At 38.9% G+C, this 131547-nt stretch overlaps 8 protein-coding genes and 1 non-coding gene across 11 annotated transcripts; 6 read left to right on the top strand and 3 right to left on the bottom strand.

Moving 5' to 3' along the window:
- The first annotated feature begins 8933 nt into the window (after positions 1-8933).
- LOC117307371 (insulin-like growth factor-binding protein complex acid labile subunit) lies at positions 8934-12941 on the top strand. Its single transcript, XM_033792110.1, has 2 exons — positions 8934-9022; positions 10066-12941. The coding sequence occupies exon 2, from the start codon at positions 10072-10074 to the stop codon at positions 12358-12360; it is 2289 nt and encodes a 762-aa protein (XP_033648001.1). The 5' UTR covers positions 8934-9022; positions 10066-10071; the 3' UTR covers positions 12361-12941.
- A 2019-nt stretch (positions 12942-14960) lies between these two features.
- Positions 14961-15032, bottom strand: Trnap-ugg. Its single transcript has one exon. It is a non-coding gene; the product is annotated as a tRNA-Pro (tRNA).
- A 2695-nt stretch (positions 15033-17727) lies between these two features.
- On the top strand, positions 17728-32433 carry LOC117307005 (sorting nexin-5-like). Its single transcript, XM_033791623.1, has 12 exons — positions 17728-17810; positions 19363-19432; positions 20586-20711; positions 23464-23565; positions 24783-24873; positions 25106-25218; positions 25598-25787; positions 26674-26761; positions 27524-27650; positions 28476-28565; positions 31084-31149; positions 31967-32433. The coding sequence occupies exons 2-12, from the start codon at positions 19430-19432 to the stop codon at positions 32123-32125; spliced, it is 1155 nt and encodes a 384-aa protein (XP_033647514.1). The 5' UTR covers positions 17728-17810; positions 19363-19429; the 3' UTR covers positions 32126-32433.
- Positions 32434-36420: 3987 nt separating this feature from the next.
- LOC117306775 (mitochondrial inner membrane protease subunit 2-like) lies at positions 36421-42410 on the top strand. Its single transcript, XM_033791280.1, has 6 exons — positions 36421-36462; positions 38114-38312; positions 39104-39207; positions 39858-39923; positions 40973-41075; positions 42093-42410. Exons 2-6 carry the CDS (start codon positions 38190-38192, stop codon positions 42252-42254), a joined length of 558 nt encoding a protein of 185 aa, XP_033647171.1. The 5' UTR covers positions 36421-36462; positions 38114-38189; the 3' UTR covers positions 42255-42410.
- Positions 42411-43332: 922 nt separating this feature from the next.
- LOC117307369 lies at positions 43333-49036 on the bottom strand. Its single transcript, XM_033792108.1, has 4 exons — positions 48898-49036; positions 47966-48226; positions 47216-47374; positions 43333-46704 (listed from the first exon to the last, which is right to left on the bottom strand). The coding sequence occupies exons 1-4, from the start codon at positions 48936-48938 to the stop codon at positions 45324-45326; spliced, it is 1842 nt and encodes a 613-aa protein (XP_033647999.1). The 5' UTR covers positions 48939-49036; the 3' UTR covers positions 43333-45323.
- A 1172-nt stretch (positions 49037-50208) lies between these two features.
- Positions 50209-79123, top strand: LOC117306774 (dynein regulatory complex subunit 6-like). Of its 3 annotated transcripts, XM_033791275.1 has the most exons (22): positions 50209-50872; positions 52064-52225; positions 54071-54192; positions 55637-55730; positions 57184-57198; positions 59921-59988; positions 60816-60970; positions 62075-62077; positions 62685-62794; positions 64253-64354; positions 64999-65094; positions 65920-65945; positions 66555-66664; positions 67351-67504; positions 69311-69440; positions 70155-70374; positions 71084-71246; positions 72989-73108; positions 75040-75166; positions 75915-76133; positions 77471-77634; positions 78239-79123. In XM_033791275.1, the coding sequence occupies exons 2-22, from the start codon at positions 52151-52153 to the stop codon at positions 78723-78725; spliced, it is 2760 nt and encodes a 919-aa protein (XP_033647166.1). In that variant the 5' UTR covers positions 50209-50872; positions 52064-52150; the 3' UTR covers positions 78726-79123. The 3 variants fall into 3 exon arrangements, with proteins under 3 accessions (XP_033647166.1, XP_033647170.1, XP_033647169.1); XM_033791279.1 differs by lacking the exon at positions 57184-57198; XM_033791278.1 differs by lacking the exon at positions 62075-62077.
- Positions 79124-81618: 2495 nt separating this feature from the next.
- LOC117302968 (armadillo repeat-containing protein 10-like) lies at positions 81619-85971 on the bottom strand. Its single transcript, XM_033786976.1, has 5 exons — positions 85800-85971; positions 84861-85036; positions 84300-84437; positions 83827-84078; positions 81619-83139 (listed from the first exon to the last, which is right to left on the bottom strand). The coding sequence occupies exons 1-5, from the start codon at positions 85969-85971 to the stop codon at positions 82870-82872; spliced, it is 1008 nt and encodes a 335-aa protein (XP_033642867.1). The 3' UTR covers positions 81619-82869.
- A 229-nt stretch (positions 85972-86200) lies between these two features.
- Positions 86201-89405, top strand: LOC117307106 (28S ribosomal protein S25, mitochondrial-like). Its single transcript, XM_033791764.1, has 4 exons — positions 86201-86390; positions 87237-87343; positions 87864-87951; positions 88850-89405. Exons 1-4 carry the CDS (start codon positions 86257-86259, stop codon positions 89058-89060), a joined length of 540 nt encoding a protein of 179 aa, XP_033647655.1. The 5' UTR covers positions 86201-86256; the 3' UTR covers positions 89061-89405.
- Positions 89406-90471: 1066 nt separating this feature from the next.
- LOC117306980 (26S proteasome non-ATPase regulatory subunit 6-like) lies at positions 90472-114226 on the top strand. The gene is made up of 8 exons (XM_033791592.1): positions 90472-90673; positions 93297-93502; positions 95213-95358; positions 96020-96239; positions 98612-98720; positions 100047-100215; positions 111773-111878; positions 112933-114226. The coding sequence occupies exons 1-8, from the start codon at positions 90523-90525 to the stop codon at positions 112999-113001; spliced, it is 1176 nt and encodes a 391-aa protein (XP_033647483.1). The 5' UTR covers positions 90472-90522; the 3' UTR covers positions 113002-114226.
- The last annotated feature ends 17321 nt before the right edge of the window (positions 114227-131547 follow it).

Genomic DNA, 131547 nt, shown 5'->3' with positions numbered 1-131547 from the left:
ATTTGTATTTGTACTTTTTTAAATTTATGTGCATGTACATCATGTACAAATTGTATTGCACATACATTGCAGTACTGGAACGTTGTCTCTATTGATCTATAAGTGTTGTAATATGATAATTAAACCACTATTGATATAAATAATGGTTTAATCTGACATTGTGTGTACCCCATCCTTAAGACAATCAGATTAAATCATTATTTTACAGCAAAATTGGTTTAATTGTAATATTACAATACTTTAAGTTCATTACAGACAATATACACGTGTCATACAATTTGTACTGCACCCCCATTGAAATTTAACCTATTGTGTTTAATATTATTCCCCTTTATGCAGGAAAACACAAGTTTGGACCAGTATTTGAAAGACATCAACAGGGACACCAGATCGCAACCATGCTGATATTAGGTGGGTCTGCACTGGCTCCACAGCAAGTGTTCGTAATTTTTGAGCAAATGCATTTGAACAGTCATCCCTTGTGAAAGCACTGGATGTGTGTTTCAAAACACATTTTGTCTTCGACTTGAGCTACCAGGAGGAGTGTTCTGGCGTTTGGGAGTTCATTGAATTGGTTGTGTTTGAACTCAAAGGCGGTGTGAAGAGCAGCACTATTCGAGAGTTCAGGGCTTACTGTTCATCTCATGATGCATCTGATTAATGTTGACCATTCCATAAGCATTGTAGTTAAAGAAGTTCTTGCACAAAATGTTTGCAAATACGTATCAAAATCATAAGAGATGTGATAGTTGTGATAGTTTGGATTTATGGAACAACCTTACAGTTTAAATAGGAACTCAAAGGTCAAATTCAAATTTGTATTCAACACCCTTCCAGTTTTGTCAAATTTGTCAAAATGTCAAATTCAACGCCGTTTTGATTGCTTAGCGACAATGAGGATAAACCAATAATTCCCCATACAAATTGTTCAAACCCAAAATTGAATTTTTACCTTGGAGTTCTTCTTTAAGCTGTGTTAGCCTGGAAGTATTTATTCTGACCTTGCCAATTAATGTAATTTGACCATTCCAGAAGCATTGTAGTTAACCCTCTAGTCCCTGCACCGCCCGAGTTTCTGAAAACCAATTTTTCAAGATTCTTGCAGTAAATAACTGGAATCGTAGTTCAATTTTTAAAAGATAGCTTAATATTTATGCACAATTTTTTACCCTTCGGTAATGTTTGTATAAAAGTACAAGCTCCCATTGGGAACAATAATCGGCTCTCGAATATTTTTTTGGAAGGATAAAAGACACAATAGCTTTTCAAGGCTTTAATCTGACTCAATGCTCAAACTAATTAAATGCGAAGGCGTTAGTTTTCGACAATATCAATATTAATGATGAATAAATACAGTTTCCTTTGTGTTTACTAATTGGTATGAGCTAAATTATTTCATCGTCATTAGCTTCAATGGGAGCTTGTACTTTTATACAAACATTACCAAAAGGGTAAAAAATTGTGCATAAATATTAAGCTATCTGTTAAAAATTGAACTACGATTCCAGTTGTTTACTGCAAGAATCTTGAAAAATTGGTTTTCAGAAACTCGGGTGGTGCAGTGAAAGTTCTTGCACAAAATGTTTGCAAATACGTATCAAAATCATAAGAGATGTGATAGTTGTGATAGTTTGGATTTATGGAACAACCTTACAGTTTAAATAGGAACTCAAAGGTCAAATTCAAATTTGTATTCAACACCCTTCCAGTTTTGTCAAATTTGTCAAAATGTCAAATTCAACGCCGTTTTGATTGCTTAGCGACAATGAGGATAAACCAATAATTCCCCATACAAATTGTTCAAACCCAAAATTGAATTTTTACCTTGGAGTTCTTCTTTAAGCTGTGTTAGCCTGGAAGTATTTATTCTGACCTTGCCAATTAATGTAATTTGACCATTCCAGAAGCATTGTAGTTAACCCTCTAGTCCCTGCACCGCCCGAGTTTCTGAAAACCAATTTTTCAAGATTCTTGCAGTAAATAACTGGAATCGTAGTTCAATTTTTAAAAGATAGCTTAATATTTATGCACAATTTTTTACCCTTTCGGTAATGTTTGTATAAAAGTACAAGCTCCCATTGGGAACAATAATCGGCTCTCGAATATTTTTTTGGAAGGATAAAATGGACACAATAGCTTTTCAAGGCTTTAATCTGACTCAATGCTCAAACTAATTAAATGCGAAGGCGTTAGTTTTCGACAATATCAATATTAATGATGAATAAATACAGTTTCCTTTGTGTTTACTAATTGGTATGAGCTAAATTATTTCATCGTCATTAGCTTCGATGAAATAATTTAGCTCATACTAATTAGTAAGCACAAAGGAAACTGTATTTATTCATCATTAATGATTGATGATATTGTCGAAAACTAACGCCTTCGCATTTAATTAGTATGAGCATTGAGCCAGATAAAAGCCTTGAAAAGCTATTGTGTCCATTTTATCCTTCCAAAAAAATATTCGAGAGCCGATTATTGTTCCCAATGGGAGCTTGTACTTTTATACAAACATTACCGAAAGGGTAAAAAATTGTGTATAAATATTAAGCTATCTTTTAAAAATTGAACTACGATTCCAGTTATTTACTGCAAGAATCTTGAAAAATTGGTTTTCAGAAACTCGGGCGGTGCAGGGGATAGCATAAATATTAAGCTATCTGTTAAAAATTGAACTACGATTTCAGTTGTTTACTGCAAGAATCTTGAAAAATTGGTTTTCAGAAACTCGGGTGGTGCAGTGAAAGTTCTTGCACAAAATGTTTGCAAATACGTATCAAAATCATAAGAGATGTGATAGTTGTGATAGTTTGGATTTATGGAACAACCTTACAGTTTAAATAGGAACTCAAAGGTCAAATTCAAATTTGTATTCAATACCCTTCCAGTTTTTGTCAAATTTGTCAAAATTTGAAATTCAACACCGTTTTGATTGCTTAGCGACAATTAGGATAAACCAATAATTCCCCATACAAATTGTTCAAACCCAAAATTGAATTTGACCTTGGAGTTCTTCTTTAAGCTGTGTTAGCCTGGAAGTATTTATTCTGACCTTGCCAATTAATGTAATTTGACCATTCCAGAAGCATTGTAGTTAAAGAAGTTCTTGCACAAATTGTTTGCAATAAAGTATCAAAATCATAAGAGATGTGATAGTTGTGATAGTTTTGATTTATGGAACAACCTTACAGTTTAAACTGTGTTAGCCTGGAAGTATTTATTCTGACCTTGCCAATTAGGTAGATTTTTTGTAATTTTTTAAATTCACTGAAATTGTTGACTGATTATGAAACATACAGAAAACCCCATTTTGCACATGTGATGTTTTGGATTGTTAATATTATTACCATTAAATTTTTATTAAAAAGTTGTTATCTTGAAATTCATGTTGTAGTCGCCAAGTCTCAGTATTTATGATGTGTCCATTTATTACAGCCCTAAACTCCATGAAATAACACTTTGCTAGTATTCAACACAAGCATTGTGTATATTATTACCAGTTTTAAAGGCACACAGTTTACATTAAAAATCGGTAAAATCTATACTTCAAAATTGAGTAATTATTTTACATGAGTGGATTTATACCCAGCAATTCAGTAAAAAAAAATACCCAATATTGATGTAAAGTTTTACACAACTATTTACATTGTAAAGCGGTAAAGTCTTACGTCACAATTAAGTAATATTTTACATGAGTGGGTTTACCCAACAATTCAGTAAAGAAAACTACCCAATATTTATGTAAACTTTTACACAGCTATTAAGCAAGATATTACCTAATAGTTTTACCTAATAGTTATGGTGTTCGCCCACTACATCTAAAACAGGTAATATTTTACACAAGTTGTGTAATCTTTCCTCTGTGTGTATGTTGTTGTGGCTTAGATCCATGATGAGGGCGTGTGGGTAGCTGACGGGGATGCAGTCAAGATTGAGCGAGGAGCAGTCAGCCTTTGCAGTGACGTAGTCGTAAACACACTGCGCATGACTGCAGGTTGATGATGCGGATATTGAAATACAAACTCCTAAACAGAAGAAGAGTAACAATCCACCTCCAAGTGATCCCATGGTAATCTGAAGAGAATGAAATAGAAAATCTTTATTTTTCGGTCGAATTATTGATCGTCGACTTAAAGTCTATCATAGAGGCAAATGGGTTTTAAAAATTGATTTTAGTTTGGCATTTTAAAGCCATATTATACACTTTCGGTCAACAGTATTGTCCAAGTCCCACACTTCGTGTACCACAACTTATATATAAAATAACAAACTTATGAAAATTTAGGCTCAATCGGTCATCGGAGTCGGGAGAAAATAACGGGAAAACACACCCTTGTTTCCGCACGTTTCGCCGTGTCATGACATGTGTTTAAAATAAATCTGTTTAATTGCAACCTTACGAAGCAAGATAACATTTTGCTTGAACATTAAATGAAATTATAGTACATGACTGCGAAAAATATTGAGTGATGCGACGTTTGAATTGGGCGCTCATTGTCGAATATTACCGATTAAACCTATATTAAAGTAAATAAACAAAATGATAAAAATTTAAATCATGTCGAATAACGGGACATTTGAAAGCAGAAACGATTTAATGTTATACTAAAAGTCACGTATGGGCACGTTTGGTAATTTTCACTTGGTGTATCCCAAAGTATGCTTTAAAGGCAGTGGACACTATTGGTAATCGTCAAAGACTAGCCTTCACAGTTGGTGTATCTCAACATATGCATAAAACAACAAATCTGTGACAATTTGAGCTCAATCGGTAATCGAACTTGCGAGATAATAATGAAAGAAAAAACACCCCTGTCAAACAAAGTTGCGTGCGTTCAGATGCTTGATTTCGAGACCTCAAATTCTACACTTGAGGTCTCGAAATTAAGTTCGTAGAAAATTGCTTCTTTCTCGAAAACTATGTCACTTTAGAGGGAGCCGTTTCTCACATTGTTTTATACTATTAACCTCTCCCCATGACTTCGAGACCTCAAAATCTGAATCCGGGGTCTCGAAATCACATACTAAAAGGCTCCAGCTGAAGTCTTTTATAATTTGAGTGAGAAATTACCTCCTTCTCAAAAAGTATACGTTACTTCAGAGGGAGCCGTGTCTCAAAATGTTTTATTTATGTTTTATTTATGTTTTATTTGTTTTTATTTTTTATACTATCGACAGCTCTCCATTGCTTGTTAGCAAGTAAGTTTTTTAACTAACAATTATACACATTATTTCTTTAAAGTCACCTGGAACAATTTTTTTAGTATTTGTTTGTCCGATTTTTATGTTTAAAAAATATATAAAGTTGTTTGGGGGGCTGACTCCGCCTACCCCTTTTGTGACGTCAATCGAGGCAGACTTTGCCTACAATGCGTATAGTAAACACACGTGCAAAGTACATGTACGTCCAAGTCGTGAGTTGGTACATTTCAAAAAGTGTTTTTCTGCATTCAGCAGCAATACACCTGGTCGGCATTGCCGGGAAGAAGAAAAAAAATCGAGTGTGCCTCGATTGACGTCACAAACAGCGCCCTCTCGGGTCGGGGTCTACTCTTAAATTTGTAAATAACATAAGAACTAATTTTGTAAAACCGTAGTTAACTGTTTATTCACATTTTACTCATCAAAACACGTGACAAAAGCTTTATTTTGAAAAAATACCACTTCCAGGTGACTTTAAGCCATTACACACTTTCGGCACAGAAAAAAAAAATCACAGATTTACAAATAACTTACAGGGTTTACAGAAGGTAATGGTGAAAGACTTCTCTTGAAATATTATTCCATGAAAAGCTTTACTTTTCGAGAAAACATTGAAACAGTTATCAATTCTCGTTGTCGTGAATTACGGATTTATTTGACATGACACGGCGAAACGTGCGGAAACAAGGGTGGGTTTTCCCCGTGATTTTCTCCCGACTCCGATGACCGATTGAGCCTAAATTTTCACAGGTTTGTTATTTTTTATATCAGTTGTGATACACGAAGTGTGGGCCTTTGGACAATACTGTTTACCGAAAGTGTCCAATGGCTTTAATACAGAAAGTCATAACTTCAATGAGCAGTTGAAGGTGTATCATGGATATAGGGCAAGTGAAGCAAATACTAAAACAAAGAGCACAAAACTTGGTGCTATTAGGAAAGAGGAATTCACTTACTCGATTGTATTTCCCTTCGAAAGATCGGCAGAAGAATTCTCTTGTAAAAGAAACGCACCAAGTTTCTCCTTTCTTGATACTGGTATCTTACTTAGAGTCTGAGCAAAAAGTGACGAATTGTCACGATGTTACCTCAATTTAATGTGGATGGGGTTCGAAACAAAATATCGCTGTTGAACTTCCCTGTTCTGTTAGACTTGATTTCAAGTCTGGGACTGCGATTATTTCTCTTCATAGGCCACGCAGAATTCCCTGGCAGATTTGCTATCACACGCTCTAAACTCGCAATCTCAGGCTGAGAGTGACGGAGGTTTATCCACAACAGGGCGCTGTTTCAGCCAATAATGTATCGGCTATATCATGCAGGACTACTAAAAACCACGATCACGGACTTGGAACCAAGTCTATGTTCTGTTTGTAAAAAAGTTTGTGGTCATCGTAGTATTTGAGCCATCACATGATGTTGTAATCAATGCCGGTCGAAACAGAGACTCAAGGAAGAACATTAATTTTTACCTCGAGTATTTTGAAGTATTGACAGAAGTTTATTTTACCGAAAGTGACTATAAGATCATGATGATGTGTCCATGTCTCTCGGTTTAATGTTTAACTAGGAATTTCATTCAATATATTGGGTGTGTGTGGGGGATGTCAAAAGTTTGGCTAAGGTAGTAGCATAAGGAAGTTCATACCAACTCCAATTGCTATATCCTATTGATAATTTTATACAAAATCACTCTATTTCCCTTTTTGACGGGAAACTAAAACTTAATTTGTAATTCTTTACAAGCAACTTGTGACTCTAGATGTTAAGTATTATACTATTTTGTTGACGGTGTCGGTTTTGGTACTTTTCATCCAGCATTGTGTACCGTGACACGTATCTTTGAACTAATGTTTCGTTGCACTTGCAGCGTAATATTATGCATCACGTGCCGCCATTGAATGATTTACATAAGAGAAACTATAAATATAAATATAAATAGTAAACTAGCGGGTACAACCATAAGTAAAATCTCTATTTGAAGGAGTGGTGGCTCTAAAAAGAGCCGGCTTGGTCTCGACGTTTCGAACAGTATACTCTGCTCGTCTTCAGCAGAAGAGTATTGTTCGAAACGTCGAGACCAAACCGGCTCTTTTCAGAGCCACCACTACTTCAAATAGAGATTACTCATGGTTGTCCCGCAAGTTTACTATTCATATTTATATCTAAGTTTCTCTTATTATCCACACCATGCAAATCTTCAAACACCATTTGAGTTACATTGGGTTCTTAAAGACACTGGACACCTATGGTAATTGTCGAAGACCAGTCTTCTCATTTGTTGTATCTCAACATATGCACGGAATAACAAACCTGTGAAAATTTGAACTCAATTGGTCGTCGAAGTTGCGAGAGAATAATGGAACAAAAAAACACCCTTGTCACACGAAGTTATGTGCTTTCAGATCCTTGATTTTGAGAGCTCAACATCCAACTCTGAGGTCTCTAAACAAAATTCAAATATTTTAGTGGAACATTCTTTCTCGAAAACTACTTTACTTCAGAGGGAGCCGTTTCTTAGATACAGTTCTCTCTCTAAAAAGACTTCATCACAGAGGGAAATATTTCACACAAAAAATAGTAAAAAAGTTCTAGTATATTTAACTTCATAATCAGTATTTTGCTGTATATTGTGTTCATTTTACCATGCTCATAATTTGAGTTCTGAGAAATGTGAGTTTGTGAATAACCCGGTTTATCTGATGTACAAGAAAATAACAACCAGGCAAACCGGAACTGCGAAATGTCTGTGTGAACTCCCTGCTTGTAAAGGCTGATTCCAATTTGAAATTGAAATATTCCAAATTGTCCTCAAGCAAGCACACCAAGGGCCAGCCAGTCACATGTAATTCTCAATCCGAGTTTCTCCTTAGGAATTTCTTCTTTTTTTTCTTTTTTTTTTTTTTTGGGGGGGGGGGTTGTCCCCCAAAGCACAATCTGCATCTCTGGATCAACGACTACGTCACCACAAGCCGCTGTCGATTTCAGTCGTGGCAGGGGAGGCGACTAGTCCCGTACCCCTCCCCTCCCCCCAACTTGATTTAGGCCACTAAAAACACCGAGGCCTTTAAATTTCAGCCGTGGCAGGGGGGGGGGGGCGACTAGCCCGTACCCCTCCACTCTCCCCTCCCAACTTGATTTACACCAATAAAACACTGAGACCTATAGATTTAGATACTTTTCGAGTTCTTAAATAATAAAGTGAAATCGAATGGACTAGACTCTGTGATACATTCTACCGTAGAGACCGCAAAAGCAATTTTCAATGGAATGAAGTTCTGTATCACGAGCATTATTTGTACACAAACCAGTTATAATACAGTACGTATTAACCTTGCTGCTGTTGGCTGTATAATATTCACGACATTCATATTCATATTCATATTCAAATGGTGATCTTGATGTTGACTCGCCTTTCAGTTCAGTTATTCTACCATATCGGAGATCAAGTTCAAACATTTGAATATCAAAGCACCAAGTATGATGTAATGACATAAAGGGGAAGCCCCTGGAAATAAGGTGGGGCAAAAAGTATGGGGGCCACGAAATGCTACATTATAAATGATGAACAAGTTGGGGGAAATATTCAGAACGTCTGAACCTCGGATATATCTTATTTGATCTCAAGTTTTACGCCGAGCCGATTGTCAAAGCAGTTTTTTCCATGGCATTGATGGTGCACCTTAGAATCAGCAAAACAAGTTTATTATACTTTGTTGTGGTACCTTGATCACATAAGGAAGTTAGTTTGTACAAAAATAACCTGGACTCAGAAATTTTTTCCGTTTTTCCTATCTTGTTGGCAACGAAAACTCCATAGGTATGTACAGTTAAAAAAAAACATTTTAAAGGCAGTGGACACTATTGGTAATTACTCAAAATAATTATTAGCATAAAAACTTACTTTGTAACCAGTTAGGGAGAGGTTGATAGTATAACACATTGCGAGAAACGGCTCCCACTGAAATGATGTAGTTTTCGAGAAAGAAGTAATTTTCCACGAATTTGATTTCGAGACCTTAGGTTTAGAATTTTGAGGTCTCGAAATCAAGCATCTGAAAGCACACAACTTCGTGTGACAAGGGTGTTTTTTCTTTCTTTATTATCTCACAACTTCGACGACCAATTGAGCTCAAATGTTCACAGGTTTGTTATTTTATGCACATGTTGAGAAACACCAAGTGTGAAGACTGGTCTTTGACAATCACTTATAGTGTCCAGTGTCTTTAAATCAGATTACTCATTAAGAATGGGTGTTCTGGAGTGATTATGTATTGTGAGAGTGCAAAATGTGCTGCAATGTTAAGAAAGAGATTAATATTGTTCTAAAAGCAGGGAATGGACAGTTTGGCAATTGTGTATCGAACCATCTTTTTAAATTTGGGTAATGGAACGGGCTTTAGGCTGATAAATAAGTTAATTTGCTGCATGTATCTTCAGATCCAAGTTTGAGGATCACCTACGTGAAAGTATCTCATATTATTATCCAACATATTGTAGCGTGTTGTAGCGTGACTTTGTTTTTTGTTCCAAACAAAACTGTTTATCTCTATTTTGTTTTGCGCCACAACCATGCTGGGGGGGGAGGGGGGGGGGGGCTAAAGCGTACTTGTAGCAAAGAAAATCCTCTTACCACCCTTTCCTTAATATTCAGTGGAGTTCGTGAAGTACCTAGTAAGTTGATAAACTAAAGTTCTAATCCCAACCGTGAGATTTTTCCTAACAACTGGAAAGTGTAGAAACGTATACTAAGAAAACAAGTGTTTGCCTAGTAATATTCCTTCCTTGTTCGTCTTTTGCACAAAAACACTGAGCAACTTTGTGGTTGACGGGAGTATTTGTTGATCTGTCTCATTTCTTTAGGAAACAATGGGATCCACTGAATGGACACTGTTCCTTTGTTGTCTTGGTGTCTGTATCGTCATCTCTCAGTCATCCACCTGCAGTCATGCGCAGTGTGTTTACGACCACGTCACTGCGGAGGCTGACTGCTCCTCACTCAATCTTGACTGCATCCCCGTCAACTACCCAAACGCCATCATCATGGATCTAAGCCACAACATCATATCAGAGTTGTCACCAGACGATTTCAATGGCACATTCTCCAGGCTGGCTGAACTGTACCTTGACTACAATAACATATCTGATGTGAGGTCACTGCTGGAATCCAGTGAGCTAGATAGCCTGCAGATATTGTCTGTTGATCACAACGTCATTTCTGACTTGCCGAATACTTGTCAGCTGAGCTCTCTCACTGAGCTCTCAGTAGACTATAACTCCATTACACGTTTATCTAATATTCAACGTTGCAGGACCTTGCAGCGGTTCTCTGCCGATTTTAATTTAATAAGTTATTTTAGCCCACAAGATCTGTCAAATATTGTTGTCAGCATCCAATTCAACCGACTGACTTCATTTGGTCCATTCTATGGCCCAATAATTAGAGATGTTTCTTTTCTTTTTGATCACAATGAAATACGAAGTCTGGGTATCACTGACTTCGGGATTGGGGATATCAGCATAGATATACTTTCACTTAATCACAACCAACTACAGTCGGTAAGGCTCCGGGACGCAACTCCAGATACATTAAACGTAGGCAGTAATGGACTGTCAAACTGGAATAGATTCTACATCAGTCGGTACGGAAACACGATGAAGAGAATGGACATGAGCAACAACTCATTCGATTCATTGATTCAACCACCTTGGGCCGAAGGTCTGGAGTTCTTAAACGCCGATACCAACCTGCTAGCAAACCTGTCCTCGACAACCCTGTCAGGATTTTTCGATCTGACTGAACTGCATGTAGCCAATAATCGTCTCTTGTTCATCTCAACCACTGCACTGAGTCAACTCACCATGCTAAGGTCACTGTATCTCGACGACAATGCCCTGACGTCTTTGTTTGGAGTATTTTTCAACCAGTCTATCTTATTTGAACTGTCCATCACCAACAACCGACTCACCACGTTACATGCTGATTACTTCATGGGTCTATTGTCGTTGAAGCGTCTGTACCTAACAGGGAATCAACTCACTAGCGTCAACATGCTGATGTTTCAACTGGTGCCTGAAATTATAAACTTGGACTTATCCCAAAATGAGCTTCAGCTGGTCGACCTGCAGGACTGTCCTCTTATTAATCTTACAAACCTACAGGATCTCTCACTGGCTCACAATCTGATTCATGATGCAGCAACTATCTTGGGTTTCTGTGATTACTTGCAAGTACTTGATCTGAGTTATAACTTGATCCAAGTCGTGCCTGGTGATTCGCTATCTGGGAGAAATAGAGCTTTGTCCAAACTAAAGCTAGAAGGCAACCCACTGCAGTGTGACTGTAGGCTCACAGGTCTACGAGACTGGCTGCGTAACACTCCACCGTACGTTGAGCCTCGATGTGAAGGACCGAATCATTACTATGGTTCAGTGATAACAGACCTGGACAGTCATGACTTCTTATGTCAAGCACCGATGGCGATGGTGGACAAACAGCTGACAGCCCTGGCTGGAAAATCTGTGACTCTTATATGTACAGCTACTGGCATTCCTGTACCGACCGTAACTTGGCTCTCACCAAACGACACAGAGATACTAGCCCATCACGAAGAAAGATTCACTATTCTGCGAGGACAAATTCTGCATATCACACCATTGGAGAAACATGACGAAGGGAGGTACACATGTCTTGCCCACAACATCTTGGGTGAAGGGAGAGCCGAGGTCAACCTTACAGTGACTACCTCTAAATCAGACGCCCCACAGCCGCACTCACTTGCTTCTTCCGTTCTCCCCACAATGTTTATCACCATTATAATAACGGTTGCAGTATTTGCTGGTATCATATTCCTCCGTCGGTATCGCAAGAAACAGCAAGAAGCCAACTCCACATCTGCATCTCAAACCTCCGATCTGAAAGTTGGCTTCCGTAAAGGTGACAACGATGACTCGGAGGGAGGTTGTGTGAACAAAGCCCTTGGCGGAGGTTATGAGGTTCCAAGTGGACAGCAGACCACTCTTAGATATGCGGATAGTCCTACTACAGGGCGTCGCCAACCATCTCAGATCTATGCTCATACCGTTGAGGATCATAGTGGAGGCAACGGAGAGAACAAAGGAGACGAAGAATTGTATGAAAGTGTGTCTGACCCTTAGTTTTGGAAATGACGATGGCTTTTCCCACAGATACAGAAGCGTTGTATGTTTTAAAGAATATCCACAACACTTTGGGAAAAATAAATTGTAAATAACATAAGCACAGTTTTTTTTAACAATAGGCCTTAGATGAGCACGATGGAAAGCTCCCATTGATATTACTCAACAATGTTTGACCTCACTGGTTCAAAACTCGATGTTTGAAAACAGGTTTTTGTTTGTTACTCCGAAAACGACCGATTGAGCTTGAAACATTTGTAATGCCATGTGGAGTCACACATTGCTGGTACTGGTCTATAATTACATTGAACAATGTTGTTGTGCATAAACTGACACACATTTTGCCAACGATCCACTCATTTTTCCACCGTTAATTTAAGGTTTCTAAATTGTAGTAGTCAAAACCAATCCGCGACTCGACTCTCGTGTAATAGGTTATAGCCGCAATGACAGTTGTTGTTCGGTGCATGATTTGCAAACACAAAATTAGTGTTAAAGTTTTGTCAAAAATACTCAGAAAATCTAACCCAGTTTTTGCTGGCGTCTTGTACATTATATTAAGAAACATCACGAAAAAAAAATGCTTAAAAATTTGAAACTTTATAAAATAGTCAAAACTTTGCCGTGGTATTAGCCAGAACTGCTACATAATTCCTATACTCCTATAAAAGTGTAGTTTTTTATTGTTTTGTTCTTAACACCCTTTCCATCTTCTTGTGAAGTTGAAAGATATCAATACTTATATATAGCCTGTTTTGTATATTAAAACTATACACAATAATAATGGCATAATTAATTATACACTCTTAAACCTTCCGGGTCAGGATTGTCCGTGATCCGGACCCTGTAATGCTTGACCCAATTATGGCACAGTACGACCTGGAATCTCTGTCAACATGACTCAGAATGGGTCAAGCTGACATACAATCCGAGTTCAAATCACCCCGGGTCAATTTTTAACCCGGAAGTTATTTGAGAGTATTCTTAGTTAATGTAAAATAAAAATACCCGTATAGCCTCGTCTACTCTTACTATGTCATTAGGCATTATTTTGATTTTGGGTTGTTCTTTCAAAAATTTTTTAACATTATAGATTTAGTGATAATTAAAATGTATACTACGCTAAAGATTACATAACACATTGTATAATACACAGAATGGAAGAAAAGGGTAATCATTATTGAAATACTAATGTTTGTATTGCACTGTAAATGTTGCATCACGGGGTTTGTTCATCTTTGTAACCAAAAGGTAGCGTACTTCTTTCCAAAAGTCCTGCTCGTCTCTGTATGACAGCTCATTAAAATTCTAATCGGGCTGGTCCGGGAATTGAACCCGGGACCTAAGCGAGAATCATACCACTAGACCAACTAGCCGTTAACATTAACTGTAAAGTCTGCTAACTAAACACAAATTTTACAACCCCAAACACTCGACAAATAAAGTTCTCTCGTGAGGACACACCAGGGGGAGGTTAAAGTTCAAGGACTGTATTGGGAAATTATGTGTCTCACTTGACTGATTTTCGCATCAGTTGCAACAGTAACACGATTGAATTATGGGCAAGGACGAACACACCTCGTTAAATTATGACTTTAAAGGCATGGACACTATTGGTCTAATCACTCAATGCAGCATAAACACTTATACTTGGTAAACGTTCAGTGGAGAGCCGATGATTGTAAACAAATATTGTGAGAAACGGCTCCCTCTGAACGTCGTTTTTTGAATTTTGCTTTTTATGCATACTGTTGGGATACACCACGAATTGGGATACGTGGTCTTTGACAAAGTGATCATCCACCACCAATGGGCTGTGAAGTTGACACTTTTACTCTTATGTGATTAATGCATTATTGGAGAGAGTGTGTATTCAGCCTTCAAAATGATACCATCCACATTTAAATCAGACTTTTCTTGACGAAGTTATGATTTCTCAACGCCACCTACTTTTTTATTCAGATTTTTTTAAAGATTTCTTGAAAACCCAAACAATTTAATAGGCTCTGCAATGTGCAAGTGCGACTTTACAGCCCATTGGTGGTGCATGGTCACAATAATACCAATGATGTCCAGTGCCTTAAACATGCTTTCCCCCATCACATCTTTATGATAATATCAAATGAAGCAAGTAGTGTAAATTAAATAATATGGTCCAGTATTCAGACAATGTAGGATATGGTGATGGGATTAAAATACATAAAATTGAATTGTGTTTCTTTGCATGGATTAGTCTGTGTCATTTTAAATGTAAATGGGTCACAATAATGGTCACTAATATCTGGGGGTCAGTATGTCCCGAAGTCAGAATGGCCCAGGAACGTTACATGACAAACTGAATCTGAAAGAAAAACCACCAGAGCTGGAATCAGGGTCAATTCTGACCCGGGGAGGTTTTCTTTAGAGTGCTTAACGATTCCAGGCAGCAAGTTGGCCAGGAAAATAGTTAAACTGTCAGGAAAATTAAATCGCCAGGCCTTTGCAGTCTGAAGAAGTATACATTAGTAAGCTGAATTGAAGACTAAGTGCTTTGAGGGTAAAAAAAACCCGTATTTCTTGATTGGCTTGGCCAAAGGTGGTCAAACAGTTAGGAAAATGAAGGGCTGGTCCGGGAGTCGAACCCGGGGCCTCTCGCACCCAAAGCGAGAATCATGCCACTAGACCAACCAGCCTGCTTGTATATTATCTCAAAATATTTGACAATATCTTCAAGCTCAAAATAATTCCCCAATTTTTTGCTGACGAGGTTTGTTAGATTTGTAAGTTCTTCTGTGCCACGTCTACGTCGTAGTAGTAATAGTATGCGCATGTCTATACGAGGCCGGCCCGGCCGCACAGCTGGACCACTTACGGGTGCACCCCACTAAAATATACTCCCATAGCATAGAGTGCAAAATGCTAAAAATGAGAAGAATACATCGACAAATACTTGAAAGTCTCATAGATTTTGACAGTAAAGGGACAATTATTATTCATTGACTCTTGAATGTTAATCCTCTGTTCAATTTTAATATGGTGAGTCCCTGTGCCCGTCGAGTTATTACCCTCCAAGCCAAAACACCCCTACATTTTATAGTGTGTTTTTTTCTCCAAAAGTCCGAGCATCAAACTTGAAAATAATGTTCCCACACCAATTAGCAAATAGGACCCTTTTTGTAGGGCCCAATTTGTATTTATTAATTTTTTTCTTGGGGGGGGGGGGGTTCTCAAATCTGTCTTGTTATAGAATACGTTGACCCTTTGCCCCCAAGGGTTGCCACGAGGTTAAAAAGTGTATGGGGCTCTCTTAGATTTAAACTTTAAAACAACTCATGGTTGATAAAACGTATACGTCCCATAGTCAGTGACACAACAAAAGGACAGATTTGGTTATTCCGTGGATTTGTTAGCCTTTTCGGATACAGCCAAATTTCCCTCAATAGTGTGTGTAAACATTTCAGGCAGCCGATATGGCACCTACCATCCGGGCTTCTCGCTGGGCTCCACTGCCCGCCCCTTTCAATGTTCGGTTCCGATTGAGTGAACGGAGGGGGGGGGGGGGCGTCGGGGAGACAATGTTTATTGTCAGTGGACTGGGAATTGAAGTGGACTGGGAATGGTTTTATTTAACGTTAGGAACGATCCTCTGTGGAGACCTTTTGCCCTTGCCTGTTTGAAGTTGTTCTCGGTCTATATTAATAAGGAAGTAAATAAATTACGAAATCACCCATTTTCATCGCTCAAAGGCATTTCGACAGAAACTTCAACATGCATGTATACACTTCACAACTTTACAAGGATAATGTAAACAATAATGGATTGGGGCAACACTAGTCATGGGATTGGGAAGTTCCCATCGAACAACAAACACGCCACTCCTCTTTGCAATCCATTTCGTCTTGGGCTTAGGCTTTTCCCAATGGGTATACTTATCATGTTCACAAGGGAAGCCACGCCAATTTAAAACAACATTAACTGCCTCTGTGGCAGGAGATTCGCCCCCACCCCTCCCCCCCAAAAAATTGCAAACTTTGTACAAACCTCTTCTGATAGCGCCCTCTTTTGAATTACCCTCCTCCACCCAGATCAATAATGGATGCGTTTGTTTAGCTTCCCTGGGTCGACCCAGGTGTGTGGCGGTTTTTTTTCCAGGACGAACGTGGGTAATTATCTGCACACGTTCGTCCTGTAAAAAAATAAAACGCCACCAACGGGGTCGACTCGGGGAAGCTAATCGAACCCACCCAATAAGGTCTCATTTTTGGGGGGCCAAATCTCCGGCAGACTACAGAATTCCCTGGGACACCTTTACTGATAACTTCACGAGGCGAAATAAATGTTTTTATGAAAAATTAACAATTGGACTTGGCTTTTTATACGTTATTTAGAAGGCACTGCACACTATTGGTAATTACTCGAAAATAATTTGTAGCAAAAAAAACTTTCTTGGTAACGAGTAATGGATAGCTGTCGATAGTATAAAACATTATGAGAAACGGCTCCCTGTGAAGTAGTTTCCGCGAAAGTAATAGTTTTCCACGAATTTCATTTCGAGACCTCAAAGAGAATTAGATTTTGAGGTGTTGAAATCTAGCATGATCTGAAAGCACACAACTTCGTGTGACAAGGTTTTTTTCTTTCATTTTTATCTCGCCTTCGACGACCAATTGAGCTCAAATTTTCACAGTTTGTTATTTTATGCATAATGTTGAGATACACGAAGCCAGTGAGAAGACTGGTCTTTGACAATATTACCCTCCTCCATCCAGCCCAGTGTTTGTAAAAGACGGGTCTTCTCACGGTCTTCTCAGTTAAAAGTTTCTTTCACTAAAATACCTCTGAGCAATGAAAAGGGTGATTTCTTATTTTATTTACTTCCGAGAGAACAAAAAAGACAAGGGCCGGAACACAAAAGGAATGTTGTGTACAAAGTCTATGGGAATGTCTTCACTACGGAGACAAAGGAAAGAACAAAAGATGTCTCCACAGGGATGTAACAAATTGGATCTGTGATCTTGGCTGAATTACACGTGTTATTTTAGAGGGCCTGCTCACCAGGCGCATTGTATGTATTTTTTCCCCCTTTTTCTGTACATCAAAAGTGCCACTGTCGTAGTGCTTTTCAATGTTTTTTTGTGTCTTCTAAATCGATTAAAAACGGGAATCCTTAAAAAACAATCGCAAAAATAGTTGAGAATGGCAATTTAATATTTACAGAAGAAAACAAAAATCGATGGGAGCCCGGGGCAGGCAAAAACTTTGGGCTAGACCATAATAATAATACTGTCGACAGTAAAAAGGGGGCGTCTCCTTCAGCGTTTGTTCCTCGAGAGGGCGTGCTCCATCGAGTAGCTCATAGTCTGGTTCTCATCGCTGTGCGTCAGACGTGCAGATTTTAATAGGAGCTGGTCCAGGTGTACGGCTGCACAGTAAAGAGTCACGGGGGAGGTACAAGTTCGTTGTAAAAACAAGTAAGGTCAACTTTTCTTTTCTTTAAATTCATGGAGGTTACCTTAGTTTTTCTTTTAATTAATAGTTCTTCCTAGTCAGTAGAGCTACATAAATAGTATTTGTAGTTTTTGTAATTAACTGAAAATGTTTAAGCCGATAAACATGTTCGATAGTTCAACCTAAAAATCTGACTGAGTGGGCAATTCAGATTGAGTGACACACACACAGCCCCATCGGACTCACTCATCAGTGCACACTCAGTCATCAGCAGACTCAGTCGGGTCAGAGCGTAGGTTTAGTTTGTTCTACCTCCATGGTTTGTTTAATTGGTAGGTCGGTGCTAATTTATTCCTCCATGGTCGGTGACACTATTTGCTGACATGACTGACTCGGGATCAGTATTGCTTGATAAATGAACTGAATAAAAAAAGGGGGAAATAGATTCCATACCATTCATAATCAATCATACATGTAGATAGTCTGTACTCTGTGGTCTGTTTTTCTATAAGGCCAGTTAAAAAACATTTTAAATTTCATATCTGATTCTGATATTGAATTTATACTCAAGTTGATTGGAAGGGAGTGTTAACTGTTTTTGTTTTTTTATATTGGAAAAGTTTCCGTATATTTATCCCATAATCCTGCCAGTGCCTAGAACCTTAACCCAATTACTGGGCCCTGGGGCGCTGTACTTTTTTTTTTTTTTTTTTTTTTTTTCATTATTGGCCATTAATACTAGTAATAGTAGTACACCTTTTTTCGAAATTTGTTATTATCAGTTGTACTAGTTTTACTATTTAGTACGTTTGTAGTACGACCGTTAATGACAGGAGTACAGCGCAGCCAGTAACTAGGTCTTGCCAGCCAGTGGTGCCACCACTTTTGTATGATTGAAACAAAATTCTATGTGATTTACTCAAATGAGATATTCCTTTTTGTAAAAGTGAGTGAACAAGTGGTGGCAGTACACTCCGTGAAAGTTTGCCGTTCCAGTCAGCTCTGTACTCTTTTAAAACTATTTGTCATTTGCATTGAAAGATCCAAACAAAATTATGTTATCGCGAATAGCAAAATATCAAGAGAGGGCGCTGTTGCACCCACACAAAGATATAGGCCGTGCGCACATCGTGCATGACAACAATACATACACCGCGATAGCAACTGCCCCATCTGCCTACCAACAACGCATTGCGGTTCTGAATCTCGATAAACCTTATTGTGTAAATTTTTGTTTAATTAATACACCCGAGCCCCAGTTACTTGGTCTGCATGTACTCCTACATGTACCTGAAAATGACTGAAGGAAAGGTATCTTAATTACGTTCCCACATTAATGGAGGCCTGGTATTAAAACCATATAGAAAAGATTTTGGTCTGTCAGGTTTTATCGATGACAGGGTCACTGTCAGCAGCGCACCTGGGAGAAGAGAACAAAAAATCATCCTAATGTAGCTACATACATTGTAGGCCCCTACCCTATAGCAGGAGGAGGGTTACAATACATTACCGCAACTACCTACCCTATTGATCTGACTTTAAAATGTTTCTCATTTTACTTTTTTGCATTTTCAGAGGGATTTTTTTAGCACCATACGTTTTCCTTCAGTGTGCTGCAAGACCACATAACGACCTGTTTACTATGGTAAGATTACTTTGTGTACAGTCATTCTATCTACAATGTAATTAACACACAGAGGCCAAAATATAATATCGTACATACAGGAATGCTGGTGTCAGGTGTGTGTATGGCATTTGTTTGGCTTTGGTTTCTGACAAAGTATAACAGTACATTTAGTTCAACCCTCCCCTTTTTCCTAAAAAAAAAGCCTCTGCTATAAATTTGATATCAAAACATAGACACGATTATTCTTGAACTTTGTCATGTTCCTGGCCAAGCAAGAAACTGCTGTTGTGCTTGGTTTTGCCATTATGAATAATTTCTACCTTGTCATATAGCCTTGTGCAAACAAACGTTTTTGCATCCCAGATGCAATATTATCCCGATGCAATAACATCTATTATATCGTTGCGGTACCCCGCTGCCAAAAACATAGGATCCGAACTGCCTCTAGCTACCGGGCAATCTCGGTAGTCTAGTTGGTAAGACACTGCTCTAAAATTGCAAGGGTTGATGTTCGAATCCCACCTGAGTAATAGGCCTATGCCTGTGATATTTTTTGCACAGGACTCGGGGAAAGTACTGAGTATACATACACATGGGTGTACGGGTAAAAAAAAAAATCTATTTAATAACCAAAATGGTTAGTTCAGGAAAGGGCCCGATTCTTTACGGAGGCACCGAAGACGATTTCACTTGGTCATTGCCTTGGTGCCCTTAAAATGCTCTCAAAAGAAATTTACAATTTCCTCAGAGGGTGCCCTTAAGTAGAGGTGGAAATGCCTCGTAGTGCCCTTGCCCTTTCAAAAACAAAGCATACAGGCCTGCTACTGTATTACTTGGGTATTTCAACATATTATGTGCATGATTGTGATGAATCATCACCACCATCCTTCGTCCTTAGACGAGATAGTAGGAGCAGCCTTGATGAAGTGGTGCCAGGTTGCTTTGTCCCTCATGAGTTGTTGGGTCTCGTTTGGATTGAGATTTGTGTCTCTGGTGGTGGTGTCAGTGAAGCTCATTTTCCTCTGCCAGGAAGATTCAAGAAGACCAGATGCGATATAGGTTGATCCCCTCTTCGCAAACAGTGGCCAGCAAACTGGAGACGTCTCTGCGTTATGGTCTCGGAAATTGGTTACTGATAAGATCTCAATTGTTCTGTTTCTTGTTGCTACAGGATGATTCCACTGAGCAGAATGGGGAAGTCTCTAACAATACGCCCTTTGACCCTTGGTACCATGTAAGAGTCACTGGAGCCACCAAGAATGGTGAATCTGTCAACTTTGACATTGAAACAAAGAAGGTATGTCCTCTACTTTAAAACATTGTAGGGCTGTATCCAAATTGGTGGCTACAGCTACAACTGTTGCGAAGTGTGTTGCTAAGGATGTCCTATACCTCAACGCATGATGACGCTGAAATCAAGCCATAGCCCTAGCTGAAGCTGTAGCCGCTTGTTCAGACACAGCCTAATAATAATAATAATAATAATAATAGTCCTAGGTTCGTGTATAGGCCTAGGGCTTAAGTATCACACACCTAGGGGCGTCCAAACTTTGCAGTCTCCAGTTAGGTAGCCATGTTCTCAAAAGTTAATGAACTGAGAAGTTGATTTATTACAAATTATTTATTTATTTTAAAAGCGAAGCAGTCATACTTGGCAGTCTCACTAACAAACCATGGTGGCTGAGCAAATCTGTTCTGCTGTCTGGCTTGGTGTGGCAGCCCCTAAGAAGCTTAAATTTTTGCTTAGCTCAAACTGTTACATATTTGTTTTGCTCTTAAAGGAAGTGGACACTATTAGTAATTACTCAAAATAATTTTTAGCATGAAAGCTTACTTGGTAACAAGTAATGGGCAGCTGTTGATAGTATAAACCCTCTGAAGTAATGTAGTTTTCGAGAAAGAAGTAATTTTCTACAAATCTGATTTCAAGACCTCAGAATTAGATTTTGAAGTCTCGAAATCAAGCATCTGAAAGCACACAACTTCCTGTGACAATGGTGTAATTTCTTTTAATATTATCTCGCAACTTCGACGACCGATAGAGCTCAAATTGTCACAGGTTTGTTATTTTATGCATCTGTTGAGATACACCAAGTGAGAAGCCTGATCTTTGACAATTAGCGTGTACCAATAGTGTCCAGTGTATTTAAGTCTGTTCTATGAAATACCAGGGCCCAATTGTGGGGCTGCTTGAGAACAGAAAGTATAAAGAATTTGTAAACAAATTGTGCTTGAAACCTGTTTAAGGTTAGCAGCCAAAATAACTTGTGCTATGAAATTAGACCCCGAGGGCCCTGCTTTAGAATATAGAGTAGCTAAGCCGAAACAAATTATGCTTAACAGTTAAGGTTTACCAGGCAAAATAAAAATGTGTACCATCTGTTACTTGTATCCTTCATATTTTTGCTTAAGTGTAAAACTGTTGAAGCAGGCGACTGCTTTAGCTCTACATGTTATGTAAATGGGGTGGCCTGGTCATTGAGTGAGCAAACGATGTAATGTACACATGGCCAAATCTCATAGAACTGCTTAAAAGCATAACAAGTTGCTAAGCACTTGAACAATTGTTCTCATCAAAATAAGGTTTATTAGCCAAATACCATGTCACATACATCACTGTTTTGTGACGGGTATCCAGCTCCTTTTGCTTAGCAGAGAATTAATAAGCAAATTTCCTACTTCTGCTCTATGCAATCCGTGAAATTGGCCCATAGCTTGTTAAGCACGAAAAAGTAGCTAAGCATAACAAAATTATATGCTTTCCAGAATAAGGTTACCTGTAAAATTATGAGGTTACATCCCATATATGGCGTTATCCTGCTCTTTTTTTTCCGTAGCCCTAGGCCCAATTTCATAGAGATGCTTAAGCAGAAAATATTGCTTAACAATAAGCAGGATGTCATTCAAAAATGTATGTACTTGTATGTATGTGACATGGTATTTTGGCTGGAAAGCTCATTCTGGTAAGCATATTTTGTTGTGCTTAGCTACTTTTTGTTGTGCTTAAGCACATCTATGAAGTTGGGCGCAGGTCTACATGTACTGTACACTGTACATGTCAGTGACCATACAGCACATGTACGTGAGTATACATTGAACCATCTTGCTTTATATTACTAGAGGCAGGAAGGGGTTGGGAGTGTGTCATCATGGCTAATGATATCATCCACTTCCTTTAGATTCTTGTTATCGTTACCCTGGTACAAATAATCACATGACCACAAATAGGGTTAAAGGGTAGGGAATTAGTATTGGTAATTTTTCTCTGTTTTTTTTTTGAGTGGGGGGGGGGCACTTTTAAAGGCACTGGGTTCGATTTTACGTAGAGTTAAGACTAGTCTTTTCTCGAGTTAGGACGAGTTAAACTAGGCATAGGTTTCTAATATCTCATAGGACTAGTCTTAAGTTAGGACTACAGGCCTGATACTTCACAGAGGCGATTGCCTCCGTTGCCCCCATGCCATTCCCTTGGTACGAATTTACAATTTTCTCACAGGGTGCCCTTTGCCAAAGAGAAAATGCCTTGGTGCCCTTGCCCTTTCAAAAACGAAGTAGCAGAAATAATATTAAAGGCAGTGGACACTATTGGTAATTGTCAAAGACTAGTCTTCACAGTTGGTGTGTCTCAACATATACATAAAATAACAAACCTGTGAAAGTTTGAGCTCAATCGGTCATCGAAGTTGCGAGATAATAATGAAAGAAAACAAAAAGGCCCTTGTCACACGAAGTTGTGTGCTTTCAGATGCTTGATTTCGAGACCTCAAATTCTAAATCTGAGGTCTCTAAATCAAATTTGTGGAAAAATACTTCTTTCTCGAAAACTATGGCACTTCAGAGGGAGCCGTTTCTCACAATGTTTTATACCATCAACCTCTTCCCATCTTGTCACCAAGAAAGGTTTTATGCCAATAATTATTTTGAGTAATTACCAATAGTGTCCACTGCCTTTAATACATGTAAACAGCCACTTTGACTAATATTATCATTTATTATTGTTTTAAATCCGATGATTAACAATGTTGTTGTTGTGTTTTATTTGTTTAAAGCTAGAGGAAAGTGGGAAAGAGACAACAGTGCAGCGAGTCTATGAGGATTTTGAGTGGCTGCAGCATTGTCTAGCGACCGATTCTGACGTTGGTGGAGTCATAGTAAGTTCATGGTGTAAAACTGTAACAAATTATAATTGTTTAAGTTTAGATTGCACTCTCTCCAGGACCAGCCTGTTCAAGGGCGCATTTCGTTAAAAAATATTTTAAAAATTACACAATAATAACACGAATAATAGAAAAGAAAACATCAAATTTTACATGCAGTAAACATTATTTTTGTATGTACTTTTTCCTAACAAAAAACACAATGTCAACAGATATACATTAAACTTACACAGTTTGAAGATTATGATAGTAGAAAGCTTCCCTTGAAATTTTACTTACTGAGGTGCTGTAGTTTTTGAGAAATAGTAAAAGTAATAATTTTCGTCTCGGTTTTAGCATGTAAAAACGTATTAACCAGTTATGCTATGGTTTTGGTATAATATCATACTGGTTAAGGGGATTTTACATGCTAAAATAGTTTTGGTCTCATGAGACCAAAACTATTGTGTGACTTGCTTTACTCATTTCTCAAAAACTACACAACCTTAGTTAGTAATATTTGAAGGAAAGCTTTCCACTATCATCTTCAAACCCTGTAAGTTTAATGTAAATCTGTGGATATTTTGAAAAAGTACCCAAATCCTTTAAAAAGGTTAATTACATAAACACTGTAATAGTAGTTATACTGAGTTCTTGTATATAGGGATTCATCCCCCTTGGGGTGTGTGTATACACCCATTATTTGTTTCACAGGTGCCATTAGGATGAGCTTTGTTTTCCACTATGGCACCCATGCACCCTTTTATATAGAAGCTTGTAATGGATTACAAATGGCTGCATTTTAATTTCTTTGACAACAATGCCAGAAAGACTGGGGCATACCCCTTCATCCAAACAATAAATGTACTAGTTTCTTAAAAGCATGGGGGTCGATTTCATAAAGAGTTAGTTAGGACTAGTCACCTAGGCGATAGTAAAAACTTAAGGGTACATGTACATGTAGTCCTAAGTTAGGAAGAGTATATCGTCCTTGCTCGAGATAAGACTAGGCCTAACTCTTTGTGAAATCGACCTCCGTTTACCTACAAGTACAGCCCAACTTACAGGTCCTTAGGCCTTTGCCGGCCTCTTTCATCAAATCTTTAAGCATGGTTCATACTTTACTGCGAATGCAAATCTGATACAAATTTTTGTTGTAACAAATTCGCTTAAAAGAAGGTTTCTGACTGGATTTCTTGGACAATTGAAACTAGCTATTTTTTTCCTTTCAGATGCCGCCATTGCCAGCTAGACCAATAGCATCACCAGCAGATGCCGCAGCAAAGTCAAAGAAAGAACTGGGCACAGATGAAAAGATCAAAGGTTGGTGTTTAAGTCACTTGACATTGGTAAATACTCAAATAATTTTTAGCATAAAAACTTACCTGGTAACAACGCAATGGAGAGCCGTTGATAGTGTGAACCATTGTGAGAAACGGCCCTCTGAAGTAATGTAGTTTTGGAGAAAAAAAAATGTCAAAGTTGACTCGTAACTGAACTGTTTACAATTGGTTAGTTTCTCGATGAAATAACATTTTCTTTTCTAATTTTGTAGGTGATGAGTTCCACAAGGATTGCCGCACTCTGGAAAAATACTTACAGCAAGTCGTCCGACACTGCATCCTTGGAAAGAACATTTCACTTGCTAAATTTCTAACAGAGACCCAGGTAAAATAAAGTAAAATTGTTTTCTCTGTGTCAAGCTGCATGTCAATGGTCACAGCAACATGTCAAAGGTCAATTAACAGTCAGGAGAGGTCCCTCTGGCATCCTCGTCTATGTGACCAGTTGTAGAGTTTCCTCCGCAAAGATGGAATTACGGGTGTCGAAGGAGGTCCCATTTTATAACATTATTAAACAACAAGTTTGTATGACACTGCTCTGGAATTGCAAAGGTCGTGGGTTCGAATCCCACCCGAGTGATTATGCCTGTGATTTTGGTACCACAGAACTCGGGAAAGTACACAGTAGTATACAGTGCTTACACACTTCAGTGTATGTGTGTAAAACCAAAACTAACAAGACTGTTTTTGTTTCTTGTGTACAGCCACCAGTAAGGGCAAAACTCAAGAAGTCCCTTCTGACAAACCTGTCCAAGGCGGTGGGGGAGGTACGGAAAGGCGGTCACCAAGACGTGGACGAGTACTTCCAGAAGGAACGAGCCACAGTCAACGATTTAGTCAAGCTCATGAAGGAGGCCAGTGATAACTTCAACAACATGCTGAACCATGAAGAAAGTAAGTGGCCTAATAGTAAGGTGAGATGAGAGATGTAGAGCCTCCCACAGCTAAGACAGTAACTTCCTTCTTCAGCTTCTCTCCACTGGGTTCTTGGCTAGTACAGTGATTAAGTTCGCTTTTTTGTGAGTCCTTGTCTTCACAACCAGAATGAATGAAGAAGAAAAAAATCTACTAAATAATTTGTTAAAATTGAATTTAAATACATAAAATAATGCCATTCAGGTTGGCTCGGTGGTAACTTCACTGCCTTTCACTTCTGTAGACCTGGGTTCAAATTGTGAACTGGCACCTTGCACCGGTTTCCAGTCATGATTGCATGTGTTTTCCCTATTTGTTGGGGTTTTCCTCCTACATCTAAAACTGAAACGTCCTACCTTGTTTTCTCTCCATTTGGGTTTTTGGCTAGTACAGAGATTAGAAGCCATTGGACCCTTTCGGTACAGAAAAAAAAAGTTCACAGATTTACAAATAACTTACAGGGTTTACAGAAGGTAGTGGTGAAATACTTCTCTTGAAATATTATTCCATGAAATGCTTTACTTTTTGAGAAAACAGTAAAACAATATCAATTCACGTTAAAGAGAATTACGGATTTATTTTAAACACATGACATGACACGGCGAAACGCGCGGATACAAGGTGGGTTTTCCCGTTATTTTCTCCCGACTCCGATGACCGATTGAGCCTAAATTTTCACAGGTTTGTTATTTGATATAGAAGTTGTGGCACACAAAGTGTGGGCCTTGGACAACACTGTTTACCAAAAGGGTCCAATGGCTTTAAGTTCGCTTTTCACAACCAGAATTAATAAATAAAATAAATGTAATTAAAACTCATTGTGGTTCTTTCCTTTCATTGGTTGTATTTTCTTGATGTTCCACAGGGTTAGCGTCCTCTCTGAATCATCTGTCAACATCGCTGTGTTTAGCAAGCACTGCAGCTGAGGATGGACCGAGCTCTGACATCAACAAGTAAGACCCCCCAAGTGTTGATTGTATAACTTAGATGTTGTTAAAAGATGCATCGGGGATAAAGACTAATAGTTTAGAATTTACCCTTAAACACTGATGTGTGTTACAAATGTATACTCAGTACTTCCCAAGTTATGTAGAGAAAATCACAGGCATATTGTTACTTGGATTCAGACCCACGACCTATTCAGTTCAATTTTGGCATTTCATGTTAAATATGAACCAGTTTTTATGGTTTTTTTTTTATTTTATTTTCCCTGTTTGCCACATCACTCCCCAGTTTCTGAATTTAAAAATTTCGAACAACTTCTCAGTTGCTCTTTCCATTTCTTCAACCCAAACAATCCCCGCTATCATTTTATTTTTGAACGGTGTTAAAGCGCTTTATAAATGCAATGCCCCTTATTTTTGACCGCGCGGGGGCGCTATAAATAGTATTTTGATCACTTCCGGGGGTACACGCAATTCGCCCTGCACAAATTAATAGGCGTTCTGTCACTTTTGTTGCGCCGTAGTTTCAATTTGCTTTAGAGGTGGATTATAACGGCTCCTTTTAAAGTCTTATTGTCTGTGATGGATTAGATGTCTGTGGTTATAATGTGTTCCAATCTTTAAAAACTGTTTTGCGTATGAATGAATATACCCCCGGAAGTGATTGAGAGTGCCCTCACGCGGTCAAAAATATGGCCAATTAGGTTAAGTTAGGTTTCTCAGTTATGATATTCCCCCTTTTTCCCCTCCTTTATTAATCTGATATTTCAGGATGCAGCTGCATTTGGCTAAGGCAGTGGAGCATTACTCTCACGGGATCGACGTCTTTGTTACTAACGATGAGAAAACCCTGGGCTTTTGCCTGGATCACTATGCAAGATATTTAGAATCAGAAAAGGTAAAGAAACACCCAATTCATCAGGGATGAGAAATTCCAGACTGATAGCTGAATGCTGATTAATATGTGCTTCACTTGGTGATGAGTGTCAGTTTTTTTTCTTTTTTGCAATTCATAAATATCGGTCAACTTCATTTTGACTCGCCCTGTATAGACTTGTATCACGCTGTCACCATCTTGGTCATGTTCCCTGTTTCCAACAACAGTAATGAATGCAAACATGGCACCAGACTATTATTTCGTCCGGCCACAGTATGGTTACATTGAGTTGGAATGGAGTAAAATCAAGATGTTCATACCTTGATGAAGGTCTATAAGAAGCCATTATTATTTTTATTATTAGGCCTCATAAAAAAAAAATTGTTGATCGTCCCCGCCGGACCGTTCAAAACCCCCATAAAACAACAACCTTTTCAACTGATATTTTTTTCAAAATGTACAGGTTTGTAAAGATATTTAAAGAATTTTGTTATTCATGTTGGCAAAGCAAGAACAATTCTTCGAATATTTAATTGGGCTACACTGTGCTAAGTTGTTTGAAAAAGTTTACAGAAAATGTCATCTAGGAGTTAAATTTGTTTGACAAAACTATTGAAAACATCAAGAACACACAAACCCTCTGTTTTATAGTGATTGTGATGATTTCTTTATTCTTGATTTCATATTTGGCATGTCATCAAAACTTTATAAAAAAAAAAAAACCTCCCTCCCCCATCCGCAAAAAAAAAGAAAACAAGATCAACAATTTTTGCAGACAGGGATTACAATAAAACATTCCCCTTTTCATAATTCTCATTTTCGTTTTCTATCCCTCTCAATCAACAGACAATGCTGTATGGCAGAACATGCAAGCTTGTTGAATTTGAAAACGCCACAAAAGCATTAGAAAAAGCTAAACCATTAAAGAGAGAGGCGGTGAGTATAACTTTAATTGTGCCTAAAGCACAGAAATATGCTAAGCACAGAACAGTAAAACGTAGCAGAAATGAGTTAGCATCTACATGTAAGCACAGATCAGTAATTTATGTGTAGTAAAAAATAAGTCATCAGCTAAGCACAGAACAGTAATGTGTAGCAGAAATAAGTCAGCAGCCAAAATACCTGAAAATACTTGCGGGCAACCCAAAATTTTGTTTGACGCGAGTGAAAAAAAGTGCCAAGGCGAGCAAATTTCAGTCTTTTTCATTTTTCCAGAATCTCGTCCCTGGTGTTCTCACCAATATGGCCATGGTTCGATTCCCGGCTAGCGCCGATTATGTGAGTAGAGTTTTGCCTTGGATCTCTTCTGTGCGACATGTTTTTTATCCGGGGCCATCTGGTTTTCCTCCCTGAAAGATCAAGCACTTTTGATATCAGGCAGTGTTCCAGTATAAAATTGCTGCATGCTGTGACGGGGTCCATGGCATTTTGTTCACCAGAGGGGGCAAATAGCACCCGTGGCGAAGCCGAGGGCACCATTTGCCACCGAGGGTGTACAAAACCCATGGACACCAGTTACAGCATGCAGCAATTGTTTTGTTATACCTTGGTAACATTGTTATTCCTCTTCTCAAAGTTCTGTTGTCAAATATTATTCTGACGGATGCATAGTTCAATAAGCAGACGAACAGTTCAAATAAGAAACAATTCGTCACTGTTTCCTTGAACCCGTAAGTGTTTCATACACAGCGCTGGAAATCTACCAACGTTGGGAACGATCAAGGTGATGTACACCGTTGTATACATCACTTTTCATGTTACCCGACCCCCGAGCGATGTGACATGCGTCTTTGTGTTATATCGCGTGATTGGTTCTCGACCAATAAAATTTGTTACCAAGGTATAACAAGGTCGAATGCCGGTCGATTTGGCTGGCTGCCAACAGCACCGTTCATGCCTTCAGCTTCAATATACTGTATGATGTTGCTACGATGTTGCGCTAGTAGGTTGCACTCGATCTCTGCTCTTCATTGCTTGTCATTTTCTCATGTTTTTGCAAATCTGTCATGCTTCGGATGCTTACCTGTATCTACTCTATTTACATAGGACTTTTTCTTCCGCTGTCATGCGGAAAGTTACTGTAACTGTGTAATTCTACCATGCGTTTCCACCTGGATTATATTCTCCGACGTTTGCTTAGCTTGAGTTTACAGCGCGGAGCTACAACGCTTACGCGTATCACTGACTCTGCCTTGGATTGGTTCTCATCATATTTTGCAAATCGCCAACAGTCTGTGCTCATCAACAATTTCGCCCACGGTGCCTTTATACAACGTACCCATCACCACTGGAAGGTATCATATTTTTGTATGGCGTCACCTGCGTGGTGTACACTGATGACATCCAGGTTTACGTCACTATGAGTATGACGAAAGAGCTGCTTCCTGACTTCATTCAGCAATTGGAGTCATGCCAGGTGCACATCAAGTCGTTGCCAAATGCCAATAACCTGAAAGTGAAGGATGATAAAGCCAAAGTCATTCACCTCTAAATTTACAAACCATTCTCAAATTTATAGACGTTTTTCGATTCATGGCTTTGTCTTTAAACTCGGCGTCAGGCTCCATGATTTGACCTGAAGCCCTGTGTGCAGACGCGAAGCACGCGCAATTGTCAAAACAACCGCAGAGCCAAGCGACTCTAAAGCCGAAGCCGTGATTTTGAAAAGGGCCTTTAGTATATCCATCAGCAAAACCTGCAGAAAACCTGTCACTAGTGCCCGCAACCTTGGAACCATTGCCACATCAAACCTACAAATGCAGAATCAAATCAACAACATCTGCTGCTCTTCATCCCTAGCTGTTCTCAAGATTAAAAAGATTCGGAAAGTGCTAGACCACCAAAAATGACAGAGAAACTGCTCCATGCTTTCTTCTCTTGTCGCTCTCGATTTTCGTAACAGTCTGCTACACTGGGTGCGTTCGTTTAGCTTCCCTGGGTCATCCACGCTCTGCCCCGGTGCGTTCGAATAGTGTTTGACGTCATTCCAGGGGCTCACCCAGGTCAACCCCCAGTGCCCTGCTTGAGGAGTGGGTCACTTGGGGGCTGGCCCCAGGTAAACGACGTCACTACGAGAGCGGTGAGTGGTCATTCGTTTAGCTCTTGTCAGGGGCTCACCTGAGTGAGCACCGCGGGGTAGACCCAGGGAAGCTAGATTTGTTATTTTATGCGTATGTTTGGATACACCAAGTGAGAATTCTGGTCTTTGACGATTGCCAAAAGTGTCCAGGGGTGGACCAGTCCTAAGTTAGGACCAGTAACTCATCCTAACTTAGGACTGGTCCTATCTCTTAGCATTGCCTAGGACTAGTCCTAAGTTAGGACTACCTTTGTGAAATCCACCCCTGTGCCTTTAAAGGTGCAGGGACTCCAACCTGATGCCATCATAGAGTAGCATAGCTAGCAATAGAATCCACCCTTTATGATTTGGAAATATTTTCTGATTTCTTATCAGGCGGAGGAGCTGAAAGAAAAGAGGGAGAGAGAATTCAATGAAATATCCGAAGTTGCCAAGAAAGAGGTTAGTAATTGGCATGGCCAAGCGGTTTAGGTTATCATACTCAAGTTATGGTGGCTATGTTATCAGTTTCAGTTTAGTTCAATTCAATCAACATTTATTTCCATATTGGTGAATAAAAGAGTAAAATAAACAAATTGAGTACAATTATTTAAGTTCAAAGACGTTCAAGAACTGGTTAAGAAAAATGATCAATGGAAATGGAATAAAAATGGAAAAATATAGTTGATACAAAACAAACCAATATGGGGGAACTTACATCAGGGTGTGGGTTCAGAATCTTGTCAGGACACTTTTGTCCTTATTTCGTAGATGTTAAATTGGCATCGGGATAAAGATTAATATTTTTCCCCTTTCTTTTACCCATACACCTATGTTTGTTAGCACTGTACTTTCCCCGAGTCCTGTGAAAAAAATATCACAGGCATATTACTCGGATGGGATTTGAAGTCATGACCCTTGCAATTCTAGAGCAGTGTCTTACCAACTAGACTACCACAATTGCCCGGTAGCTAGAGGTAGTTTGAATCCTATGTTTTGGCAAGGGGTAATGCAACAATATATAACAGATTTTGTCCTTGGGGTAAGTGAGTACCTGAGATTGATTAGATGTATTCTCCCCAGGGAGCTGTGAGATGGTTGAAGAAATGCCCCAGTCACCAGGGGAGTGCCATTAGCATAGCGGATTTAAGTGCAATATAAGAAGCAGCTACTTTTAATACATAGGCCTAGACCTTATGCATCTGAATTTGATTTTGTGTTAAGAGTGAGCCTTTATTTTGTTGAAACTATCCGCCGATCACTTTCCATTCCTTTGCAGATAAGCAAGTTTCAGAGGCAGCGTGTGGTAGAGTTCCAGAAAGCCTTAATTCTGTACGCCGAAGCTAAGATCAAGACGGCCCGCGATATATCCGCTCTCATCGCCAAGGACATCAGCACACTGAAGCAGATGGAGTTCAGCAGCAGTGCTTCAGAATGAGTGTAGAAATAACAATAAAGGTATCAATTAAAAAGATTTTATGACCTAAGGGACCACTAGTATTTTTTGCCAAAATATTTGTTTAATATGGTGTGCAAGCTGGAATGAATAACCTTGAGCCCGTTTTTTTTTTTTAACTTCATGTGAATGCGATTGCGACGTGAATTTGACGTCACAACCCTCCTTTCGCAGCGATATTCACAAGAGAGTTGAACAGAACTCAACTCAGTGCGAATTTCGTTGCGAATTTGTGACGTCAACATTCGTAGCGCATTCGCATTCGCATTCGCAGAAAGTATGAACCGGGCTTCATGGGGAGAGGTTGATAGTGTTAAACATTGTGAGAAACAGCTCCCTCTGAAGTCATGTAGTTTTCGAGAAAGAAGTAATTTTCCACAAATTTGATTTCGAGTCCTCAAATTTAGAATTTGAGGTCTCGATTATTATCTCGCAAGTCTGACGACCAATCAAGCTCAAATTTTCACAGGTTTGTTATTTTATGCATATGTTGAGGTACACCAACTGTGAAGACTAGTCTTTGACAATTGCCAATAGTGTCCACTGTCTTTAACCACTCGACCCTAACACCCTAACATAAAACAATGAACTCTCACCGAGTTACGGTACAAGAGTGCCCTCGCTTTGTATCGTATCTATGGAGAAGGTGTGCGTAAACTTGATAAGAATTAAAGCCACAGCCTTATTTTGATTATGACGTCACAGCCTCTAGAATACAAACTGAACCTTGTGGTTGTTATCGTTAATGAAAAGAATAACAATAAGCATCAATATCGCAAAGTTATTGACGATATATTCTGCAGCAAGTTGACACCGAAAAAGTGCGCATTTGCAAAAGTTCCAGGTCAATAGTATTATTTCTTCGTCAAATATTAAAATAGTTTGTTCCCTCTTATTATACTTATGTGAAATTATTGATTTTATTTTACAATCTACTTTACATAACCACCGAGCTGTACGTACTCGTAAAGAAATGACGGTGCATTGGTTTTGGAAGGTATAATCTTCTGTATATTTACTTTATTAGATACTATTTAAATGCTTATTCCAAATACTCGCTCTTAAACATATAATGTTGGAGTCCCACATTTCTCTCATCAAACTTTGTTTGGAGCAAACCAACACAGGAGCTGATCTGAAACATAAGTCTTCAGCAGGGCTCCATTTCATAAAGCCTGTTGGAACGACAATTAATGTGCTAAGCATAGAAAAATATTGTTTAGCAGTTTTGAAGAATAGGATTTTCCTTCAGTTTATTGAACAAAAGAATGTCCACTGAGTGAATGCAACACAGAGCTGTGTGTGTGTCATAGAAATAGAACCCGGAGAACGCTGAGTGTCTCAATGTGCGTGCGGTTTCGTTGTGAGACCATTTTTATGGACGCTTATACGCCATTTTTGTTACGTGTGTATGGCAAAATATTTTGCCATACAATGGCATCATCATTGACCAATGAACACACTAGAACAGTCTATGTGCGCTGACATCTTGCAGTTTTGCCATACGCCCGTATCACGTGATGCTCATTTTGCCGTACACGCGTCTCACGCGATGATAATTTTGCCATACACGCGTATCATGCGATATCGATTCGCCGCGTTCACAGACGACACATAGGGTGGCCAAACTCGGGGTTCTTCGGGTTCTATTTCTATGGTGTGTGTGTATAGTATTGATTCTGATAGTGCCACCGAAGCTAAATGAATTATAGGAAAACTAATACTGTTTTAATGTCAAAGAAGAGTATGATAAACTTTCAAGTGGATATCCATGTCAAGATATTCAATGCTTGCCAATTATTATGCAATTATGGTTTAATTTAGTCTTAATGTATTACTCTCCTTGACTAGCACAAAATCCTACTGTTGTTTTCAGCGTCATGGGTTGAAAGAAAAACATGTTCCAAAAATGTTTATTTTTGACTGAATATTGTAACGATGGGGTCTAAATATTTAATACAATGTGTAATGCAGTGCCTAGGAAACAAGTGCTTGTTTAAAGGCAATGGACATAATGTCCATACATTAATTTATTGCAACTTTGGTGACCAATCGAGCAACAACTTTCACAGATTTTTTTAAGGACATGTTTGAATACACTAAGTGAGAATACTGGGGTGGATTTCACAAAGGTAGTCATAACTTAGGACTAGTCCTAGGCAATGTAAGAGATATGACCAGTCCTAAGTTAGGACCAGTAACTCATCCTAACTTAGGACCAGTCCTATCTCTTAGCATTACCTAGGACTAGTCCTCTGTCTAGTCTTTGTGAAATCCACCCCTGGTCTTTTACAAAGGTGTCCAGTGCCTTTTATTAAGCAGTCCAGTGGATTAAATCTGTGTGTGTGATTAACATACGTGTATACAAATTGTCATTTAAAACTTGGCGTATGTATGGTGCGTCCTTGTCATGTGCACGGCCTGCCATTTTGGTGAACCTAATGTTTTGACTCCACAAAATGGCAGACCGCAAGAAGTAAAAGGAAAACCACAGAATGTAAAGGAATATTTGTCAGGGCAGTCTACTTTTCAAAATTATCTCTCCGACCATTTTTTTCCCCACAATATTTGCATTTTACAGCTTTTGAGTGCCCAAAACCAAAGTCCTTTAAATTAGGGCTAAAAATGCTGTGAAGTCACAGGCATTTTAACTTAATCAGTCTCCTAAAAAAAAAATACATTACACACCTTTGATCTCTCAGATTGGAAGTGCCATTTCTTCAAACACATACAGAAATATATCAAAACATTAATACTTCTATCTTTTATTCTTTGTGCATGTTTTCTTTTATAAAATGTGTTTAAAATATGTTTTAAAAGTCATTCCATTATATTCAATCCACCATTTAAAAAATGCTTGATTTATTATTTTCTATTCTAGTTTCACTCTCCACCTTTTCGTTAACGTCCACCGAGGCTAGGCTTTATGTTCATAAAATGTTTTCTGTAAACTACACTTCCTTGCACTTTTTATTTTTGTAAAGTTTACAGGGAAAAAAGTGGCATGCTGAGTAAAAAACCCAAGCGTGTCTGGGGCAAGTTTCCTGAAACTGCTAGAAAGTCATCTGTTTGCTTAGCACATAAATCTAGCTCGGCAGGATTTGTTTACCAGCACAACATGCATGATGCTCTTCCTGTTTGCTAAGCCTCATGTCCTTTATTCTGTTTGTTAAAGGCACTGTTGGTAAATACTTAAATAACTTACTTACTATAAAAGAAATCCTTGATTACCATTACTTTCTTCATGGGAATCACTGTGAGTTTTGACTATAATACCTAATACCAAGAGCAAAAATTAAGGAAGCAATGTATGACCAGTGTTTTCTACAGAAACGTTATTATTTCAGAGGGTAGAATGTTATCAGGTATAATATTGAAATCATGCCTACATCACTGGATGTAAACGAAACGACTTTATCAAGTTAATGTTTTTGCAGTGTTTGGACAACAGAGGGCGCTGCAGATGTTATGATTGATGAAGTAACATCTTTCTTTTCTTGCAAAGATCTCTGCATTAACAAACCTCGTAATCTTTCGCTAAGTATTTCACATTCCAATAATGCCAGTGGTAAGCTTTTCATACGTAAAATGCATAAAATAGGTTGTATATTTTTAATACACATGAAAACATTACTTTTTCGAAAATTTAAAAAGCGTTCTTTGTTTTTGTATAAGAAAAACAAAAAAAATTGATACATATGTTTAGTGCAATAATCAATGACTGTTGATTGTTCAAATAGAATTAACAAATGCATCCTATGTTATAACAATCAATAAAGACATAAGTTTTGCGACCAAAAGCTGTATTATCATCCATCATTACTAGTAGCTTGTATTTGTATTTGTGATCCTTTGTATATAGGCCGCCAGTGACATCAAATAAAAGAACCTTACATACAACAGGTGGGCTTATGGGAGTGCCATTGTGGGGTCTTTTACAAAATGGCTCCCAGCTCTGTGAGAGAACATTTTTAATTATATCAAAACTAGAGGGATCGAGTGATGCATTAATTACAATCGATCGGTCCAAAAAGACCGATCGATGTTTTGAGAGGAGTTTGTGCTTTTGTGCGTTCCATACATTTTACTCGGTGCAAGGGAACCGGACCGCAACCTCGCTGCCATGCATGGGCAGCGCGCCGTACCACCCGCGTGCTCTGCGTACGTCTCTAGGAAAAAATGGCGCGGCGAGATCGATCACTCCTGGGAACGAAGTTGACCGGACCGCACGTAAAAACATCGAGCAGACGAAAATTAAAAACAGATTATGTGCGCGCTTCTGCTAGCCGGTAGACTAGTAGTGGTCGTGTTGCGGAAAGGTAATGTTTGTAACTTCTTAAATTGTTGACATTCTTCTTATTATTGCATGATAAGGGCTTCGCAAATTACACTTGCATGTGATAAAACAACAACAGCTATTTCAATACTCTACCTCCGTGACTTCGACTGAGTCGGTGAGTTTCATGTCGCATACAAAATTATCATTGTCTACGTGCATGGTCCAGTTCAAATAATGGTGGGACGATAGTTAGACAAGCCCAACTTGTACTTGTTGAACTGTCGGTCTCATGGCGACTGTGAAGAGACCGATGTTAAAAGGGAGCCATATTACTTAGCTCAACAAGGTGGGCTAGACTTTGACTATCTAAGTTTCTAAGTTTTGGTTTTGGAGGTTGAATTGGTCCAGGTAAGGTGTCACATTTCTCCACTTATAATATTATTATACATGCCACACATGATCCTGGACATGACATGGATAACTTTCCGTATGGCGCCACCACTTTTTCACTCATTTTGACAAAAAGGGATATCTCATTGAGGTAAATTAGATACTGAATTATTTCTATCGAATGAAAAAGTGGTGGCGCCATGCAGAAACTTTTCCCATGATTTAAGCCTTTTTGAGGTGGCAGACACAATGCTACAACACTGTAATTGTGGTAAATTTGTGCGTATTGACCATAGAAATAGAACGTATGTTAATGTTATTCAGTGAAGTGCGCATTTTAGGCGACGCGGCGTTTACACGTAATGACCACCAACATGGTGAGCGTGGCATCAGTCGCGGTATGTGACGCACAAGTGACATTGACAAGAGGGTCACATGAAAATGCAAAGTAAACATTTGTTTTATGGCAATGTGACATGTACACAGACAGCCCCAGGCCTACTCCCAACCTAGAACTATTTCGGTTTCGTCCGAAAGCGGACGAAAGCGGACGAAACCAAAATAGTTCTAGGAGTACCCAAGGCCCCACCAGGGCCCAGAAAGCGAGAGTACACACACTCATCAGCACACCCTCACTGACTGAGCTGAGTGCGACGGAAGGGTTTTTAAAAAATACAATCACCGTTTCACCTCTTGTTTAAAAAGTCATAGGCCCTAGGGACCTATGGGTTCTATTCTACCCAGTATTAAAGTAGAAGTAGTTACTTAAATAGTTATGTTGCATTTTTACTTGAACACTCTCTGGCGTCAAGACTCCAATAAATTCTTTATTTTTACTACTTACATAGTACAACCTTACCTTACCTTAGGCTAGTATGTAAATATATCTTTAAACCTGAACATAGTTCTCTTTGAATAGCATTGATTGGTATTTCTAAAATATATTTAGTATACCACCACAGGATTAATGTAATAAAAATAGTAATACTGACTTTAAAAAAACTCATCACCAGAAACATAAACACCATTTATTATATTAAGATGTAGTGTCAATATTGACTGCCGTATGTGTAAATCTAATTGTAATTTTATCATTGTAGCTATATTTATAAATGTTTAGATGATTGATTTATTGCTTGGCACCTTTGAATTTAATGGAATTGAATTGGCATCAGTGTTCTCACTGAAAGTTTTCCCCACGGTAGGCCTACGTAAAATAAACGTTCTGTTTAATTTATAAATACTAAATGCTTTAAAACGGCTAATATAAAAATCACAATCTGGTTTTAATCCATGTTTAGATAGAGTGCTTCAGCATTTTCAGCACAATGACCGCTTGTTGAGCAAGTCCGGTCTGATGTAGTTTGAATACCAAAGATGACCACAGCAAGAAAGGCGCTTAAGATATTTCTCGGCGGGTTCACGTTGGGAGTAGGTGGCTCTCTAACATTCTTCGACAAGGTCGGCTATTTTGCAACCGTTGATGGCAAGTCGATGCAGGTAAATAAAACAAAGGTCAATTTCATTTTGTATTGTGGTGTTGTGGCTGAGCGGATAAGAGCATCGGACTCAAGTTCTGGTGGTTTAGTGATCGGGATGTGGGTTTGAATCCCGGTTGTGACACTTGTGTCCTTGAGCAAGACACTTAACCAATAAGCTTGTCTCCACCCAGGGGTAAAATGGGTAACTGGTGAGGCCGGGCAGAGATGGTTTATGTGAATGATTAGCTTGGAGCGCGGTAACTCGCAGCACCGTCTGTATGCTCCCCCCTACCCCCTCCCCGCCCCTCGAGCTGAGATGGTTTAAAGCCAGTGGACACTATTGGTAAATGTCAAAGACCAGTCTTCTCACTTGCTGTATCTCAACATATGCATAAAATAACAAACCTGTGAAAATTTGAGCTTGATCGGTCGTTGGAGTTGCGAGATAACTATGAAAGAAAAAAAACACCCTTGTCACACGAAGTTGTGTGCTTTCAGATGCTTGATTTCGAGACCTCAAATTCTAAACTTGAGGTCTCCAAATCAAATATGTGAAAAAATACTTCTTTCTCGAAAACTACTCCACTTCAGAGGGAGCTGTTTCTCACAATGGTTTATACTATCAACCTCTCCCCATTACTCGTTACCAAGTAAGGTTTTTATGCTAATAATTATTTTGAGTAACTACCAATAGTGTCCACTGCCTTTAAGGAATGAAGTTCATGTATATGGCCCAGTAGCCAATAGTGTCCACTGCCTTTAATCCTTGTTTTTATAAATTAGTGAGTTTTTTTTATTGTGTGAATTCAGCCTGTCTTCAATCCCGACCATGAGCAGCGAAGAGACGTAATTTTCCTGAATCACTGGGCACTCAAAGACTACAATGTTCAACGAGGTGATATCGTCTCTTTAGCGTGAGTTTGAGCTGGTTGTTATTGTTTTTTTTTAATTTTTTTATTTAAGGATAACTGACGAAACTGGGTGAAGGGGAGGCACTGTTGCAATAGTCCCTTCCCTTCACTATTTAGGTTGGTGGTATTGCTCTTGATCTCCAGTGGGGGTCTCATTAGGGGCTATGCTATTTTCTTTTTTTTGGGCAGTACCACATGTGTATTTGGATTTTGTTGTGGGGTCACCTTGGGGACCCTAAACAAGTGTGGTGGGGTGGGGAGTGCCCCCCCCCCCCCAAACTGCTTATTTTTATCTTGTATTTGGATGTAATTTTTAATTTTTAAAATAACTTCCTGATATTGTATTCTGCCTTTTCTGTTTACTAGTATTTTACCTCTTAGTTGCCTTTGAGTGGGTGTATATTCTTGTGTAGGCCTTATATGTAATGTTTTTTTAATAACTATTTGCTTTTGTCTTTTTTATTTACTTAATTTCGTATCCAGCGCTTTAAGGCCGTTTTGCACCACTGCTGCGCTTAATAAGTACTTATTATTATTATGTTTACCAGCTGTCGACAGTACTATTCAATGTCATATTATCCCTTTCCCATTGGAGTTGGGTTTATGTGGTGTTGTTTACTAACTTTAGTTTCAATTTGAACTTTTGTTCTCAGATCCCCCAATCACCCGGATGAAGTTCTTGTAAAGAGAGTGATAGGACTGGAAGGTGATACGATACGGTGTGTCATCTTAACATCTGTTTAGTGGTTTATTTGTTGTTATTGTAGGGATCCAAATTACGCCCTCAGTGTTGAACTTTTAAAAAGTTAACTTTGGGGTTGTCACATGACAATTTCCCATTCGTCTTTTAGAAAGAACCTTATTTGGTCCGTTTATGCTCTATATTTGTGTATAAATCTATTTATCTGGGAGGGATAAGTTCATTGGTCTATCTGTGAGTATTGTTTTTGTGTTGGAGCTCTAATATTATCTCTTAAAGGCAGTGGGCACTATTGGTAATTGCCAAAGACTAGCTTTCACAGTTGGTGTATCTCAACATACACGTATGCATAAAATAACAAACCTGTGAAAATTTGAGCTCAATCGGTCATCGAACTTGCGAGATAATAATGAAAGAAAAAACACCCTTGTCACACGAAGTTGTGTGCGTTTAGATGGTTGATTTTGAGACCTCAAGTTTTAAACCTGAGGTCTCGAAATCAAATTCATGGAAAATTACTTCTTTCTCGAAAACTATGGCACTTCAGATGGAGCCGTTTCTCACAATGTTTTATACCATCAACCTCTCCCCATTACTCGTCACCAAGAAAGGTTTTATGTAAATAATTATTTTGAGAAATTACCAATAGTGTCCACTGACTTTAAGTACTGTGATTTCTAAGGCTCTAGTTTGATCGAATTGTAAACCATGTCATTTTGTGTATTGCTAGGCAGCATCATGTGTGGGCGTGTAGCTACTCTTAGCCTCGTGTGTGCTGACCTTTTTGTGACTTTTTTTCACTGTGCATTGTGTAATGTAATTATACTATGATTGTGACTTTTTCAGTATATATTGTGTGCTATGGGTTTGAAGATTTAAAACATAAACAAGTGTCATGATCTTAATCGGGATTCGAACCCACACCCCAGTGTCTTAACCACCATAACTTGAACCTGATATTCTGAACTGCTTGACCATGACACCCCACTTGAAATCTTTGAAATAATTACCCTGGTACTTGGTAGCTTTAATTTAGTTCGCCGTGTTTTTCTTTGTTTGTTTTATTAGAACGTTAAGCTACAAGAATCGTTACGTGACGGTACCTGAGGGCCATTGTTGGATAGAGGGCGACCATCATAGTGTCAGTCTAGACAGTAACTATTTTGGACCAGTGAGTTCCTACATGCATTGTATAACTTCTTAGCAAGGGGCGGGGCTCAAATGTTTGAGGAAAAAAAGGGGGGGTTTTATGGGACCTGGGGTCGATTTCACAAAGAGTTAGGACTCGTCTTATCTCGAGTTAGGATGAGTAACTCGTCCTAACTTAGGATTAATGTTAAGGGCTGCATGCTACAGTGCAGGGTTGGGACTCGTCCTTAAGTCCTAAGATTAGTCTTAAGTTAGGAAGAGTTTTGTGAAATCGACGGCTGGCCCCTGGGGTGGATTTCACAAAGAGTTAAGATTAATTTCATCTTGAGTTAGGACGAGTTAATCGTCCTAAATTGGGAGGAGCCATACGTTTTGTATAACTCCTAGGCTCTTTGTGAAAATGGACCCCTCAACACTTTGTCCATGTTGTTATAAGAACTGAATCAAAATGAGAACAAACTCTTTACACATGTTGAGATCAGGCCTGGAATACACAGAGGCCAAAGAGGCCGCGGCCTTGGTGCCCCTTCAAAAGTGTCCCGTAAACTTTCAAATATTTACAATGGAAATGCCCCCTCTTTGTAAATTTTAATATAGCCTCCAATGGCGATATATTTTTTATATAAACTTGCAGGAATTTGGCCGTTGCCCACGAATGTAACAAGAAATAAACTATCTATCTATCTATCTATCTATCCCTATCCAAAGTGAAAATGGCCTTTCCCTCTCAAAGATGAATTTCAGGGCTGTAAGATAGTATTTATTTGAATGAGCGCTTATTGTCGTTTGTCTTGTGAGTAAGTGTATTTCAATGCTTATCGTCTTCAGGAGAAAGATAAGAGCATACTGATCAAACATAATGTAGAGCTGTCAGCCAACGGTTCTTTTCAGAACCAACACTACTCAAAAGAGATTGACTCGTGGTACTACCGTAAATAACACCTAATTATACTTTCCATTATACCATGCCAACTGTCAAATCCTACATAGGAACTAATTTACAGATTTGTATTTTAATGACTGTTTCTTTGATTTGTAGGTTGCGCTTGGACTTGTGCATGCTCGTGCCTCTCATATCATTTGGCCACCACATCGTCAACAGCGTCTGGTAGCCAGACTCCCCAAAGACCGTCAGCCAATCAGCCTGTCAACCTCACTGGAGGAAGAGTTGTTCGGGTACCAGGAAGTGGATGAAGTATGAGTGTCCCCATGTGCTTAACCGTGCAATCACCACGCAAAGAAAAGATCCCACAGATTGTGTAAGTTATAACTAATTGTAAAACTATGCTTCAATGGACCCTTCCCATGGAATATGCTAATCACATTCACGCATGCGTACAGACCCTGTTGGTTGGCACTAAGCAGACGCGCAATTGCGTCGGCGTCACGCACCCATTAGCCGTGTACAAAACGGCGCGATGTTCCCTCATTTTGCCAACCAAAACGTTAGTGCGCACGCGCTATGTGCAGTTTACATATTTCATGGGAAGGGTCTATTGTGAGATTGTTTTGGAGGGGAAGGATAAATGTATGGATGTAGAGCATGTTGTTTACAGGTGTGGCCATCATTCTTGGGCTTCTCTACCAGGCAAACTTTTACAAAAGTTCATAGTTCCTAATGAAATAGGGATGCTTTTCAACACTGAACTAGCCAGCCAGGCCACACTGAGTGAATGGTGACTAGTCCTCGGGGTGTTTTAACTACCAATTGGGCAACGGGGGAACGCTGGTCTGTAGAAGATACACCAATGGACCGTTCCGGCTTTTCACTAAGCTCCGCCCACAGTGCACGTGAGCAAGACATGTGTACGAGCACTCCCAATGACATTCTGCACGATTCTGCTGCGAGTGCCAAATATACGCGCATGCATGACCGAGTTTATCCGACCACAATCATTGCTGTGATTGGTCAAATGGGTGAACGCGCATAGTTTGATTGACAGGCCGGATCGGTCCATTCATTCAACCTGATTGCATGGACATTGTGTGCGGAGAAGTTTGACTCATTGGCGGCTTTAAAAAAAAAAGGAACTGCACTACCCTCATGATTGCTGCTTTTTTTGCATTTTGGTGTGATGGCACAGGATGACCAAACGGGCTGGGATGACTGAAGCCACACCCTAGCCCTAGCCTAGCCAAACTGTCTATTTTTAAAGTGGGTTTAAGGGCTGAATTTGCGAGTTTGACCAATGCCTACCTTCCAAACTATACATGAAGGTACGACTACTTTACCGAAAGAAACTTACTCCTGGCATGATTATCTTCCTAGTTTAGTCTGATTTCCGACTTTTTGCCTTCAAAATAAAAAAAAAATAGGAAAAGATGTGATTAGGTAGCCTTAAAGTCTATTGCAGCCTACATCATAGGTCGGCTTTGTACTTGATTAAATGATCCTCCTTTTTTTCAAAGGACCAACTATCCTGCCTGTTACTCGTGTGCTGCATCATCTCTATTTATTTGAATTGAAAAATGATTTTACAAGTAACTGCTATTCACTGTTTCCTTTTAAGAAGAAACTGATCCTTTTTTCTTTGACTCTGTTTGAGACAGTATCAGCCATAAGTGATCATGTCCATTGTGTTTTGTTATCTGAAATTTTATGAATTCAATAATGTTTGATCCAGCACGTTACAAATGAAAACAGATGTATTCGACTCCATGTTTTATTAATTAGCTTAACACCATCGGTCGCAATAAGTTGCAAAGTAGGTTTATTTTGGTTTTGCATAACGAGCTCACCTCGGCACAGGGCACACTTTGCAGTTAATAAAAGAGAAATGTTCTTTTTAGAAAAAGTGCGTTTAACCTTTTTTTTCAAGTGTTTCAAGTCCCAACATTGTATGGACTCTTTTGGTCTCTGTTCACAAGATCAAACAGTTTTTTTTAGCAATGTCCCTACATCCTATTTGTTAGGTTTTTTGAGGGATGTTCCCACGTGTTTTGTACATGAAAAACAAACTGCAGATCACCTGCCAAACGTTGACATTGTTCGCTTTTGTTAAGGTCCTCGGTTAAATATGTATCAGTGGTGTATAAGGGTTGGGAAGGGGGTGCCTTGACCCTCCCCTCCTTTACTCTGAACCCTTTCCCCTCTTTCTTGCGAATGCCCCCCCCCCCCAAATGAGCTAAAAAGCAAACCAAAAGTCTTTGCCTCCGTTGGCCCATTGAAAAATGTCTAAGAGGTAGGCGGCACTTACACCAGTCGACACAGTTCTTGTGACATTAATGATTTTTTGCGTAAGATTATGAAATTAAAGACTACAAAGACGAAACATAAAAAATAATGAGGCCCTTGTTCTATCGATATTAGGGACATTTCGATACCCTTGAAAGCAAAAGATTTGTCATGAAAGAAATTTTCAAAAGAGACATTCAATTTAGTAATAATTGTAATTTTATTTCAATCAGCGTCCAAAATTTATGAACAACTCTTTTATTGAAAACAATTTAAGTGAAATAACAATCATTTTTTTGTATAAAACTTTCTTAAAAAATTACTTAATATATAATAAGTTTATTGTTTTGTGTTTAACTGTTGTGGCTTAGCTTTGACAAGCTCCGCTAGACCCATGCAGGCATTTTGGAAACCATGAGTTTTAGATCGGCTGCGTCACTTTTAGCCATTTTGATGCCATGTGCTGTAGACACACGGTTTCAAAATGGCAGAGTGACCTAACCAGAAACTAAGCCTTGATTTCGAAAATGCTTTTAACCTTAACTCTTTTTTTTCCTAATAGCAACAAGTAGTTTTTGTTAAGAGGAAATGATCTCTGTTGCTTATTGTTTTTTTTATATCCTTATTTTTTTAAACAAATCTTCCGGGTGAGTGATATCATTTTGTCAATGCTAAACCAGTTATAGTTATTTTCACTTGAATTGATGCATAAAGTAACAAGCAAATTTAGATTGAAATAAAAAGATATATTTTAAAGAAATGATTTGGTTAGTGGCGTTTTTTTATCGAATCGAATCACTGACAAAAGGCTGAATAAATTAGTATCACAGAAAGATAACTTATAATTATTTTGAGTGATTATAGTCTTCAAGTCGACTCCCATACAAAAAAAAACCCTGCAAACTCTGGGGTTTAAATTGTTGGCAATAATTTGTATTTCATACCGCAACTGGAATTTTGGTTGCTCAGAAAAAACTACAACATGATTGTGGCTTTTAGTTTTGTAAACGCAGAGCTTCCCCCCTTCATCCAGTCTTTTTGTTGACTAATTATGCTAACATAAATTTACCATCATTATTGTCTGTGAATATAGATTCATGGTCGAATGTGGTGCTTTACAGCTTGGTAGAGACTTCCTATGCGTGATTTGGGAGGAGTGTTTTTGTGGCTCTTCAACATCGATGTGAGTTCTTGCAACACTTGTCCCATTGCTGGTCTCGTCTTTGGCAACGGATGACTGCATCGTTTACCCAAGGACTTCAAATGAGAAAGATGTCTGCTCGATCGAGCTATGTCTCTGAAAACCACCCCTAGACTAAAGACATCCGATAGGGGACTGAATGTGGCTCTGCCTTCGACGATCTCAGGTGCCAGCTGGCCGCAGTACTTGAAGCAGTGTTTTTGGTCTTCTGCACTGAGGTATCTTACAGGGGGAGGGTCGTTTATGCGAGATGCACACCCAAGATCGATGATCTTGCCCTCCCATGTTCCTGATTGGTCTGGGGTGTCACGCAACACCATGACGTTTGCATTATGCAAATCATTGTGGGTCCAGCCTGCAGCATGCATATCCATGAGACCTTTGGTGATGTCAATACACACTTTCAACCAATCCTGTGACTTCAATAGTCTCGGAGGGCTGAAAGCTTCAAGCACACTCCAAGATGTCTTTTGATCGAGGGTGCCAATGAACTCCATGGCGAATGAGTTGCGGTTCACGACTCCTAAAAGTTTTGGAAAGGCTGTACTGGAGGAGACGGCGCTCATTGCCTGTGTCTCCCTGGTCAATTCTTCGTTGGCTGCATATTGGTTTCCCGTGTGGGTTAGATGCTTGACGGCGACGAGACTGTTGTCAGAGCGCCTCTGCATCAGGATAACCTGGCCGTTGGCGCCCTGTCCGAGCGTGACTGGCGAGTAGGATGACCCCTTCTGTCGGAAGACGAGATCTAGGTCGCGTGTGTCGATTCTTGGGAGCAAGTCGACACACTGAGGAGCTGTATAAGCTGAGGTGAGGACTAGTGGTGTCTGATTATGAAGAGCTTGTGTGCTGCCAAAGCTCGGGCTCAACTGGTTGAGTGTTTGTGACACACTGCACAAGCTCGTTTGGTTGAGTGATGGTGACAGACTGCACAAGCTCGTTTGGTTGAGTGATGGTGACAGACTGTACACCCTCCGTCTTTTCGGAGACATAACATCAACAACTCCCAAACTGTTTACCTCTGGGCTGCTCATGTCTTGAATCATTTGATCCATCCTGGTGTCTTGGTCTTCATCCTGCACTCCTTCTTCAAACTCCTCCCTCTCATCTTTAATCTTCTTATCGTCTTGAGGAGGAGCAACTGATCCTCGTACAGAGACTGCTTTGGCTGATGAAGTCACTCGACATCTTCTTTTCTTTGGCCTTTTACGCCCATCCTGCTCTCCTCTCTCGAGACCTTCCCTTTCTGGTCGTCCAGAAACTTTTTGCTCCTGTGAGCTAAAAAGAAAAAAGAAAAAAGAAAAATAGTTGTAACCAAAATATTTAAAAACACGGAATCAAAATCAAAAGGACCTAAAACAACTTTTGAGCTTTCAACAGTGAATTTCCTTGCATCACTATTACAATGTCATGTTATGTTGACTGTCTGTAGGCGTTGTTGTATCTTGTGTCGATGACCAAATGAATATTAATTAAAGCAATAATGGAAGAAACAGTCTATTTTACTTGTTTGGTATTCACACAGGTCCACATGGGTCAAAAATATTGCAAATCGTTGTAATTTGTTGTAATACTTTTTCTCAAATAAACAAAAGGTTTTGTGTGTTCTTTTGTTTTGTAAAGCGCATTGAGAGGTCTTGCAGGACTGAATTGCGCTATATAAGTTTTTCTTCTTATGTTTGATAACAAAAAATCTGAACATTTTAGAGTTACAAAAAAAGTTTATGCTGTGGTCAAAGTTTTTTTCTGTTTTTTTCTCTTTTTCCTAAATGAAATTTAAGTGACTTACCTGTGGAGGGATGATGTCCTTGGAGATTTGGAGAGGCTCTTTTGGTTTGGAACCAAATTCCATTTCACTGATTTGTGCTTAACAACTCGGGCTAGCGAATCGCTGGACCTAGTCTCAGTCAGCGCTGGTAGTGGAACCACTTTGTGGTTGCCGAACAATCTGGATTTGTGAGCAAGAAAAAAAAGACATTTTCTTAGTGGTCCAGGGGTTAGAATGTACATGTATTACTTTTTATGCAAGTCGCCTGACACACAAGGCCTATACATAGTTAAGTCGTGGGCTACAATCAACTTTTGCCATTGCTACCTACTCATGGGGCTGAAACAGGGTTTCAGAAGTCCCCCCCCCCCCCCCACCCCCCTTTAAAAAAAAAAAAAAAATATGCCCGTCAAACGCCGTATTGTTTCACCGTTTTTTGAACTGCATTAACTGCGCCCAAATAAGACGCTTAATATTCTCGTAAACATGAGACTCGCATTATTTTATCCGTGGTAATTCTTTTGATTTGTTCTTGTGAACTGCTCTTTTTCCCATTGGACTTGTTGGGGTAGAAGTACCGCAACTTTTGTTGGGGTAGAAGTACCGCAACTTTTCTGTAGAATGACACAATTTTAATCCAATGGGGAAGCATGGTGAACTGACCAAGTTGTCAACTTTCCGCGACCGTGATGTAAAACGCGGGGAAAAGTTCAATGGCACACAACTCTTTGAGTATGGCGAGATTAGATTCTTTATCAAAACGATTCTTACCTTGTTCGCAACCTGTCGAACAGCGATCGGGTTAGTTGAGGTAGCTGTTGTCCGCTTTCTACCACCAGTCTAACCGACTTGGGATCTACCCGGTAGCTTGGTGCTGCTTGCGGCGGGAGACATTGGTCCTCTCGGACTTCTGTCTCACTCTGACTAGCTGATGCCGACTGGGATATTACGGCGGGCAGAAACCGGGATGGTTCTTGGGGAAGGGGCAGTGACCCCAGCTTGGACCCTGCCAAGCGATGACCACTGAGGGATCTATATGGTTAGGATGAGCATTTACTGATTATTATATTGTCCCCCAAAAAGTTGAAATCGCCGAGTATACTTTTACCCTACAATAATAAGGGCTTTGTCACACTAAGCAACGTTTACAGGCATCTTGGTGGAAACTGGAGCTACAGTTCAAGCTATGCCAACTTTTGTAGCACATCAGTAATATCTCAAACAGTGTCTTTCGATCCACGCTAAAAAAATGTCAACTCAAATGTAAATGTCTTTTCTTTTCGGAGATGGCATGGAACTGGTTTCGTGTAAATTAGCAGGTATAACATGACCCTATAACGCTTGATAGCAAGATCACGCACAGTGCGTTTATGTCAAAACGAGACATAGTTGATAACATTAATTGTAACATTTTTTTTTACAGCATTTGCCATTTGGATATGCTGTTTATTTTATACTGTAGGGATAGGTCTAAATAAAAAAATAAAGTTGATACTTTAAGGTTGGCCGATGCCAACGAAAAAAAAGGCGGAAAGATGAGCAGCAACAATTTGCTTGGGAAAAGCAAGCACAAAATAGAGACATTTTCTGAGGAGGTTTTCGTCATGCAGTTGATCGACAATATACATGTAGTTGCAAGGTCGAATTAAAAAAGATACACCTATGTAAAAGTGTGAATATTAATACACTCAAACGGGACTTACCGGAATTTCACCGAAGCATATTCTGAAGCAAAACGAAACATCTTGCTGAATTCTTAAAATCCTTGAAAACACTTTCTGAAAATTGTTCTTTGCAGAAATATCGCACTTAAGTTGCATTGAAAAACGCCGCGAAAGTAAAGTTCGTGTTCACACCTTGAAAAGCAAACTTGAACTCATTGCCAAACATAAACAAACATAGCTGTTACCATGTCTTTGGCTTCTTCCGCGTGAGAGATATCGATGACGTATTAATGGGTACGCTTCTTTTTTTTGGTTAATGAGTGTGACGTAGTTGGAAACTTTTTAAGACGCGCAAAAATCACCTAACCCACAACATTCCATATCTATGTGAGGGGAAAACGCAAAACGCACCCTTGCGTCAGCAGAGCGCGCGCGGATCGCTGGTGGATCCATCCACCAACTTTTCAAGCACCTTGATGAAGTTGTAAGATGTTAACAATAAGAAGACAAAATAATGTCAAAAATACTAACATAAACTACGAAGTAACTTCAAATTACCGGAAAATTACACAAGGCCCCCCTTTGAACCTCGTCCTACAGAAGTGTGGACACCTGGTAGAAAGACTTGAAGAAAACATTTTTAATATTGCCATGCTAAAAAAAAAATCCCGATTTGTTTTCAAGGATTCCCTTTTTTATTCGATTTAGAAGAACAAATCTCCCTATTGAAAAGCATTACGACAGTGGCATATTGATTAACAGAACAAATATTGCTTGCCGAACGGCGTCCAGTCGTTTGGACAATCCATGTTCTTAACGCAATGTATTGTCTCAAAACTGAACAAGGCGAGCAACACAATAGTTTACAGATGAGAAACCACGAGAGTATAATATTTGCAAGCACATAGGCCCAAGACATGGTCGATCAGCAGAGAATCTCAGAGTTCTTTTCGGCTTGGCCTAATAAAAGTCTGCCGGAGTCTGTTTTTATCAAGAGTGTTTAGAAACTTATATACTGCATTCACCGTTGCCTTCATCCCAGTAGACTTTAGAGTCGCTTTTAAGAACCTTCGCTTTTAAAAACCTGAACAAATTATTGTTTTTAATCTTGCATCTGCAATCATCTTACATTTTCGAAAGCCGTGCCACATGTTCTATTTTGTAATGGGATTTTGGCTTCTGGTGATTTCAAATTTTGTTTTGATTACCGCGGACTGAGTTTTTCTTCCGTTACCTAAACTAATTTAGGCTTCGGACACATTGTGGAGTTGCCTTTTGAGGCATGTTGGTCATCATACTAACTTCTGTACTTTTCCCGCCTTCCTTTCAACTTGTTTTGTGGACCCCGAACCGTTGTGTGTTCTTTCTATTCGTGTTTTAGTTCAATAGCCTACTGTGGAATAAACCACAACTCCAAAAACTTCCGAGTCAGAACGAGTCAGGGCCAGCCTTAAGTTTTTAATAATTATCTATGGGACTGACTAGTCCTAAGTTAGGACTATTCCATAACTAGCTCTTTGTGAAAGCCGATTGTGGAGCAGAATGCGCTATCTTCCAAACTTTAACGAAGCAATGGTTAAGTGCATTTCTCAAGGGCACATCATTTGTACCATGACCCGTGGATTCGAACCCACACTGCTGCCGAACACAATGAAATTAAGCTTGAGGTCCTCCGAACTAGATCCCACTGCAGCAAAAACCACCCCAATGCCTCAGGCCCCATGGGATCGGACTCTAAATCCAGGTCAAAACAATCTGAGTTAGACTGGAGATATCGCCTCTTTCCATGATCGGAGCTGGTCGAGTGTGAACGTAGGTTTATATCGGTGACCCCCCCCCCCGATTAGTAAAGGGGCGGGGCTTAGTTGGCATGGGATGGTAATTTTGAAGACTATTGGTGGCGCTGTTCACATCCGGGTCAGGTCGTTGCTAGCGCCATACACACACAAAACGACACCACCACTTTCGGCAGAAAATCAGCAGTTTAGCATGAAAAACATTACTTTGAATTTAAGTAAGTATAGAAAATGTATGACATTGGAAGTGAACAATGCTTTTCCACTTCAGCTACGAAAGGATTGGCAAACGTAAAACTGTGAAATTACAGCTTTTTAATGGTTGCAATTAATTATGTTTTTTTTTTTAGAATAGCGCCGAGGAGCGGGACGTCGCGTGCTGTCAAATCAAAATTAAAATGAAATTAATTACTTAGTTAGGCCTTGGGGTCTTATTAGGGGGCTTAGTAAACGGGCTAATAATGTGTTAACTATGTTGGGGGATTGTTGGCCATGTTGCCTTTTGTTTGTAGTTTAGCTGGCCTTGCATTGATTGCAAGACACTTGACATTTGTAATTGTATTGTATTGTTACTGTGTATACTATTATATATTACTACTCACTACTGTACTATTGTTTGTATTGGCATTTTTTTATTGCGTCGTTTTGTTGGTCCTTTTTTTTAACCATTAATTATTAATTAAAAAATAATACTTTGTAACAGGATCAAGCTTTTTATGGGACTATGGTGGGACTGAACTTTTGCGTCAAAAATGAGGCCTACCACGCAGTGTAGTAAAAATCAAGATTTTTCAGCTGGGTGCGTGTTTGTATTTGTACATGAGCCGAGTTTGTGGGTGCTGAGTTTGCAAGATGCTGATGTTGTAGGTGCCGAGTTTGCAAGGTGCCGTGTTTGCAAGGTGCCGAGTTTGCAAGGTGCCGAGTTTCAAGGTGCCGAGGTTTACAGGTGCCAAGTTTGCAAGGTGCCGAGTTTGCAAGGTGCCGAGGTTTACAGGTGCCAAGTTTGCAAGGTGCCGAAGTGACCGGTACCCTGCAGAACATACAATTACAAAGAAGTTCTTTGATCTGTTAATGAAAGCCTTATTTTAAAGTCATTGGACACTTTGGGTAAAGTATTGTCCAAGGCCTACACTTCGAGTATCACAACTGGTATATAAAATAACAATAGGACAACGTTTTGCCATGTCATGACATGTGTTTAAAATAAATTCGTAATTCTCGATATCGAGAATTGATAATTGTTTTTTATGTTTTTTTCAAAAAGTAAAGCATTTCATGGAATAATATTTCAAGAGAAATCTTTCACCATTACCTTCTGTAAACCCTGTAAGTTATTTGTAAATCTGTGAACTTTTTTTTTTTTCTGTACTGAAAGTGTCCAATGGCTTTAAAACGTTTATTTCTTACAGGGGTTGATGTTTGAAGCTGCAATGACCTGAGGTTATAGCGAAAGGAGTCGGCACTGGTTAGAAGTACAATAGCCTCCTGAAGTAAAAATGGCCTCATTAAAAGGTGTAGATCCTGAGATTCGGAAATATCTTCGGCTTCACAAAGTTCCTGATGTGTATGAGGTAAGAATGAATCAGCAATCTTTAAAGACACCGGACACTATTGGTAATTGTCAAAGACCAGTCTTCTAACTTGGTGTATCTCAATATATGCACACAAAAACAAACCTGTGAAAATTTGAGCTCAACTTAGTCATCGAAGTTGCAAGATAATAATGAAAGAACAAACAGCTTTGTTACATGAAGTTGTGTGCTTTCAGGTGCTTAACTTTGAGACCACAAAATCTAATTCTGAAATCTTGAAATCAAATACGTGGAAAATTGCTTCTTTCTCGGAAGTACGTGTCTTCAGAGGGAGCCGTTTCTCAGAATGTTTTATACTATCAACAGCTCCCCATTACTCGTTACCAAGTAAGGTTTTACATGTATGCTAATATTAGTAATTGTTTCGAGTAATACCGATAGTGTCCACTGCCTTTAATATAATGAATATCATAGCTATGAATATAAAACCATTTTAGAATGCCACAGATTGTACAGAAGGGCTTTTTAAAGCAAGTATAAACACCAAGTAGAAACATACTGAGGACTGTGTTTCAACTCGGCTTGCTCACGGAGGCAATGAGGATGATTGCCTCAATGCCCCCTGGCCTCGGCCCAATTTCATAGAGCTGCTAAGCACACAAAATTTGCTAAGCATGAAATTTCTTCCTGGCAGATAAAAACAGGATTACCAGCCAAATTTCCATTTGTTACATAAGTGCTTGTTACTGGTATTCAGCTTTTGTTTGCTTATCCTGAAAATCACATTGAAATTTGGTTGTTAAACCTGTATTTATCAAGGAAGAAATTTCATGCTAAGCAAATTTTTGTGCTTAGCAGCTCTATGAAATTGGGCCCAGGTCACTTTGAAGATTGGGTATGTAAAAAGATTTGTATAAGTTTTTATGCCAGCAAATTTTGTTAACGCTTCTGAAATTGTGTTTCGGATTACTCTATCTGCTTGGACATGGTACTCATTCTGAATTTTCTGTTGCAACTCAAAAGTGTGACATCCTTTTGAAGTTAACTTATCACATTAGTTTTATCATATATCGAGGTATACTTTCCCTTAAAGCCATTGGACCCTTTCGGTAAAAAAATAAAATAAAAAGTTCACAGATTTACAAATAATTTACAGGGTTTACAGAAGGTAATAGTGAAAGACTTCTCTTGAAATATTAGTCCATGAAATGCTTTACTTTTTGAGAAAACGATAAAACAATATAAATTCTCGGTAGCGAGAATTACGGATTTGTTATAAACACATGTCATGACACGGCGAAACGCGCGAAAACAGGAGTGGGTTTTCCCATTATTTTCTCCCGACTCCGATGTCCGATTGAGCCTAAATTTCCACAGGATTGTTATTTTATATATAAGTTATAAGTATATAAGTATATAAGTGTGGGACTTGGACAATACTGTTTACTGAAAGTGTATAATGGCTTTAAAGGCAGTGGACACTATTGGTAATTGTCAAAGACTAGCCTTCACAGTTGGTGTATCTCAACATATGCATAAAATAACAAACCTGTGAAAATTTGAGCTCAATCGGTCATTGAACTTGCGAGATAATAATGAAAGAAAAAAACACCCTTGTCACACAAAGTTGTGTGAGTTTGGATGCTTGATTTCAAGACCTCAAGTTCTAAATCTGAGGTCTCGAAATCAAATTTGTGGAAAAATTACTTCTTTCTCGAAAACTATGGCACTTCAGAGGGAGCCGTTTCTCACAAGGTTTTATACCATCAACCTCTCCCCATTACTCGTCACCAAGAAAGGTTTTATGCTAATAATTATTTTGAGTAATTACCAATAGTGTCCACTGCCTTTAAACAAACGTTCTGTTTTTGTGAATATTTGTAGGCCATCCTGACCGGACTAGCCGTTTTGTGTCCCGATGATCCGATGGAATACATCATTACCAAGCTGAAGGAGCTGATGAAAATGAGATTAGAGACTGTCCATGGACTGGAAGCTCTCAAGTGGTGAGTAGTTTATGAAATACTTATTCAAAAGCACTGGTCATGTTTAGTAATTGTCAAAGACCAATCTTCTCACTTGGTGTATCCTAACATATGCATGAAATAACAAACCTGTGAAAATTTGGGCTCAATTAGAAATTCCAATAAACTTTGCTCAGTTAAATGTAGGACTAACCGTTTCAAAAACAGTTGTATCCCCTCCCTAGTTGAGCTGCTCAATCACCAATAATTTTACTGGCCTGTAGATATCTTGTTTTCATTGTGTAAATATATTTGTATTGTATATCTTCTTACAATTTTTAAATTTTATATTCAAATCTACTCTATTTTTATAATCTCTTATTGTATATTTGCTGGTTTTTGATGTTTGAATGTATTTTTATAGTGCAAACCTAAACACAATTCAGCCTTTTGGCTGTTATGTTTGATTTTTAATAAAACAATACTAATCATAATAATATTAATAATAATAATAATAATAATTGGTCATGGAAGGTTGGTTCGAGTCCCAGTCTTGACACTTTAATGGGAGTAGTCAGGTGGGTAGGTCCTGAGTCACAGCCCGAGTTTTTGCCAACCCAGATTGGAAAACAATGGAAAGCCATGAGTGCAAATCAAGAAAAGATCATTATTTTTTTTGTAGCAATTTAACAAATTTGTTGATTTTGTTTAATACAGAACAACTAATTATGAGAGGTATTTTATTTAACTGAAAGTTTGCAGAAAATGTTGAACTTTGTTAATACATTTGTTTTACTAGCATTTGGCCGACCATGCCAACCAAGACGGTTTGTTTATCAAAAAGAGAAAGTTCTAAAAAACAATAGAACCCAGTTCACTTGCCTGTCAAGAGAAGGTGTTTCTGGCATGGCTGGCTGCATTAACTTCGCTGAAGCCAGCCCCGCCCCTTCCCCTGAACTCAGAACCCCTCCACCCCCCTCTTGCCCCCTAAAAACACCAATGCATGCGATACATTACAAATCCATCCCCTCAATTTGTTTTTGCCCTTGCTTCCCCACCCCTCCCCCAAAAACCCAAATTTTTGTTTAGGCTTAAAGCCATTGGACACTTTCCGAACAAAAAAAAAATTAAAAGTTCACAGATTTACAAATTACAGGGTTTACAGAAGGTAGTGGTGAAAGACTTCTCTTGAAATATTATTCCATGAAATGCTTTACTTGTTGAGAAAACATTAAAACAATATCAATTCTCGATATCAAGATTTACAGATTTATTTTAAACACACGTGCAGAAACAAGGGTGGGTTTTTCCCGTTATTTTCTCCCGACTCCGATGATTGGTTGAGCCTAAATTTTCACAGGTTTGTTATTTTATGTAGAAGTTGTGATGCACGAAGTGTGGGCCTTGGACAATGCTGTTTACCGAAAGTGTCCAATGGCTTTAACAATACACATTTTTTCTTTTCTTCTTTTGTCTCTGTATGTAGGGACACGTTAATTCCCCGGCATGCTAAACCAAGAAAGCGTCTCAGTGCAAACTACCTGGATGCTCTCTTCATGTTCGACGAAGAAAATCTGCAGGTACGTGCCATTATTTACTCTGATTTGGTGTATTTTGGTTTTTTCTTCAGAATGTTGCAACAGTTCTACTAGACTTGTTTGCAACTTCTAGGCCTTGGCGAATAAATCAAATATCCGGTTAATCTCCAGGGCCCAATTTCATAGAGCTGCTTAAGCACAAAATTTTGCTTAAGCAAAAAAATCCTTGCTTAGTAAAATCAGATTACTGGCCAAGACTCCACTCGATTGTTATGCTAAGTAAACCACAGCTAAATACCAGTCACAAGCAATGTATATGGCATGACATTTTTTGCCAGTAACATGTGAAAAATAAGCGAGCTATTTTCGTGCTTAAGCAAATTTTTTGCTTAAGCAGCTCTATGAAATTGGCCCCAGCCGTGACACTTGTGTCCTTAAGCATGACACTTAACCATTGTTTCGTCCTTCAGATGGGACGTTAAACCCTTGGTCTGTAAACCGTTGGTCTGTAACGCATGTAAAAGAGCCCAGTGCACTTATCGAAAAGAGAAGGGGTTTGCCCCGGTGTTCCTGGTCCGATCGGCAGCAAATTTTGCCACAGCACCATGTAAAGCATTACATGGTGCTATCAGAATTAGGTCTCATAATTCAAACGTAGTCCCACATCTGGCAGGAAATACTATATGTTACAGCGCCAGGAGCGTCACTGGGTGACAGACATGTGTGCTTTATAAGAAACCACAGATATTATTATTATTTATGGTGAATAGCTTTTCCTAACAGTAACCGTGTATAATGTTTTTGACCTAACCGGATATCCGCAAGGGGCGCCGATACCTATTAATAAACAGGATAGTCCTCTAACTACAACCAAGTAACCGGATTCCTATTATCAGCGATTGTCGGAAACTTCTATTAAGACAGCATAAAATAAGTATTGAACTGTGCTCACCTCTGTAAAGAGTTAAAACAATGACAACTCTGACAATTTTTGTTGAAAGATTTTGAAAGTTTTCCTTCTACATGTAGAGTCAATCACTATATCAAAAGAATCTTTAATTTAGATCCGGTTCTTTTTATGAATGAACCGAGTGACACTGTCTAAAACTAATATCAATCCGCCCATACATGTACGTCACCCGATTTCCTGACACACAAGTCAATGGGTCAAGAGCTTATTCACAAATGAATGATCACAAACAAACAGCGCCCTCTAGCGGTCTTGGCGCTCACTGCCTGTATATATATATGGCCCAGGTCATAGCCTTGGTGCCCTTGAAATGCTCCAAGTAGAAACTTGCAATTTCCTCATAGGGTGCACTTTACCAGGGAGAAAATGCCTTGGTGCCCTTGCCCTTCAAAAATGAAGCATACAGACCTGCAACACCTAATGTATCTTGTGCTATATTGCTAGAGTGCTATATATTTCTATCCATGACTATAATGACGCCAGGCAATGTTAACCCATTTTTGTTTCTTCTTTGTTGCCAAACAGCCATGGGAATGGAGGGTAATAAATAGTTAAATACTATCAAGTTGTGATTCCTCTCTTTTTATACATCAGTTTTCTCCATCTGTTTTCTTGACAAGGATTGTGTTCAGTTTTCATTTGAATCCATTGTAACATTACAAACTCTGGACCAATCCCATTCACACTCATCCTACGTTTCAGACCTTCTTCGTGACAGCAACTTTTAAAGGGAAGGTACACTATTGGTAATTGTCAAAGACCAGTGTTCTCACTTGGTGTATCTCAACATATGCATAAAATAACAAACCTGTGAAAATTTGAGCTCACTTGGTCATCGGAGTTGGGAGAAAATGATGAAAGAAAAACACCCTTGTTGGACGAATCTGTGTGCTTTCAGATAGGAATAAAAGACTTCTAGCTAGAAGTCTTTTTTTATTTTAGTGAGAAATTACCTCTTTCTCAATAACTACTTTAGTTACTTTAGAGGGAGTCGTTTCCCACAATGTTTTATACTATCAACAGCTCTCCAACACTAGTTACCTAGTCAGTTTTTAAGTTAATATTTGTTTTGAGTAATTACCAAACGTGTACCTTCCCTTAAAGAAATAGCACAACATTGTTACTGTACCTGTTTGATCGAACTTACAAAACCTAACTGTCTTGTAATGTCCACACGTTGTTTCCTCGTTTTCAATACGTGCAAGACTTCCCACAGTCTGTTACTTCAGCCTGCAATAATGACTGGTTCATCAATGCAAAACCTAGGCACAAAGTCTGCTCCGAAAGGCAGTTAACAAAAACTCATGTGACTTCTTTAAACTTAAGACAAAGCTAAAATTTCAATAATGTAAGCGAACAAAAACCAATGTTGTGCCATCTCTTTGAAGTCGGTGATTCAGTATTGCACATGTACAAACTACAGGTGTCCAGTTTTTCTTTATCCCTGATTTAATTAATACTCAAATACTTGTCACCCCAAGTTGGTAATTCCCCAACCCCCGCTCCCTCAAGTAAATTGAGTAATGTTCTCATCAGATTTGGTGGGGGGTTGCCAATCTTACCCAAGGCTTAATGTGGAACCAACTTGTTTTTGATCCGTATACTGATAATGTAATAAATTTGGTTTGGACAAAGAAAAAATGACTCAAGCAGGACTTGTACCTGCGATGTCCTATGGATTAACATGCCATTATGACATAAGATAATGTCGCCCCCCCCCCCCCCCCCCTGGAGATTGTGTCCCCCATATGGCAAACTGTGTACAAACTTCTTCTGATAGCGCCCTCGTTTGAATCTTTCTCCTTCAGCCTATGATAATTTCCCATATGGCGGACAGATCCCTGGCGTACAGAATTCCCTGGGACACCAGCTCTCTACCGACTCTTAATAAGGGAGACCGCCAATATTAATAGCTCAGTTGGTAGAGTGCCAAGTATTTTCCAAATAAGTTTCCCATTGTTCATGTATAAACCTAAAAATAAATAAAAAATCCACAACTTTTTGAAATTTGTTGTAGTAATAAAAAATAAATAGTAGATGGTAAGAAAGAAACCAAATGCACCCTGATTTATAAGCACCATGTTTGCTTGAATCACTTTTATTGATGATGCTGCGGTAAACACCTGCACAGACTGACATCAAAATGATGACTTCCTGCCGATAAGCACATTGTACATGTACAACAACTGGCTAGCTTTCTCTCTGACACTCTTTTACAATCTGTGTTGCAGGAAACAATTTTGTCTGGCAATTTTACATAGCAAGAAATTTAGACTGAACTTAATTTGTGCACACAGAATGCTAACATTGAGTTGGCAATTGTGTTTTTTTTGAGTCGCAATCAAAACATGTGTAATTTTACTCTGCTACACATACTACAAGGGAAATTGTTCACTTTGATGTACTACACGCATATTGCTAAAATAAATACTCGTACAGTATTTCCCTTTAGTGTAACGGTTCCAATTTAAACATCTTTTATATTAAGGCATCATAGAGACTCTCTCTTACCTCTTACAAGGTTCTTAAGATGATGGAAGAAACATTCTACAGTTTCTGAATATTTATTATTGACAAACAATGGGAGACTTTCTGGGACGATAGAGGGCAGCAGACTTACCGGGTAAATCCATTGTTCTCAGAATTATGCGCATGTTCAGAACTACGTAAACAATGGAAATTTACCCGGTATGTCTGCTGCCACCTAGCGTTGGAAAGTCTCCTATTAGTTTTTGTAAAGCTGGACTGAGAGTTTTAGACTTTTATAACAAAAGAACTTTTATAAAATGTTCACTGATTTCTCTTGCTGTGCTTGCACTATAGTTTTCATCTTGAAGGGTCTAAGCACTTCTATGAGTGTTAGTCTGAGCAATTATGTCAATTAAAAGAAGCTGCGTTTTGATTGAAATTATTCCTCGTGGGTTTATAAAGAGAGCTGGTTAATTCAGATGTCTCAAAATATCCATGTTACATGTAAATTCATTAATATATCCATTATGAACTCATGTTTTGTCTGAAATACATATTGGTGTTGACAGAGTGGTATTTTTAGCCCTTTAAATGCAACACGAGTCAATAAACTGAACCATCCACACATTTGTGCTCTGAATTTGCAGTGTTTTCAGTTTGACTAATCTAACGCATTCCACCTGCATGTGTGTGTGTGATGTGCATTATATCTCTTTCCTCTGCCACTTGTGTTTAAATGCCAAGCTGTTTTAAAAAATAAATAAAAGCCTACTCTTTATTTGTTGTTTTTCAGCCTACTCCTATCATGTACCAGAAGGCATATCAGTGCTACAATAACAAACTCGTCACCATGACGTTCAGGTAGGTGTCCGACCTGGTTTTTCCTATCAGGGTGTTTGAGCTACTAAACACAAACAAATTTGCTTAGCATGAAATTTTTTGCCTTGATAAAAACAGGATTGCCAACCAAATTTCCACGTGATTTTCAGGATTTATAAGCAAACAACAGCTGAATACATGTAACAAGCAATATGCAACGATAGGAAAGTTGGTTGGTAATCCTGTTTTTATCAAGAAAGACATTTCATGCTAAGCACATTTTTGTGCTTAGCAGCTCTATGAAATTGGGCCCAGGCTTCCAGCTTGCTCTCACTCATAAAGACCTATACTCTACTTTGCAGAGGTGTTCAAGTATATAGAACAAAGAGCCATTCTAATTGCTTTAATTCGGACATTTCAAACGCAGGAGAAGCGTTCACCGACTCTTTTCAGAGCCAACACTCCTTCAAAAGAGACTTAATACATTGTTGTACCCGCAAGTTTACTATTTTTTAGATACCTCTTATCATTTGAAGAGTGTACTTACTGCACATTTACTGTCCGAAGTGTCGAGATCACACCGACTCTTTTCAGAGTCAACACTCCCACGAAAGATATTTTATACATTGTTGCACCCGCAAAATTACTATCTCTAGTTGGAAATTTGCATAGGGGATAAAGTTCACATTAATTTTGGTTATACCCATTATACACAATGTGTGCTAGCACTGTATACTCGGTACTTTCCCGAGCCCTGTCAAAAAAAAAATATCTCCAGTTACTTCTCATAATTCAAATAGTGTACTTACCGCACTGTCTTAGTGATGTTTGCTAATTCCTGCTCATTTGACTCCTCTCCCCCAATCCAGTGCCTGGCTGTTGTACCACGAGAGGAAGAAGCGTCGTCGTCTCATGATGGCTCGTAAAATGGTCCAAGCCGCTGAGTACTACGACATGCGCAAACAACGGGTGCACCTGCAGTATTGGATGCAGTGGTATCGCTTCCGCAAAGACCGCCAGGAAAGTAAGTCACCATCGGGCCATTTGTCACAATTAAGGAGTTTCCCCCTTCAAGGTCTGAGAAATTTACTCAGAAGATAATTGGTGTCTAAACAGCTGCCATTTTGTTATTTTTAGTAATAAAATTCTTACCAGTACACATGTTTATGTTTTAATTCTTGTTTTGCTCTTTTTCTTTATGTTTAAACATAAGTCGGCTCTTGGGCTGCTATGTTTGAATCTTTCTATAAACCAATAAAATAAACCAATAAAATATTGGGGAGGGACAAAACAAAAAATCTCTCATATTTTTTCCTGTACACGTGTTCTTTCCAAAACGGACGGAACCGCAAATTTCTCTCTTTTTGTACCCAGAAGATATCTAATGTCCAGAAAGCTGTGTTTTTAATTTTTAATTTGGGACTGAACAAAGAAAAATTTACTAGAGTGGGATATGAACCAACAACCTCTTTGCAAGCTGTCACTCTACCAACTGAGTCTACCTTGGGGTGTCAGGGCCGAGCGGATGACAGCACCGAATTCAAGCTCTGGGGATTCTGTTCAGTGGAGTGTGGATTCGAATCCCGGTCGTGACACTTGTGTCCTTGAGCAAGACACTTCACTATAATTGCTTCTCTCCACCCAGGGGTAAATGGGTACCTGTGAGGGCAGAGTTGGTTCTTGTGATTGATTAGCCTTGATTGCGCTACATATTTGGCGGCACAGGCTGTATACTCCCCAGGGAGCTGAGATGATTTAAGGCCCAGTAACCAGGGGTAATAATGTTGAAGCCCCATGAGTGTCACTGCGTGACGGACCTGAGCGCTGTATAAGAAGCCATTATTATTATTATCTAGCCTTATACATGTTTATGTACATGTTGATGGCGATCTCCCTATTTTGGCAATATGTTTGTTTTGGGCACTGCCAGTCAGAACTAAAATTCTTTCCTTTAAAATGTATTGCATATTCTCACTTAACTTCTTGTAAATAATGAGGTCTCTATTATTTTGCTTTTTGTTTTATTCTTCTCTTGCTTTGTTCTTCTGCCTGCAATCTGCTTCTATCCTTTCACCCTGTTTCTACCTGCGTCCCTTCTGTTAAATGTAACTGAAACCTCTTTGAGTAGATGGTAAGTTTGCATCGGTAATAAAGAATAGTATCTGGTTTATCCTACATGTATACAGCGGTACGTGTAAGCAAGGTGTTCTCTCGAGTAAGCCTGGGTGATTAGTGTAACTAGTGTAATAGCTGCGGCTATTGATTCCTTAGTCGAGTCGCGACTACCATGTTTTCAATTACGCGGTTAAATTTGCATTGGGATAAAGAATATAAGATCTGTTTTTTTTAAATGCCATTTTTATAGATACTCTTTAGATATCTAAGCTAACTTGAAACATATAACGTCATCGGATACCCAGACAAATAGGTATGTACTGTCCAAAGAGGAATTTTTGTGACAGTCAAAAAGTTAAATTCAGTGCGTTCATTAGAGCATGCTAGTCCAAACAGTTCAAGACCAATCAAGAACTCACTCTGTGCCAGTGAAGTTAACAACGAAAAGTCACCTCAATCCACTTAGAATCTAAAGTAGTAGTCCCAGATGTTTTTCTAACTTCCGCCCAGGTAGTAGTTTAAAAGCAGGACAGTTCTTTTCAGAACTGAGAAGTCTCCAGAAATCCAAAAATCTACGCATCAATCCCATAAACTTTACTGCCCTTTTTATTTATCTATTGCAGGTGCGTACAATATCATAAAGAATGTGTACGACATGTCTTTATCTCGGCTTGTGTTTGAGGCGTGGCACAACGTAATGCTGGAAGCAAGACGGACCAGGGAATACTTTGAGGTGAGATTCTAGCTGGATTTATGGATGTTGGTCGGATTTGAGACTGAAGATCTTTTCACATGGCAGCAATTTACAAGGGGCTCCCTTGGTTTAATTTTAAAGGAAGTGGACACTATTGGTAATTACTCAAAATAATTATTAGCATAAAACCTTACTTGGTAACGAGTAATGGGGAGAGGTTGATGGTATAAAACATTGTGAGAAACTGCTCCCTCTGAAGTAGCATAGATTTTGAGAAAGAGTTAGTTTCTCACTAAAATAATAAAAGACTTCTAGCTAGAAGTCTTTTATTCTATCTGAAAGCACACAAATTCGTCCAACAAGGGTGTTTTTTTCTTTCATCATTTTCTCGTAACTTCGATGACCGATTGAGCCCAAATTTTCACAGGCTTGTGATTTTATGCACATGATGGGATACACCAAGTGAGAAGACTGGTCTTTGACAATTACCAAACATGTACCTTCCCTTTAAGGAAAGACTAAGACTGAGATGTTAATTGTATATTGTAGTGCCGTATGATTTTTGAATTGAAACGTCTAGTTGAAAAAAAGGAAACATTTGCAATAGACCAGTATTTAAAATGAACATAAGTTTGTGTCTGAATTGGTAGTTTCAATAGAATACTTGAACTATATGATGATGTATTTGGGTAACTAAATCACTAAAATCACAAGATTATCTTTCTTCCATCTTGGAAGGTATCCCAGTATGCCCAAGTCAAGGTTAGTCACATGTCCCACTTGAATGTTTACAGTCGCGTAGTTCATGTCAGAGGTCAACAATTAGTCATTGTACCATATAGTTGATATCCATTATTTTGTAACTGATGTGTTAGCCTGTTCCAAAGTACAAGATGTCCTTAGTAACATACTTCATTGTTATACCCCGGTAGCAGATTGTGAAGTTTTATTGGTCGAGAACCAATCATGTGATGTGATACAAAGACGCATGTTCCATGGCGTAGGATGTGCACTAGGCGTAATGCACAGCGCGCAGGTAAATCATGAGTTTTGTTTACCGATGTACATTACCTTGATAGTTCTCACTGTTGGTCGATTTCCAGCTTTTGTTTGAAACAAAAGCTGGAGGGAACAATGAAGAATTATTTCTTATTTGAACAACTGTACATCTGCTTTGTAAACTTTGTATTTGACTTCCAAAATGTTTGACTGCGGAAAGGTTTCACTGATATCAATTCAAATATTCTCGCCCTCCCCTCTCCCCCGCTCAATGTCGATGGCAGCGCCGACCGCGCAATGAGACTGTGAGCCAACATTGAAAGGGGGCACGGGGGCCGTGGTGCGAGGGCCTAACGAAATATGGCCGGGACTGTAGCTTAATTTGGCTTGTGTATGTTGTTCTTTGTCTGATTTTCCTCTTTACTGTGTGAGGATCTTAATTTGGTGGATTCTGGCACCTTACAAATACTTTTTATTTTTATAATTTTTATTTAATAGAGATTGGAAAGAGGAGAGATGGATGGTGAGGATGAGATGATGTTTCCTCGAGGCGAGGCAAGAGACGACATCTCTCTACTCCCAAGAAAACTAGCCATTAAGGTGAGTAGAGGGATCAAGGGAAGCAAAGATGATGGTTATCGTCTGTTTTTATTTACAGTACACTGGAATATATCTTTCCCAGCATTTTTCACTGCAGCAGCTTCTTGAGCAAGAACTTTGTTGACAGGAATTTTAATTTTTGTTGAATGTGTTTTGTTTATTGATGTCTTTTTTTATCCGGCTAAAATGTGTTTGTATATCATTTAATTGTAGTAGAGAAGTCTCCCGAATTTTGTAAAGTCTACTCCTCGGTAGTAGAAAATATAGCAAAACAAGATCTCTTAAGAACAAAATCATCATGGTGTTTCTAAGAAAACAAATATACATTGATATTGCCCCATGCAACGCCTCAACTGATACTGTGACACTTTTTTGGTAATTATCAATCAAAAGCTTGGGCCCAAACCTCAATGTTTTTAAAAACGTACCTACACTTCTGTCGTTGACGGTGTGTGTCAAAATGACAATACGACAATCCAGACACTAAAAAAGATGCTGCCTTAATTATTTTGGTCATTCACTGGCGGAGGTTTGGGGAAGGGGTTGGCGATTGAATAGCCAATTATTATAAAAGCATGGAGTAAGTACGTTAATTATCTCTCTTGAAATGTAATGTCACATATATTGTTATTGCGATCGTGCAGATTTTCAGTTATCTTGACTTGGCCGATGTGAGTCGATGTGCCCAGGTATGCCGGCAATGGAAGATGATCACCGGTACAAGCTCGCTGTGGAGCAGGGTAAGAGCACTTTCTCATAGAATTAAACATCCCTGGTCAGGGTTCTCCGAGGGATTCCTTGACACTGGGGGGGGGGGGCATTCTTGACCAAAATTTGGGAAGTTTGTCCAAAGTACGCTGAATTGAAATGAGGTCTCTGGAATGCTTTTCTACCATGTTGTTTATCTTGGTTTAAAATCTGCTAAGCAGAAATTTGTTAAGCAATGTTTTCTGAGTAGTCAGCGCTATGAAATTGGGCCATGTGGAACGCTGGAGCTAACTTAACACAGCAGTCGGTGTCCTGCGGTTTACGTGGAGTATAGTTAACCTGTGACATCATGCCTGTATCTCAAAATTATACACCGTACTACACACTAGAGTAATCAATGGACACTGTTTAGCAGCAGACCTTTTTTGGCATGAACACCAGGGCCCAATTTCATGGCTCTGCTTATCATAAGAAAAGAATCGGCGCTTGCGGAAGCAGGGATTTATGTCCTTATGTCAAGCATATTATACGAGTTAGCGGGACATTTTGGCTTCTACACCTGTTTTTTTTTTTACATGGCATTCATACGCTTACACAAGTAGCGAAGACATTCAGGCCTTGCCCTGCCAGCATGGCAAAGGCAAAGGATTGGTGATTGGCAAGGGCAAAAGATTGGTGATTGAATTCGACAGAGCCATCATATTGGGCCCAGGTTCCATTCAGATGCAACATAACATTTTGGGTTGCAACCTACTTGCTTAATAAGGTTTGGGCAACTGTCACAGATAGTATCCATAACTCTGCCTCTGGGCATTGAACTAAACTAACTTACTTTGTTTTTCATTTTTTAATTTCAGGTCAACTTGTCATCAATAAAGAACAGGTAAGTAAGCAGAATTGTGGTATGCTCTGAACTTATTAGGACTAGTGGTCGGGTGGGGCTCTGTACACGTCAAGGCCAAAGCGTTAAAGACGTCAGACTTAAGTTTTGATGGCTGATTAGTCATTAGGGCCCAATTTCATAGAGCTGCATGAAATTTCTTCCTTGATAAAAACAGGATTACCGACTAGATTTCCAATTGTTGCATATCGCTTGTTATTGGTATTCAGCTGTTGTTTGCTCATCCTGAAAATCACGATAGAAATTTGGTAATCCTGTTTTTATCAAGGAAGAAATTTCATGCTAAGGAAATTTTTGGGCTTAGCAGCTCTATGAAATTGGGCCCAGGTTGGGGGTTCAAAAGTGACACTTGTGTTCTTGAGCATGTCGAGCAAGAGTAATAAAGAGTAAAAGTGTTCTGTCTCTCAGTGTTTGTGAGTTTCGTCGAGATAGTATCTTCTCCCCTGTGAAATGGAATGGAACCGAAAGGTTGCAACGTGTCTGTTTTCTTTTGTTTGTTTTTGGTTTACTACGCCTTAAACACCCAGCAGGGTGGATATGTGGGCATCACAAATCTTATTATTATTATTATTATTTTTATTTTATTTCCAGGGCTACTGACAGATTTGTGTGTAAGCTGCTGCAGACGTGTCGACCATACCTCCTCCATCTCAACTTACGAGGGTGTGACAGTCTGACCAAACCAAGCTACGTTGCTATAGGTAAGAGTCAGAATACCAATTTTAGAAGAGGGTTAGAATGTTAGAAGAAATCTTTGGGTGGTGATGTGGGTCCTTTGGCTATGATTACAGAATTGTTCAGACTTTTATCTGAATTCAGAAGATTTTTTTTACAGCGTGTGTCATCGTATTTCACAGGTTAGCAGGAAAATTGGGTGGCCATATTTCGTGTTTACCGTGGATTTGCATTGTGACGTCATTTATTTTTGTGCGGTAAGCACCGGAAGGTTAGCATGCCTTTTCGTGTGCTTACGGTTAGCAGCGCTATGAAATAGAAATTGCACAGTAAGCACAAAATCGGCCGCTAAGCAGCGCTATGAAATTGGGCCCTGGTTGTCATTGTTCCATGCAGGTCAGTGTAGGAATCTGCAAGATCTGAATCTATCTACGTGTGGTCCTAATATTTGAAGTATGGTTTCAGACATTTTAGTAAGCAATGGTTTCAGACATTTTAGTAAGCAATGGGTTTAGACATTTTAGTAACCATTGGCTCTGATTGTTCTCGACATGTCAATGTAGGAACCTGCAGAAGACCTGAATCTATCCGAGTGTGGTCCTAACATTTGAAGTATGGTTTCGGACATTTTAGTAAGCAATGGTTTCAGACATTTTAGTAAGCAATGGTTTCAGACATTTTAGTAAGCATTGGCTCTGATTGTTCTCGGCAGGTCAGTGTAGGAACCTGCAAGATCTGAATCTATCTGAATGTGGAGGTGTGAATGATGACATGATGAAGGACATTGCAGAGGGATGCCAGACCTTGCTGTATCTCAACATCTCTCATACCAACATCACCGATGCTACGCTAAGGCTTCTTGGAAGGTAGGTGTAACAAGTAAAACGTGCATGGTTTTGTTTGTTCTGCTTAAAGGCAGTGGACACTATTGGTAATTACTCAAATGATTATTATCACAAAACCTTACTTGGTGACGAGTAATGGGGAGAGGTTGATAGTATAAAACATTGTGAGAAACGGCTCCCTCTAAAGTGAAGTAATTTTCAAGAAAGATGTAATTTTCCCAGAATTTGCTTTCGAGACCTCAGATTTAGAATTTGAGGTCTCGAAATCAAGCATCTGAAAGCACACAACTTCGTGTGACAATGGTGTTTTTTTCTTTCATTAATATCTCGCAACTTCGACGACCGATTGAGCTCAAATTTTCACAGATTTGTTTTATGCAAATGTTGAGATACACCAAATGAGAAGACTAGTCTTTGACAATTACCAATAGTGTCCACTGTCTTCAAAGGCCGAGTCACACTGCAGCGATAACGATAACGATCAAGACGCAAAGAGTTAACGCATACTATTGGTTGAATTGCTCCACACAGAATACGCACACACTCATTCAACCAATAGAATGAGTTCTCTTTGCGTCTTGATCGTTATCGTTATCGCTGCAGTGTGACTTGGTCTTAAGTTGTTTCTTTTCTCTCGGTAGACTTCCATGATTTTACTCTCTTATAAGTAATTACTTTTCTTTATCATTCATGACAACACAATTTCAAAGTACAGTACAGTTTTAGGATGATTTTAAAGCCATTGGACACTTTCAGAAAAGAAAAAAAAAGTTCACAGATTTACAAATAACTTGCAGGGTATACAGAAGGTAATGGTGAAAGGTTTCTTTTGAAATATTATTCCATGAAATGCTTTACTTTTTGAGAAAACATTAAACCAATATCAATTCTCGATATCGAAATTTACGGATTTATTTTAAACACATGTCATGACACGGCGAAACATGCGGAAACAAGGGTGGGTTTTCCCGTTATTTTCTCCCGACTCCGATGAGTGTATGAGCCTAAATTTTCACAGGTTTGTTATTTTATATATAAGTTGTGATAAACACGAAGAGTGGGCCTTGGACAATACTGTTTTCCGAAAGTGTCCAATGGCTTTAAGAATGCTTATTGATTTGAACAATGACCAACGCGTCTAACTGTATTATTTAGTTAGTTCTCTTGACTCTGTTCATCAGCGCTGTGTAACCATCTTTGATGAGAAAGAGCACTCTAATAATTGTGTTAATTGTATTGTTTCATCAGGCTTTGTCGAACCAGATGTATAGCCAACCTCACTTTATAATTTTTTATTAAATTTGATATCTCCCAGCCTCGCTACCATGGGCAGCGCGCTGTATCAATACCTATCATCACTATGGGATGTACTGGGAAATAACGCTGATTGACTCAGAAAATGCGTGCGCGCGTAGTTTTATGACAACACGTTTTTAAAAAACAAAAACAAAGTGATTCTTTAAGACGAAAGACGTGTGTGCACGCGTAGAAAACATTGAATAATGAATATGTACGCTCATTTATGGCTCGTTTAAATGTGCTAGCATATAGCACATTTAAATTTGCCAATTCCAGGGATGAGGAGAGGTATTGGTTTATATGTATACACATGTACATCGCATTGAACTGTGAATCTCCAGAATCATGAAGACTTAGTGAAATGATCCGAGGTCAAAGGTGATTATGTGTGTTGGTTGCATAATTCACGAGCCTCGAAGTGTGACGTCCGATGTTCAGGCTAACCTTGAACCTTCTCTATGGATCCCCTGTTCTCAGCTCAGAGGGATTATTTTTTTAACCCTGTTTTTGATTTGTGATATTTTTTAGATGGTCCCGCAACCTGCAGTATATGAGCTTGGCATACTGCAGACGCTTCAGTGACAAAGGGTTACAATACCTGGCAAACGGTAGAGGCTGTCGGAAACTGGTTTATCTGGACCTATCTGGATGCCCACAGGTGGGTAAAGTTCCAAAGCATCAATTTTCTTTTACAAAAATAACAGATTCTATGTGGAGTGAAGGGATTGTTGTAACACAATTGTCAGTATTTCAAATATTGTAATAGTTTTCTTCAAAGGTAATGGACCGTTTCGGCTTTCCACTAAGCTCCACCCACCGCGCACGTGAGCAAGACGTGTGTACGAGCACTCCCAATGACATTCTGCACGATTCTGCCGCGCGTGCCAAATATACGCGCACGCATGACCGAGTTTGTCTGACCACAGTCATTGCTGTGATTGGTCAAATGGGTGAACGCGCACAGTTTGATTGACAGGCCGGATCGGTTCATATTCCCTGGCTGCAGCTTCCCAGGATGTATTCTAAAACCAGATACTCTTCATCCTCCAAAGGTTTGTATGCAGCAGCACCAAACCTTTGGAACACTCTTCCTTATCAAATACGTCATGCTAATTCACTTTCAGATTTCAAAACATCACTCAAAACACACCTTTTCTATACTTATTTCACTTCTTAGACTATTTATTGATTTCTCATTGCTTTGTATTGTTAATTTTTGATTGCTTGTTATTTTGTTGTTAAGCGTTGTGGTACTTTTTTTTTGTGTAAGAACGCTATATAAATGCTTAGATTATTATTTATTATTATTATAATAATTTATACACAAACCTGGATTTTCTGACATCTTCTTTTGACACTTTGGTTTTACCAGATCACAGTCACAGGTTACAAGAATATTGCCAATGGCTGCTCCAACATCCAGTCGCTTTGTGTGAATGACTGTGCTACACTCAAAGATGAAAGCATAGTGGCTATCGCCTCAAAGTGCCACAATATCAGAAATATCTCTTTCCTGTTGACGCCCAACATCACCGACGTAGCCTTCAAGGCAATCGCACAGCATCGGAAATTACAGACAATACGTGTGGAAGGTAATGATACTATAAGTTATCACACAAGCGCGAGTGGAATACGGAAAAATATAGTGCTTCTGCGTCCCATATCTAACAAGGCCGAAGGTCGAGTTGGATATGGGACGCAGACGCACTATGTTTTTTGTATTTTCACGAGCGCGCGAGTGATAACATATTTATCTTCAAGCAAACTTGGCGCGTGACATAGAACACACAAGACGCATGGTAGTGATATTAGCCGTGCAATATTGGTTTTGATCACCACTCCATTCTGGGAATCTGATTGGAGGATTAGCCAGTTAGCGCGTACTTGAAGATAAAATACATTAGGATAGAGCGAGTCACATAATACTTACACAACCAGCAACTGTTTGGTTAGCAAAAACCAATTCTGTAATGTTCCTTTAAGCAAACAAAATTCTTCAAAAATTTCTGCATAGCCATAATAAGCAGGATACCATGAAGTCACAAACTATACTTGTAACATGTTATTTTTGGCTGGTGGCCTTATTCTATTAAGAATACTTGTGTTTTTTATCGGGTCCATACGCAGCTCTATGAAAATGGGACCAGAAATTAGTATGAAGGTTTAGTCGAGTTGGCTTTGATAGTGAAATAAATCATTTAATTCGTTTATAAAAATGATATTATCATCAAAAAAGTGTAACACTTGATAAGTTCCAACTCTTGTCATTAATAAATATTCAAAATGTTTATCTTCAATTAGGGAACACCAAGTTGAGCGACGCAACATTTAAGTACATCGGTAGATACTGCGCAGATCTCAGGCACGTCTTTGTGATAGACTGCCCTCGTGTGACAGACGCAAGTCTGAAGTCGTTGGCTCAGTGTCGTAACATCAACGTGCTTAATGTAGCAGACTGTATCAGGTAAGTGTTTCAAATAGGGAGAACACCCACAGAGTATTAACCCCTTCAAATTGTCAACCTTATTAAAAAATAATAATAATAATAATAATAAAGGACAATTTATAAAGCGCAAAACAATAGCAGAACAACTCCTCAAGGCTCTGGAAAAGTAACAAAATAAAAGTCTGGACCAGACATAAAACATTTGCAAATCCTACTTATTATTTTAAAAATGTTATTTTGAACAAAGAAATTTTTACTAAAGCGGAATTCGAACCTGGACCCCTGGAGTGACATGTAAGCGCTCTTTCAACTGAGCTGTCTAGCCCTATGTTAGCGGTCTCCTTGTTTTGTCAATAACATTGTATGGGGGTGCTAGTGAAAGCCTTCTTATTATCCTAACTCTACCTGGATCTTTTATGGCATTACACAAAACACAAGATCAACAGATAATTCTGTCCCATCCAAAGAGCAAGTGTCTTGCTTTAGGACACAAGTGTCAAGACTGAGACCCTAACGCAGAAACACCAGAGCTTAATGTTGAATCTATTTTATTCTATCTGTTTGTCAGTAAAGGCACTGGACACCGTTGGTAATTAGACCAGTCTTCTCACTTGGTTTATCTCAGCTAATGCATAACAAACCTGTGAAAAATTGCACTCAATTGGACGTCAAAGTTGCGATTGAATAAAGGAGGAAACAACACCATGTGCATTCAGATAATTCAAATATTTTATGGAGAAATTACTTTTTTTCTCAAAAACTACATTACTTCAGAGGGAGCCTTTTGTCACAATGTTTTATTCTATCAACCCCTCTCCATTGCTCATTACCAAGTCAGTTTTTATGGTAACAATTATTGGAGGGGTTTTCTCTTTATTGAATTGTTAATAAATTTGTATGTGTTTTTATATGTATACATGTCTGTATTTTCTAATGTTTTTAATTTTTAACTACGTGTTTGAATGTATATTTTATAATCTTTTCTGTGTGGTATTTTATATTGTAGTATTTTTGGCCTATATTTAAATTTGTTCATGTTTTTAGCTTCTGTTCCTATTGTTAGTCACATTGAGGAATCTGTGATTGATAATGTGCTTTATAAATGCTGTTTATAATTTTTTATTTTTGAACGCTCGGCCGAGGCACACCAAATCTAAATAAGGGAATCAGTGTGTGGTGAAGAGGTTTTCAACTAGTGGTTTAATCCCAACGAGGCGTGGTTCTTGATAATTTTACCGAGGCAAAGTCGAGGTAAATTATAAAGGCCTCTGCGGGTTTAAACCACTAGTTGAAAACAGATTCAACACACTTTGATTCCCATTCATAAATACCGACAAAATACCGTTTCGGTCAAAAACATCATCACTTTTTGGTCAAAAAGTAAAATAAATGCAAAAATTATACTTGTTAAATGATTTCTTTCAACACAACACCCCTCCAGCTATGAAATGATAAAGTCCTCCGTCGCCCTGGGGTAAACAACTCCTTATAAGGGAATGCTGTGGGCGTTGCGCGTATCGCGTGATGTGGCACAACTGTTTCAGCCATTGCTCTCGACCAATAGGAATGAAGAAACTTTCTTATAGGAACAGGTGCAAGGTCGCGTGTCACGCCCATGAATTAACACTTTTTACCGGTCATAAACAAAGGTTTATACACACCCACGTGACGCGCTCTCCACCAATAGGAATATCGAAACTGTCTGAGGTATTTATGATTAACATTTGTAAAGTATCTACTGAATCATTAATATGTTTCAGGATCAGTGACAATGGAGTGCGCAGCCTAGTGGAGGGCCCGTCGGGTCCAAAGATCAGAGAAATGAATCTGACAAACTGTGTCCGAGTCAGTGATGTCTCCATCATCAAGATCATGCAGAAGTGAGTCATTTTAATTCAATATTATTATTCTGACTTCAGTTTGGAAATTATTTCCTCAATTATTATCATTTACCATTATGCTTTTGCAAATTTTATCGTAGCTAATATTGTATCTTTAATTGTCTATAATGTTTACATATTTTGTATATTTTTAAAGTGATTTTTGTCACCTTTTGTTTGGCTATAGATATAGTTCCATAATTTCTGTTATCTCTGTTTGTTTTATTATTATGTGTGATTAAGGGAGCACGTCTAGTGGGCCTGCGGGGACCTGTTCAGGGTTTCCCTTTTGGTCCACAATGTACTGTATTACGATGTTTGTGCAATAAATGTTAAAAAATAAAATAAACTAACCTAACAGATGATCAATTTTTTTATATATACCTTGATGTGGTTTTCTGTTATTGACCAAACTCACCTGATGTCAATTGCATGATATATCTTGCTCGCACCATCTGGGGAAACCACTTCCCTGTGTGTTTATTAATTTGGGTTGCGGTAAAACAAGTTTGTTGTGTTCCTGTGCAGGGAAAATTCCTCTTTTTTTGTGTAAATTCTCTTCATTCCATTTTCAATTACTCCTGAAAAGTTTGTGTTAAACTTCTCAAAGAGTTTCTTGTGAGAGAATGAATTAACTTCCTGTCTACAATCAGCGAGGCAGTAATTTGATGTCATTGACGTGGGAAGACTATATGATTGTGCTCTTGATTGTGTCTTTCATAACTGGACTTTTATGTACTGTGTCCACGTTGAAAATATAACTGCATGCTATGTAATTGTTAGCAGCAGTTCAGGGCTTAAGTTCATAGCGCTGCTAAAGCAGAAACTGTTGCTGACAAGTTTGTGCTTAGCAGAAATGACTTGCATGATACCAGGGGCCAATTTCTGCTTAAGCAAAATATTTGCTGAAGCACGAAAATAGCTCGCTTATTTTACACATTATTACTGGCCAAAATTTCATGCCATATACATTGCTTGTGACTGGTATTTAGCTGTTGTTTACTTAGCATAATAAGGATTTTTTTCGCTTAAGCAAAATGTTGTGCTAAAGCAGCTCTATTAAATTGGGCCCTGGCACAAGTGGTACATGGGATTTGGTATTTTGACTGGTAACCGTATGCTGTTCAGCTCAATTTTGCCATGCGAAGCTGCTTTTTGTGCTTGAAGGAAGCTCTATGATATTTGTTGTTGGTTCTGAGGACACATAACTTTAAATAAAACCAATTCATAAATTGACATTTACTTTTTATGTAATGGTAACTAAAACAAAGGTTTCTAGTCATTTGTGGGGTACTTTTTTATATCTTTTTGACTTTCCGTGTGTGTTGTTTTTATTGACAAGTACATTGTCACTTTTCCTGATATTTTTTTAGTGTAATTTCTGAAAAACATTACGTAATTGTAATTTAAACTGGTTAAGGTTTTTTTTTTGTGGGGCACTTTTTATAACTTTTTTAACTTCCGTGGTGTGTAGTTTTTTTTTTTTAGCTGGTTACTTTTATTTTCTCTTGTTTGGTTCTATCTTAATTTGTGCAGCACCTTAGGGTCCAGTCATAAGGTGTTTTATAAGAATAATTTATTGTTCAATTCAAAATACTTTATTTCAACTCAATTAAACAACATTCATGGTTAAATATAGAATAGGTGATTAAGTGGAGGTCTCCAAAAAGCATAGCTTGTCGAGTAGAGACCCCCATGACGTAAGCTTAGAGATATTTATTGTATACAGAATTTGAGTTTGTATATTACACACTAATAATATAATAACAAGACACACAAAACAGGGGACTAGGACATAAGACAGGGACGTAGGCCTACGACTGTGCAGCAGTAAAGTCACTATTGGTCATTATGATTATTATTATTAGTAGTAGTAGTATTATTTTTATTATCAAATAATAAATGAATGTCTATTCCTCCGTCCATGACAGATGTTACAGTCTGGTGTATGGGACATTTTGCTTCAGTGAGCACATCACCGATGGTGGTGCAGAGATGCTTGGCAATCTTCCTGCTCTCTCATCTCTAGATATATCCGGCTGTAGCATTACTGATACGGTGAGTTTAAATCGTAAATAGTAATAATAATATTAGAGTATTTGTAAGGCGCCAAAATCCACCCACTTAAGTTGCCCAAGGCGCACGAGAGTGAATCCTCACACAGTAAAGAAAAAGGAAACTCGGACAAAAAACAATTACAGACATGACAGATAAGCCAACTTAGACAAGATAGTTTTCAAAATAATCTTGAAAGTATCAACAGCATTTTTATTCTGGTAATGAAATTAAAGACAGTGTACACTATTGGTAATTACTCAAAATAATTATTCGCATAAAACCCTACTTGGTAACGAGTAATGGGGAGAGGTTGATGGTATAAAACATTGTGAGAAATGGCTCCCTCTGAAGTGACATAGTTTTCGAATAAGAAGTAATTTTCCGTGAATTTGATTTCGAGACCTCGAGTTTAGAATTTTTGGTCTCAAAATCAAGAATCTGAAAGCACACAAGTTTGTGTGACAAGGGTGTTTTTTCTTTCATTATTATCTCGCAACTCCGATGACCAATTGAGCTCAAATTTTCACAGGTTTGTTAATTTATGCATATGTTGAGATACACCAAGTGAGATGATTGGTCTTTGACAATTACCAATAGTGTCCAGTGTCTTTAAGGATGCCTCATAGGTGATTTTAATCACTGTAGCTGGCAAGTCTGACGAAACCTGTAAACAAGGGTGCTTGTTTTACGATACGTGTTCTGGGCCACTATTATTAATATTCACATGTTTATTTTGATTAAATTAAAGGGTCTCGGAGCGCTAGGGAACAACCCTCGTCTACGCGATGTGACCCTGTCCGAGTGCTACCAGATCACTGATCTCGGGGTGCAGAAGTTTGCCCAACAGTGCAAGGATCTTGAGAGGCTGGACCTCTCTCATTGTACCCAACTGACTGACGGAGCCATCAAAAATCTGGCCTTCTGCTGTAGGCGACTGACTGTGCTAAACATTGCTGGCTGTAAGAATGTAAGTTTGCTACCTTGGGTTAAATACATGTGGTTTCTCTGTTTTTAAGCGGGAAAAAAAATAATAAATAAATAAATAACAATAATAATAAGATAAATAAATAAATAAATAAATAAATAAATATATAAATAAAAAAAAAAATAAAAAAATAAAAAAAAATGAACAATAAATAAACAATAAATAATTGATATTATTATTATACACGTATACATTTGTATTTGCTGTTGCTCTGGTGCCCTTTGCAAAGTTCCATTACAAGTTTACATTCTACACATATACAAGTGCCCCTTACCAGAGAAAAATCGCTGTGCCCCTTCAAGAGCTAAGTTCAAAGCCTGTCGGGCCATTTATTATCTGTTGCGACTGTCTCTAAACCTGATGGTTTACCTACAATATAAAAGGATCCCTTGCCAAATGGTACTTTCTAACGGCGCTCACTCGGTGACAGCTGCTTCGCCATGTGATTAGGGGCAAGCTTTTGCGTAGTTACATAAGAGACGGTGAACACCCACACACAATTCTGAATGGATGTGTATTGCACAATGTTACCAGGGTTTGCTCATCCTGGAGGTTGCTATACAAAAGCTTGCACCGAATCACGTGGCGTACCAACTGTCTCGATAGTCTGAGGAATTCAAATGTAAAGGGCGCATTGTAACTAAGCAAGTCATTGTACCAGACATTAGGGACTTTTCGTTTTCGGCGACGGATGGTTCTGCGACGGTTGTTCAGCTAAACGTTGTCGTTTTCAGCACAACGAAGATGCATCCCAAGTACTGTCGTAGAAATTGAGGGACGACCGTCCTCAAAGCCGAAGCATGCGCAGATGACGCCAAATGTCATCTTTACCGTCGCAGAACCATCCGTCGTCGAAAACGAAAAGTCCCTATTATTCAAATTTAAAGACACTGGACACTATTGGTTACTGTCAAAGACTAGTCTTCTCACTTGGTGTATCTCAACATATACATAAAATAACAAACCTGTGAAAATTTGAGCTCAATTGGTTGTCGAAGTTGCGAGTGATAATGAAAGTAAAAACACCCTTGTCGCACAAAGTTTTGGCTTTTACATGCTTGATTTCCAGACCTCAAGTTCTAAATCTGAGGTCTCGAAATCAAATTCGAGGAAAATTACTTCTTTCTCGAAAACTACGTCACTTCAGAGGGAGCCGTTTCTCACAATGTTTTATACTATCAACCTCTCCCCATTACTCGTTATCCAGAAAGGTTTTATGATAATAATTATTTTGAGTAGTTACCAATAGTGTCCACTGCCTTTAACTCGCAAATTTAGCGATGCTCATTCAGTGACTGTTTGTTCCCTCACTCCCACAGCTTACAGACCTAAGCATACAGTACCTGTCAGGGGTCTGTCACTATCTCATCAGTCTAGACCTCTCTGGCTGTGTCCATGTCAGTGATAAGTCCATCAGGTTTCTACGCAAAGGTTGTAGACGTCTACGCTTGCTGTTTATGCTGTATTGCAAGAACATCAGCAAGTGAGTGGAAGTTTTCTTTAAAAAATACTTTTTTTCTTCTAATATTGGTGTACTTATTCTCGAACTGTTTGTGTGTAATTTTCTAATGGTATTTTTAAATTGTTATGCGCCCTCAAACAAGCTGGTCCTGGACAGAGCGCAATATTAATTCAATAAATTATTATTAATATAACTAAATACAGACTCAATTGGACATGGTTGAGATATTTCAGATTTGTTTTACTAATGTTGTTTTTGTCTTCAAATAAAATAAGTCATGCTCTTTGATCTGCTTCTCTACCACTGAGGATACCGTTCCCAAAAGCTCATTGGATCTACAACTCTAGGGGTTATCAAAAAAAAGTTTATTAAAATAGTTTCAGTTATCTTGAGAAATAAGTTTACCTGAAATTATTTTTGTGCCATAAATTTAAACATCACATGTACTTTTTTATATTATTCAGAAATAAACGTATGTATTGATTTGACCAACCAAATGTTCTTGTCCCAATTTCCTTTGAAAGAGCATTCTACATGAAGCTCAAGAGTAGTTTTTAATACTCAGAAATAAACACTTTTATTTATTTATCCAATGACATTTTCTTGTCCCTATTTCCTTTGAAAGAGCGTCCTATATGAAGCTTGCTGCAAAAGTGGAAACAGTACGGTGGAATGACGACCCGGTGCCGTCCAGTTTCGGCCCAGGCTTTGACTACCTCGCAGCTATGCAGAAAGCAGAGGCAGACAAGAAGAAAAAGGACAAAGAGAAGGAAAAAGAGAAGGCGAAGGGAAAAGGAGAAGGTGACATGAACGAGAAGAACAATGCAGACGAGGACAACGTCAAACCCGCAGGGGGTGAGGAAGTCCCATCGGACAAAGAGAAGATTGCCGAGGGGGAGCCACAGGAGTACAAAGATAGCATTAAGGTGTCCTTTTCTGCTGAAGGAAAGGAGAATGAAAGCACACTGGGAGTGAAAGATGGAGATGTACCATCTGAGGGCGGAGTTGTTGGGGAGTCGGGGAGTGGGCCGACACCCCAGGGGGAGTTGACTGATGGCACTGACACAAGAAAAATCGTTGATGATCATGCGGAGGTAATCCCATCTGAATGAACATGTTGACGTTATAAATCTTGGTGATTGGAGCAGTTAATCATTATCTGCTGAGGAGGTCAAAAGTCTGTCCTCACAAGTTGACATGCACAGCTTCATGTTAGGTGAGCCTGAGCTGACTCCCCAAGCTGGTCAAGTTAGAAGCAGTAAGAACTGTTCGTAGATGCACTTGTGTTTGATGCATTAGTACTGCAGCAATGGTGGACACGACCCATACATCAACAGTCATCTGCATTCTAGATAGGCCTACATGTTTATCTTAAAGCAAACTTTTGATTTTTTGATTTGGTCAATCCATAGCAATAAGAGTGTTGTATTAACCTTTTTAACACACCTCTTGCTTGTTTTGTATTCTGGTTGGCTGAAACACGGTCAGCCGGGATGAACTAATATAGGCTAGTGATCGCGCGCGCGTTTTGCGGGAATAGTACCAGAGCGGGCAATAGTCTTTGAATATAGTGCCCGCGGTAACAGCGCCCTCTCTTGACTTGAACCGTGAACAACAACTACAGATTTCCTTTTTCTGTTCTTGCTTGACATTTTAAGACCGAGCTGTGTTATAAAACACATATCGACTGGCATAATTCGGTAACTAGTGTATGTATATTCCCCCTCGGGCCTGTGAGTGACCAGAAGAGGGGCCTATTTCCCTCGGTCTTCGGCCTCGGGAAATAGGTCGCTCTTCTGGTCACTCAAAGTCCCTCGTGGGAATAGACGTATACTAGTTACCTCGTTGCCAGTCAATATGTGTATACTATTGCATGTCCCATCCAATATCAAATCGTTTTCCAGCCCGCTGTGTTCTAACTCTACTACTGTATATTGCGTTATTTTAAGAGGTGTACATGTCGAGTCTGCTTGGTGATAAATTCGGTATCCCATTCGCATTTTGGAATACTGGAAAAAAAAAATGGCGCTTCTGCATCCCATATCCAACTCGGCCTTGTAGGATATGCGATGCTGAAGCACTTTATGTTTTTTTTTTCCGTTTTCGGTATTTGCCCTTGTGATCTTGTGTGATAACTAAAGTGCATTATATAGGATTTGAGGCATTGCACGGTGAGGTATCAATATATATTTGGTTTGCGGTAACACCATGTGTGTATCTACTTGCCAGGTAGAGTTTGTTCTTAGAAAACTGTCTTGCTTAATTCTACTACCGCGGAGTAGATTGTTCGGGAGACTTCTCGGTTCTGGAAAAAACTGTCCTGCTTATTAACTCTTACCTTGGCGGATAGTATAGAATTAGGCTGGGACTACTACTTTAGCTTATAGGATCCTAATTAACTGTACTACCGCTGAGTCAGTTCTTGGGTTGGTCTCAAGTGCATTAAGTACCCTTCCCAAAGTGCATTTTAACATAATGACCCAGGCGCAAGTTGCAAAAAGGAACAGCCACCAGAACAACTAGACATAAGAATTTGTTTGATAACAAATTCGAGGTGTTCGGATTTCTGAAGTAAAGGTCAAATGGGGTCACGTTGTGCACCGCATTTGTAGATCTTTATAAGAGGTTTCATGTACAAAAAGAATCTTGAACGTAGCTCTTTTGGTTTTGAAGATATGATTTTTCAAATTATTTAAGGTTTATTTAACGTTTATTTAACGTAATGACGTCACCATTCCAAAAAAGTTGCGGTGCCGTCTACTCACCGAGGTTGATGTTCATGAGAAGTTTCAAGTTCATACAAGTTTCAGTTTTTCTCAAAATTGGCGGAGAACGTTCAGGCAGAAGAAGACGGAGAAATGAAGGTTTGTCATATTAAACTTCAGCTTCCGGTTTGACAGGATTTAAAGGTCAAATGGGGTCACACTTTGTGCAAAACATATAGAATTGCCAGAGAGCTCAAAATTGATGTAATGATTATTAATGTACCACGTTTCATTAATAAGATACACAATTTTGTATGTACAAACTTATACTTCCGGGTTCGACCGGAAATGAAGGTCAAATGAGGTCACACATTGTAAACATTTGTAGAATCGTCGAAGGGCCTTAAAATTAAGTTATTATATTAATACACAAAAAAATATTATTCAGATACGATTTTTATAAAACAAACTACTACTTCCGGTTTCGACCGGAAGTAAAGGTCAAATGGGGTCACACCCTGTGTAAGATTTGTTTAATACTTCATGACCTTTCATATGGTGTAAAGATCACGTATGTAGCATATCTGATTCTGGAGATATGAGTATTTTAATAAAAAACTTCAATTTAATATAATGACGTCATCGATGACGTCATCATTCCAAATTTTGTTCTTTGTCATATACACGCTTTGGTCTAAGTACGTGGTAAGTTTCAAGTCCGTACATGCTGTATTTTTTGAGATAGCAAAATAATTTTTTTTTCGACCTCGTGTACCATTTTCGTTGTGACGTAGCTATGACGTCACACATTATATTTTTAGAATGCTCTTGAGTTTAAAAAATTTTTATGCATTGGACATTTTTTCATATTTTTATTCACTTAGGCTCTAGAGCCCAAAATAACATGATTTGTTACTTTAACTTCCGGTTTCGACCGGAAGTAAAGGTCAAATGGGGTCACGTTGTGCACCGCATTTGTAGATCTTTATAAGAGGTTTTATGTAAAAAAAGAATCTTGAACGTAGCTCTTTTGGTTTTGAAGATATGATTTTTCTAATTATTTAAGGTTTATTTAACGTTTATTTAACGTAATGACGTCACCATTCCAAAAAAGTTGCGGTGCCGTCTACTCACCGAGGTTGATGTTCATGAGAAGTTTCAAGTTCATACAAGTTTCAGTTTTTCTCAAAATTGGCGGAGAACGTTCAGGCAGAAGAAGAAGACGGAGAAAAAAAAAAAAAAAAAAAAAAAACTTAACAATAACAATAGGTTTTCGGCTAAAAGCCGAACACCTAAAAACTATAAGATGTGCACACAGTGAGTGTACAGCCAGTATAATAAGAGATGGTAGTATACACTGCGCTACAGTTTGGTATCCTAGAATTGTTTGTGTCTACTTGAGTAAAGACATTCCTGTTTCGGCTGATCGGTCAAGCGCACTGGACTTGAGACTGTGGTGTTTCTGGTCAGCAGAGTGGGGGTTCCAGTCCAGGTTAGGACACTTGTGTCCTGTAGGAAGAACCTTAACCATTGCTTCATCCTTAGGGGATGTATAGTTGTAAGTCCTGTCTGTTGTGAAGTGCACATAAAAATGACACTTATCTTTATTAGACGAGGTTCACCGTGGTGCTTTCTGGTATGGTTGATTGCAAGCCTGGAACTTTATTTTTGAACATGTTGAAAGGGCAACGCCATTTTTATTTTGCAAAGGGCACTTCCATTGGAAAATCTGAAGTCGGTTGAGGACACCAAGGCCAAAACCAGGGCAACAGGACTAGCCATACATTATTAGTATCTCCTAAGACTAGTCCTAAGTTAGGACTAGTCCTAACTCTTTGTGAAATCAACCCCTGGATTGTGCCACGGCACCTTGTAAATTGGTTACCCCAGATAAAATAGCTGTTTTCGCTTTCAGAAAGAAATAAAATTTTCTCATGTTTACTGCAAATGTGAGAAAGTAAATGTACAATATCTCATTTACAAAACCAATGAACAGCTTGGAAAAAGTAGTTTTGCCGGTCAAGCAACACAAGAAACTGTAAACAGAACTCTTTTTGTTTGGGTCTTTGGATTAAGGAATACTTTAATTGGAAAACATTTCTATTATAAATTTGCTACCTGTATATATATACATGTTCTACCTGTATAATAGATCCACAAGGTTAATTTATAAAGTTAAATTATAACTGTACAGGTTTGTTTAAATTAAGTTAGCTTCGTTTTTGGAACATGGAAAGGTGTACATACATGCAGACAAATTTATGCAGTGGTTTTGTACATATGCAATTACTGTACATAATAATGCAAGTGTTACAGTTTAAATAAATCTGTTGAGATTTAAACATGATTTGGAGTTGCATATATGTATCTTGAGAAAGTTTGAAAGAATAAGAGCTAAGTATTTTGTTTTTAGAATGTTAGAGTAAAAATGAGTAGAAGTTGTAAAATATGCCAATGAGCAGTTGGTAATCCTGTTTTTATCAAGGAAGAAATTTCACGCTAAGCAAATTTGGTCACACAATGCTGGATACGAGATAACAATCTTGATATTTTATGGCGCAGACAATAACACCAGCAGCCTCCCCGCCTGTTGCCTCACGTCTGTGTTGCCATGGTCCATCAAGACTTTGATAACAACAGTCAACTCATCTGCCCTTTGGGAAAAGTAGTTTGAGAAACTGTCCCTCGGGACGGCGCCACCGATGGTGGTCCCGGTGGCGGTAAGGCTTTCTCGTTTAAGGTTCAGAAGAAATGATAGCGTCCTGAGAAGGGATTCGTCAGTGTGATGCGGCTGAAGGAGACCCAGGAAACTCTCTGTAACCTTTACAGTGAGAGAAAATAACAAAAATCTTTGAAACTTTTCCGCTCAAGAAATACAGTACTACATGTATTAGTGTCTAAACCAAAAAGAAAATACTATTAAATAGTTGTTACACGTCAGGCCTGACACTTCACGGAGAACATTGAAGGCAATTGCCTCCATGCCCCCTGCCTTGGTGCCCTTCAAATGATCTGGTAGAAATTTACAATTTCCTCAAAGAGTGCCCTTTACCAAGGAGAAAATGCCTTGGTGCCCTTTCAAAAATGAGGCATACAAGCCTGACACATGAATAATCAGCATTGTAACACTTTTCTTGTGGTACTTGTATCTTGAACTTGTAGGGGTCGCTCGAAAAATGCTTTGGTTTACTTTCTTGAATAAAAATGGCATGCCCCATGTGGAACTTTGCTTCCTTTAGGGAGCGTCTCAAAAGTCAAGAGCAGTTGAACATTGTAATTGGATCGGATAAGTATGTGTGTGCTCATGGACCGTTCCATTGGACTGCCGGAATGTTGCATTGGAACGTTGAAAATGCATTGCGAGTATTCACTCGTGTAACGATTGCTCCAGTAATTGAACACAATGATGCAATCCAGCCGATAGGGCTGGCTGTTTTTCCCCGGGTTTCCCTCCGAGGTGTGGAGTAGTGCGAAAATGCTTTTACACACACCGCTAACGTTTTCTCACCTCATATTGGAGCAGGGCTGGTGACACCGTGCCGTCAGCGGACAGATTGACTAACACACGTAGTGCTTGCTGTCCTAAAGGTGTCGAACCGTCTCCAAGAAGCTTGAAGAGACTATGCAAAGCTAGCGGCCCAAAGCAATCCCCGCATTGACCACTAACCGACAAGTTGACCAGTGCTTGTATACAGGCTAAGCGAAGATCATCGCTGTGATTCTGGTCGGAGCTTAACTGGAGAAGAGTTTGACTGCAAGACTGTAGGAACACAACGAAAAAAAACGTATTTTTGAAAGAGGAAGTAATCCTGTCCTCTATTCATTCAAGCCATTCTCTTGCTATGAACTTCAAAATGTAGCTCCACATACTGTCTTCGAAAACAAAATACGGAGCGTTATGCTTTGATACGCCCCTAGGGATGTTGCAAAGGGCTATATACGAACCAACATGTAGTAGGCTATTATTATTATTATTTTTACCTTGAGTAGTATGGGCTGATTACGATTATTTAGAGACAGATTTGCAACACAGCTGGCAGCGCTTGTTTTCACACTTTCCCCATCTCTCTCGAGTTGTTTTACGATAACTGGTAGACCCCCAGCAAGGCGCACAGCATTCTGTAGAGAGAAAGACAGTACACCAAATGTAATTTTATTTGTTCATCAATCAAACATCAATTCAATTTAATCTTTTGCAATTGGTGTTTTTGTGTCGCATCATCTCTTCATTTTATTGCTAAATTCTACCTGTCCTTTTAAACAATAATAACAAATGGCTGTTGACCCAATTCAACAACATTTATTTCCAAAATCTTCAATCAATATAAATTCAATGTAAACAAAGTGGTACAAGAATTTTAGGAATCGGGGGCACAGCCAAGTAAGCACAGCAGCTTGTGTTAGGGAGTGCCCATACCCTAGTTGCGATAACGTAACCCTCCTCCCGATGGCGAGGGAGGGAGGAGGGTTACGCTTACGCAGCTACCCATACCCACACAAAAACAATCACATCAAATTGGTCCACTACCTCCCTTGTTTTACCTGTCCCTGTGTGAATGCCGCTTTGTTTGCGAGAGTTGTCAAAACTTTGCATAGCTGACTATCATCCTGATCACACTGTAGTAACTTGATCAAATTGATGGTAGTGAAATCAGCAGCCTCGGGATCAATGCTTGAAGAATCTGATCGTGAATCTTCTTTTCTGTGTTCCGGTTCATCTGGTGAAAAAAGAAGAAATGTAATACTTATTTAAGTATGCAGAAACATTTAGTCACTGATTGGTGATGTATGAAGAATTGATAATATTAAAAACGTGGTGTTCGTACAAACTACTTCTAGTATCAGGCTCCTCCTAATGACTTGTTGAAGTAGAATGCCTATCCCAACGACTTGAGGCCTGCCTGCGGCCCTCCACACCTCCAGACCAGCGCGCACCCAGACATGACTGGGGTGCTGTTATTCCTTGAACTACAATGTATAGGTTCGTTCTGCTATCGTTCGTGGAGGCGATAGCGGAACGATCCTCATAATCATATAGTTCTAATAATAGGAGTAGGGTGCTGTACTCCCTTTTTCAAAACTTTGTCATTATCGGTAGTACTAGCATACTACCGATCATGACAACATTATGAAGACAGGAGTACAGCGCCCTAGTTACTGGGTCTAGCTAGGTCTACCAGCACCTTAGATATACTCCTGGGCCCCGCCCCTTTCTTAATCTATCCTTAATTAAGTGATGATGATGTGTTCAATTCAAAAACTCACTATTAAGTTAAATAACCCTAAATAAACCCCGCCCCCTTCACACACCCCTCACACGAAGTTTCATCTGACATAAAACACAGTGCTACTAGTGCTAACAGTGTAGTGCTAGTGATGATGAAGGAGTGTAGCACTGTGACTGTACTACTACAAAAATTACCATAACTTTTGTCCGGAAACTAGACAAATTATCGATACCAGTGTGACGCTGACACTTGCCTGTTAGATCTTCATTTTTACTGACATTCTTTTCACCCGCCTCATCATCCGATGTCTTATCATCAAATATGTATCTCGTTTTATAGTAGATATAAAACGCCCCAGCAACTACAACAATAAATGTTGTTCCCCCTACGATCATTCGAGGAAAGAAGCTCATGGGCGCCGCCATCTTGTAACTTCAATGATCATTTCACGATTCAATAAATTATTAGTTTACGTTTAAATCTAAATTTACATTAATTTTTCATTTTAAGATTCCACCAAATATTAAATTTGATCTTGTTTGTTTTAAATTTTTCATAAATTATTAAATTGGAATTAATAAAACAACATTGAGTTAATGTAAAATAAGTTATTGAATTGGACTGATAAAAACTTTACAAAGCGCATGCGCACTGTATGTATAAAAAAAGGAGCAAGTGTAGGCCAAAGTTACTCAAAACACGCTCTCAAAATGCCGATGAAAGGTCGCTTTCCGCTGAGGCGGACATTAAGATATCTTAAGCAAGGCAGTGTCTACTTGAAGGACGATGTAAAAATCCTGATTATAAACTTTAACACATTTGGAATGCCGAGTAAAGGAACAAGGTTAGTAGTTTTTCAAAATTTCATTTTTTTCCCCTCAGTATTTTCATGTTTGCCCTTTATGTGTTTTTCAAATGTTGTTATTATATGGTTCATTCTTAGGGTACTTGGCTCTTAAGTCTTCATTTACATTATTTACATATGATTTTTCATTACCGTTACGTTTGTTTGTTGTAAGTTGGTTCCTTCTTCATAAATGGAAAAATAAAAATGGTTGCACAAACTTTTTCTATCCTGTAATACAGGATAGAAAAAGTTAGGCTGTATCCAGCTAGCATAAGCCACTTTTTTTTCTTTACACTACAGATTTTCAGTGTGTTTGATGTTAACAACTATTAAAATATACCGCAGCATAAACAACTTACTACAATTTTTTGGTGTATTTGTTGTTAACAACTATTAAAATATACCGCAGCATTTACTTTTCCGATAATAAGGTGTGATAATTGTGAATCTGATTATCCTCCATCCTCCTCTGCGACCATTGGGAGGATGGTTTAGGTTATGTTCTTTGCAATTAGAACAAAACCGCTTATTTGATGTTTGCTAAATTTTATTCTGGTAAAAAAAAAAATTATGATTAAAAGTAGTCGTGATATTATGGCCACCCTGTATCCCCCTCACTGTCTCATTGGAACGGAGGATTGAGGGTTAGGTCAGGATCGGACCAAAAGCGGCAATCTTCTTAATATTTTGGTTAATATTGGAACACAGTCTATATTACTAGCCCCTATTTATAATTACTTTTAATTTGTTTGTCACAATAAATTTCGGTCAGTAAAAATAAAAAAGTAAAGGTCAGATTCAGTATATTTCCTTCTAAAATATTGTTTTCTTTCTTGTTTTCAGAGACTTCGTATTCTACAATCTACCTCAGCTCCAGTTCAAGAATCCTTCCATTCAAATGAAAACTTTCAAGAATATCACACCATCGCCTTTCATCAGATGTTTTCTAGGTAAAACACAAACCAAAAGAAAAATGATCCCTGTTTTAACTTTTTCAGTGACTGGCCCAGGCCTGGAATTCCATCTTCAAAAGAGCTAGGCCATTTTCATTTAGCAAAAGGGCACTTCCATTGGAAAATCTTGGGAAGTCAATGGGGTAGATTTTTTTAAGGGGCACCAAGGTCAAGACCATGGGCAACTGTTTGTGTATTGGGCCATACACAAAGTTGAGAGGCCTTTTGACTGTGTATCTTTCTCTGTGATATTTGATACTCCTTATCGCTAGCTGTGTCTCAGATCAATGCACACAGTGGACAATATTTTTAATTTTGTGCTGGGCGGCACAATATATTTTGCGGAGACGGCTGGGCAAAACTTTTGAGTCTATGGCAGGGCTGCCCAGCATCGCCCATTGTGGCTACAACACTGGTGACGTACTCTTACCATTTGTGTAGTTTACACGTATGGTTTCTTATCATATAGCTTTGAACTTAAATTTTTCTGAAGGTTTATGGTTTTTGTTTTCTTCAGGTGAAGATGGTGAAGTGTTGATAGACACAGACAGTAAAAGCAACCTAGAAATCATTGAACACCTCAATAAAGTACTTGGAAAATCTGAGTAAGTACTAAGTAGGACTACAAACTACAACAGTTCACTATTTTGGGGTAGATTTGTCGCTCAAGATTATTTTGTTCTGTTTTTTTTTTTTTATAAATCATTCCCAAATTTCTACCTTTTATATTTTTATTTATATAAATATCTACCTTTTATATTGTTAAATTATTATTCGCCTTGGCTATGAAAGTAAACTGTCAGCAAGCCTGATACTTCATTGAGGCAATGAAGTTGATTGCCTATATGCCCCCTGGTTATTGCCTTGATGCCCTTGAAATGCTCTGGTAGAAATTTACAATTTCCGCAACGGGTGCCCTTTACCAGTATTTTATAACTTAGATCAAATTCATATTAGAGAAAATGAAGATAAAAACCATATTTAACGACACTGGACACTATTGGTTATTGTCAAAAACAAGTCTTCTCACTTGGTGTATCTCAACATATGCATAAAATAACAAACCTGTGGAAATTTGAGCTCAATTGGTCTTCGAAGTTAAGAGATAATAAGGAAAGAAAAAACACCATTGTCAGTCACATGAAGATGTGTGCTTTCAGATGCTTGATTTCGAGACCCCTAATTCTAAATCTGAGGTCTCGAAATCAAATTCGTGGAAAATTTCTTCTTTCTCAAACACATTCAGAGGGAGCCGTTTCTTACAAGATTTTATACTATCAACCTCGCCCCATTACTCGTTACCAAGTAAGGTTTTATGCTAATAATTATTTTGAGTAGTTACCAATAGTGTCCTCTGCCTTTAACAACCCAGATCACAGCGAAAGATAAATGTATGTATTCAAGGAGACTTCGCACTCTTTCACACTCGTTTAGTTGATTTGCGCAAACCTAACCTCATTCATACCTTCTCATTGTATCAAATGTTATGTTTGTTCTTCACAGGGAGGTGTTAGAAAGAGAACGCAAAGCCCAAGAGAGTCGATCCAATCCAGCCCACTTTGGAGATGGCTATCTGAGAAAGTGCATATGTGAGATCCCTGGCCAAGTACCCTGCCCTGGACTGGTACCCCTTCCACAGGAACTCCGAGGCAAATTCAGAGACATATGTGACCGCTCATTAAAACCTCCTAGGGGCGTGTTACCAGACTCGTAGCATGATAGACTCTAAATTAAATCTTTATATCATTTAAATTTTTTTGTTTAAGTACATGCCTACCTGCAGTAATCATTGTTTCAATGTGTGAAAAGATAATAATTTTCTAATTGTCGTTGTTGTGTGAACGAACAACAACGTTGTGTGAACGGAGTGCTTCCGAACCGGTGGCTACATCTATGATCTAAGGATGTACTCTAATCTCAACACATGAGGACGAGAAAAATATAGTCGTAGCCGTAACTGTATATTCGGATACGCCCATGTCTTCAAATATCAGGCATGCAACTCTTCTGCGTTTCCGCGGAATTCCACGTTTTTGTGGTTTTTGTAAACGTGAAAAAAAAAAAATCAGATTTTGTTGTGCCTAATATATGCCTGGCAACAACAGTGTACAACTAAAATCATGTAAAATAAGCCTAGTACATGCTAACAATGCACCTATAAGAGCATAATAAACCTCAACATTTTCTAGGGTACCATTGTGGGTATCATGTCCCATGGCGTTTCGGCTGCCTCGCTCCGTACTCGAGTTGTGCCTTTGAAAATTGTCCTCTTTTTTTTTCACAAGCAGTTGCATGCCTGAAAGAGGAGCATAATTCCAAGATAATTGATGCAGAATTTGTGATATTGAAACCTTCATTTTCAAGATGTTGTTAAGTGTACTCATTCATCTTGTTTAAAAAATACATTGAATCAACCATTAAAGTGCGGACTTCAATGTTACTGTACATGTTAACTTTGCTGACCACTTATTTCTTGTGTTAGTTCAGGGTTTTTGTTTCAGGGTATTCTTGGATCAATACTTGTGTCAGTGGTGTAATTAAAAAATAAAATTTCTGAGCTTTTATGCAGCATTTTCCTTGTTTTTAAATAATTGTTGGTTATCTTTATGCAGACAGTGCTTTTTTTTAATCTCCAGGGCAGATTAGGAAATGGCAATTTATGAATAGGGTTTAAAGACCCTGGACACTATTGGTAATTGTCAAAGATCAGTCTTCACAGTTGGTGTATCCATAGAGTGGTGTATCTCAACATATGCATAAAATAACAAACCTGTGAAAATTTGAGCTCAATTGGTAGTCGAAATTGCGAGATAATAATGAAATGCCCCCCCCCCCCTCTCTAAAATGCAACCCTACTTTCGGCGCTGAATCAAAACCAAACTACTCACCTAAAAATGAATTGTTAAAAATCCTAATTGTTGGAAAATGCAGTTCTCTAAAAGTAAAATGGAAATCACAAACTCTAAATTAAATTGCACAAAACAGTCGTCGTATTACTGACGCCATCGGCCACAAAGAACACAACTTCGTTTTCAAAATGTTGGACGGTGCTACCTACATGTTCGACCCCATAACCAAAATGTAATGCCGTCTGTGACAAGCCGCAATGTTTTGGGGAACAAGGTTAACACTCGCTATACGCACGCGCACCGCCATTGAATTCGCAAGACATTAAAATGCCGTCCGACAACTTGGAAGAGCAAGGGCTGGAAAAGAACCCAGATTTAAGTCTTGCTCAGTTGAAATTTCTTCTCACATTAGACGAGTTCAAAAATGATGCTAACTCGAAGGAAGCGAAATCTCTCATGGATGGTATCAAACGTAACAGTAAGTTTTATGACACATGTTTTCATTTCTCTTTTGTAAGTCGTGCGTTAACGTTGAGTCATTCTCATTAGAAAGTCCATAACCAATTTCGTGATAAAAAAATACTCTTTCAATTTTATTTGTTTTGCTTGTAAGTGTTCCAATTTGAATTTAAGTTTTACATGTTTTCAAACATGTCAAAGAGTTGTATTTAACCCTGTTGCAAAGAGTTGTATTTAACCCTGTTGCACAGTTCTGCTGAATTGAGACCCAAATTCTCGTACTTTTTCAGGCATGTATTTATGTAATTGTAATCATGATGTGAGATCTTTTCAGAAGATTTCCCCTTTTTTGGTTTTGAGTTGACTTTCCTCTTTTATTCTTCACTTTCTGTGTACAAAAGTATAGGCATAGTATCTTTTCCTCGTTCCAGTTTTCTCTTTTCCTCTTTTTTCATGGATAGTTACTCACTACTTCTAGAAACTACAAAAAGGCTCACCTGTGAGCCTTTAGAAATTAGGGGTCTCATATTTAGGGCCTTTTTGACGCTATTTGTTTTTCGAATCAGCGTTGATGGGTGAAAGTTTTACAACCGTTAGCCAGCCAGAACTGACTGAAGTTTCTAGCCCTGGTAGGACGTCAGTCAGTGCCACTGCCAGGACGTCGGTGCAGCTGCACTGACGTCCTGGGTATAAAGGTTCTTTACAATGCGAACGCAAGTTTGACTACAATTTTCTTTATTTTTTACCTGAATTGAGAAGCTGAAATTCTGTTCATATATTCATAGTGTCCCTCACTATATTCTCAACGAGTTCACAGCTAACAAATATATCCATTGAAGAAATTATATCCGAAAATATGTCGAAGTTCTGCACTGGCGATGTTGATCATCGTGTACCACTTGATAGTGTGAGCCCAAGTGCGCATGGCTTTGAGTACAGTGCATTATCTTGCCGCTATTCGCCGTCAAAACAGGGTAGGTGCCGTTAACTCGCCTTCAACTCCTCCAATATACATTTTTAAATCCAGGAGGCATAAAATATTCCAGCTCAAATAGAATTTTTATAATTTTCAGGTTGAATTTCGGTTACAAATATCAACTTTTTTTTCTTGTGAAAAAAAATAATAATAATTCGTGCAGCAAAATCGTCTGCCGCTGTCTTGCTTTTTCACGGTGCTTCCTGCGTGCGTATATTTTTTTTCTTGGGATGGTTAGCATGCGCTAATTTATGGTAAAAAGTGGCCTCATTTGTCCTAGGAAAAAAAAACACTTCCGGCTCATGTAGTCTTAGCACAAGACGTCAATGCTCGGTATCGCATAGTTCTGCGCTTTGTGTAAATTGCTCACTGACTATTATCCATCTGCTCAGTGTTTGGTTAACGCAGGTTGACAGCGATTTGGCTGCAAATAGTAGGCCGCCAGTGATCAGTGCAAGAAAGTGTTTACACGGAAGTTAGTGCACGACGTGGGATCGGAACACGCTAATTTCAATTTTCTTTTCACAAAATATTAACACCAAAGGAGAAAATTCAACAATTTTAAATAATGCGAACTTTGATTTCCAACTACAAGGAACATGTGAGTAAAAGAAAAACGGGAGAAAAACAACAGTGAGTACCGAGCAGAATTTTTTTTTTTTTGACGATGTTTTTTAATTTCACTCAACAAAAAGGAAATGCACGCATTATGAATGTATATTGAGTAGTTTGGGGAAAGCTTTAGGTGTACAGTACACAGGAAACTTCAGTCAGTTCTGGCTGGCTAACGGTCATAAAACTTTCACCCATCAACGCTGATTTGAAAAACGTATAGCGTTAAGGAGGCCCTAAATATGAGACCCCTAAAAGGCTCACAGGGGAGCCTTATAGTTTCTAGAAGTACTCACATCACATGCTAGCAGTAGTTGCGATAACTAACCCTCCTCCCGACGCCGCCAGGGGTGAAAGGGGTGTTACAATGTTGCAGTGCTGCAGCGCGAGCGCTAAGCTTGGGCGATATCGATTTATTTTATTCACGATACATGTATATCGCCGACAATATATCGTGATATTCGATATAATCGCGATTAATGAAATTTGACATCATCAGTCTTCAAACTCCAAGTGAAAGTTGTAGAAGAGACAGTCATAGCATAGGAGAGGTGTTCTAAAGACATATTCTTCTGGTTTGACTCCAAACCTATGGGGTGCAAGATGTCTCAGCTAGGAAATACATCGCGATATTTAATCGATATCGCGATATCGATACTTCGATTAAAACCAAATCCATCCGATATCGAAATCGTTTCCAAATTAATATCGCGATATTCGATAATATCGTCATATCGCCCAAGCTTAGCGAGCGGGCCATGCCATGATGAGTGAACAGACGGCGGGCAATGTAAACGCAGCGCGCCCGCACTGCCTTGAAGAAATTTTTTCCTGCATCCAATGTTTTTCTTCAGGGATGGCTTGAAGAGGTTGAGAGAGTGACGTCTTGTTGTGGTTATGTCTGATGTTCTGAAGAATTTTCTGTTGTCCAACTTATCAAGGCCTTTCAATATCTTGATATCTTATCGATGCCTCATATCATAAAGATCCCAACAAAATATCATCTTATTTGTAGAATTAAGTTAACGTAATGTCTTTTTTTTCTTTCTCACAGACATGGCCCCATACTATGAAGAGGTTTGTAAAGAGCTGAACTGGAAGCCCGATGCTGCCCTCCTGAAGAAGATGAAAGAGGTCAATGCTGAGGAGCTGAAGAAACTAGATGCTACTCTTGAAGATGCAGAACAAAACCTGGGAGAGACAGAGGTCCGAGATGCCTTCTTGAGAAAAGCAGAGCACCTGTGTCGCATTGGAGAAAAAGTAGGTTTACTTCAGTGTATTGTTCCTTTCTTACAAGAAAACAATTGGGGGATTAACTGAGCTATCTAGCCCTTTGTTGGTAGTCTCCCTTTTGTAGGAGCAAAGAGACGTGTTTATACATGTAGGAGGGCTAGTATAGCTCGGTTGGTAGAGCGTCGGCAAGTTTATCCTGACGTTGTTGGTTCAAATCCCACTCTAGTAAAGTTGTCTTTGGTCGACCCTGTATTGTTTAAAATAATAAACCCAGTCAGTTTCCCTTGTGGTTTATTCTTGTTAGAAAAAAAAACAGACTTGCTGATTGCTTGTAGTGGACATGTACCATGTGCAGGCATGTGAGATTTTCTAATGTATTTTAAGACAATCCGCTGATTTCCTCTCTTTTGGTTTTGATTTCCCCACTTATTTCTTTACTTTCTGTGTACAAAAGTAAAGGAAAGTTATCTTTTTCTCTTTTTTTCTTGCCCGGTTTTCTCTTCTTCTTCTTTCATGGATAGTTACTCTCATGCCTGCATGCGAAGGAATTATCTAAAAGCATCGTTGTCATTTGAAATGCTATAATTTTCAAGAATTGTCTTTTGAATATTTTATTGTATGTAATGTTGAATATGATATTGTTTATGAAATAATTGCCTTGTTGTTTGCATATTTATTTTGTGATATCACAGTGTGTATATAACTTTGCCCAACAAAGATGTGTGTATATATTTGTTTTTGAGAACTTGTCTTGCTATTTTTCTTCTTGCTGTACTTTTGATTCATGAGATTTGATCATTTTCTGATGATGTTGTTGGTCATGTTTGTTTGCTTGTTTCAGATGCAAAACACGACAGCCATACAAGTGATTGGCTGGCTTATTGTTTTCATATGTTTAAGTTCTAGTAAATGTTGTTGTTTATTTAAAAGTGAATCCCTGTGGTCAATCTTCGTTCTACTCATTGTATATAATTACGAAGTGCTAAATGTTACCTTTATTTGCAAACATGTGTTGAACTTTCTTGTCTTTTACTTTACACTTCTTAATCATCCGTAGTTCATATAACAATTGTTTTACATTCATTGCATTAATTGTGTCATTAAAATGATTTATTGCTACGTACACAAACAACCTAGCTCAATGATTTCACAAAGTGTTCCTGCCAACTTTTATTCATAAAGTTGTTTTATTTACCTTTGGGACTGAATGATTTTATATAGATGGTTAGATAGGTAGATAGATACAAGATTAGAAAAGTTTACTTTTGAAAGTTTGTTTAATAGGGGTGTCCAACAGGCCTAGTGGCGTAAAATTAATACTGTTAGTTTTAGGTATAGATAAAGTGACCATTTGTAGACAAGCGGCCGATATTGTTAGTTACTCAGGCTAAATAGACAACTGCAAGATTTGCCCATGATTTAGGTGGCGTTCTTCATTTGTTCATTAATTATTCTATCTAGGGTCTCACTACTCACCCGTCGTCACAATTAGGCCTAGTCACAATATTGTGATTTTGCAGATTTTTATTTTTTTTTGTTAAAAAAAAAAGTTTTTTTTCACATTCTTTTTTTTTTACCAAGCTTAAATGTTCACTATATTTAGTTCTTTAATATAAAATTTAGCGTATAAGCTGCAGGAAACTTATTGAGGGCAAAAATCACTGACTAGTTGCAGCTTATACGCAGAAGATTACAGTTATTAACATTCGATGATTTGATTTCCCTCCTCTCCAATAGGAGGCTTGTCTGACAGCGTTCCGAAAAGCGTTTGATAAAACCATAGCTCTGGGTCACCGGCTTGACATCATATTCCACCTGATAAGAGTTGGCCTGTTCTGGCTAGACAATGACCTCATCATTCGGAATATTGACAAGGCAAAAGAGTAAGTAGCTTCAGAAAACAAAAACAACAAGCACACTCCACATATAATAACTAATACTGCACTCTAAGGGATGTTGTGGCCGAGCAGTCGAGCGCACTGAGCTCAAGCTCACTGGTCCCAAGCTCACTGGTCCCAAGCTCTGGTATTTCCGATCAGCAGAGTGGGGGTTCAGAATACATGTATTTGCAAAGTTACTTGATTTTGGAGGAAACTGTAATAACATTGGAAGACCTTGTGGATGAGCAGTTAAGAGCACCAGATTCAGGCTCGGGTGTTTTTAGTGAAAGTGTTGGTTCGAGTCCCGATCATAGCACTTGTGTCTTGGAATACTTTACCATAATTGCTTGAGGAGACATTAAGCCGAACATGTACGTGTCCTGTGTGCTAGGATCGGTAGCTATGAAAAATCTCACGCATAGCTGGCCTCTGGACTTGGCATCTCTGGGTTTACCCTGGTGTGTCTGGTCCACATATAAAGCACCTACATTATAGGTTTCCTCAGCCTTGCATGCTACTGTGATTAAGTTCACTTATGAGGCATCCTTGGTTTCATTACCAGAAGTATCTTACTGAAATAACAATCACTCAAACTTCGTTTACTTTGATTGCAACGAAAAAGAAATCTTAAATGTCCTCATTGCTTTGATCCCTACCTCTCCAGTATGATCGATGAAGGTGGTGATTGGGACAGAAGAAATCGTCTCAAAGTGTACCAAGGAATCTATAAGATGTCGGTGCGAGACTTTAAGAGCGCTGCCACGTTCTTCTTGGATACAGTCTCAACGTTCACATCCTACGAATTGATGGACTATTCTGAGTTTGTTGCTGGCACTGTCCTGGTCTCCATGATATCCCTTGATAGAACAGAGCTTCGCAAAAAGGTACAGTGAACTAGTTTTAAAGACCCTGGACACCATTGGTAATTGTCGAAGACCTGGGCCCAATTTCATGGCTCTGCTTACCGTAAGCACGGAATCGGCGCTTATGGAAGCAGAGAATTCTGTGCTTACAGCAAGTGTGTTTCACGGGCTAGCAACGAATTTTGGCTTCTGCGCGTGCGTACTCCACTTTAATAGGCATTCTACGCTTAAAAGGCTAGCGCAGAAATTCGGCATTTGCACGTAAGCGGGGAATCGTGGTCGTAAGCGCAGAATTCGGCGGTAAGCAGAGCCATGAAATTGGGCCCAGTCTCCTCACTTGGTGTATCTCAACACATGCATAAAATAACAAACCTGTGAAAATTTGAGCTCAATTGGTCGACGAAGTTGCGAGAGAATAATGGAAGAAAAACACCCTTGTCACATGAAGTTGGGTGCTTTCAGATGCTTGATTTCGAGACCTCAAAATCTACTTCTGAGTTCTTGAAATCAAATTTGTGGAAAATTACTTCATTTTGAAAACAAAGGTCCTTCAGAGGGAGCTGTTTCTCACAATGTTTTTTACTATTAACCTCTCCCCATTACTCGTTACCAAGTAAGGTTTTATGCTAATAATTGTTTTGAGTCATAACCAATAGTGTCCACTGCCTTTAATAGATGTTAAGTTTGCATCAGGAATAACAAATACTAATTTTGGTTTCATCGTTGTACACCAATGTGTAATAACACTGTGTTCTCAGTACTTTCCCGAGATCTGTGCTCAAACATAGGATTCGAACTACCTCTAGCTACCTGGCAATCTTGGTGGTCTTGTAGGTATGACACTGTCATGGGTTCGAATCCCACCCGAGTAATATGCCTGTGATTTTTTTTTTTCTGAGAAGAATAGTTTTGTTACTTTCAACATATTTTTCAAACTTTGCCCTGTGGGCCTTTCTAAACCTCGGCTTGGGCTCCTACTCCGGCTTGGGCTCCGCCATCTGTTTTGGAGCAGTGTACATTTTGTATGGTGTGTTTCCAACATCAATCGGAGACCAGAGCCAGGGCAAAAGCCTGAGCCCAAGTCAAGGTGTACAAATTTATTAAGAACTTCTCGTTTTGAAATTTGCATTTTCTATAAATAACTGACAGCAACAGCAACCCTACAGGGCCCAATTTCATATCTCTGCTTATCGCCAAATTCTGCGCCGAGGATCACAACTCTATACGCTTGATGCACCAAATTTCTGTGTTAGCTGTGTAAGCCTAGAATGCCTAGTAATGTGGAGTATGCCAAGCACAAGCCAAAATTCATTGCTTATCCGTGAAATACGCTTGACGTAAGCACAGAATTCCCTGCACCAGCATGCGTCAATTTAGTACGCAGAGCCATAACTTAATGCCCAGATGAGGAGTGTCATTTGATGTCATTATAAGTGCAGTGTTTAATGGTTCAGGAAACACAAGTCAGGCTGCTTTCTTTTGGAGGCTCTAGAGTCAATCAATGTCTTTCTGGCTGAGTACACAAAGTAAACTTAGGTGAAAAGTTTAAAGGAACATTACAGAATTGGTTTTGCTACAAAACATTTGCTGGCAGTGTAAGCACTTAATGTAATCCACCATGTACATAAACTGACAAACCTGGAGAAGTTTGAGAGCGATCAGCCAACTGGGTCACTAGAAAATAGTGAAAAACCGATTAAACATTTTGCATGACATCGATGCAAAAAATAATTAATTAAATGCTCACTGAGCGATAAACTCCAAACGCGAAACTAGATAAGGTACTTCTCATCAATTATGAACTTTCAGACAGAAACATTTCAAGGGATGTTTTCTACTTTCATCATTAGACCGTGTAAGTTTCATGTGAATTTTTGATCTTCACAATTTTGTTTCTTACCAATTCTGTAACGTTTCTTTTCGGGTACTTTTTCAAAATGTCCACAGATTTACATTAAACTTACAGGGTTTGAAGATAATGATAGTGGAAAGCTTCCCTTCAAATATTACTAACTAAGGTTGTGTAGTTTTTGAGAAATGAGTAAAACAAGTCACACAATGGTTTTGGTCTCATGAGACCAAAATTATTTTAGCATGTAAAATCCCCTTAACCAGTTATGATATTATACCAAAACCATAGCATAACTGGTTTATACGTTTTTACATGCTAAAACTGAGACGAAAATTATTACTTTTACTCATTTCTCAAAAACTACAGCACCTCAGTAAGTAAAATGTCAAGGGAAGCTTTCTACTATCATAATCTTCAAACTGTGTAAGTTTAATGTATATCTGTGGACATTGTGTTTTTTGTTAGGAAAAAGTACATGTACCCTATAAGGCAATTATTACTTTTGTTTGTAATTATTTTGAAATTTATTTCTTTGCTGCAGGTTGTCAAAGGAGCAGAGATCCTTGAAATTCTTCACGGGTTGCCAGAAATAAGAAATTTCTTGTTCTCACTGTACAATTGTCACTATGCAGAGTTCTTCAAATTACTAGGTAAGTAGTTTTGGTATTAGATGCGTTTGTGTTTGTACATGCTGAAGGAATCAAAACTTCAGAAACAACCGTATGTTGTTTGTTTCACTGTAATATAAACTGATATTTTCATCCACTTGCTACTGTAAACAGCGCACTCTGTGATCTTTGTTTCACTGTAATATAAACTGACATTTTCTTCCACTTGCTACTGTAAACAGCGCCCTCTGTGATCTTTGTTTCACTGTAATATAAACTGACATTTTCTTCCACTTGCTACTGTAAACAGCGCACTCTGTGATCTTTGTTTCACTGTAATATAAACTGACATTTTCATCCACTTGCTACTGTAAACAGCGCCCTCTGTGATCTTTGTTTCACTGTAATATAAACTGACATTTTCTTCCACTTGCTACTGTAAACAGCGCACTCTGTGATCTTTGTTTCACTGTAATATAAACTGACATTTTCATCCACTTGCTACTGTAAACAGCGCCCTCTGTGATCTTTGTTTCACTGTAATATAAACTGACATTTTCTTCCACTTGCTACTGTAAACAGCGCCCTCTGTGATCTTTGTTTCACTGTAATATAAACTGACATTTTCTTCCACTTGCTACTGTAAACAGCGCCCTCTGTGATCTTTAATTCATCTTTTCAGTTGTATTTCCGTGCACGGTTCCAGTCTTGGGTATGCCATGGTTATACATTTGTTTCACACACAAAATGATACACCTTTATGTAGCAGGCCTTGTACTGCACTCCTGAAAGAAGGGGCACATCAGTTTCTTAAGGGGCATTGTTATGAGGAAATTGTCAATTTGTGTTGGGACTTTGTCAAAGGGCACTACAGCAAAAGCACTAAGACCATACATTGAAGACAGTGGACACTATTGGTAATTGTCAAAGACCAGTCTTCTCATTTGGTGTATCTCAACATATGCATAAAATAACAAACCTGTGAAAATTTGAGCTCAATTGGTTGTCGAAGTTGCGAGATAACTATGAAAACACAAAAACCCTATGTCAGACGAAGTTGTGTGCTTTCAGATGCTTGATTTCGAGACCTCAAGTTCTAATTCTGAGGTCTTGAAATGAAATTCATGGAAAATTACTTCTTTCTTGAAAAACTGATTCACTTCAGAGTGATCTGTTTCTCACAATGTTTTATATTATCAACCTCTCCCCATTATTCGTTACCAAGTGAGGTCTTATGCTAATAATTATTTTGAGTAATTACCAGTAGTGTACACTGCCTTTAAAAAGAACAAGATAGATTATGTTGTTTTTAAATCTCAAGTGTCAAAATAAAAATTTGTTGTTCCTCTTTTTTTGTTGCTTGTACAGCCGTCGTAGAGAACAAATTAAGACTGGACCGCCTGATGAGACCCCACTACTCCTACTATGTGAGAGAGATGCGCATTCTCGCCTATACTCAACTCTTGGAGTCGTACCAGAGCTTAACCCTTCAATACATGGCAGATGCATTCGGCGTGTCGATTGACTTCATTGACCAGTAAGATTTTACTTCTTTTCATGAATTATATATATTTGGTTTGCGATTAATACACCATATGTGTGTGTCTACTTGCCAGGTAGATTATGTTCTTTAGATTTTCGGATTTAGGGAGACTTCTCAGTTCTGAAAAAAACTGTCACTGCCTATTAACTACTACCTGGGCGGAAGGTAGAAAATCGGCTGGAACTACTATTTTAGCTTATAGAGGATCGATATAAACTTCACTACCGCAGAGTGAGATCTTAGTTGGTCTCAACGTTTCGACTAGCTTGCTCTAGTCATTGTCATTAATTGACATGAACTGACTGTATTATTTGATACTTTGAATGGTCTAAGTATAACTAAGTGAGGCTTGCAGTAGCACTATGTGTAAATTCTTCTTGAGCTGTGTTATCTGAACCGGTGGTTGACAAGTCAACTCTTCGATCAGTATGCTCTGATCGTCTTCATGAATTGACTGGGTTAGGTTTTTTTCTTCAACATACTGCACATTTTGGTTGTTTTCGTCTGGTCCACACTTCACATTGCATAGAGCCGGTTTGCATCATACCAGAAAATCTTGAATACGAAATAATTAATAATTTCTATGTAAAGCGGTGGGCATTTTGAAGTGCTACTTATCTTAGTTGCAGGTATTGTAAGTACCACTTTACATATACATGTGTGTACATGTATGTCCCATCTGAAGGACAACAAGGGGTCTCCCATGACCAAGCTAGCGTATCGTGCAGATACATTCTCTGTACAAGTTGCGATCCAAGCGCAAAACCAAATGAACCCTGACAAATGCAGTTATGGTTGTAGAATGTCTTTGTTTAAAGCCATTGGATACTTTAGGTAAACAGTATTGTCCAAAGGCCCACACTTCGTGTATCACAAACCTGTGAAAAATTAGGCTCAATCGGTCATCGGAGTCTGGAGAAAATAACGGGAAAACTCACCCTTGTTTCCGCACGTTTCGCCGTGTCATGACATGTGTTTACAATAAATCCGTAATTCTCGATGTCGAGAATTGATAATTGTTTTAATGTTTTAATGTTTTCGCAAAAAGTAAGCATTTCAAGAGAAGTCTTTCACCATTACCTTCTGTAAACCCTGTAAGTTATTTGTAAATCTGTGAACTTAAGGACATAACGTGCAATGAAAGGGACCTGAAATAATGCTTAAACAGCTCAAGAACTTGAGTTGGGTGCCTTAGACTGCCTGACCACGGTGTACTGCTTTAGATTTAGTCAAATATGTACTTAGAAAAAATGATAAAAACTGGTTGCCTAGATTTGGTTTTTTGTTATTGTTGTCATCATGGTTGGTTTTGTGTAACATTTTGTTTATAATACAACATTGTATGCAATACAGCTCTATCAAATCAACTTATGCAGCCTTGACTCTGCATTGTTTCTGTTGTCAAGGAAATGCATACTATAAAACCTAGGGATTGTACAGTGATTTTTCTCCCACTATTGCAACCTTCTCTCTTGTGTCATTTTTTTAAAATGAAGACAAAGCTGTTTTAGGGCCGTTATTGTTTCTAGGTCATAGTCACTGGACACTATTGGTAGTTGTCAAAGACCAGCCTCCACAGTTGGTGTATCTCAACATATGCATAAAGTAACAAACCTGTGAAAATGTGAACTCAATTGGTGGTTGAAGTTGCGAGATAGTAATGAAAGAAAAAGCACCCGTGTCACACAAGGTTACATTTACTGTACAAGTTGCGAGGTTTCAGCAGATGCTTGATTTCGAGACCTCAAATTCTAAATCTGAGGTCTCAAAATCAAATTTGTGGAAAATTACTTCTTTCTCAAAAAACTACATTACTTCAGAGGGAGCCGTTTCTCACAATGTTTAATACTATCAATCTCTCCCCATTACTCGTTACCAAGTAAGGTTTTATGCTAATAATTATTTTGAGTAATTGCCAATAGTGTCCACTGCCTTTAACCATGTTAACTTGCTGCTGAGTTAAAAGGAAACACAATATCACTAGCTGGTTTTGTGTTTGTAACATACATATACATTGTATTGATAAGGCCTTCACACAGGCAACAGAGACGATTGCCTTGGTGCCCTTGAAAGGCTCTAGTAGAAATTTACAAGTTGGGCAAGTAGGGTTTACGCCGCGTATTAACGCCGCGTCACCTAAAACGCGCACCTCACTGCATAACGCACAGCATACTCAATGCATAGAGTTATATATGAAAACGCACAGTGAAATTGCCCACCAATATGGCGCATTCAAGATTTTTCTGATGATGACGTCAGGTGAAATGGGTCAATCCCGTGCATTTGCCTTGGTGCTCTTGTCCTTTTAAAAGACGAAACATACAGGCCTGCATTTTTATGTTTTAAGATTTTGTAATGTCGGGAATGGATTTTTATTGTCAGTGCTGTGTTAGATTTGGGTACATACAGTGTACCCTGTACATGTACATGCCAAGAGGAGATTTGCATGTACGTGTACATGTACATGTACGTACTTATAAGTGTATACATATTTTGTAAAATACTGTTGAACTTTTTACAGCTGGGTTATACTTGTATTGGTGTCAAGAGACCATGTACATGTAGGGCCAGCTTAATGTTGACAATTTTTGTGGGCTTGTGTTGTGTCCACAGGGGTGGATTTCACAAAGAGTTAAGACTAGTCTCATCTCGAGTTTGACGAGTTACTCGTCCTAACTTAGGACTAGCCACACATTTTGAATATCTCCTAGGAATAGTCCTAAGTTCGGACTAGTCCTAACTCTTTGTGAAATTGACCCCTGCAGCCGATTTCACGAATTGCTAGGATTAATCCTAACTCGAGTTAAGATGAGTAACCCATCCTAACTGAGGATGGGTTCAATTCTTCCTAAGTATTTGGATACGGAACTGAACCCGTCCTAAGTCCTAAGATGAATCCTACATGTAAGTTAGAAAGAGTTTGGTGAAATCGACGGGATGTCAGTTAGGAACCACTCATACTCTAACAAGAGATTTCTTAGAAACCACACATACTCTAAAGAGAGATTCCTTAGGAACTGCACATACTCTAAAGAGAGAGTTCTTAGAAACCACACATACTCTAAAGAGAGATTCCTTAAAAACCACACATACTCTAAAGAGAGATTTCTTAGGAACTGCACATACATGTACTCTAAAGAGAGATTCCTTAAAAACCACACATACTCTAAAGAGAGATTCCTTAAAAACCACACATACTCTAAAGAGAGATTCCTTAAAAACCACACATACTCTAAAGAGAGATTTCTTAGGAACCCAACAAACTCTAAAGAGAGATTCCTTAGGAACTGCACATACTCTAAAGAGAGATTTCTTAGAAACCACACATACTCTAAAGAGAGATTCCTTAGGAACTGCACATACTCTAAAGAGAGATTTCTTAGGAACCCAACAAACTCTAAAGAGAGATTCCTTAGGAACTGCACATACTCTAAAGAGAGATTCCTTAGAAACCACACATACTCTAAAGAGAGATTCCTTAAGAAACACAGATACTCTAAAGAGATATTCCTTAAGAACCACATACTCTCAAGAGTGATTTCTTAAGAACCACACATTCTCTAAAGAGAGATTCTTAAAGAGCCGCCATACTTTTAAGGTGTCCTTCCTTGGGCATAATGTGACAGCCAAGTTTCAGTTTAGCAAAACAAAAATACATTTGTTTTGTTGCCATCAATATTCAATAATTGTTTCAACGGTTTCCCTATAAACCACTGTACTATCTTTCCATTAGAAAATGCCAAACAATAACTGATTCTTGAAAAAAACAGAAGAAAACAAAGGCAACTTTGTAGATGACACTTTTCAAAATTTGAGCTGCCATTCTGCATGTCATGTGTTAGTATCAATGGTAGTATAGGCTACATTTCTTTGTTAATCTTGGAGCTTAGTGCGTGTACTGCCAGTACAGATCAGGAAACCTAGTTTGTTTTGTTTTCTTTTTGTCTTTGTCTCCTGTAAAGCGCTCTGTTCTCAGTATAACACTGTATAAATGCTTCATATTATCATTATGCAAAAGACCTGTCCCCCCCAGTTTGTGCGCGTTTTGTTTATAATCCAACTGCAAACCGGCGCCTGGATGACGTGGGTTGGATGTTCGTTCTTTACCCGATTGTGTGGGTTGATCGCCATCCGAGTCTAAAAATGTCTTCATCGTCTCCAATCACTAATTATTCTGTTGGATATGTAAATGAAAAAAAATGAATATATAACTACCTTTTTTTGTGTGAAGTCTGAGCAGTGCACTGCATGTCCCCTGTGGCTCGGAAGATCTAGTTTTACATACAGTAAGTTTGAATCGTCTCAATGGACATTTTAAATTGGCGTTCTAGTTTTTCAGCATTAAGCCGCCTGTCAATGTCAACTTTGTCTTAATAAATATGTAAGCTCTCAAATTTCATAATTGTGGTACCAGGCCAGCCTCGTTGCCATGGGCAGCGTGCCGTATCAAAACCTCTTGACTAACCCCTGGAAGGGAAACACTGAAAATCAATGCTGATTGGCTAACCAAAAGTGACTGCTTGGGGTGTCACTTGTTTAAAACTTCCGAGCACTTGTACATTAGGGCGCATTTTGTTTATAGTGGCGAGCGTGTCAAAATGTACTATTTTGATGCAATACCTGTTAAATGATGATGTTTTTATGTGGTCACCCTAAACTGCAAAACATGTTAAACCTGAAGAGAGCGAAATAACAGAGGGGGCCAGTTGCTCTATGATTTAATGCATCTTTTGACAGTGTGTCTGTGTAGTCTCTAATACAGAATGGATCAACTTCAGAACCAATTACAATATCCAATATAGGATATTTTAAATTCACACTTCCAGGTAATACGATCCAGCTAGGCATTGCCATTCTGGAAAAGAGAAAGAATGGCGCAGCGAAATATAAAGGACTGGGAACGAGGTTGGTAACCGAACGGCTGGTTACCCTTCAGCATTCTGAGTACTTAGTAATGGCAATTTTAGCCAATATTTTAAAAGAAACTAGTTAGTCGAACGAGAGGTTAAATTTATTCGGAATCATATGTACATGTGCAAGAGTTCTTAAAGACACTGGACACTATTGGCTTTGTCAAAGACCAGTCTTCTCACTTGGTGTTTCTCAACATTTATGCATAAAATATCAAACCTGTGAAAATTTGAGCTCAATCGGTCGTCGAAGTTGCAAGATAATAATGACAGAAAAAAACACCTCTGTCACACGAAGTTGTGTGCTTTCATATGCTTGATTTCGATACCTCAAATTCGAAATCTAAGGTCTTGAAATCAACTTCGTGGAAAATTACTTCTTTCTCGAAAACTAAGTTACTTCAGAGAGGGAGCCGTTTCTCACAATGTTTTGTACTATCAACATCTCCCCATTACTTGCTACCAAGTAAGGTTCAATGCTAATAATTATTTTGAATAATTACCAATAGTGTTCACTGCCTTTAATCTACATTCTGTGGCTACTATCCTGCAGACTTGCAGTCTAAAATGTAAATATCTCCAACGGAACAGCTCTGTGCAAAAACTTGTTATCTAGCCGCGTACTTTTTCTGTGGTTACACCCGAGTTACTGGCCCAACACTTATGGCCTGCGGTCTACTGTATTAAAGTTTGAACTCATCAATTAAAAGGAAAACGGTGGCATGGTTGGCTTGTGCGTAAAGCGCTTGCCTCTCACCAAGGTGACCCCGGTTTGATTTCCGGCCAGGACCATAATGTGAGTTGGTTCTCTGCTGTGCCAAGAGGGTTTTCCAGACCATCCGGTTTTCCTCCCTCGGGAAAAATCAAACACTTTTGATCTTGGTTGCACTCCGTGGTCATAATGGGTTGATGTGGCTGGCAGCCAAAGGCGCCCTTGCATGCCTGCTTCTCGAACACGTTGTGGCCGAGTCCTTCGCAATTCAGCTCTAAGCTGCGACTAAGGATGATTAGCCCCCCAAATTATTATTATTATTATTATTATTATTATTACTGTTCAGGATGTTTTCTCCATGTTCGTCTACATTAGTTGCCCTCCTGTGACCATGTTTATGTGACTTTGCTGTTCTGTATTTTTTTATGTTTCTTGCTTTCTTGTTGTTGTTTAGTTCTTTAGTTTTTCGAATTGTCTTAGTACTTTTTTTGTATTGTTGTAGTCGAACAAATTTTAAAAACAATAATGACATATATAGGATTTGAACTGCCGCTTTGGGCCCCCCTGCCCCCTTTCGATGTAGGTTCTGATTGCACGGTCTTCTGCGTTACGGTCAACATGGAGCGGGGGGACGGGAGACGGAGAGAGAATGTTAATTGTCAGTGGGAAGTGGACAGGGTATGGTTTTATGTAACGTTAGGAATGGGTGGCCCAAGCATTTTGGCTGGGATTGTAGCTACCGGGCAATCTCTGGTCTAGTTGGTAAGACACTGCTCTAGAGTTGCAAAGGTTCTGGGTTCGAATCCCACCTGAGTAACATGCCTGTGATTTTTGTCAAGGTACTGCCGTCGATTTCACAAAACTCTTCCTAACTTAAGACTAATCTTAGGACTTAGGACGAGTCCCAACCCTGCACTGTAGCTTGTAGACCTTAAGATTAATCCTAGGTTAGGACGAGTTACTCGTCCTAACTCGAGATAAGACGAGTCCTAACTCTTTGTGAAATCGACGGCAGAGTGTGTAGTGCTAACACAGCGGTATCAGCGTAAAAACTAATTTAACATCTAAAAATTACCTAAACATAATAAAATACACACAAGTCCACCTAGAAATATTTAAACGCAGTGGACACTTTTGGTAATTACTCAAAATAATTATTACCATAAAACCTTACTTAGTAACGAGTAATGGGGAGAGATTTATAGTATAAAACACTGTGAGAAACGGCTCCCTCTGAAGTGATATAGTTTTTGAGAAAGAAGTTATTTTCCACGAATTTGATTTCGAGACCTCAGATCTAGAATTTGAGGTCTCGAAATCAAGCATGTGAAAGCACACAACTTTGTGTGACAAAGGTGTCTTTTCTTTCACTATTCTCACAACTTTGACGACCAATTGAGCTCAAATTTTCGGAGGTTCGTTATTTTATGCATATGTTGAGATACACCAAGTGAGAAGACTAGTCTTTGTCAATTACCAACAGTGTCCAGTGGCTTTAAATATCAACTTAAAGTGATTAAACTGTCACAGGTCAAGTCGCCGAGAAACACCTCTTATCACAACTGTTTGGGCAGACTCTTTGGTTGTTGGTTGTCTATTTATTGCAGTTGGCAAGTTTAATTTCCTGGGGGAATCATGCCAAAAGCAACTTGAATACCTTGGCGCTTCAATGCTGCTTTTGATCCTCGCCATTGTCACGCTTATCAATCCGACAAAGAAAGAAGACGAAGAAAAGTTACTCCCTTGATCAATGGCAGATCACTCTGTCCAACCTTCCTAGCAAGGGCGGGTGTCTACTGTCTATAAAGTCGATTACACAAAGCTGTTAAGGACATCTCCCAATCAAGTTATATATATTTTTGTTTGGTTATATTATTATTTTTATTCCCTGAGATCCTTTGTGGTCACCCTATGCGTAAGAAAAACATTGACGGTATTAATGTCTTGCGCTGCACCGTTATTGTACGCTGTCCTTAACGCAGCCAATCTTTCCCCGATGATGTTCATGTGTTCTTTGTGGTGCGCACAATGGTAAAAAAGGGACGGTTAATCAAGTTTGCAATTTGCACCCGGTAATTAACCATTTGCGATGCCCCAAAGTGTACATGCAGCTCTTAGTGTCTTGCCAATTTGCTGGGAGGCGAGAGACTCGTAAGAAAAGAGAAACTGGCTGTCATTCAGATGCTTCTTGTATTTCCTTTTATGTTGTTTGCGTACTTTACCCGATGAAGGTCACCTTGGTACAAATACATTAGGGGATCTTCAGTCATGTCTTTTGTTAGCGTGATTTGATTGAGTGCTGATATGCCATTATTCCATCCAAATTACACATTATTTGTTATGATTCGATCAAACGCTGGCGGTGGATGTGAAAGTCCTTTCCATAAGGTCCCCCTTCCTTTGCAAGTCAGGAACACTAAATAGCCAAATAGGCTGTTAATGAGATCTTCCATGTGGGCCCGTTAATTCCCATCAGCACAAAGCTTTCTTTAACTCTTCCGTAACAACAGCCGATGAATAAAAGGATGCATCAGAGGTTTGGGGATTATGTTGTTACATTTCTCTCAGGGGATGTTTGTGTGGCTTGTCTGTCTGTAAAGATGACAAATCTTGTTTAATATCCTTGTACTACGCAGAGCGCAATTGTAAGAACAATAGAAAAATGTTTGTGCACATCAATAAGATGATGTGGGAATATTTTGGTTCGATATTTTTATTCTCTGTAGCAATTCTTTTTGTAGCCGTGAAGTACTGTTAACGTAATTAACTGTATGACATTTGCTTTTAAGAGTTGACTGACGTGGCAAATGTATTGTGGTTTGGGACAATAACTTTGTAAAACACATCTCCACTTAACTGTTTTTATGTAATTTCAGTTCTGTTTGTTACTGTGGAAAGTTTTTATTTGAAACTAATGTGTAGTGTCAACTTGTGAAAGTTACACTCCAATTGAATTTTCTAAGGTTTTGCATCTTGTTTTATATTTGAACAACAGCATTTTCTTGCCAACATTAATTTGTTTCCTATGCAAATATAACACTTATTTATAGTGCTTAAGAATTTTCTGCTCGGCAATTATGAGCATGATACCAATCATTTAATTTATGTGACATAGCAGTTTTTCTGGTAATTTTATTCTGGTAAGCAAAATGTTGTTGTGCTAAGCAACTTTTTTGTGTTTAAGCGGCTCTATGAAATTTGGGCCCTGGTTTTTCTGGTCAGCAGAGTGTAAGTGTCAGTCCTGGGCCCAATTTCATCAAGCATAAATAAGCAGCCGTTTTGTGCTTACGGAGCGTCCCTTAGCAGAATTTATATTTCATAAAGCTGTTTACTTACAGTAAGCAAGTGTAAAAGCTGACTGACCTGTGGTAAGCACAGGAGTGCCGTAACAATGCAAATCCATGGTGATTGGCATGCACATCTAGAAATTGTCTGCTTACTTGAGAAAATAATGATGAAATACGTTAATGCTTTATTGCACATTAAATTTTTCTGCTGCAGTTTGCACAAAAATGTTTTATATGGGTAATTAGTTTCATGAAATTTGGCCCTGGTCATTACACTTGCGTGGTTCTTCCACACACATTTTGTACACATGTGTACAAGCCACATGTGTACATTCCACATGTGTACAAGCCACATGTGTACAAGCCACATGTGTACAAGCCACATGTGTACAAGCCACATGTGTACAAGCCACATGTGTACAAGCCACATGTGTACAAGCCACATGTGTACAAGCCACATGTGTACACTTGTGTACAAGCCACATGTGTACACTTGTGTACAAGCCACATGTGTACACATGTGTACACTTGTGTACAAGCCACATGTGTACAAGCCACATGTGTACACTTGTGTACAAGCCACATGTGTACACATGTGTACAAGCCACATGTGTACACTTGTGTACAAGCCACATGTGTACAAGCCACATGTGTACACTTGTGTACAAGCCACATGTGTACACATGAGTACAAGCTTACATATGTAAGCTTTGTTTAAATTTGAAACAGTCAGTGCCCCTACATTGCTTTATGCAACCAAGTACCGGATGTTTATGGTACAAGGGCATGACAGATGTCATGTACTTCACCTTTAAAACTAATAATTGACCTAAATGTACAATGAACAGTGTAGTCATCAAACAACCTGTACAATTATAGTTAATACAATGTACATGTAGTTGTTGGGTCTGGTATTTATTGTCTCTATTTTCTTTTTTTTTAAATTAACGATCCTCTCTAAGCTCAAGTAGTAGTCCCAACCGATTTTCTACCCTCCGCCGGGGTAGTAGTTAAAAAGCAGGACAGGTCTTTTTAAAACTGAGAGGTCTATCGAAATCCGAAAATCTACTCAGGACAATCTATGGCGGGACAGTTCTCAATCTCAAGTCAAAATCTACCTGGCAAGTAGAAACACATGTGTTACTGCAAACTTGTTTAAAATTTAAAGCACACCAAGGGATACATGTATGTGAAATGCGTATGTGATTATGCGTAATATAAATGCTGTTTTGTTACTATTCTTCTTCAACACACTGTTGCATATTTACTGAATAGTATTAGAGTAGGCCTAGTCCTTTTGTTACCGAAGCAAGCTTGGTGCAGCCTCGCTACCATGGGCAGCGCGCCGTATCGATACCTCTCGTCACTAACCCCTGGGAGGGATGTACTGGGAAACAACGCTGATTGGCCCAGGAAATTGTACGCATTAGATGTCAAGTGCGTGCGCGCGTAGTTTTAAGATATTTGTATGTTGATCACGCCCGCGTTTTTTATGACACAAACACGTTTTTTTATAAACACAAACATTCTTTAAGACGAAAGATACGCGAGCGGGCATAGAAAATGTTGAATAATGAATATTGTATGCTCATTTATGGCTCATTTAAATGTGCTAGCATATAGCACATTTAAATTGGCCAATTCCAGGGGTTCTGATCGAGCAAGGCATGCTGGGAAAAAATGGCGTGGTGAGATCGATCACCCCTGGGAACGAGGTTGAGCTCGGTGGTCTCCTAGCCAATATTATATGCTGCAGAATGCAGTATGGTCTTGGGTTCTAATCCTAACCATTGTGCTATAGGGAAGCACTGAGTGAACCTGGGCCAAATTTTGTAGAACTGCTCTTGAAAGTAGAACAAATTGCCTTAGGTTTGCTTCATAGCAGAATTGAGCAGGATACCAGTCACAAATTGTACATTATGCTCTGAGCCCAATTTCATAGAGCTGCTAAGCACAAAAATTTGTTTAGCATGAAATTTTTGCCACGATAAAAAAAGGATTACCGACCAAATTTCCACGTGATTTTCAGGAGAAGCAAACAACAGTTGAACACCAGTGACAACAAATATGCAACAAATGGAAATTCGGTTGGTAATCCTGTTTTTATCAAGGAAGAAATTTCATGCTGAGCAAGTATTGGTGTTTAGCAGCTCTATGAAATTGGGCCCGAGTACTTGCAGTCTTGCTGGTATTGTTATTATGCTAAGCTTAGTTTGTTATGCTAACATGTAGCTTCTTTCTGTGCTTGAAGTGTCTGTGTAAAATCAAGCATTTGTACACAAAACAAAAAATCTTCTTTGCACAAAATAATAAATGCATAAACCCTACAATTTCAAAAGCTGATAGTTTTATGTTCTGTGGATTTGAAATAATTGTTAACTTAATTGTTTGGAAGAGTGCCTTTTAAAAAGCTTTGAAAAGTATTAAAAATTATTGTTAATAATATTAGCATTATTATAATTTTTTCTTCTTTTTCTTCTTCGGGGGGGGGGGGTGTTAATTGTTTAAACCAAAAGTATTGAATGAATTTCTTTTAATTTGCAATATGGGTGGTTAATGCAGTAGCTAGGGGTAGATAAGCTGTATAGTTTGCATTGTTTACACGTATGCTTTACTTATTTATTCTTAAAACCTTTTTATAGGGAGCTGTCACGCTTTATCGCTGCAGGCCGATTACATTGTAAGATTGACAAAGTTGGCGGAATAGTTGAAACCAATCGACCAGACAGCAAAAATTACCAGTATCAGGTAAGAGCAACAAACCATGTTCAGTTCAGGGTAACTTTTTCATGTTTTTTTTTTAAGGGAAAGGAGATGGGGGGGGGGGGGTTAGGTGACATTAAATTGAATGTGGGGAAACATGGGAAACCCTTAATTAGTAAAAATAATGCCCTGCTGCTTCACATCATTGTTGCGATTTTTATTATTGTTATTATCATCATGTTGTGATTTTTAATGGTGTTGTCCTATAAGGGCCATGGCTTTTTACGCCTTTTCCTTTTTTGATGTTGACTGGGGGTTTTTCTTCTAATTTTTCTGTTTGTGTATCTTAGGAGAATTTTTCTGGATCAATGTATTTTCGGTGGCTTTTACTAAATGTGTTTGATTGATTGTATATTCTTCTGTTTACTTGTACATGATCTTTATTGTTTTATGATCATATTTCGTGGATCTTATTTTTGACCTTTTAATTATTTAGTTTTTGTGGTTAAATTAAAACTTTTTATTGTTGTAAAGCGCCTGGGAGTATTTTTAATGGATTTGGCGCCATATAAATGCTTGTTGTTATTATTATTGATTATTTTACCTTGAGGACGATTGTTAGGTTTGAAAGAGATTCCACCGTATTATTCTGGACACAACAATCCAGCATGTTGTGAAGAAGATGTTAAAACAGAATGAATTTTTTTAATCTGTGTAAAAAAAAGCCTTCATGAGCTAACATGAAGGTCTTAGTTCTGTCAACTATTTTGTTGTGTTTGAAGCCTGGAAAAAGTTTTAATAATTTCTCACAAATTCTTATTTAAATCCCTCAAAAGAATATGTTGTTCCCATAGAGTAACACTTGTTTTGTTCCCTGGAACAAAATAGTTAGGTGGGAACACAATAATATATGAGGAACAAATTAATAATTTTGAGAGAACAGAATAGCACCTTAGGGAAAAAGTATTCTAAGTAGTAAGAAAGGATTTAAAAGAAAGCAAAACTCGTCTCCCTTTAGGCATGGGTAGGGGTGTTGTATCTCAAATGTACATGTATTACCTACTCTAATACATATTTCTTTTCTTTGATTCTCACTTAGGCCACCATCAAACAAGGAGACATCTTACTGAACAGGGTGCAGAAACTCAGTCGGGTTATAAACATCTAAAGATGAAACTGTTCTGTATTTTCACCGTTAGTCTCTGTATGTGTTGACCCAAATAACTGCAATAGAACGTATTGAATATGATGTCACCGTTCAAATATCTGCCCTACAAAATGGCGTCTGTGCGCGTGTGCGTGGAGGTGTGCTAACCGGGAATGCTGCGTACATCGCTGATATACGCGTTTGGACGCGCATACGGCTTGACCTACAAGATGGCGACTTTCAAAGCAAAAAAGGGGTTATTCAATACGGTCTATATAATAATATAGGAAAGAAGTCTCGTGCATACCTTGCAAGGCTTTTGCTCCTAACTTTTAGTGACTAGCCAGCAGGAGTCCTGCAGGACCAGTTAAATGTGTACATGTAGCTGGTTTTGTTCACTTTGTTGAACCTGAATTTGTGTTAATCTATCGATTTTGAGGAAATTACAAGGCCAAAGTTAAACTTGTCAAAGGTTGTACAAGTTCTGGCAGAAATGGGCAACTATTTCAGGTTATTTTTGTAATGTTTCTATAGATGAGGCTCTTTAAGCCTCAACATTCCTCACTATGTTAAATTGTGTTAAATATGAACCCCAAACTGTTGACTTATTCTTTAGCAACCAATAGGGTTGTTACTCATGACTGAGGCACAGGGTGAGATCTGGGCGGGCAGCTTTGCCAGTTCTAATTTAAACAATGAAGCTTTGTTTTTAAGAGATTGAAGCATCAGGGATAAATGGCTGTATGGATGATGCGACTCACAGGATGGTTACCAAAATGAACCCACTGGGTCAAAGTTCACGAGGCACAAACTGTACGTGCTTCATGATAGAATCAATCTTGTTTTTTGGGGTGTGGAAACCATTATATGTACAGCATCATCAGTTTCATCGGTTGAAATGACATCATCAATTGAATATGACGTCATCAATTGAAAAATGACATCATCAATTGAAATGACATCATCCATCATCAATTGAAATGACATCATCAATTGAAATGACATCATCAATTGAAATGACATCATCAATTGAAAATGACGTCATCAATTGAAAATGACGTCATCAATTGAAAAATGACATCATCAATTGAAAAATGACATCATCAATTGAAATGACATTGAAAGGATAATGATTCCTCTTTGAAGTGGGCGTAGATCACTCTACTTTGCTTTTATTTATCTGCAAAGTTCTGTTTACCTCCTTTATGTGAATTGTAATAAAAAGAGAGAACATTCAACTGTTTAATTCTCAATCATGTGTGTCTTTTGTTGGTTGTTACATTGTCTCGATAATTTGCAATTGAGAATATTTCTTGAACTTTTTCCATTGAAGCTGTATTTACTTGGTCCAGACTGGACGTCTTAATTTAATGCTATTTCCCTGGTTGGGTTTAGTCGAAGAAGGAAGAATGTGTTAAATAGCTAAGCAGATTTGTCTTGAAAAAAAAAAACACGACCAAATTGTTTAAATCCTGCTTGATCTTTTTTTGTTCATGTCAGTCTCTCCTGCCCCAACACAGTTTTCCTGTGTCTTCATATGTGGGCTACCATGCTAGGCATCAGTAAGTGACCCATTGCTGTATATTGTTTTGTCTTTTGGGGGAGGGGCGGGGGTATAGGGTGGGGGAAAATTCTTCTTCCTGTTGCACGTATCTGCATGCTTCTTTTGTGCGCTCATTTTTTATTTCCCCTTATTCTGCTTTCTCTATGCTCAACTAGTTGCCCTCCCTGTCATTGTGTTTGTACTTTGCTTTTCTGTAAGTTTCTTTGGCTAGAGAAGGTTTATTGAACTTTTCCCAATTGCTGCAATTTAGCAATTGTAAGCATGCAAACTTACTTGGTCAAGGTAACAATCAACGGAGAGCTGTTGGTGGTGGTATAAAACATTGTGAGAAACGGCTTCCTCTGAAGTAACAGTTTTTTTAAAGGGGTTATTTTCCACTAAAAATATTTTTGACTTTAGATGAGGCATTTGAGTTTTATTTCTGCCTGAAAGTACACAAATTTGTACAACAAGGGTGTTTTTCTTTCACCACATTCTTGCAAAATGTTCACAGGTTTCTTGTTTTACTATGCATATCGTTAGAGCAAGAGGCTGTCTTTACTTCACTTCCAACTCGATGTGGGAAAACTTCCGGACTCGCGAGAAAAAGATTACGTTTTACTGACCTTTTGGTTTGAATTGGTCAGGAAAGACTCGGCGCTCCTTTTTACGACCGCAAAAAAACACAAAATTCCTTCTAAGATTGTGTTTGGAAAAGCTACCTACAGCCTCTCTAGAATGCATTTTAAATAAACATCACTATAAACACAGCCATTAGCGACTAGGTAATACTTTCGGATGGCAATGGGCTTTATGGAATAACCAAACCAAACCGAAAAAAACACACCCCCGTTATGTATATTAGGTTTGGTTTACCAGATGACAACGGCGAGGCTTCCGTACTCGAAAGTGAAATAGTATTCTTAACAAAATAGGGAAGGCATAACCGTTAAACTTGGGTCGCACTTCAAATGCACGTTAAATGCAGCCGGATAAGAGATTTGGCGGGGATCAGTGGGACGGCCTGCCGCCCATGAGTTTGCATCAGACAGTGACCTACTATTCTGATGCGCCGGTACGAAAGGTAAAATGAGTGCCAAGGAAAGAAGAGAGCGAAAACAAGAAAATACACCGCGCGCTGTTTTTCCCTTTGAGTGTATGCATAAAACTCGATTGGAAAACGCTCGCTGGGAAATTGGCCTGGCACTGCGCATGAGTGAAAAGGTATGAGAGGATGATGGCAAATCTTGTTTGGCTTCATAAATGCAAAAGGGGGACAGCATCTCCGTTGGTTTATTGCGCCTCAAGGCATGCGCTCGGATATCGGGCTCCAATCTCGTGGAAAATGGCAAAGAATTGGCAAGTAATGTACTGATTATACGTTTTGGCGGGCCTTTCCGCGATTGTAATCTTGGAGAAGATAAAGCAGCGAAAGGAGGGCAAGAAATGCAGAGAGACGGAGAGGGAAACAAATATCACATTAGCTTTGGCCTAAACCTTGTCCTCACCGTCAAAAAAAATAAATAAAAGAAATACAGTCCCGTTATTCGGACACGTAGATTAGGCCTACTGCTGTAGTGTCCTCCCTTGTGTGCTCCACGTGATCTACACGTAGCCTAGAAAGAAAAACTCGCTGTTTGAGAAACGGATGCACGAACTGAAGTTTGAAAACTACCGTGGTCCTGCCATGGCAAAACAGAAAAACTAAAATAAAATAAAAATGCATTTTGAAAGGTGTTCCGGGCTGTTGGCCAAAACACCTAAAAAAGCAATACAGAGATAAACTGTTTTGCCATAAAATCGGGAGTAAAATAGTCACCTGATTTGTATCAAATCAGAAAATGGCAGGACACTATTGTGCCTGAAATGAGTAAACCGCTAAAATGTGTTGTCTGTACATCAACATTGCCACTACTGTCGTAGTCCTTTCCAATGGGGAACCTTTCTTCTTCAAAATCGATTTAAAAAAGGGAAATCCTTACACACACAAAAATCAGGAAAATTTGTGAAGATGGTTATTTTGATGAAACAAAAATTGCGAGCCGCTCTGCGGGCAAACCAATCAGCCATTGTGTCTACGTGCGATATCTGCTATGGCTTCGGGACACGTGGCACAAAACCCTTTGAAGACCCCCGCCGCAGCCCATTGCTCGTTTGTGTGCTAACTCTCGCGGGATTCTCCGAGATTACACTTCCTTGTCGGCGATTTTGTTTCTGTTTCTTGTCGTCCTTTCTCTCTCCTGCATCCCGCGCTGAAACAAATCCAGACAGAATCCAGACACGCGGCTTTGAGTTGGATGACACTGCGCAAGCAATGAGTTTATTTGCTGCCCGAATGATAGGCAACAACATGCATCCTAACAAAAGTAAAACAAATGATACTTGTATATATATTTATATAGGTCTTAAAAATAAGCAAGTAAATAAGTAATTATTAAACAACCAATAATAACAAAATATAAGGTATTTCATGGCCTTTTTTCCCTATAACATTGACTAGATCTTGGCGAAATATTGTCTTATAAGTTTGTGTTCAAATATAACGGATGGTTATTCAACCACGTGTTGGGCAGTGGCATAAGCCTCGCTTTCTTTTCAACTGAAACAGCCCAAGCCTATGCCACGCTTTCTTTACAACTGAAATAACCCATGCATATAGACGACGCTTTACTACTAACTTGAAAGAACCCGAGCCCTTGCCTAAGCATGCTTTCTAAAGAACTGAAATAACCCATGCCTATAGCATGCTTTCTAAATAACTGAAATGACCCATGCATATAGCATGCTTTCTAAATAACTGAAATAACCCATGCCTAAGCATGCTTTCTAAATAACTGAAATAACCCTTGCCTAAGCATGCTTTCTAATGAACTGAAATAACCCATGCCTAAGCATGCTTTCTAAATTTCTGAAATATTCCATGCCTAAGCGACGCTTTACTATTATAACTGAAAGAACCCGAGCCTAAGTCCAGACCACAGTTTAAAAAACGACTCTCCAGTACATTTGATCTCCTTTGGGTCTTGTTTTGTTGTTCGTATGCCCATGTGTCTAGTCTAAGATTCAGTGCCTGTCTTGTTTGATAGCATCTGATAATGAAGTACCTATTGCTGTTACTGCAAAAGCTTGTGCAGTTTTTATGTAAATACGTTAAACTTTAGATGCTAACATTCCTTGTTTTATCAGACAAAGCTATATTTTAGTATTGTCTACAGTTGTCTCTAGTACAATCGAACAGTTTGAGCTGACCGTACTGTTTCAAACCAGGATCTGATGCGAGGACAGGTGTGGTGCTTTATATAACATGTATAGGGGGAAAAAGTAAAAGTTTATAATCACTGAGTGATCTCATAACTTCATAACATAATCCAAGATGCCCCTGTGAGAAACAAACCCTTTTAAGATCGTCTACCCCATACTTATTTCTATGGGCAACCCCTTTCAGTCAAACACGCTTTGAAATCTCTTCAAACTGTATGGGGGACAACAATAATCTTGTCATCTAATTCACTCTTAACTATATTTCAATGAGTTTGTATCAAACAAATGCATTGTCCGCACTTGGAACAACACCCGGCATATAAATCGGCCATAGGCATATAATATATACAGACTGACACATTTTCTGTCCCCTTAAAACTATTCCGAGAAAACAATCAGATAATTTCTAATTGATATCCTAAAGGAACAAAGTCAGCTCAATCAATGTGCCCCATCCATCAAATGAGAACTCAGGACCACAAACAGCAGCTCACTAACGCAAACATCAACTCCCTGGACGGGACAAGTGCCTTTTTTATCAGACGCTCCCCCGTTGGAGATCTGTCGGTACGTCTTTGAACGATGGTCGAGCGGTACCTGTGCCCTATTCCACCGGGGGATAAGGCTCCATCAACGGTATCACCCCGTCCAGGAAATCTCGCCACTCTCTCTCACACTCCTCCCGAAAGACCTATGGCGTACCCCTATCCGTTCTCTCTATACACACGGCGTCTGCTGCCAACTACTATACTAAGCCACGATACGAATCTCATGTCGATGCTATCGGGTGACTGTTGCGCGAAAACACCGCCGGTTTGTATTTTCTTACGAAATCGTTCCCGTAATTCAGGCGAGATTAGGTTGGACATCGTTGTCACTGCATTTACATGCAATGGCCCCGCCGGCGGTAGGATTTGCACGATACCACGCCGTGGTGTGTGGTGATCTAGCATTAGCTCTATACACACGGGCCTGTTTGCAAACAAAAGCTATACACTTGGCCCGGTTGAAACCAAAAGGGGATTATTGTGTTGTGATATGCATAACTTAGACTTTTCCCAACAGGGGGAAAACTTGCAACAAAAAAACACAAATTTGAGTACATACTTCGACATTTTCCAGAGCGATATGCGATGACCGGAATAATCCCCTTGGGTACTGTTCTCAATTTCGCTCTGCTAGAATCGGACGTCTTGTAAACCCCGTTAAGGGAAAAGAAGAAAAGGGCACAAAATCAGAAAGAACTATTTGACATGTTGGGCCACTTTAGAGGGGGATTTGATTTCTCTGCCGAATCTCAGATAAACTAGCTGGCTTGAAAGGGTTTTGAAATCATACACGGGTATTTTTGTTGTTTTTCACCGGTGTGTGACTCCCAGATGTATACCAGATATATAAAGATGTAATTAATATCAGGATTCACTATTGGTGATGTGTAGGGTTGCTGTGTTATTTCATGGCCGTTTAACCCATTTTTGACTGATAATGACCGCTATGGTGCATCGATCTCACGAGCATTTTACAGAGGAGCTATGGGGTCATATTCAGTTTACATTTTTCAATAGATATATGAAGACCCCATGAAGGGGAATTTGTTACAAGACTCTTTACTGCAAACAATTACCAAAGATGTGTCTTTAAACTTAATATTTTGGTTGTATTTGTATCGATCATTATTTGTTGGAGGGTGAGATGATTTTGTTTAAAGGTATAATAGAACATGTTTCGTTTTGCGTCATCACAGCAGCTCGCACCGTCTTGCGAGTTATGAATGCGATGACATACTGGTTTTGGGCAGCGATACACTATCTCGTCTGCCCGTCCTAAACATTTCAATAAAGACCTCTGTCATACAAACTGCCAAGTCATCAAATTATAGATATTCTAGATTTCGGATCAAACAGACATACAAACCACCTCCTTTCCATTTGGTGTGTCGATCTCACTGCACAATCTCTTGCAAATTCGAAGACCAACTGAGCCCAAATTTTCACAGGTTTGTTATTTTATGCATTATGTTGAGATGCCCAAACTGGGAATAATGGTCTTTGACAATTACCAAAGGTGTCCAGTGTCATTAACAGCAAGTTTTAGGATGACCGCGTTGAATATGATATACTTGAAGGGTAAGGTTTCGATGAGCATTCGCACAAAGCAGACACTTTCAAGCGCCAATCAGCGTTGCTTGATGGTGTCTTTCGTACAGTATACAAGGGGTAATTGTTTTTATGTGCATCACAGTTGCCAATGTCATTGCGTTTTTCAATGGGGATTTTTTCCCATCCCAATTTAGACTCTAAAAAAGGGAATCCTTAAACAAAAATCAGATTTTTTTTTTTTTTTTAGGGTGGCAAACATGCTTTCAGGGGTTTAGTGACGAGTGGGATCGACACGGCACGTTGTATACGGGAAAGAGGCCATACACTAACAGAACCCCACCGAACAAACAAAGAAGCGAAGACAAAAACCAGAAGACAAACCACGACGAATGAGCCAACACAATGTAAGAATGATGGCAAACAAGTTTTTTTTTTAAGACGGATTTTCAACCAAAGAGTGACAGAGTTTGCAATGACAAACAACCTCATCCCGATGTTTCGTATAAGTTAAAATTCATGTCAAAATTGCATTATAAATGATTCCAAAACATCAAGCCATAAAACATGATATTTATTTCATGTACTCCCGTCGCCCAGGCATTTACAACCAAGCTGGACTTCCGTCGTATATTATACCCTATACCGGATTGTTTCAGCCTTGGTTATTAATTCAACACGCTATACAAGTTTGTTACATACACCCAACTTCACATCTCACCAAAGACTACTCCAGTTTGAACGCCGTTGATCGTGGTATTGACTCGGGGCCGGGTTGATTAATTTTTGACTGTCTTCTCGGACCACACTACATTTAACATCGGTAGCTTGACATGATAGTCACCAGAATACTGGAGATTACAACACAACGTTATAAAAAAAAAGCCCGCGGTGTTTGGTTATAGCAAGGAAATTAGCCGTAAAAGCAGCGGCGGGAAATGCTGTCTAAAAACGTGTTCAGCCGTAAGCCAAGCATCTATAAACGACGTGAAATATTTATGGGCCTTATAAACGTCCTAAAACTAATGAGAACAGCTTTAGTGATGAAAACCGGTAAATGGTCTAAAAAACATTGCCCATTTCTTGTTTCCAATTTTTTGGCGCGTGCAGGAAATTGTCACCACTGGCGATATGTAAAAAAGAATATTTCATCAGGTATGAAGACTGCTTTCTATAAAATAAAAAAAATCTCTATTACTTCTTCCATGAGTTGTTTCCGTTCTAAATGCACCACCAAAATGCGAGAAAGGACAAGTGTTTTTAGCAATCAAGTTAGTTTCACTTCAAAATGTTAGTACGATACAACAGTAATTATTGCCCTCAAGGGATGTGTTGCTACATTAGCTTCTTGTGGAAATCCGCTATAATCAACCGGTCGCTTGCTCCAGCTTAAAGACACTGGACACTATTGGTAATTGTCAAAGACCAGTCTTCTCACTTGGTGTGTATATCAACATATGCATAAATAATTACTATAAACCTGTGAAATTTAAGCTCAACTAGTCGTCGAAGCTGCGGGATAATAATGAAAGACAAAAACACCATGGTCACACGAAGTTGTGTGCTTTCATATGCTTGATTTCGAGACCTCAAATTCTGAATCTGAGGTCTCGAAATCAAATTCGTGGAAAATTCCTTCTTTCTCAAAAACTACGTCACTTCAAAGGGAGCCGTTTCTCATAATGTTTTATACTATCATCCTCTCCCCATTTCTCGTTACCAAGTAAGGTTTTATGCTATTATTTCTTTTGAGAAATTACCAATAGTGTCCACTGCATGCCTGTAAAGGAACTGGACACGTTTGGTGTATCCCAACATGTGCGTAAAAATAAAATTGCACAATATTGGTCATCCAAGTTGCAAGAGAATAATGAAAGAAAAAACACCCTCGTTGCACATTGTGTCTGCTTTCCGATGCATATCAATGCTGATTTATATTATTTTATTATTTGAGTGAGAAATAACCTCTTTCTCAAAAACTTAGTTCTTTCAGAAGGAGCCGTTTATTACAATGTTTTATCTTATCAACAGCTCTCCATTGCTCTCATACCAAGTAAATTATTATGCTTACAACTATACCGAGTATAGTTACCATTAGTGTCCGGTGCCTTTAAAGACCAATAATCACATAAAACACTACATGAGCTTTCGTAGCAACAACTGTCTCATGCATGTGTCGTAGATAGTATTGTTGTATTGATCTAAAGTGAAGTCAAAACGGGAGAGAGTTTTGTCCTTCGATTTGATTATCGCATGATACCATAATAGTCATTAACATTCATAAGGTGTGTTCAGGCATACTGGCCCATCTTTCCTGCCGATTCATGAACTGGAAGTATTCATTGATTATTGATGTACTTTTGCGTTTTCCCGGCGTGCGGGTGTTGGTAGGTATAGGCCTTTACATGCTCAAACCGGGGACTTATAACAAACGAGAACAAGTAGGGTTCCAAGTTGGGTGAAGGTTCCCAGCTTGCAGAGCGTGTACAAAAACAATGGGAGTCGTTGCCAAAAAGGTTCAAACCACAAACAATAGAGGGATAGGATGTTCCCGATTGCGGGTCTTTGCACACTCTTCGTCATTTACACCACGAATTGACACCTTGTGTTCATCATTACTTTCTTTGTTTAGTGTCTTAAAATAACTACTTTATTATTTCCGGCTTAAAGGCAGTGGACACTATTCGTAATTACTCAAAATAGTTGTCAGCATAAGAACTGTCTTGGTAACAAGCAATGGAGAGTTGTTGATAGTATAAACGTTATGAGAAACGGCTCTCTCTGAAGTTAACGTAGTTTTCGAGAAGTTATTTCCCACGAATTTGATTTCGAGACCTCAGAATTACATTTTGAGGTCCGAAATCAAGCATTTAAAAGCACAGAAGTTCGTATGACAACGGTGTTTATTTCTTCCATTGTTATTTCGCAATTCGACGACCAATTGAGTTCGAATTTTAACAGGTTTGTTATTTTGTGCATATGTTGGGATACACCAAGTGAGAATATACGCGTTCAGGGAACAACCAGAAAATGTGTGGCTTTAACCAAGCCTCGCTACCATGAGCAGCGATACCTCTTGTCTTGTAATGAGTGGGCAGCGGGTGCGAGGGAAAACCAAAAAGGCGCGGGGAGATCGATCACCCCTGGGAGCGAAGTTGAGCTTAAGCTTGCGTTGACCCCTGGCACGTAGGTCACACGCGGCGATTGTGCCACGCTTATTGGAGTCAGCAGGTTATAGAGTGTGACCTTAACTTTGCTTAAAATGCCCAGTACTGACTTTTTAACACACACATTATCACACAGGCATGTTTATGGTGCAGACCGAGGACTTCTCTTTGTTCTCCCATTATTTGGACATTTTTCAGACGTCCCTATTGGTTTTGTACACTCAAATCTAACGAGGACTGTCCACGGTGTGACTTTTTCCCGGATCCCTTTTGTTAAAGTCCCCGGTTATCAATAGTAGACATGCCCAAATGTGGAGACATCTTCTGTTCTTTCCATTGTCCCTGTACACTATTGGTAATTACTCAAAATATTTATCAGCATAAAACCTCACTTGGTAACGAGTAATGGGGAGAGGTTGATAGTATAAAACATTGTGAGAAACGGCTCCCTCTGAAGTAACGTAGTTTTCGAGAAAGATGTAATTTTCCACGAATTTGATTTCGAGACCTCAAGTTTAGAACTTGAGGTCTCGAAATCAACCATCTAAACGCACACAACTTCGTGTGACAAGGGTGTTTTTTCTGTCATTATTATCTCGCAACTTCAACGACCAATTGAGCTCAAATTTTCACAGGTTTGTTATTTCATGCATATGTTGAGATACACCAATCGAGAAGACTGGTCTTTGACAATTACCAATAGTGTCCACAGTCTTTAAGATTTCGTCATAGACTTTCTACACACAATTTCTCGTGGAGCACCCCGGTCTTTACGAATTTCCCTTCATGGGGTCCTTTTATTTCCCACCTGGTTTTGAACTTGGTCTCCAGAAGGTACCGAATGTAAGAGCACTGGCAGAGACATTGACTCCCAAAACGGCACAACCAAAGATTATTTATAATGATAGCAGTTAAATTCACTTGACTGTATATTACATCTCTTTGTTCAAGTTGAACGAAACAAACAGCACATAACATTTTCAGCACAAAAAAAAATGCCTTTAATGTTGATGAAGATATCTTTTTCATGTTATTATTATTAATTTTTTTTTTAATGACTTTAAAATGCCGGGAACCCTGTCAAGGTGATCTTTATGTTTCAGTGTGCAACGATTCGGCACAAAGCAAATTGCCACAAATGGCATTTAACGCGTATGAAGATATCTTTTCCATTCTTTTCCTTGTTGATGGTTTTTAGTCGCTGAGCGATCCCTGTTTTTCAGTTTGTAACATTTTTCGGCACAAAGCAAATTGCCACATAATATGCCTTTAACGTTTATGAAGATATCTTTTCCTTTTTTTTTTTTTTTTTTTTTGGATGGTTTTTAGTTGCTGAGCAACCTAGTAAGGCAATCCTATGTTTTAGTTTGGTTTGGCGGGATTTACAAGGGTATCAATGTAGCGGCGATATACCCCGACCACGCGACGCGTTGCGACGGTTCAAATTACACCAAACAATATTGCTGGCAGCGTACTGGTGCGTTGTGGGACCGTAGCCCAATTAATGCGTCAAATGCTACTGTAGTAATCCATGCGCTTCGAGCCATAATTCGTTACCAACTGTCAAAAGCGCTGATTTTTAATTGTGATAATAGCACTTTTGGTTAAAAAGTAAAAAGAGCTGGTTGTGGTTGCTGGTGATTAGCGAGTGGCTGGATGGGGTACCAAGTGCAACTCTCATGTACCCCCACGGCTTGGTGTGTTTTTTTTCCTTCGGTGTTGTTGTCCATTAGTATGGTGTGATGTGGAAGCTCCGGCTGCCTCCATCAGGAGCGAACGGGGGCTGAGTGTTTTTGGCAGTGGCTTGCGGAGGAAACACAATCATCACTGATGACATGACGCGACGCCATCTAGAGAAGGGGGGACAGAGACTAAGATAAGAAGAAGGAAGAGGAGAGAAAACGTGACGCGCCGAGTTGGATGTTTGCATCAAACGAAATGGCCCTCACTATCGCCGAGGGACGGTGCGCTGGGGAAACTGTAACATTATCTGGTCTTGTCGTCCTGTAAATTGAGAGATCACACAAGCGTGCCGCTCAGGACTCGTTGTAATGGCTTTTTAATTACGCTGAGAGTGTGGACATACGCGGTTAGTAATCACATTAACGCGGGGCTTGTTCGGTGGGAGATTTTCCGCATCATCACTGTCAGAGACATCAGACTGCCTGGATGGGTTTGGTGTGTGGTGAGAACCCTGGCTATGAGACCACACACACCATCATGACCAGGTAGACTAACTAGTGTTGTTGCCCACCTGTTATGTCCGGAAACAGCACTGGACTCGCGTGTTAGTCGCGTTGCCTTTGTTGTCCGCAACTGTGAAGTTTGCTGATGAAGCTTAACTCGTCTCAAGTGTGGTATCGACGCAACATTCTGACTAACCGGTTAATAGCTGTTAACCATTGTTGTGTACAGCAAAGAAGGACAACATTACGCTGTGAGTAGCAATATTTCGTTTTAAATTATTTTCCTTTCTGAGATGATAACTATGTCATAATTTTTGTGCATGCATAACATATGGTACGCCCGGTCTGGGTCTTGAGTTGAAATGAAGTTGACAGCAAGGGAAAGAGGAGAAGCAATTTGGGGGAAAGAAATCGATGTAGTCGCCGTCCCTTGGAGGCGCCACTTGTCAGCCCATCCCGGCGGCTCCGGACTGGCGGTGACTTGACGCTCTCTGATTGTTTGAAATCATCGCGGTGTCCCGTTTCAAAATCTCACCGTCTTCCATATTTGTCTTGGTATCGTGTTGAGTGTCCTGTGTACACAGTCCTCATCTTGCCATCATTTCCTCTATCAATAACTGCGGCCTCATGGAAACATTGTGTACCGAGCAGACGTGTGCCATTGCCAATTATGGCAGGAAAGAAGAAAAAAAAGTGTAATATTGTGCAAAGATGACGACATGAGATGTAATCGTTTTGGACACGGCTGCTCTTGTAATTCCTATATAAGATGGTGTTCCCTTCGGGATGGGTGAACAGCGTTGAAGTCCGTATGTGCTTGTCTTTTAAGGAATTCCACTATCAGTCTGCATTAGCATGGTGATGATGCAAATCATGTAGGCAGGAGTGTGACTTGTACATACATAACGAACACAATTCTTGTTAGAACTGTCAACAAAACAATACCAATTACCAATCATACTAATTAATCGTTTATGTCAATATTTCCCACGTGTGTTTCAAATTTGCATAGGATCAAATTGGGAGACTTGTTCGCGCCGAAACCTAAAAATGTGTATCCTATATAAAGGGTCCTTATAAGTGGGAAGTTATTTGCCTTAGGTTAGGATTAACTCCTTCTTTATGTGTTGCATTCATAATTCGCTTGAAAGTGAACGTATCATGATCAGCATTGATTACAACTTGTACGATTGAGAGAACATAAAGGAACTGATTCACATCTTGTTTTCGAAAAGGGGAGAATGAAAATAACTTGCTTCGTCCAGTAACTGCTGCTCTGTACATTGCATATTTCCTAATTGAATATTCATAATTGCGTAAATTTCACAATAAAATAACTGTTTCGCTGAAAACGACACGGGTGCCCACTGCCCCAACCCATTTGAAATCAGGACTTGTCGGCTTGGAAAATTAATTGTATACGCTTTAATGAGATAACTTCGATGTATTCAATACTATTTCCATTTACACGCAGATAATGTACTTGTTTTACACTCACGTGAGATTATCTTATACATAGTAACTTACATTTTTCAAAAGGTGCCGAAAAAAGGCTTGTTTACTATAAAGACAATTAATAAAAAGTGCCCAAAAGTGCCCTCTACGCCCCCCCCCCCCCAACAAAAAACACCCTGATGTTCCTTCCCCAAAAACCTACCCAAGTTACGGCGCTGAAACAAAAGCAAGTTTAGCAAATGATTTTAACTCTAAAAACTCCTGCGACCGAGTTGACCATGTTCCGGTTCCCAAGGGGTCCAGATCCGCACTGGGTCAGTGTGACCAGGGACATGTGTCAGAATGACCCACAAATGGGTCATTCGGACGCAGAGTCCCAGCTTATTCCTAACTAAAAATTGCGGCTGTATAAGGACAAACGTTGTAATACCATTGTCCTTAAACATTTGCCTTACAGTTGTAATTTAGGTGTTAATATATGATAACCTTTTAAAGATTTAATCACAATTGTTTGTGTGCTTTGAACTGGTTTAATGTATGCATGTTTTGATAGTTGTGTTTTACACCATAATGCTGAGTTATTTCCCCCGAAATGCTTAAAGGACTATTCGAATGCAAGTTGTTTCTAAAATGCCACAAGAACATACAGAAATGTGCTTACGGACTTGAGGTATGACAGTGTCAAACTTGTAGAAACAAAATATTTTATTGACCGATTTATTTTGCCATTAGACCAACAGGTTGCGAATTATTTTCTCTAACCCCAATTTTGTTTACACTGCTACTGTTCCACGTAGAAACGATTTTGTGGATATTTTGCATTGTTGCGAGTCCAACATCCGACCAATGAAAGCAGTGGAAACCCACGATAACAGAAATTTGTCATTAATTTGTCGCTGTTTTCTAAAGATTGCGATGGCCCATTGATATTAAACTGTCACGGTTTTGTGATTTCACGCCTTGTTTTGGGTCAACTGGAAAGCGTGTTTTATAATGTCCTCGACCTACAGATAAAAGAACTATCTGTTCTTTACACCAAACGTTTTATCATCAGTTTTAAGAGCGAAATATCTGGAGATAAATCTTTAGAGTCACTGTACACTATTGGTAGTTCCTCAAAATATTTAGTTATAACTAAGCATACACGAGCAATGGAGAGCTGTTGATAGTATAAAACGTTGTGAGAGACGGTTCCTTCTGAAGTAACGTAGTTTTTTGAGAAAGAGGCAATTTCTCACTCAAATAATAAAAGACTTCAGGCCTGAAGCCCCTTTAAGCCATCTGAAAGCACACACATGCACCATGGGAGTTTTTTCCTTGCATTATTCTCTTGCAACTTCGATGATCAATTGAGTTCAAATTTTCACAGGTTTGTTATTTTATGCATATGTTGAGATACACAAAAGTGCGAAGACAGGGCCCAATTTCATAGAGCTGCTAAGCACACAAATTTGGTTAGCATGAAATTTCTGCCTCGATAAAAACAGGAATACCAACCAAATTTTCAGATGATTTTCAGGATAAGCAAACATCAGCTGAATACCAGTAACAATAGATATGCAACAAATGGAAATTTTGTTGGTAATCCTGTTTATATCAAGAAAGAAATTTCATGCTAAGCAAATTTTTGCAGCTCTGTGAAATTGGGCCCGGTCTTTGACAATACCAAGTGCCTGGGCACTATTTGTAATTGTCAAAGACCAGTCTTCTCACTTGGTGTATCTCAACATATGCACACAATAAAAAAAACCTGTGAAAGTTTGAGCTAAATTGGTCGTCAAAGTTGCGAGATAACAATGAATGAAAAAACACCCTTGTCACACGAAGTTGTGTGCTTTCAAATGCTTGATTGCAAGACCTCAAATTCTAAACTTGAGGTCTCGAAATCAAATTCGTGGAAAATTCCTTCTTTCTCGTAAACTACGTCACTTCAGAGGGAGCCGTTTCTCACAATGTTTTATACTATCAATCTCTCCTTATTACTCGTCACCAAGTAAGGTTTTATGCTGATAATTATTTTCAGTAAGCTACCAATAGCGTCCACTGCCTTTAAACTGTCATGGTTTTGTGATTTCACGCATTGTGTTGTATCTTAATGGTGAGCGTGCTTAAACTGACTTAAATCAATGACATTCGTTTTTGTTTGGTGTCTTAGTGGCTGTCCTCGAATACAGATATATAATTTAGGAGTCATATATTATTTACACGTTAAGAGCGAAATATCTGGAGATCAATCTTTAATGTCAATAATCATAAGTATACCAATAATCATAATTTCCTAATTACAAATTTATGGTGATGTACACTTACTGCTATAGGCCTGCGTGAGGTAAACTGTTACACAGGCCAAGCCCAGGCGCTGGACACTATTACTATTGGTAATTACTCAAAATAATGGTTAGCATCAAAACTTACTTGTTAGCGAGCAATGGAGAGCTGCTGATTGTATGTAACACGTTGTAAGAAACGGGCCCGTCTGAAGATAGAGTTTTTTTAATCGAGGTTATTTCCCACTAAAATAATAAAACACTTTAATAATAATATCGAAGTCTTATATAGCACACGTATCTACCAAACAAGGTACTCAAGGCGCTGAGTATATACAAACTTTCAGAAAGATAGGTTATTGTAGTGATGAATTTTGAGACCCAATTATTTAGCACCATACAATGGTTTACAAGGTGCTGCGGCGCATACAGCAGCCACTGCCATGAACACGGGGCGAACCCCTTCTCTTTTCGAAAAGTGCACTGGGGTCTTTAACATGCGTTACACAACACATGGGACCAACGGCTTTACGTCCCATCCGAAGGACGAAGCAATGGTCAAGTGTCTGAAGCCTTTAATAATGCTGAAAGCACACACATTTGTGCAACAGGGGTCTTTTTGTCATTACTCTCTTGCAGCTTCATGCAAAATGTTGGGATATTATACCAAGTGAGAATACTTGTCTCTCTGACAATTACCAGGTGTCCAGTGCATTTAACTGAGAATGATTATGACTATCACTTTCCCCCTATTCCAAGCATCACCCCTCGCTTAGAAATTGTCTCAATATTGTGAGTCATCTGTCTTAAAGGTTTTAATTCTGGGTCTTCCAATATTTTCTTAACGGGAGAAAATTATATAGGCTAAGAGAGACAAATCCCGTCCTTGCGTCTGGGCCGCGCGGCGAGCCCAGACGACGAGAATTCACCTTGACAGAGACCAAACTTAGGCAGGGACCATTTGGCGTTAATGCCCACTGACAGTGACCTTCGCTGTTAAGCTGATTAATCCTGGAACCGATCTTTGGTTAATCCATCCGTGGTTCTGCTGGATTGGTAAAACAAGGGGCTGGGGTAGTATGGGAACAGGCCTGGATGGGAATAAAACAGGACAAGAAGTGATCAGCGTGATGCATTACTTCTACCCTTCTGTACTTACTTATAAATTATACAAAATGTATATTAGCCAGTATAAGCTAGAGATTTTGTCAGCCCTTGTATATTAGTCATTTCTTTAACAACATACATTTGATTGATTAGTCTTAAATCCACCACATCAAATCAAACATACACCAAAGAAAAAAGTCAAACAATAGCGCAGGCAATCGGCAAGAGTGACCATAGTGTACGATTTGGCGAGGCACAACGTTGGTATCCAGGGGGTACCGTATGCTAGCTTATGAAGATAGCACCGGTAGGTGTGCAGTTAGTGGCGCAACACACGGCCCGGGCGGCCGCGGCCACTCGGGCATTCACCGATGGAATTACTTTATATGATCATCACGCGCACATTACGATCTCGTTACAGACCCACAGCCTGTGGACAAGTCGGCGTGTGGGCGAAAAATGATCCGATTTAGGGGCAATCATCTCTGCCGTCGCGCCGCCCTTGTCTCTTCGCCTTGCTTTGGCTAAGGTATACATGGTCTCGGTGCTTGACAGTCTGCGGCTTGTATAGTTGGTCTGTCAAGGCTCTGGCAAAAACCAATTTGGCTGATGACATTGCAACGAGGAGTTCATCACGCTAATTTATCAAACACTCTGCCTGACTTCTTGGCTGACAGACCGGCAATGCTAATTGTATTGCAGTGAGGGACTTTATAAGACACCATGGGTTTACATTGGGTATGACGTGGTTTTGTTTTTTAAAGGTAGGGCGAGAGAGGCGGCGTATTAGTGGCGGTGCTTCCCAAGGGAGCAGAATGGCATCGAGTCATGAGACGCGACTAGGTGGCCACTTGGGTGGCTAAGCAAGGCCGACTTCTGGCTCTCAAACTGCCAATACACCGGTTACTTCCATCACAGCAACGCATTAAGGGGCCGTCAATTGCGTTTATTAAGGACCATATGAGTCGATGTTCTCTCTCGCTAATGATGCTTTAGATCTGTATATATATAAAAAAAAACTCGGTCTCTCATGCGAGTTAATATGCCCCATCTTATTACGTCTGTCGATCAAGTGAGCATTTTACACATCAAGCGATGGGTTCAATGGTCGCTTGGGGAGATGAGGAAAGGGGAATAATTGCATAACGCCGGAGAAATGTCATAAAAATCGCTTCTCAATTGTGAAATTCGATAACAGGCGTAAGTTCGAGTGGTCGGCCTGTCATAATTCGATCCCACCTGTGAAAATGTTTTCTGACGTTTGATTGCGCGGGAAATAATTTTTCGCCTGATTCTTGCCGTCCAGATATAAGAGACTGTGATGAGGGAGAGGGTGAGAGACGGGGGGATGCCGAATCGCAGTCTGAATTCCCTGTCACTTTTTCCTCAATGGCAGACATTGATTAATATGAACGTGACCAGAGCACCCTCCGGGAGTTTTAGACAAAAGTCTCCCTCCGGCTTGATAATCTAAACCCCCTGTCT

The sequence above is a fragment of the Asterias rubens genome, chromosome 2 (assembly GCF_902459465.1).
Source record: "Asterias rubens chromosome 2, eAstRub1.3, whole genome shotgun sequence".
Lineage (NCBI taxonomy): Eukaryota > Metazoa > Echinodermata > Asteroidea > Forcipulatida > Asteriidae > Asterias > Asterias rubens.
The sequence above is the reverse complement of the archived record's forward strand: the minus strand, read 5'-3'. Positions and strand labels throughout refer to the sequence as shown.

What these genes read in the sequence shown, in the direction of transcription:
- LOC117307106 (XM_033791764.1), top strand. Translation starts at nt 86,257, where the DNA reads ATGCCGATGAAAGGTCGCTTTCCGCTGAGGCGGACATTAAGATATCTT. An exon ending in ATGCCGAGTAAAGGAACAAG is followed by an intron (nt 86,391 to 87,236) that starts GTTAGTAGTTTT and finishes TCTTGTTTTCAG; the next exon opens with AGACTTCGTATTCTACAATC. An exon ending in AAAGTACTTGGAAAATCTGA is followed by an intron (nt 87,952 to 88,849) that starts GTAAGTACTAAG and finishes TGTTCTTCACAG; the next exon opens with GGAGGTGTTAGAAAGAGAAC.
- LOC117307369 (XM_033792108.1), bottom strand. Translation starts at nt 48,938, where the DNA reads ATGTTTCGTTTTGCTTCAGAATATGCTTCGGTGAAATTCCG. An exon ending in TATGCTTCGGTGAAATTCCG is followed by an intron (nt 48,227 to 48,897) that starts GTAAGTCCCGTT and finishes CTAACCATATAG; the next exon opens with ATCCCTCAGTGGTCATCGCT. An exon ending in TTCGACAGGTTGCGAACAAG is followed by an intron (nt 47,375 to 47,965) that starts GTAAGAATCGTT and finishes TCACAAATCCAG; the next exon opens with ATTGTTCGGCAACCACAAAG.
- LOC117306775 (XM_033791280.1), top strand. Translation starts at nt 38,190, where the DNA reads ATGACCACAGCAAGAAAGGCGCTTAAGATATTTCTCGGCGGGTTCACG. An exon ending in TTGATGGCAAGTCGATGCAG is followed by an intron (nt 38,313 to 39,103) that starts GTAAATAAAACA and finishes GTGTGAATTCAG; the next exon opens with CCTGTCTTCAATCCCGACCA. An exon ending in ACAGTAACTATTTTGGACCA is followed by an intron (nt 41,076 to 42,092) that starts GTGAGTTCCTAC and finishes TTTGATTTGTAG; the next exon opens with GTTGCGCTTGGACTTGTGCA.
- LOC117306774 (XM_033791275.1), top strand. Translation starts at nt 52,151, where the DNA reads ATGGCCTCATTAAAAGGTGTAGATCCTGAGATTCGGAAATATCTTCGG. An exon ending in ACGCTAAGGCTTCTTGGAAG is followed by an intron (nt 67,505 to 69,310) that starts GTAGGTGTAACA and finishes GATATTTTTTAG; the next exon opens with ATGGTCCCGCAACCTGCAGT. An exon ending in ATCATCAAGATCATGCAGAA is followed by an intron (nt 73,109 to 75,039) that starts GTGAGTCATTTT and finishes CGTCCATGACAG; the next exon opens with ATGTTACAGTCTGGTGTATG.
- LOC117307371 (XM_033792110.1), top strand. Translation starts at nt 10,072, where the DNA reads ATGGGATCCACTGAATGGACACTGTTCCTTTGTTGTCTTGGTGTCTGT.
- LOC117302968 (XM_033786976.1), bottom strand. Translation starts at nt 85,971, where the DNA reads ATGGCGGCGCCCATGAGCTTCTTTCCTCGAATGATCGTAGGGGGAACA. An exon ending in CGGCATTCACACAGGGACAG is followed by an intron (nt 84,438 to 84,860) that starts GTAAAACAAGGG and finishes TTCTCTCTACAG; the next exon opens with AATGCTGTGCGCCTTGCTGG. An exon ending in ATCAGCCCATACTACTCAAG is followed by an intron (nt 84,079 to 84,299) that starts GTAAAAATAATA and finishes GTGTTCCTACAG; the next exon opens with TCTTGCAGTCAAACTCTTCT.
- LOC117307005 (XM_033791623.1), top strand. An exon ending in CCGAGCTCTGACATCAACAA is followed by an intron (nt 26,762 to 27,523) that starts GTAAGACCCCCC and finishes CTGATATTTCAG; the next exon opens with GATGCAGCTGCATTTGGCTA. An exon ending in GATATTTAGAATCAGAAAAG is followed by an intron (nt 27,651 to 28,475) that starts GTAAAGAAACAC and finishes CTCAATCAACAG; the next exon opens with ACAATGCTGTATGGCAGAAC.
- LOC117306980 (XM_033791592.1), top strand. Translation starts at nt 90,523, where the DNA reads ATGCCGTCCGACAACTTGGAAGAGCAAGGGCTGGAAAAGAACCCAGAT. An exon ending in AATATTGACAAGGCAAAAGA is followed by an intron (nt 95,359 to 96,019) that starts GTAAGTAGCTTC and finishes CTACCTCTCCAG; the next exon opens with TATGATCGATGAAGGTGGTG. An exon ending in AGAGTTCTTCAAATTACTAG is followed by an intron (nt 98,721 to 100,046) that starts GTAAGTAGTTTT and finishes TTGCTTGTACAG; the next exon opens with CCGTCGTAGAGAACAAATTA.